General features: G+C 43.1%; 1 long non-coding RNA gene across 2 annotated transcripts; it reads right to left on the bottom strand.

Annotated features, from left to right (window-relative positions):
• Nucleotides 1-45,150: 45,150 nt before the first annotated feature.
• On the bottom strand, nucleotides 45,151-135,324 carry LOC101141537 (uncharacterized). Of its 2 annotated transcripts, XR_010135000.1 has the most exons (6): nucleotides 134,842-135,308; nucleotides 117,317-117,487; nucleotides 114,549-114,681; nucleotides 62,752-62,980; nucleotides 48,048-48,385; nucleotides 45,151-47,354 (listed from the first exon to the last, which is right to left on the bottom strand). It is a non-coding gene; the product is annotated as an uncharacterized lncRNA (long non-coding RNA). The 2 variants fall into 2 exon arrangements; XR_008667921.2 differs by having other exon boundaries at nucleotides 45,151-48,385; nucleotides 134,842-135,324.
• Between the last annotated feature and the right edge of the window lie 8,855 nt (nucleotides 135,325-144,179).

The raw sequence follows: 144,179 nt of genomic DNA, 5'->3' as shown, positions 1-144,179 counted from the left end.
TGATGGAAGCAAGCCCAGGTTCTCTAAATGCAAATTTGTCTTCTTAATGCTCTCTCAGGGCACATCAGCAAGTCTGGATGAGAGCCCAGGGTGGGGGAAGAGATTGGAGAGAGGGAGCAGAGAAAGGTCACTTGCTAGAAAAGGGTTATGACTTGCACTGAAATTCGTCCCAAAACAACAGTCAAGAAAAGTTTTCAAATAAGCTGGACCCAGTGCCTGGTAAGAGACAGGGCTTCCAAAGTGTTTGATGACTGAGTAAGTGAATGTCCAGCCCTCAAACCACTTCCAGGATTTTCCCTAATTCCACTATCTCCCCCCTTTATTTTACTACAGTTCTTTGTACCTCTATTGTCATGCCCAAATCAGCTGAATAGTCATTCATTCTAATTCTTCAATAAACTCTAAGTACCCTGAAGGCAGGGACTGTCTAATTCCTGGTGCTTTGGAACTCCAGCAATTACTTGAGAAACTGCTCAGGAATTGTTTGCCAATTTAATTAAAGATGGTATGTTCCAACCAGAGCCCTGATCCTGAGTTCACACAGGCTTCCAAGTTCCTGGGGGCATTTAGTTCAAATTAAAGTCATCCTTGCAGTGATCTTACTGAAAGGGGCTGGCTGCAATTCCCAAATGGAAAACCCAGAAGTTCTGATGCTTTAGGGCCTCCAATTTCATCTGTTTATTTATTGTATAATGATTGAGTACTTGATCTTGAACACACATTACTAAAAAAGCCTCTCTGGAAGTTTAACCACAAAGTGCTGCTACAGGAAATGAGAAGACACCCAGAGACGGCTTCACTGTCCAGCCTGCTTTTTGGTTAAAGGGAAATAGTCTAAGAGTAACCCCAATTTAATTTTAATTTTTTGGGGGTGGAGGCGGGATCTTTCAAACCCTAGCAAGCTAGCCCAGAATGTAACACTTGCAAGCTTCTAAGTGGTAAAAAGTAGATTCAGAGAATCCAGGTTTAGCGGGGACTTTAAAATCTGTGTGAGGCTTTTTCCATATTGTCGCCATCTATAACCTCTGGTCTTTAAAAGAGAAAGCCCTATCTTTTCCATACAAACAGGAAGTTGTATAAGATTTCTAAGCAGAGACTGATAAGCATGGTCAAAAGAATGTGAATAGCTCACACCTTAGCCATAAAAGCAATAGAAAAGACACCTCTTACCTAGTGTCACCAGCTCCCAAATGATGATGAGACAGCTACCCTCCAACCACAAACCACCATTCTTCACTAAAACTCCTAGCAGGGAACTGAACTGAGATAACTGCAGGTACCTTCTAAGAAAAAAAAAGAAAAGAAAGAAAGAAAGAAAAAAATAGAAAAGAAAAAAAGGGGAGGAAATAAAGCATTGATTTAAAGCAGCACAGAATTAAATACCCAACCTTCATATTCCTCCCCCTTCTTCTCCTCCATCCACCACACCCTTCCAGAGGGAGGCTTTGATCACTGTCTGCTCCAAGAAGAGGAGGGGAAGTGGAGGAACAAGAAAGCAACACTCAGTAAACAGTATTATTAACCCATAGACTTGTGATAAATCAGGCCAGGAAGGTGACCTCAGCGGGTTGGAGTAATCCTGCATGTCACAATGAATTTATGAGGCCAATTTTATTGGCCTGCATGACCCAGGCTCCTTGGAGATGTCTCTGTAACAAATCCAATCCACTTCATTTATGAGCTGTGTACCGTGTCAGCTATGGGGCCAAGCCAGACCACCCTGACCACCCTCTCCGAGAGGGCGCCTACGAGTGTGGTCTCAGAGAAGCAGTGCTCCCAAGCCATGCTGTCACTCCCAGAGAGGCAGCCAGGACTGCCTGCCCTAGGAGTTAGCACTTTCCGACTGCTTGTCCCGGGTTCTCATTCCGGTTCTGCCCTAAGAGCCAGCATGGCCCTCATTGAGGCCCTTCCCCTCTCTGGACCTCAGTTTCTCGTTGCAGGATGAGAAGATCAGGTTGCCAGTATTTCTCAATGGGGCATTAGAAGCGTTTGGAGAGGAAAAACCCTGTTCACTGCAAGACGGCCAGCATCTCTGGTCCCAAGCACCACAGGTCAATAGTTCTACCCAGTCATTGGATCATCCAAAAGTGCCCCCAACATGTTCCCAAGTGCCCTCACTTGACAGTTACTGGGAGATAATATCTAAGGTCCTACCTTGGGCACAGACATCTTAAATGGGTCTGCAAAGGGGCCCATCTCCCTTTACCTCCCTAACCAAAGAGCAGAAAAGCTGATGCTCCTGCTAGTGGCAGCTAGAGGGACCTCGGGTCCAGCCAGGAGCCATCCCACTGAGAGGAAGCAGCAGGAGAGAGGAAAGTCCTTTCAGCAGTGGGCCTGATGCATACCTGGCCTTCACCTGCTCTAGGTCGGCTCCCAGCGCTGGGCGGAAGGCGTTTAAGTCTATTTGACTGTCCCTGTCATCGTAAGGTTTACGGATGGTTAATTTATTCTTTATAGCACAGTCATTGATGGCTGTTAAATCACAAATGAGAGCCAATAAAGGGTGAATTGCAGCTGAAATTACACTGTTTATATGACAGCAGAGTGCCGGCTAAAAGATTCATATGCTGCTGATGAAGTATGTTATAAATTTTAATTACCATAGTTTGTACAAATGACATGTTTGAAATGCTATTGAGTAATGTGACCCTGATAATGAAACTATAAAATAAATCATTAACTTTCTGAATGAGCTTTTTTATTTCAGTGCTGCACAGAGTAAACTTTTCCGTTTATTCCAGATCAGTCTTTTTATGCCCCCACCTTCTGCCTCTGGCCTAACCGACTCTTCTCCACCCAGGTTGGGGACAGAGGAGTGACAGGAGGCCTGGGAAAAGCCTGGGGGATCTTCCTGGCAGGACTGACCCCAGCAGACACAGCTCAGGGGCTGGGGGAGGGAGAGTTAGCCAGGAATGGGGGGTCCAGACATGCACCTTAAATAAGCCCCATAAAGTTGCCCACCTGTGAGAAGAAAGGACTTTTTTGAACCTGCAGACCCTCTAAAGATCCCCATCCACTGGGCTCTGAGACTGAAGCACCCAACAGAGCCACCTGCAGCAACAACCCAGATGCATCAGACCCTTGGGGAGACAGGCTACAGGGCGGGTGAGAGATTCACGAGAATACTGGGTCAATTTTCCTAGCCCACAGCCCAATTAGGAGTCCAGAAGAGAGAAGGCAAGATGGCATTTGGTGGATTTTCCCACTGCTAAATCATCCCTATTTCAATACATTGGTCCATCACATTGATGAATAATCCCCTCACACTACTCACAAGGCACATGTCACTGTGGTTATACACATCTTGCAGAAAAGAGCCTGCAGCTCCAGAAGAAATCTGAAAGAGGAAGTCACACCAAAAGCCATTTTGGGCAACTCCCCACTCCAGGAAATCAGGGCTGAAACTCTCCAAGCAGGCATGTCCCTCTTAGTCCTGCAGGGCAGGAAATGCATTGGTAGCTTAAGCAAAGTCATGTGCTCACGGGTCATCAGCACATCAAGAGAACTTGGACATCCTTTAGCCCTAAAACTCTCAATGTGGTGGGGGAAAAAAATGCAGGGGAAGAGGTTTGATTCCCAAACATACAAATTCCGGAAGAAAATAATATAATACAAGTGGCCAAGAAACATATGAAAAAAATGCTCATCGTCACTAATCATCAGAGAAATGCAAATCAAAACCAAAATGAGATACCATCTCACATCAGTCATAAGGGCTATTACTAAAAAGTCAGAAAATAACAGATGTTGGTGAGGCTGTGGAGAAAAGAGAATGCTTATACATTGCTGGTGAGAATGTAAATCTGTCCAGCCACTGTGGAACGAAGTCCAGAGATTTTTCAAAGAATGTAAAACAAAGCTATCATTTGACCCAGCAATTCCATTACTGGGTATATACTCAAAAGAAAATACATCATTCTACCAAAAAGACACATGCACTCGTGTGTTTATTGCTGAGCTATTCACAATAGCAAAAACATGGAATCAACCCAGGTGCCTCTCAATGGTAGATTGGATAAAGAAAATGTGGTACATATACACCTGGAATACTATGCAGCCATAAAAAGAATGAAATCATGTCCTTTGCAGCAACATGGATGGAGCTGGAGGCCATAATCTTAAGCAAATTAACACAGGAACAGAAAACCAAATATCATACCTTTTCACTTGTAAGTGGGAGCTGAACACTGAGCATACATGGACATCAAGGTGGGAACAATAGACACTGGGGAATGCTAGAGGGTGGGAGGGTGAGTTTAAAAACTACCTCTCGGGTCCTGTGCTTACTACCTGGGTGATAGAATCTGTACTCTCAACCTCAGCATCACACAATATTCCCATGTAACACATCTGCATATATATCCTCTGTATTTAAAATAAGAATGGAAAAGAATGAGTTCATGTCCTTTGCAAGGACATGGATGAAGCTGGAAACCATCATCCTCAGCAAACTAACATAGGAACAGAAAACCAAACACCGCATGTTCTCACTCATAAATGGGAGTTGAACAATGAGAACACATGGACACAGGGAGGGGAACAACACACAGTAGGGCCTGTCGAGGGGTGAGGGGAAAGGGGAGGGAAAGCATTAGGACAAATACCTAATGCATGCGGTGCTTAAAGTCCAGATGATGGGTTGATAGGTACAGCAAACCACCATAGCACATAGATACCTATGTAACAAACTTGCAAGTTCAGTGTGTATATCCTAGAACTTAAAGTAAAAAATCAAATAAAATAAACAAAATAAAGTTGAAATTTAAAAAAGAAAATATGAAGTTTGAAAAAACCCTCAGGTGTTTCTTATGCATCCTTTCAGGGAATACCCAGCCCAGCCCTCTCACTTTGCACCTGAGGAAATGCACACCCACTAGAGCAGGCAGAACTGGGTTTATCATCCACCCACACAACCAAGGCTAAGAGGAGAACAGAGCTTTCTCACTTGATATGGCTAGATTCTCCCCAAGGCCAGAGCTGGACAGGCAGCAGCACATCACTGATGGCAGAAATGCAGCCAGCATCCTCTCTGCTCCCCTTCCTGAGAAAAGTCACCAAGTGCACCTCTCCCTTCTTACCAGCAGGCTGCCTGGCAGGGAGGCAGGGCCCATGTGAAGAATTGCTCTTTCTTTTCCTCTATTTCCCAGAGCAAATCTGCTCTCTGGAGTGTGCAGCACAAAAAGAAAGTCAAACTCAAAAGTGCATGCTATGGCAGTAGCCTCTCAAAGTTTCCTCCCAGTGGTGTATGGATGACGCCTGGGCATGACAATGTGGCTTATTAAGAAGTGCTGACATTCAAAGGCCTTCCAGTGCTTCAGAGGCCTCCCTTCCACCTGCCAGTGATGAAAGAGAAGCGGCGTTGGCTGCACATCTCATTCTATAGATGAGCAAATGGGAACAAACCCAAAAAGGGATTTGTCTTAGGTCACAGAGCACGTGGATAGCCGGAGCAAGAAGAAGATCTAAATATTTTTATGATCAAGCTGGGAAATTCGAAATATGACTAGATATTAGATAATATGAAGGAATTATTGTTAATTTTTTAAGGTCTGATAGCAGTACTGCAATTTTTTTCTTTTTTACTTTTAGCAATGTCTACTAAAGTGATAACAGATGAAATGGTATGATAACTATGGTTTACTCCAAAATAATCCAAGGTGGGAAGAATAGGGGGGCAATGGTTGGATGAAACAAGCTAGGACATGAGTGGATTCTGCTAAAGCTGGTGATAGGTATTTGGGGGTTCATTATGCTATCCCTTTTCTGTATATGCTTTAAATTTTCCATAGTAACAAAAATTAAAATTAAATACCTAAATGCCCTGGCCCCCAAAATCCACCACAGTGTTCATTCTCTCATGCGTTCTAAGCAATGCCAGGCTGGAACTAAAGATCAGCCTTCCTAGCTCCAGGGAGCGTGTTTCCAGTAATATGTAGGAGGATGTGAACTTTTTCCTTTCCCTTTGCTGGGGGAGAAAGTCTCAGCAAGGAGGGACTGGCCTCAGGATACAGCCAGTCCACATCATTGGAGAGAGAGGCTCCTGAGTCTGGAAGCTTCCTGGCACCAACACAGCCAGAAGCGGAGGTTCTGCCCAGGCAGTACTCAGATCCATGCTATTTACTTGATCAGGTCTCTTCATCTCTCGAAGCCCTGGTTTCTTCATTTGTGAACCTAAAGTGAACCTAAAGTGATAGCCCCAGTTTGCCTATGTCAAAAGATGCAAGCATCAAATTAAATAATGAAGGTGGATTCCTAGAGCAATAGTAGAGTATCTGTATCTGAATCCCATCTCCACTTCAGATTAGCTCTGTGGTTCAGACAAGCTTCTCCATCTCTCTTGCCTCAAGGTCCTCCACAACAAAAGTAGGGTTGTTGCAAGGATTCATTGAATTAATATATGCAAACAACTAAGAACAATACGAGACATTATGTAAGTGATTATTATTATTGCTCTATAATGGTATACTAACATAACATGTCAATATTATTAAAGGAACCATGGAGTGTTATATTAGAAAAGGAACTTGGGAAGTTATTTATTCCACACTCCACTTTTCAGAGAATCAGAAAGGCGATATGACTTATCTGGAATCTCGTAACAAGGCAGGGACAGAATGGATCCTGGAGCAACACCAAGGCCAGTGTTCATTCTGTAACCCCAGCACATCCACTCCACGATGCAGGTGGCCATTTCTTATTTCTTATTGCTCATAAGGAGGCCCACACAGAGTCACATCCTCAATCCAGATCTCGTGCTGGACAAGCAAGCCCAGGAGTCCCAAAGCCCCGTGCCTCACCGGTCTGTAATAGCAGAGGACATGTGAGTTGGAGGAGAATCCCCAGCTCCTTGTTCCACACCTGATCCCTGGAGAGCAGACCAGGGCAGCCATGAGCTTCAGCTGTGTCCCTTGCCTTCCACGGTCCGTTCCTGAAGAGTGGGCAGCACTTCCCAAGCCTCCCCTCGGACTTCGCCGCCACCACAAAAACATTTTCAAGGCGATGGTGCAAGCTGCCCTACTTACCATTAAGAGAAAGGACCACATTATTGCTGTTATAAACCATTGATTAAGGTTTATAATAGCAATAATCCCCTCGAAATTCATTGTTACTGCAGTTAATGACCAGTTTATTAGAGCGTTAACCATCCTTGGCAATGGGCTGAGTCGTTTAATGCGGGTAACGACCAATTTCTCAAGGATTATTGCTTAAATAACAATTCTTTGGGAGATGTATGTGCCACCACAAGGTGCGGCTCTGGCTGGAAGCTTCTCCTCAGAAATAATTGTTAATTATTTCCTCAGGGTTGCACCACCAGCACTGTACCTAACAAATCCCAAACAATGAGCTTCTTATGGCAATGCTTCAGAGGCACCAAAGAATCAAACTGTTGGACCAGGGCCTAGAGCAGGAGCTGTGCCCTTCTGTGAAGGGATCAGAAACAGAACAGCCACCATGATGGCTTCTGGCCTCCCAAGCAACAGCACCACCGGGAAACAGTATCTGGATTTTCATGGAGATGACTCCTTCCTCTTCACGTGACTTCATTTCCAGAATTTTCTACCTGTCCAAGCCCTCCACCCATTCCCTTGACAGGTAGGGGAAAGTAGGGCCAGCCAAGGGGCTGGAGAAAGAACCAAAAAATGGGAAGCAGCCGGGCATCGTGGATCATGCCTGTAACCCCAGCACTTTGAGAGGCCAAGACGGGTGGGTCACTAGAGGCCAGGAGTTCGAGACCACCCTGGCCAACATGGCAAAACCCCATCTCTACTAAAAATACAAAAATTAGCCGGGCCATGGTGGTGTACACCTGTAATTCCAGCTACTCAGGAGGCTGAGGCACAAAAATCACTTGAACCTAAGAGGTGGAGATTGCAGTGAGCCGTGATCGTGCCACTGCACTTCAGCCTGGGCGACAGAGTGAGACACCATCTCAAAAACAAACAAACAAACAATGAAAAGTGGGAAGCATGACCAACCAAGGCCTCATAATGGTTTAAGACACTCTGGAGCAGAGTCTACACCAGGACCTAGGAGACTTGGTCAGATGGGGCAGCAGGCACTGAATGGTACCCACTAATTTGCACAGTGCTGAAGTACTGGTAGTCTGTCTGCAGCCACTGGCTGCTTTGGGGTTTGTTTCAGGCAGAAAGAAAACAACCGGGGTCAGATTATATGCTTTAATAATTAAATACAATGATAAAGCCAGGGGTCTTTTTAATTATCCAGGTCTCTTTATTGTACAGGTGAAAACTAAGGGCCCAGAGAGATTAGGAGGCTTGGCTATGTCACACAGCCACTTAGAGAAGAGCTGGAAGTACATCTTGGTCTCCATTTTTCCTTTATCAACCTCAAGACAACCTTTTTGGACAGATCCAAATGAGGAAATTTTTCTCAAGAAATAGGATCACAGCCCAATAGGGAGAGAATGCAGAGACAAAGCACTCCCGAGCTCATGAGCACTTAAACAAGAGTCTCAGAAGAAGCCAATGATCTGATCCTCCCACTCCTCCTCCTCCCCAACTGTCTTTTTATGTATAACTCAATCCAGGTATTTCATCACATTAACTATTTTCTATCACTTTATATTAGCACTGATATTTCAATAACTTTTATTTTTTTGACACGATCTGAGAGCTACTGATATGATTACACTCTAATTGCATTATATTAACTAAAATAAATACTAATAGGGTGTGAACCTAACATAATAAGATAGCAAATTGCTATCACAGTGCCAGGGCAGGCGAGAGAGAAAACTGCTGATTCACTCAACAAACACATATTAAGGTCCTGTTATGTGTGGAGCACTAAGGCAACTTCCTTTTTTCTCATCATCTCCAAAAACTAACTTGGTACAATAACAGAAAGTGAGGTGTCAAAGCCTCCTTGAATCTATGAATCCTTCAACCTCCATGTTTTGACTGAACAGCAAGAATCATTACCCATATATAACAGCAAGGGGGAGAATAAACGTCTCTCCCAGGAGCTCAGTGAAGTAAATGTCTAGTAACTCATCATTGCCCTCACCCTTCAGACACATAGATCCACCTTCATCCTGGAGGCCAGATAAACCCACAAAGGTCGCTGCAGCTCCCGAGTATCAGGCATGTAGAACCCGGTTGAGACAAAAGGTAGAAACTTCTCTCCCCTGCTCTCTCGCTGAGGCTCCCACCAAGGCTCTGACATCATGGTGGAGAAATTGGACACCATTTTCCACAAGTTATAATGTTTATGAGTCCAAATGTCATTTTTTTCTGAAATCATCAAACTGAATTCATGGTTGTGTAGATTAGAGAAATAATCTTGTTAAATCACAATAGTTCTAGATGTTCTACCCAATTTCCCAATGGCACTACTGTCCACACATTTATAGAATATTACAAAATTTCTATTTTCAGCCATGCAAGATAGTAGTATCAACTATGAATCATGCTTAAGCACCATATAGATCCACTGTCTCGAGTAAATAAGTTAATATATATGTAAAGTGTTTAAGAGTGCCTGTTTGGAGGCTGAGGCAAGAGGATTGGACTGCTTGAGCCCCGGGGGTCAAAAATAGAGTGAGCCATGTTCACTCCAGCCTGGGTGACAGATCAAGACCCTGTCTCAAAAAGAAAAAAAAAAGAATGCCTGGAACGTAGTAAAGGCTCAACAAATGTTAGCAGTTATTACTGTTGGCTACTATGTAAAGCCTGATATCAAATGTGATCAACATCAGTCTATAATTTCCCACACAAAATCATAACAGAAATACAGTAAGTTCAATCACTGAAATGAAACCAACGTAACGTGATGTGTTCAGTAACTCTCTAAATTGTCAACACTTTACCATGAGAGTATATCTACATGTGTGTATCCGTGATAATGATATATAGAAACAATTTCTGTGAGGGGCTAATATAGTTGATCCGTCACTACCATCCTTGCCTTCAACAAGGGCAGAATATCCAGAATAGGTCTTCAGCCCATCAGCAAGATGCACTTTTCTCCACCAAGGCTGCAATAGTCTACCATGGGTTCCCTCTGATTCTTTCCATTCCTCTGCTCTGAACTCAGTTGTTCTCAACATTTTTTGAGCATTTTCAACGTGCCACGAACATGGAGATGCAAAGAAGAAGAATAGCATCCCTGCCCTGAAGCAACCAAAAGACAAGGGCAAAAGAGCTAACAGGAATACAAGGTGGTAAGTGCTACATCCCCTAGACTGTGAATGGAGGATGGAAGAGAAGGGGAGGAGGCAAAGGAAGGTGCTTCCTAGACTGCGCAAGCACAGCTGAGGAGCCATTATTCCTCCCTAGCAAAAGGGAACACCACCCAGGAGGTGACATTTGAACTACAACTAGAGCTAGTTTACCAATGTGTGGGCTAACCACTTGTTTAAGGAACCCACAAAGCAGAAACATGGAGGAGGGAGAGAGAGGAAGAATGAGAGGGAGGAAGGATAGTTCAGCTTTGATGACTTAGAAATTTAACTAGAAAATTGGGAGGGGGGGTTAATTTCAGCATGTGTATGTTTAATGTCATATCAGAAAACTTTTTTAAAAGTGTTAGTAACATATTAACAGGTGGGCATTAATACTGAGGGCCTAGAAAAGAATTCAAGTATTCCAACTGAATTTTATAAAGCAGACATTGAAGGAGGGTCAAAGAGAATGCAAACATAGAATGTCAGGGCCTGAAGAAGCACAGAGATCTCATTAGGCCAGTCTCCTGCTTTGAAGCTTGCCTCAAACTATCCAAGCAGATTACTAGCTCTTGATTTCACTCCCAGGAGCCTTTTTCCAATGTTTGGAGGAGCTACATCTCTTAGGAGAGCACCTTATAGCTGAGAGGCATTTGGGAAAAAAAAAAAAAAGAAAAAATTGGGGAAAAGCCCAGACACTAAGCTCAAGTGACCCTGTAGCTTACGATCAGGAGAGAACAGCAATTTCTTACTGTAGCTGCTTTCTTTTTCTGGCTCCTGAAATCCCATAAAGATGCTATTGAGCCTTACTGCCTGTTGGTATCTCAGACAAAGAGCTGTCACCTGAACAGAATGATTTTCCTTCCCTTGACAGTGGACTTTCTTTGGAGGGCAAGGGGAAATGGTAAAGGGTTGTTCTTTGATTTTAAGTGGGACTCTTTCAATGGAGCATTACCTTTCCATCTTGTTTTACTTTTTATCTTTATCTCTAAGTTTTTATCATCATTCTATTTCTTCTTTGTTTTTCTAGCTTCGTTGGGTCCCTAAGCCCTCCTGGCTCACAGTATCAGAACAGTCAACAGTGTTCTGACCCATCCTTCCTTCCTGCCCCAAGTCAAGCCATTGGAGTCACATTACGAAGGTGGAAGAGTTTTCTGCATCATTCCATACGATGAATCTGGAACCCCAGAAGCAGCAATTCAGATTTTCTCAGGGGCTCAGGGCTTCTCTGTTTCTCCCAGGAATCCTTTGGTTAAAGTAGGTAGGGGTGAGAGGTCAGAACTAAATTCCCATCCAGCAGGTTTGACAGGTACATAGCATGTAGCAAGACTAAAAGCCCCAATTCCACTCCTTAATTAAAAACATTTTTCATTCCAAACCTATAAAAGGCAGATGTGCTGCATTCCCTCAACCACAGATCGCTGCTCTATATTGAGTGCGGCAGCTCCAATCCTTCTTTCCCAGGGCTTGAAAATAGAAGGCCATCAAAGCAGTGTAATCGGTGTTTCTTCCTCCACCTCCTCCTCACCCCCTCTATTTCCTCTTTTGCCGAAAAATATTCATTTCCATCTTTGCAGGGGTTATGTGTTTTAAGCTTCTTACGACACCTCCATGCTGAAATGGAATGGGATGGTAGCCCATCTTCCAGGATAGACAGAAGGCAGCTCTTATACTTTATTATTCTAAAATGCCTTTTAACCTGGATTTTTTTTTAAACAAAAAAGAAGTTCAGGCAGCAGACCTGGCTTCATCAGCCGTACTGTGAATTTATTCAGGCCCTCTTCAGTTCAGGCATCTAGAAGCCAACTCTTGGGAAGAAGAATGAATGAAGCGCTTGCCAAGAGATGGTCAGAAAAATGAAATAAACACTTGCTTATGGTGTTTTTCTACCTTCGACGACTCCTTTACTCCTGAAACGCCTGGAGTTAAGACACTCAGTGTGATTACCTGGTACCGAAAGTTGCAAGTCAAATTCAGAGCATGCTGCCAATGTTTATTTGTAAATCAGCTCTCAGAACCTCTGTTTGAGTAGAGGGAGGGAGAGGATCCTATATCCATTTGTTTTTGTTCATCTGTTTCCTTAAAGGGTTCTCAAACGCCTTTTGTTTGGGATCTTCTCTGCTTTACTCCCAGTGATTCTCTGTATTACTCAAGGACAGGATCGCCAAGCATTCCTTCAGAACTGTTTCTCCACTGGGCCCAGCGAATGCCCTGAATTCAAAGTCAACCACAAGGAGAAGGTTTTTGGTGGATAAATGTGAGGCTTTCCACTGGCTTGGGCCTCTTGCCATAGTTGAGGTGCTCTCTCGTTTTGTGCACTTTTTCTGGGTTCCAACCAGATGGTCTTATTAAATGTTAAAAAAAAAAAATTGCAGTTGTGAGTGATATCAAATACAATCAATAAACCTGGAGGAAAAGAGAGCCCAAGGCATTCACAAGACACTTTTAAGATTTAATTGTTCCACAGAATTTTAAGCAAGTAGTAATAAGAAACTAAATTGCATGAAACCAAATATTTTGCTCTAGGCTTCTAATTCATCTCACTTGCTGGTTCCCAAGGGCTGGTGCCAGCACTGTGCAGCCTGGGACTTTCCAGTACAGACAGGGATTGTGCTTCATGCAAGCTAAAGAACTTCCCTGTCTCTTTGAAATACGGCAGTTGATCAAAGTCTTCCTTACGATGAAAACACCTGGGATCAAGGACCTAGCTGGCTGAACAGGCTGAAAGATATATTTTACTAAATACAGGGCCCACTTTCTTGTTTATTTCTTAAAAATGAAAGATCTTGAGGGTTTCTGGAAAAGTCATGGGGGAGGGGAATCTGGTACCAAGAATGAGAGCTGCATCTAGGCATTAGCAGGCACTGAGAAGCAGTGTCAGTTGCTCCAGGGAGGTGCAGCGCAGTCCTAGCAGCTGCAGAGTCTGGAAGCCTCAGGCTGCTTCACTGTACTTCTCGAAGGTTGAGAGGACCTGTTAATGAGGCGTATCTGCTTCCTCTTGGCTAGACCACTTGGGATAGAAGGAATCCCTCAATTCCCTAAGAAAAGCCTGCCACAAACACTCTACAGACACACAGGCAAAGCACAGGCAAGAGCCCCTCCCCTCCTATCACAGTTCAAAGGATCTTTTGTCCGTTCTGACCAGGGATACCATATCACAAAACAAGAAGACACTTTACCATAAGGCTAGCAACCGGGGGGCCATGTTTAGTACTGGCTGTGACTTTTAGAACTGTATTGCTCCCAGCACTCTGGGAGACTGAGGCAGAAGGATTGCTTGAGTCCGAGAGTTTGAGACAAGCCTGGGCAACATGGTGAAACCTCATCTCTGCAAAAAATACAACAATTAGCTGGGCATGGTGGTGCACACCTGTAGTCCCAGCTACTTGGGAAGCTGAGGTGGGAGGATCACTTGAGCCCGGGAGGCAGAGGTGGAGGCTGCAGTGAGCTGTTATCATGCCATTGCACTCCAGTCTGGGTGACAGAGCAAGACCTTGTCAGAAAGAAGAAAAGAAAATTTAAAAAAAGAAAGAAAAGAGAAAGAAATGTATTGCTGCAGAGGTTTAGATGAGGGGAGATGGGCGGTTAGGGATGTGGGATTTGGGATTTGAGGAGCTGAGTGCTTGATAATACTAGGCAGTTGAGTCTGGTAAAACAAGCACAGGCTCTAGGGTTGAGCAGACTTTTACACCCTAATCTTGGGAAAGCTTACTTTCTCTAAGCCTCAGTTTCCTTATCTGTAAACAGAAACAGCAATAGTTCCTACTCCATAAAGTCAGTGTGGTAGTAGCGAATAAAGAGCCCAAGCAAAGTAGCTTGGGCTATCCCTGGCACTTAGTAGGTGCTCAGTAAATAGTATATGTTACTTTAATAATAATTCACAATTATGGGCTGGAATGCAATAGCATATAGAGGGAGGGCATCTGGCCCAGGGTTCAACGGTCTTGAGTGCATTAAAGGAAAGTGAGGGTCCAGTCTCCTGCCAAGAGGAGCCTCTGTGACTGAAAAGCCTCCCAGCCCCCACACCCCCCATGTAACTCTTCCCAGTGGGGCTTTTGCTTGAGTCCAAACTTGGTCTTGGCGCCTTTCCAGAGGCTCAATTCACGAGAGCATTATAGTAATAATATAGCTCCCTATTATACATCAGCACTTAGATAAAGAAGAAAAATGTTCTGTGGGTCTAAACCTAAAGTATTTCAGAAAATTGCTGCCACTAGGTGCTCAGAGATCCTGCCACGAAAGCGAATGTACACGTTTCTGGTCAATACAACAATCATGCTGCAACTTCATAAAATTAACATAGATGGCTCCAAAATAACACAGCGGAATAGTGGACACCTCCAGCCTGTGGAGCATAGCAGCCCTTAGACAAGCCAGGCACCATCCCCAACCACCTGTGTGGCCTTGAGCAGAAGTACAGTTTGATGTGGAATTAGAAGAGAAGCTTGTGGAGCACTTCTCAGATTGCTTGGCACGTAGTAAGTGCTTAAGCTCATGTCTGTAATCCCAGCACTGTGGAAGACCAAGGAAAGAGGATCACTTGAGGACAGGAATTCAAGATGAGCCTGAGCAACAGAGAGAGATCCCAACTCTACAAAAAAATTAAAAATTAGCTGGGTGTGGTGGTGGGTACCTGTAGTCCCAGTTGCTCAGGAGGCTGAGGTGGAAGGATCGCTTGAGCCCAGGAGTTCAAGCCTGCAGTGAGCTATGATCATGCCACTGCACTCCAGCTTGGGTGACAGAGCAAGATCCTGCCTCCATTAAAAAAAAAAAAAAAGATTGCTTTGTGTATTAGTCCATACTGCCCGAGGCTGGGTAATTTATAAACAAAGGAGGTTTAACTGACTTACAGTTCCACATGGCTGTGGAGGCCTCTAGAAACTTACAATCATGGTGGAAGGGGAAGCAGGCACAAGGCGGCAGGAGAGAGAGCAAGCAAGAGCAGGGAAAACTGCCTTATAAAACCATCAGGTCGCCTGTAATCCCAGCACTATGGGAGGCTGAGGCAGGCAGATCACGAGGTCAAGAGATTGAGACCACCCTGGCCAACATGGTGAAACCCTGTCTCTACTAAAAATACAAAAATTAGCTGGGTGTGGTAGTGGGTGCCTGTAGTCCCCGCTACTTGGGAGGCTGAGGCAGGAGAATCGCTTGAACCTGGGAGGCAGAGGTTGCAGTAAGTCGAGTTCGCACCACTGCACTCCAGTCTGGCAATGGAGCAAGACTCCATCTACCAAAAAAAAAAAAAAAAAACAGGTCTCATGAGAACTCAATCACTACCATGAGTATAATGCGGGGGAAACCCCATGATCCAATCACCTTCCTCCCTCGACATGTGGGGATTACAATTTGAGATGAGATTTGGGTGGGGACACAAAGCCAAACCATACCACTTTGTCACTGTTTTCCATTGTTATTATCATGACTGCTGTGGTCCCACTTCAAGAATATTGACATGTAAGCAAGCCTATATCAATAACAGACTTTTCAGCTCTGGAAAAAGAAACAAATAGGAGACACCACTGAGCAGGGGGTTCCATGAGCAGCATTACTGGATGTTCCTCCTTCTTCCTTGCCTTGGGATTTTGTCTGAAAGGTTTGATGTCACTGCAGAGTTGTACTTTGAAGTGTAGCACATTTCCAGTGCGATCATGATGTATTACGGTATAAATAATAAATTATAGGGGGCCTGGGTTTTGCAAGAACCCGGCGAAGCATCCTTCTACATACACACACACACACACACACACACACACACACACCACTTTGGTAAGTGCTGCTAGGACAAGACTTCCACAGAGGTTTCATTTAGAAATCATCCGCCCCCTAAGGCCACTCTCCACCCTAACTCCTTACACCGAGGGTCCGCACGATGAAGCTCCTGGATGACCTGACAAGGTCCAACCTGGGAGGAGTGCACTCTCCAGCACAGCCCAGGCTCTCAGCACCCAGCCAGACAGCAGCTCCTCAGGCCCTCCCCTAAGTACTGCAGGAAGCACAAAGGCCAAACCCAGAGGCCCCTGCTCTCAGAGGGTCCACAGTCATGCCAGAGAGGAAAGTGCACGATACAAGGCCAAGTGTATTTTAATACTGAAGAGGGCAGGCCATCTCCAAGTTCAGGCAGCATTTCTGTGCTGCTTAAAGCAGACAGGCAGGGTGCTAGAAAGCCTCTCTCCTAAAGCCAGCACTTTGTAATAATAGCACTGATGGATTCCAGTGGATTTTGAACTCAGTTATCCAGGGCTCACTTGTATCGTGCCTGCATCTCTTACACATCTGAGGAGCATGGCTGCGCTTGGCTAATTTAACATGGAGCATTCAACAAAGCCTGTTAGAAATGGGCCCCCCACAGGACCACCCATTAGGCTGCAGCCTGCAGCTGCCCTCCACCGCCCACCCCACAACTTGTGCTGAGTGAGTCGCTCCTCTCGTGCCCACCTCTGCTGCAACCTGTTCCCCAATGCCACCAGCCATTTTCCAGATCACTGAGGAGCTGATGACTTGTTCATGTCACATGATAGTGGTGCTTTCAGCTCCTGTTTTCATTGACTCCTGGTCTTCCAGGACAACTAGAAAGGAACAGATCTGTTTGCCAAGAGCCACGGCTTGGCTAGGTCCTTCCAACACCGGGATCCCTCCCGGATTTGCAGGTGGAAGGATAAATAACTTCAGGGAGAGCCTCGTGGGGTGGGAGGGGCTGGCAGGGGCGTGGGATTGCCACGTCTTCATTCCTTTGAGGATGAGAGAGTGAGAACTCCAGGCTGTGATTGTTGTCTCAGCTGTGGGAAGAAAAGAGGAGGGCCTCTCAGGCACCTGGATACACTGGCCTTCACATTTCAGAGCCGCCAGCCTGGGTCACGGGGGACCTGCCCCTCTTTCCCACCTACATGTTATTCCAGCCATAAATCCAAGTGACAAGCTTGAACTTTCCTCAATTGACATGTTTACAAGGGAAGTCCACATTTGACAGGAAAATTAAGCCTATCAATCACTTAACGAGCTCGTTAATGAATGGTTCTCTGATCTCCTCTGGTAGCTGGGTTTATTGATTAGGGAGGGGGCAGCCCGGCCCCCATCCCTTTCTCCCTATGCCCACCTCCCACCCATCCTTCCCTCTGCCAGATGTTGCTGCCCTCTGACCTCCCTCCACCACCCCCAGGCCCCCTTTCCTCCCTGAAGCTCGGCAGAGGGTTCTGGTTCAGGGTTTATCAGGAGGTCAGACCCCCTCCTAGCTCTGTTCTCTGACAGAACAAAGGGAACAGATGCAGGCTCCGGCCTGTAAGCACCCACCCGGCATATGGAAGCCATCTCCTTGGTCCCCGTAATTACCCAGGAGCTTGCTTCTTCAATGGCGTTGTTTTTTTATTGCTCAGAAACCAACCTATTCCCCAACATAAAACACTTTAATGGTGTCTCCCTCAGGGGTTTCTGGGAGAGGTCCTGTCAGGTATAAAATGTGCAGAACCCCTCTGACAGCCCACAGAGCCTTCCACAGTTAATAGGGGGGACAGGGCCAGGGAAGGCGAGTTGCATGGTGGCAAATGGAGTCAGGGTCCTATTGCATTTGGAAGGCCCCATAGTGTTCCTGTAGAGCTTTCTAGAGTGTTATCAGTCAGGAAGAAGAGCTAGAACTGGTTAAAAACACAACCAGTCTCCTCCCGTTTCCAGCACACACGGAGGCAGGGCCTAAAGTGCAGGTCAGACACCAAGCATTGGTGGAGTAACTATTTTGTGTAAGAATAGATGATTAATGTCGATTACAAAAAGGCCTGCCACTTAGTATGCATTAAGTTAATAAAAGCAATACAGCTCTGATCTTGATGCTGTCTCCAGGGTGTCAGATCTTACAGGCTCACTGAAGGGTAGAAACCTGGAGATAGGAATTGAACAACAGAATAAGGGAGGAAATGAGCTTTTGGTTGGAAATGGATGGATCTCCAACCCAACAAACCCCTAAGCTCGTGCCTCAAAAGTGAGATAATGGAGGCCTTCCTGGGTTTCTTCTCTGAAGTGTGTGCTGGGCCTCTTAGTGGAGGTTGGCAGAGCCTACGTGATCTGAACACAAGGATTAACTTCCTGGGGCGGCCACAACAATTATTACAAACTGGGTGGCTGAAAACAACAGAAATTTATTCTCTCCCCGTTCTAGGGGCTAGAAGACTGGAATCAAGTTGTTGGCAGGCCTCGTTTTCTCTGAAGGCTCCAGGGAGAATCCATCCTCGCATCTTCTCTCTGCCAAGGTTTCCAACAAGCCTTGGTGTCCTTGGCTGGTGCCCGCCTCACTCCATCTCTGCCTCTGTTTTCCCATGGCCGTCCTCCCCACGTGTCTGTGAGTCCTCTCCTCTTCTTATATGAATACCAGTGATTAGATTCAGGGACCACCCTGATCCTGTATGACTTCAAATGCTTACTGGCCTGTTTGTAAATATCATGTGGCTGGGGCAGCGGAACCCCTTTGACACGCCAGTGTTAGGCACCTAGAACATGGCACATTACAACTAATTACATCACCAAAGATCTTATTTCCCAGCAATGTCATATTCTGAGATTCTGAATGGACACAGATTTTCAGAAGATCACTATTCAACCTGGTACAGAGGGCAGAACAATGGAGGAGAGAGAACTCTCTGGACATTGGGGTGAAACGCTTGCTGGCCTCTTGGTGCAAGCTGGAGAAAGGCTGGAGCCTGGAGCCCTTCCAAAGAGCAGGAGGAAAGCCCGAGGAGTGAGGGAAGTGCTGAGGAAGACAGGAAAGGAATTGTACCCAGGTAAATTGCAAGTACTAAAAAATATGAAGATGGCAATTTCAGTGTTTAAAATGTGCTCTGGGTAATTCCAAACAAATTTTAAGGCCATTTTCAGACCATAAAATTCTCCGGTCTAAATCAGGGACTCCCAGGCAGGCCTGGGTGCTTGGGCTGCAGACCTCCCCCAGATGGCAACTGGCAGGTTTGGGAGGCTCCCGCTAATCTGGCAAATGAGCAATGATTCTTCCCAATGATTGCAGAACGGCCCTTCTCAATTTCTGTAGGCACCTGATCTACTTACGGACTGATTTGCTGTACTTTTTCTTCTTTCTCTGGGGTTCTTTCCCAGAGGGTGGCTCAGTCACAGGAAACACAAAAACAACAAACCTCACCCAATGACATGCCCCACCTTGTTAGCCAAAGGCTACTTCTCTGGGCCTCTACTTTCCAATCTCCTTCTAGCCAAGACAGCAAAGAGCAATGTGAAACCTGTTCGTAAGTATCATGTGGCTGGGGCAGTGGAAACACTTTGACATGACAGCATTAAGCACCTAGAACATGGCACCTTGCAAAACTCCTGGGCTTCATGCTGTTCATCATCACTTCGGATGGCCTCTACCTGTGCTGCTGGGGGCATAAGAAGAGGGCCCAGGGCAGGGCAGGATCACATCAGAGCCTGAGGGTACAAACATGCTCCACCTGAGTATCAAGAAATTGATTGTTTAGTAAGTTCCTATGTCATAAAAATAATTCTTGAGGATCAAGAGAAGGAGCCTAGTATTTGCATCAGATAGATCCTGTTCTTAAACCCAGCCCCATCACTTACTGGCTCAGCGAACTTGGGCTTTTATTTTATGTCTCAGAGCCTTAGTGTCCTCATAGGTAAAGTGAGAATTACAACAAATAATGTCTGTACGGTGCAGGCCAGACTAGGCCTCGATAAGGTGAATTCCCTTCTTTCCCTGCAGCTACCTGTGTTGAATACTCTACTTTATATGTGTAAATTGTCTCTATTTTCTCATGGGAGGGAGTAGGTAGAAGAGCCAATGGCCACCTGGAGAATTGTTCATCAACATGTAACTGACTCTCCCTGCCATGGTGCAGTGATGGATTTCCTGGAACCATTGTACGTAAACTGGGTTTTGGAGAACTGAACTGCATTTCACAAGTTTGCCATGTCAGTGAGCCTTGTGCCATATCGTTCTCTAAACACGGAAGCAGACAGCACTTCTTATATCTTGGATGCTGTATTAGTCAGAGTTCTCCAGACAGACAGAACCAATGGAATCTATATATACGTGGAAGGGAGTTTATTAGGGAGAATTGACTCACACGATTACAAGGCGAAGTCCCATGATAGGCCATCTGCAAGCTGGGGAAAGAGAAAAGCTGGTGGTGTCTCAGTCCAAGTCCTAAAGCTTCAAAACCAGGGAAGCCAACAGTGCAGGCTTTAGTCTATGGCTGAAGGCCCAAGAGCCGCTGGTGCAAGTCCCAGAGTCCAAAGGCCAAAGAACCCGGAGTCTGATGTCCAAGGGCAGGAGGGGAGGAAGCATCCAGCCCAGGGAGAAGAAAGAGAGCCAGAAGACCCAGCAAGCCAGCTTATCCCATCTGCTTCCACCTGCCTTGTTCCAGCCACGCTAGCGACTGACTGGATGGTGCCCACCCATGCTGACAGTGGGCCCTCTTCTCCCAGTCCACCGACCCAGATGTAATCTCCTCTGCCAGCACCCTCACAGACATACCCAAAAACAGTCCTTCACCAGCCATCCAGGCATCTCTCAGTCCAATCAAGTTGCCACCTAATATTCACCATCACTGATGCAAATTTTTCTTGTGTACCTGAAAACTGAAGACGTGGTCCATGAAAGGAGAGTTCAACACTGATCACAGCGGGTTCTGCTGAGAAATTTCCTCCAGGAGACCCCTTCCCCACTGCTGAGCTCAAGGAGGGCCTAAAGGGCATTTGCTCTAAGAGGCTTATGGCCACCTGGAGTAGGGTGCAGCACCGCCCCAAGTAGACCACGCTCCCGTTCATCCTCGCAGCGCCTGCTGCTGACCAGCTCCCTTCCCCTGAAGGCCTGGACTGGCCTCCCTCCTGCCTGATCTCTGGTTTCCAGTTTACTCCCACACCTCTCCACCCTATGCCTTCCACCACATCCCTGCTTCCAAAGGATTTCCTGTAAGCACAGGTCTGATGGTGACATGCAAGGCTCAAAATATACTCAATGATGCCCCATTGCCTACAGGATAAACACGTGCTCCTTAGGAAACATCGAAGAGTTTTCTCCACTTATCCCCAGGTGACCCCTATAGCTCAGCTTCGCGTCTCTCCCCTAAACCCACCCACATCAGCCGTGTCACACTCATATCGCTATCATTTCACTCTGCTGTGTGCTCTGCCTCCACGCCCTTCCTACCTTGCCCATGTTCACAGCTCCTTGTCTGCAGAGCTTCCCACATGCCCAGAAGGAAGTGATCACCTTCCTTCTGAACTCTGCGGGTTCATTTATTCTTCTCTGGTGACACCTAGACCATTAGTGACTTGTCTGTGTGGCTTTTCTCCTCGACTAGTCTATAAACTCCAGAAGGGCAGGGACCAAGTTATATTCATGTTTGTTTCCCCCTCAATACTCAGCAGGCTGAGGAGAGATGAAGTTTGTGAGCTCATGTATAAAGCAGAACCCCAGAAGACGAACAGAAATTTTGGTCCTTTGAGATCTAAATGACTTAGAGAGGCAAAGAAAGGAATAACAGAGTCTGAGTCACACAGGAGAACACAGGGATTCTAGGGAGCCGGCAGAGCTGAGAGGAGCCCCGCCCAGCCCAAGGAAGGGAGCCTGGATTTGGATCTAAGAAGCAGGAATCCATTTGGGGAGAGCAAGTGAGACGAAAGGGTGATAAAATAGACCCCGGGCTGAGCATGCTGGCCACATGCCTATAATCCCAGAGGCTCAGACTCAGGAGTCCGAGAGAGGAAGATCCCTTGAGCCCAAGAGTTCAAGACCAGCCTGGGCAACAAAGCAAAACCCTGTCTCTACAAAAATAAAATTAGCCAGGAGCGGTGGTGCATGCCTGTTGTCCCAGCTACTCAGGAGGCTGAGGCAGGAAGACTACTTGAACCCAGGAGTTTAAGGCTGCAGCAAGCTAGGATCGTGCCACTGCACTCCAGCCTGGGTGACAGAGTGAAATCTTGTCTCAAAACAAAACAAAACAAATAAACCCAGGCATCCGATTAATCCTAGATATTTATAGACTAGCTCCTCTAAAATGAAGAAACAGTATGTAATCTCCCCAGCTCCCCACTCGTGCTCCTTCTGAGAGGCCACAAGTGAAAGGTCCCCAAGCAAGTCCACGCTCTCCCCGGCCTTTACCTATATCTCCCTCTCTTTCCTCAAATCTCTTTCTGTTTCTAGGCAACGGAGCTGCTGTCTGGTCTTTCTGCAAAAAGTCCATAATGCAGGTGCTGGACTGGGTGTGTCACGTTCTACCAGCACCGTGACACTGCAGCACAAGCAGAAGCAGCCCCTGAGGACCAGGGGCTCCATGGGCCTCCTGCAGCTCAGGACCCCCGCCCTGTTCTTGGGGAGACCGTCTCTCACTTGTTCTTTTCTCTTCCTCTTGAGCCCCTCTTTTTTCTCCCCACCCTTTTTCCACCTTTCACCAAACAGATGTAACTATTTATTCCTTATGTCCTAGTTTTCCTGTAATTTCATAAAGTGCAAATTTGCTGTCCTGCTCCCAAATGCCGAGTCGGTGGTTTGTCATAACAGTCATCAGTAACTGTCGCTTTCTGCCGCGGGCTTAATTAACCCACTCTCTCATTAGCATGTCCGTGCACTTGTAAGGAATGAAAGCCTGATTATTTTCTACAACAGTCGCAGCCAATTACTGCATCCAAATGGAACCACATTAATCAAATCTTTAGTACGGTGGCAAATTCAGAGATATCAGATTGCAAAAGACTGCAAAACTAATATGTCACTGTCAGCGGGGCTGCGCAGGCATTTAGCGAATTGCATTAAATAGATGGCTTCGCTGAAGCCGCATGAATTTAATATGTGATGGGATCTGGAAGCTATTAGTGTGACATGGCAAAGGAGTGGGAGCTTTGGCAGCTCTGGACTTTATCCATGAACTCAGGAAACTAATATGAAAACTTCTGTGTATGTGTGTGTGTGCATGTGTCTGTGCATGCGTGTGTGCGTGTGTGTATGTGCACGCCCCAGCTTCAGTGCACGCATGCGCTTCCTGGGGTGTGTGCAACAAATAAGAAGTCTTATAGGTTGTAGAACAGCAACCACTGTTTTATTTGCTCAAGCTCAAATTAAAACAGAAGAAATGTAGAAGAGGACTGAGGCAACAGCAAGTATGGCCCTGATGAAGTACTTTCAACATCACTTGCAAAGCGGCCTCTCAGAAGTTCAGACCACAGGCTGCTGAGTCCCAGGGCAAGAGCATAGACTAGAAGCCAAGACTCCTGGTGTGGTCCTCGTTGCTGCCAGGCATAGGGCCATAGGACCCTGGGCTGCCACTGAACAGGCCCCAATTGTTCTATCTGTAAAAGTGAAGAAAGGTCATTAGGATATAGCATACAGCTATGTTAGTATTCAGCATATAGTGTATAGTCCATAGTATATAGTATATAGCTGTTGACGGAAAGCAGCATTATTCTCAGAAAGCAGGAACTTTCTAAAGTGTCAATCAACGTGGATCCATTCACCTCCCTCTCTCCATCAGCTTAGTGCCTCCCCGGACTTCCCAGCCACTGTGCTCATTGAAGTGTTCACTCACCAGCACAGTGCCCACACTGCTGTAGAACTCTTACTGCGGAGATCAGGAAATACCAAGACACAAAGGATACCTCCTCCCCAATACAACTAAAAATAGTAGACTTGGGTTAGCTTTTAAGAAGGTCCTGCCCTAAATACACAACAAAAGAAAGGGATCTCTCTGTAAGGCTATTGAACTTGGGTTAATAAAGAAAGTGACTCTCCTGTAAGAAATAAATCCACTTATTTAGTAAGTAATGCTGATCATCAGAAAAGTTACGTCCACCTCAATGACTTGAGCTGCTCCAAGAACCGTGACAGCCATAGCACTCAATCTTACATCAAGTACCTATGCACTTCTTAGGTGTCCGAAGGACTCACTTCACAGGTAAGAAGATAAAGGCAATTCCCTCACTATAATCACCACAACTTCATCATATATTTGTCCATCTTACTAGTATTTACAATTACACACAGTATGGTATAAGAGGTGGACTCATATACTTTATCTTGGAGTGGATTTGGAAAGGTGAGTAGTTGTTGTTGCTTTTAAAGGAAGAGAAGGGCCAGGTATGGTGGCTCATGCCTATAATCCCAGCACTTTGGGAGGCCAAGGAGGGAGATCTCTTGAGGTCAGGAGTTGGAGACCAGCCGGGACAACAGAGTGAGACCCTCTCTACAAAAAATATAAAACTTAGCCAGGCTTGGTGGTGTACACCTGTAGTCCTAGCTATTCAGTGAGCTTAGGTGGGATGACGGCTTGAGCTCCAGAGGTCAAGGTTGCTGTGAGCTATAATCACATCATTGTACTCCAGCCTAGGTGACAGAGAGAGACCCTGTCTCTAAAAAACAAATTAAATTAAAAACTGAAAAACAAAGGAAGGGAGATAGAGTGGGGGTGTGCAATGAGACTTTATTTAGTGTGTACATGAGTCCATGTGTGTGTGTGTGCCTGTGTATGTGTACATGAATGCATGTGTGTCTATGTGTGTACATGAATGCATGTGTTTCTGTGTGTCTGTGTCTATGAGCGTGTGTGTGTGTGTGTGTGTGTGTGTGTAAAGGGAATCAAAGAGGAGCAAAACCACAAAATTCAGCCAAACACTGGAGGGGAGAATTCAAGACTAGTAAAGAATGGCTTTTTAGACACCAACCCTTGTCACTGTATATACCAGTAACATGTATATCGTTAATGCTGTGTCTAGATCAGAGAACTGGAAGCTGAAAAGGCCTGAAGGCCACGTGAGTCTTCACACACTGCCTCCTGCACCTGCCAGCTCCCAGAGGCATGGGCACACCATGGTTTCCAGGGAGGAGCTCTTGTGGGTTTTTTTTATTATTATTTTTATGGATACATAATAGTTGTACATATATATGGGGTACACATGATACTTGGATGTGAGTATACAATGTGTAATGATCCAGTCTTGGTAATTGGGATATCCATCACCTCAAATATTGATCATTTCTTTGTATTGGATACATTCCAAATCTACTCTTTGAGTTATTTTGAAATATACAGTAAATTACTGTTAACTATAGTCTCCCTATTGTGTGGCTGATCACTAGATCTTACTGCTTCTATTTTTGCACCTGTTAATTGAGATGTTTACCAAAGATGAGTGGTGGTCAAGAAGGGTACCTCCCACTTTTGCTACCACTTGCTCCAGGAAGGCTCTCACTCTCCGTGGCTCCAAAGGCACATTGGGGAGGTAATGTCTAGGCCAGGCCATTCAGCAAATAGAAGACAAGCAAAAACAACAGACCTTATCAGCGCCTCTCCTAACTCCCCTGGCCTGGGAAGCTCTGCCTCTGAGGCTCAGTGAGCCTGGATTTGCATGGAGGAAGGAGGAAGGGAAGGGAGGGAGCCACAAGGAGCCCAGGGCAGCTTGCCTGCTGCACAGGCAGCCAGGGAGAAAGTGACAACAGAGACAGATGAGCCCGGCAGCTAGGGCCTGCTCTTACACAAACTGCCTTCATCAGCAACTTGCCGCTACCATCAGTCAATCCTCTTGCAAAGGTACATTTGTACATTTCCTTTCCCAGTAACCTAATCTACCATCTCCTTTATGCATACATGCTCTGAGGTTTTTTAGGAGATGGCACTGGAGGTGGTGTACTCACCGGGAACCAATCTACCCAGCTATGTACTACAGCTGAATTTAAATACAGGAAGATTCCTTGCATTAGACACAGTGAAAGAACACCAGCCAATCCTTCCCTCTCATCCCCTCTCTTGTGTAAAAAAAAAAAAAGAGGATCAGCAATACAAGGAATTAAATGGACTCAAAATTATATATAGGTGGATATGTAGATAGAGACAGCCTATTATTAGAAATAATATGTAATTAATTAAGACATATACAGTTTTTCTGCAACTGTATAATCTCTAGATAATTTACCCAATTCATTTTAGTTCCAACAGAAATAGAACCAGAAGGGTTGTGGGGTGAAAGACATCTCTCTATTTATAACCTGCCTCCAAACACACAGCACACAACACACACACACACACACCTCTTACTAAATGTTTTTGGAATAGGTCCGATCCTGTTAACTTGCATTTAAAAAAAAAACTATTTGGTGATAATATTTTCTAATAATGAAAACCTTTTTCTGTTCCCAGACTACAAAGACAGATTTTTGAAGCTGACTGAGACAGGCATGTTGGCAAAAACATGAACACAACACTCATTCATACAAACACAGACCTCCACACTCCCACGCAGCCACCCACCCAGCCCCACGTGCTCCATGTGCCCAAACAGAAACAAAAAGATACAAACATGCTGACATCACCAAAAAGCCTAGGATGTGTTTCCTACAGTGTTAACTGCTGTGTCCTGAGTGTTTCCAATCTTGGAATTTTCTAGCATCCTTGGGCAGATGAAGAATTTCTGTGGGATTTCTCTGCTGACCAGGGGAAAGTAAGCATAGTTAGGTACGAAGAACTGAAATGGGAAGGGCAGATTGACTGTGGCCCACCCTCCTCCTGTAGCCCAAATTCCCTGCAAAACACATCTGTCCTGAGCCCCATTCCCTCAGAACCCTGTGTTAGCTGACTGATTGCCTACCTAAACATGGTGAAACCCCATCTCTACTAAAAACACAAAAATTAGCCTGCATGGTGGCATGCTCCTGTAATCCCAGCTACTCGGGAGGCTGAGATAGGAGAATCCTTCGAAGCTGGGAGGTGGAGGTTGCAGTGAGCCAAGATCGTGCCATTGCACTCCAGCCTGGGCAACAAGAGCGAAACTCCGTCTTAAAGAAAGAAAAAAAAAAGAAAGGAAAAAAGAAAAAAAGAGTTAAGAAGCTGTGCGTAAGCATCCTACTGAGCACAAGGGCCTTATGCAGAGAATGTTTTAATGCAAAAAGGAAATTTTCATACCAGAGATTTTAAGCCACATCAAAGGTCTTTGGGAGGAGATATTTTTGGTGGATGCTGCATCCCCTTCCGCATCTGTGGTCTCCACCATATAACTTCGCAGTGTTCTTCCCCGCTTTGGATCCTATTTTTCCACTTCTTGGCTTGGCCATGTAATTTGCTTTGGCCAATAAACCATTAATATTTCCATTTGTTGTACCCTTGCTCTTTGGGCACTGCCATGAGAAGGACATGTCCAAGCTAGTCCACTAGTCGCAGGAGGAAGATAAGAGATGTTAGAGCAGAACCGAGGAGGCCTAGCCCCAGCTAACCCCAGAACTGCAGTGTGGTGACAATAAGTGATGGTTCTATTAAGCCACTCATTTGGGGTGTTTATTGCACAATGTTTTTTGGCATTGGCTGACCATTGCAAGAGCCTTCTGGTATCTTTCAAAACATACCCCAAAGGTGGAGTTCACTGTCCTACAAGCACGATCAGCCTCAAAGAGCCCACCTCCTTCCGCAGTGGCATTCCACAGTGGAAAGAGACAGCAGGTAGCCAGCAGGCCCTGGGCATCCAGAGAGAGAGGGAGCTGGGGCAGGAGGATTTAACACAAGACAACCTTTGCATCTATATTTCTTGCTAAAACCCTTACCCATGACCCACATGTAGCCAGAATCTAGGAACCTCATGTACCCGTCTCCCCAACCCCCATTTACATGCATGGCTCCTGGAAACCATGCAAAACTGAGTCCAGGCCAGGTGAGTCACCCTTCTCACCACAACCCTCAGTGTATACCAGGAGCTAGGATCTTTCATCACTGGGTCCTGTTGTACCAGACCACACCTGCCTGTCCCTCAACACTACCCGCCTCGAGATAGAGACAGGACTAGGGCCAAGAAGAAAGAGAAGCTCAAGTTACAAAACCAAAATCTGACCTGAGATAAATCCCCTGGCCAGCCCTCCCTTAGGGGCATGGTGGAGGTGAATTGGGGGGTGTGCAGAAATCCATCCAAGGTAACATCCTTGTGAAAGGCACACAGTGGGTTTCCTATAGCAGCAGTGGGATGCCCAGGAGAGGAGGGCCCTGTGGCACCTGGAGCACCCGCCCTGTCTTCCAGACTCAGCTCTCAGGGCATGCATCTGGCCTCAAACTCTTTTTCCTCAACACTTAGGGCCCCATCTGAACACACCAGCAGGGCAAGGGCAAGTCTTCATTAGGGACACCGGAGACCCAAGATGGTTTGTCTTCTCTGCTCTTTTAACTTAATTTAACAATGTGATGGCAAAAGAGGGATAAGGGAGCTAGGGGTCCATGTTGGAGGGAAGAGGAGTCATTGCCAAGCTCCTTTCAGCTGGAGCCCTTCTCGGTGGGCTAACCCCAGGGGCTAGCAGGTGCAGGGAGGCTGGCTCCTTCTTTCTACCCCACCCTCCTGGGCCACCATGAAAGGGATAAGGATTTTCTTTCTGGTGACTGAAGCCAGCTTCCCACCTTTCCCAAAGGGATGCAGCCACACCAGCGGTCAGCTTGGCACAAGACAAGCAGGGGCCATTCAAAAGATCAGGGCATTATTTGAGATGAGTCAGTCAAAATTGGACTCCAATTAGCAGGGCAAGCCCAAGAATGGAAAGAAAGTGGCATTCAAAGGGACTTCAGAGGGACTGTTCCCCCTACTTATAGACTGAATGCTTGGATTCCCCCACAAAATGCATTTGTTGAACCTCCACTGTGGCTATATTAGGAGACGGGGTCTCTAAGGAAATAACTAAGGTTCAACAAGGTTAAAAGGGTGGGCACTGATCAAATAGAATTAGTGTCCTCATAAGAAGAGACATGGAAGAGCTCACTCTCTCCCCCATAGGAGAAGCCAGCAAGAAGGCAGCCATCCACAAGCCAGGAAGAGAGCCCTCACCAGGAACCCCATTTGCCTACACCTTGATCTTGGACATCCAGCCTTCAGAACTGTGAGAAACAAGTGTCTGTTGTTTAAGCCACCCAGTCTGAGGTATTTTGTTATGACAGCCCAAGCTGACTAATACACCCACACACCCCCAAATTCCATGTTTTGCTTTTTCTTTGCGCTATCTCAACACCTGAATCCTTTAGCCCTTTGAGTTCCTTGTTTTGACCAGGCCAAAAAAGCTCCAGCAGCTCCCCTGCAAACTGCTTACAGGAACTTCAGAAATGGGATTTGTCCAATCTTGAACGAAAAAGCTAGAGGAAAACCTTGAAAATGAGTATGAGATTCTTAATGAGAAAACAAAGGGTGTGCTCTGGCGAAGATATTGCAAGTTTGTCTAAAGATTGGCCAGACAGCACTTTCTAGAGCAATGAACACACCAGAGAGAAAGTTTCTTTAGAACAAATACTTGGAGAGAAACAGTCAGCATGGCCAAACCTGGCCAGAAACTCATCTGCAGTCTGTCTTGTGTGAAAAGTGTCAACGTGTCTTCAACAGAGTACGGTTTTGGTCTTTCTGTATGCTCCAAGATACAAGTGTCTTTAGATGACTCAACTAAATGAAGCCTTTTTTTCCCAAAAAAAAAAAAAAAAATGTAATGAGTATTTACATGGCTTACAAGAGATGGATTTTGTGTTTTAATTTATGCACTAGATTTTGTAACAAGGACATAACAATATTTTATAAACCAAAAAATACAAACTACTATCCACAGGCCAAGACCATTCCACTGTCAGTTTTTGCATGACCCGTGAACTGAAAAATAGTTTTCCTATTTTTAAGTGGTTGGGAAAAATCAAAATAATATACTTTGTGACACGCAAAAATTATGTGAAAGTCACATTTCACTGTCCATAAATAAAGGTTTATTGGAACATAGCCCTGTTAGTTCATTCATGCTTTGGCTATGATTGTTTTTGCACTATCATGCAGTAATTGAATAGCTATGAAAAACACCAAGTATGAATAATCCTTTTCTAAGGTGAACAACTCTAGTTCACTTTGGCTCTTGCATTCTGTTAAAATAAGGTATCCCTGTATTTGTGACTCATTTCCCATCCACAGTGACTGGATAGAGTTTGGCTCTAACCTATTGGGAAAGAAGCTTGGGTGCAAAATCATTGTATCTACCATCTTTGCAGTAAAGATCAGCCCTGCGTTCCAGGTAGGGAGTGGAGAGGGAGTTCCTGGGTGGTCATTCATAAGAGCAGTAGTTGTTAAGTGAAATGCACCACCCATGCCTGCCTTCTTGAATGTCAAGAAAAGGAGTAACATCTGTTGAGACTGTTTGGAAATTCATCATGGTAGAATGGAAAACACACCTGCTCTGTAGTCAAGCACATCTAAGTGCCTCTTCCGTCACTTACTGTCTGCATGACCATAAGTCAGTCTGTCTGAGCCTCAGTTTTCTCATCCACCAAATGAAAGTAACACCTGACTCATGGAGTTGTCCTGCCGATGATATAATGAGATGAGGTATGTGAATGAAGCGCATGGTTTATTAAATGTGTCATGGCAGTTTCACTGTCTTGGGTGGTATGGGAAGGTAGATGAGAGTCCAGGCTCCAGGACAGACAGAATGGGTTCAGCTCTGCCACTTACCATTTGTATGACCTCAGGCAAGCCACCCTGCCTGTCTGTGCTGTAGTTTCTTTCTTGGTGAAATGAACATGATAATGGATCTACTCTCTAAGTTGACTGTAAAGATTTAGTGAAGCAATCAGGAAGTGGTAGGCCCAGAAAAAGTGTTCAATAAATATCAGTTGTGATCATGACCTTTTGCTGGGGTTGCGTAGATGATGCTCTGGTTAGCAGGAATACACTGGCCCTGAGTGGAGACTTCCAGCTCCCCCGACCCTGATACATCAAAACAAACTCACTTATCCAAAGGGACACTGCCCACCTTGACCACAAACCCTCAGGGTCTCCTTCAGGAGGTCAGACATTCACAAGACCTTCTTCTGGAACTAATGAATTGGCAGATAGGTAAGACCCAATAGAACTTCCTATTCTGTCTGCTCCTTGGACCCTTGGATTTGAAGAACAAGGTCTAGGCAACTGAGCAGCTAGAGATTTACTGGTATTTAACTCAACTTCTGCCTGCCTGTGACCTTACCTAAGAGCAAATAAGAGAATATTTTGACCCTTACGCCATCAGGACCAGTTTGACTTTCCCATACACTAAGTCATTCAGCTCTCTCTTTGTTCATGCTGTGCCACCTGCCAGAAATGTCATCCCCCATCTTCTACACCTGAGACAAAATGCTATTCATCTTTCAATCCTCAGCTTAAATAGTATCCTGCCCTAGAAACCTTCCCTCTTTCTTCTATAAGGCATCTCCTCCTCTCCTACAGAATTTTGTTCAGACTTTGATCCTACGGTAGTTTTCACATTGTGCTAAAGTTAAGGGAGTTTGTGTCTGTGTCCTTCATCTACTCAATGCATCTTAAGAGCAGGGCCAATTTGTTCTTTGTTATCAATCTCAGCACCTAGCATAATGCCTGGCACATAATAAAGATGCATCAAACATTTGATGATTAAATGAACCTATGAATGAACAAAACATTTATTAGCAAGCAACTGGGAAGAATGTGAAGGCAATTTTTTTAAATTCAGTATGACCGAACATCTCTTGGGTACCACACAGGGACCAATGTGGTTTTAACATGCTTCCTTGAAACCTCATGCCTTCCAGATGGGTGTGTTGGCTGTTTGGTTTTTGCTTCAGGTCCTCATTATCGGCTGCCCAAGTCACCTGGCACTTCCAACGTAGACCTGGAGCATTTCCCCATCATGCTCCCGTTAATGTAAATGATCTGTCATCTTGACCAGCAAGGTTAAAGCAAGGTACCTGCTAAAAGAAGGATATGAAGAGCCACAGAGTAGCATGGAGAGTTCAAGTACAATTGTTTTATATGAGAGGTCATGTTCACCTTGTGTCGAGCACTTGGGCTAACAGTTACCGATTAAAAGAGACAATACCATAAATTGTGCTAGCTTTTAAACTCCTGCTATGCCTCCCACTCTCCACCCGCTTTGATCTTAAAAACTTATCTACACCTCTGAGAATGTGGACTCCTTTGCAATTTCTTCTTTTGCCACACAGCACACACTGTGTTGGGTGTTCTTTCTGATTCTGCCAAGTGCTTCCCTAATAAGGTTCATCTGCAGACAGCCGCCTGGGTCCACCCCAAAGGTGATGGGGTTTTGTTGTTGTTTTTGTTTTGCATTTCCTATCTTGAGAATAGAAAAAAAAAAAAAAAAAAAAAACCCAACATAGCTGCAGTGTGCCTCTGGGCCAGAAGGGGGAGGCTGAAGGAAGTGGATTCCTGTAGGTCTGCAAAAAAAGTACATTATGGCGGGAGAAGGAGATGGTGAGGGGAGAGGGGTGGTTAGAAATGCAAAGGGGAGAAGAAAGAGGTGGTGAAATCAAAATAATTATAATAAAATAAAAATTGCAGCTATCATTTTAGTGTGCTCAGTGCTTTACATATGTAGCTGCATTTAATCCTCACAACAACTCCAGGAGGTAGGTACTAATATCCCCATTTTTCAGATGAGGAAATCAAAATGACAAAAAGGAAACCCTTCAAACTTCCAATTTGTACACTAATTTTCAGGCAGTTGGATTGCTGGGCTATAACCAAGTCAGTTCGTGAGTAAATACTGGCGGCTTGAGTTTTTTTATTTATTTTTTTATTTTTGATGTTCACTATTCCAGGCCCCAGGTCAGTAACCGAATATGTGGGAAGCCTTTAAAAATACCAATGAGAGCATTTGAAATAGCACAGCTGAAAACCACTACTTTTCACACTGGGCTCCATTCAGAGTTCAAGGTTGGACATTTCGCTCCCACACAAATTCAACAGAACAAGAAACCACAAGAATTGAGTGTTTTCCAAGTCTGAACTGGGGAATATGAACTTCAGAAAAAGGCATGAAGATAAATTTATTTGAAAGCACTTCTCTGAATACGCTTGCACCTCAGTTTCCTGGCTTCAGGGCCCTTGGATTGCCCAAGATATTTAACATAGACCAAATCACTGATGACATTCAGTAAATATTCAACAATATGCAGATTGTGGTCAATTTCCTGGTGGGGTCTAACACTTGTTAGAATTTTCCAGATGGGCTGGGTGCGATGGCTCATGCCTGTAATCCCAGCACTTTGGGAGGCCGAGGCAGACGGATCATCTGAGGTCGGGAGTTCGAGACCAGCCTGACAAACATGAAGAAACCCCGTCTCTCCTAAAAATACAAAATTAGCCGGCATGGTGGTGCATGCCTGTAATTCCAGCTACTCAGAAAGGCTGAAGCAGGAGAATTGCTTGAACCAGGGAGGCAGAGGTTGTGGCGAGCCAAGATCGCACCATTGCACTCCAGCCTGGGCAAAAAGAGTGAAACTCCGTCTCAAAAAAAAAAAAAAAAAAAAAAAGAATTTTCCAGATGACTCACTTCTGTTTTATCCAGATTCCATACCATCACCAACTCCATATCTGCCTTCCCAGTGAACTCCATGGATATTAGCTGATAGGTTAAACTTTCTTAGAATGTCCCAAACTGTAGTCATTTTTCAGTCTGGTGTATCTCTACTACCCGATTGCATGTACCCCTCCATCCAAGGTGTGTCCGACAAAGATTCTCATATGGTAAGGATGTATTCAGTGTTACTGAAAGAAAAAAATAAATGAACTTCAGCAAACTGTCTATCTCTGTATTTAGATTTGCTTTCAGCATGAGGATTCGGGATTCTTTTTGGAGAGGGGGGATAGGAGTTTTTATCCTTTTTTCCCATTATATTTCAAATGAATTTGTCAAGAGGCTTAGAATTTTATTTTTCCAACATGAATCACTGATGATCTAACAAATTAATTACCCATCCATCCTGCCTTAGTGGGTGAGGTCATGGGAGAACGGATGGGTTCAGCTGACCTCCCCTGGACTGTAGTGTCATGGTCCCCATTTAAGAACTTGAGTTCAATGCCAAAATTGCCAGTTTAGGTTAGATTCAGACCTAAATGTGTCTTATTATACACAGAGGCACACAAATGCAATATGTCATCTTTAATGGTTCAGAACAAAGCCTAAAAAAAATAGTGTCCTAGCACAGATGAATTTTATAACCTTTGATATATGGGTTTCATTATTAACAATAATTTCTGTAACTGCATCCAAATTCGGGAAGACACCCAATGAATATTAATTTTATTTTTGATTTATTTTCTCCTCCTGGTTGTTCCCTCTAGGGCAGACCTGCCTTCCCAGCGTCCCTTTGGCCCTGTGATCTTACATCCTCCAGAGTGAAATTCTCATAGTTCTGGGGACAGCCTGATTCCAGGAATATTGCACTTGAGGTTTTGCTATTCTGCTGGAAAATAAGGATTTTTTTCCCCATTGCATTTTCTTACCTCTTTATATTTTACAAAGATTTCCCCCACACACCCTTTGTCATTATATTTAAACCTAATTGCAAGACAACTCTCCTCACCTAAGTCATCAACAAAGCCCAATTATTTCTAATGCATGCAGAAGGGGGAAAAAGTGCCAAACAATAAAAAGGCATGCAGTAACCTAAGCCTTTTTCACAGTCAGGCTTCAAGTTCACATGTGAATTTATGCCAGTTTTGACATTAGCCGAAAAAATTAACAGTTCTCAAAAATGAAACTCTCACAAAAGGGGTTTTGTGTTTCAAGCAGAATAAATTATAGTGTGATGTTATTAAAACACTTAGTTGTTAAGTTGCCAAGAAAATCCAGTATATTCACACAGACTCGAGGACCTGTCTCCATGCAAAGTAATTAAATTAGATTTATGGGCTGCATTACATCAGTGTTTGATAGTTCATTTTTCCTTTCTTCATATTTTGCCCTGCTTTGTTAGAGCATGTGACAGATGGTAAAAATAGTGTGAAGTTTCTTGGCCCTGTGCTAAATCCCCTTTCGGTAGTATATCTCTCTTCTGTCAGTTCTCCCCAGCGATGATAAATTAACCTCTCTCTTTGTATCCCAAGTGTGGCAGTAAAGCTCTCTTTGACACAGCACTATCACTTTATCTTAATCTGTGCTGTTTCGAGGGGAGAGGGAGATGATGCAATCGCTACCCTGAGTTTAAAGAGAAGATTTATTGTGTCAGAAAAAGAGAGGATGATTAATATAATATGCATCATTATATTTTTCATTTTGTCTCATTTGTCGTCTTCTTCTCTTGGAAGGCAAGGAGTTCACCAGGGTGGGCCAACCTCTGGACCGCCTTTCACCTGGAGCCGGCTGAACCCGGGGGCTGGTAGGCTGGGGGAGGTCGGTTCCTTCTCTCTACCCCACCCCGCCCACCCCACCCCTGGGCCACCATGGGAGGGGTGGGGTTTTTCTTTCTGGTAACTGAAGCCAGCTTCCCACCCTTCCCAAAGGGAGGCAGCCACACATGGGGTCAGCTTGGCATGGGACTCCCCTTTGGATGGAAGATATTCAAAAGGTCTCAGGACACGATTTGAGGTGGGTCAGTCAAAATATGCCCTAAATCTAAATAGAACTTGGGGTCATCCAGCCCGCAAGAGACACTGTTGGCAGGACCAGAAGTAGTGCCATATATAATGTTTCTTCAGGAAGGGACATATTACTATGATTATTTCCCTCATTTATAATAAAGCTATATTCTCCTTAAGCTGCTCCTTGGCTATGAATTTCTTATATCTGGGAACTGGCTTTATTCATTCTGCTCAATAAGCATTCATTAGTATCAATACGTAGCAGGCATCGGATGGATATAAAGGTGTCTAGAGGACCTATCCCTGCCCTCAGGAAGCTCACATTCCAACCAGCAGGCAGCCATTGGCCAACTGCGATGAGCATCTCTCCCTCCTGGGTCCTCCCAGCATGGAGGGTGCCGGGCCTGGGTTGGGCCCTAGGTTGGGCCCAGGATGGGATCCTGGATCCCACTAAAGGAAGGTCCCCAAATTAAGGGTGCATTACAGATAAGATGGGCATAATTAGAAACCTAATGGGAAAGCGTCACTGAGAGTTGAAAGGGATTGTGGTATATCTGTTTCACGAAGTGAGTAGTCACAAGCCAGTTTCTCTGCTTTCAAAATTGGGATTTTTCAAGAGTTACCGAAAGTGGGATACCCTATAGAATCCCAAACAACTGGAGTCTTTTCACCCAGTTTTCCTCACAGACTCTGAAAGAAGCAAATGGCAGGTGGCCTGTCCTAGCCATTCTCACTCACCTGTTGAATTCACTCTTTTTCTCCTTTCCTAGGACTGACCCCAACTCCGTCGCCACTCCAACCCTCCCACCCAGGAGGGGCACCAGCAGCCATGTCTGTGCTTACACAGTGCAACCCCACAGGTTCTCTCTCTCCCAGGAATTTGGAATTGAGGTGGAATAACAGCCAGTAGACTGGAAAATGAATGAGAGCACTCAAGATGCTGCGGGCAACTGAAGAAGTTAGCTCTGCAGAGGAATGAAGACAAGAGATGCTGTGAGAACTTCCTGGATCCAGACGCAATTTTCCATGCACCACTGTCCTTGAGGCCCATGACATCCCTTTATATCCTTCAAATGAATTCCCCTTTTTTCTTAAAATAGATCAGATTGGTTTTTTTGCTCCCTGCAACAAAAAGAGTCTTAAAACACCTCTACTTTCTACAACTCCCTAATACAATGCTTCTATTCAAGTCAAGCTAATTTCTTTTGTTGTCCTGCAACCATGAGCCTTGCTCATTTCTACATTGTTACATTTGCTCCAGTTGATTCTTTCACCTGAGATGCCCTCTCGATTCCCGTGACCTATCCTCCTCCCAACACAAGTGCCTCCTTCATCATGAAAACTGCTCCAGCCCTTCTGATAATCTCTCCCTTAGGTTTCTCCTTATATTCTCTGCCAAAAAATTTAGCAATCAATTGTATTTTGTCATGTACGCAACACTGTAATGCTAATCTTGTCTTCGCAAAGAGATTGTGAGCTCCTTGCGGGCAACAACATGACTTCTAAGACTTTCTCGTATCTCTTAGTACCAGCACTTGGTTTAACTGAAGCACCTTTCCCCAGATGAACCCATGACCATCCAGCAAAGCTGAATAGATGGAATGAAAGAAGAGGAGAACCTAAGTTTAGACAGAGCCAGAAGTGTTTCTTGGTTGCTGCTTCTCCCCAGCATGGTAGAGGTTCTTCACCGTCTTGGACAGGGAATGGGACCCCATTTTCAGCAGGCTGAGGGAGGAAAAATACTGCCCTGGGATGTGGAAAAGGTGATGCCATTTGCAGGACAGCCAAATTTATTGCTGCCAGAAAAAGTAGGGTCAACTAGCAGAGATACGGGATGATGTGTATCAACCCAAACTTTGGATGAACTAAGCATCCTTTCAACTTAATTTTGGAAATCTAAATATATGGAATGCATTAGCTGATTTTATTTTTGGCAGCAGACTTAACCATTCTAATCATGTTTTGCTCTAGCGAATTTTAAAATTAGTTTGCATTTCCTAAGCACACATCAGCTGGGTGAGGGCTGAGGGAGGGAAAAGAGGGAGAGTGAGATGCTAGGAGAAAGCTTGGTTAGGATTAAAACTTTCCTGGCAGATGCTTCATTAAGTGGATAATCCACATGCAGATACATGAAAGCTGACTAACACTGAGTCCTGGGGCCTAGGAGAATGTGGGAGCACAAACAGGCACCTGCCCACCAAGCCAAGATAATTATAAATATGATGCAGGAGGTAAAAAAAAAAAAAAAAGAAAAAAAAGAAAGAAAGAAGAAAGGAAGAAAGAAAGAAAGAAAGAAAGAAAGAAAGAAAGAAAGAAAGAAAAAGAAAGAAAGAAAGAAAAAGAAAAGAGCTATTTATTTACTGTTTGCATATTTTCTGGGAGAAGAACATAGCTGCAAAAACAAAATTTCTGAGTGATAGTAAATTTTCTCTACTATTTGTAGAGTTGGTCAATATGTTATTAACCAACATGGTGGCAATATTAAATGACAGTGAAATCCTGGCATCCTCTCAGGGTTCAGTGTGCTTTGCAAGCATCCTTTCTTTCTTTATCCTCAGCTGGATGTGGGAGGTGACTATGGTCTCCACTTCTTAGGAAAGGTGTACATAGGCTTTTCCAAAATTCGTCCTCACCCTCAAAGATATAATCATCATAGTGATTACAATTTGTGGGATCCCCTACTATGTGCTAGAAAATTACACATTATATATGACATCTTCACCACAACCCTGCAAGTTTGGTTGAATAGATATTCCCACTTCACAGATGAGAAACAGAGTCACAACATGGTTAAATAAATTGGATGTACTCACACAGCCAGAAAGTGGCTCAGCTGAAATTGCAACCCAAGGTTCTGTTCCCAGAACCCGTGTTTATTTGACAATGCCACCTCTCAAGAAATACAAGACCATGCTTCAGGCTGAAGAGTGAATCAGTAACAGCTCACTGTCCAATCCCCTTCTAGGTGAGATGGGGGTTGAAGAATGCTGGGGATGGCACACCACCCAGGGCTCCTGGGACTTTTGTACTAGTCTTAGCCAAACTGCCCTGGGTTGTCAAAAAATACTGCCCTCGATGGGCCACTGTCCCTTGATGGGAGCACAGCTCTCTGGGATCCAACAAAGGGCTGATGGAGTCCAGGCATGCACAGAGCTGTTCTGGCCTTGAGCCTGAGAGCCACCACTGCCCTTGCTCAGTAGCCAGTTTGGAGAGAAAAAAGGAAATATGCAAGCTAAGACACTCTGGCCCTTGTCTCCATTAGATTCTGCCTTAACAGATAGGCTTTGGGAATCTGTAAGCCAATGGTGGGCAGAAGTTGCTGGAGGACTGAGAAAAGATAGTCAAAGGGGCTCATAAAGACAGAAGATCCTGTAAAGAAATTATACATGATAAAACCAACATTAAATTAAGGACTATTTAAAAGAAAAAGGCAGTAGCTGTATCAGTCAGGTTCTCCAGAAAAATAGAACCAACAGAAGGTAAGGGTGTGTGTGTGTGTGTGTGTGTGTGTGTGTAATATATACATATACATATGAAATAAAGATGTTTATTTTAAGGAACTGGCTCACACAAGTCCAAAATCCAAAGACAGCCCAGGAGGCTGCAGCAGGAGCTGATGCTGTAGTCTTTGAAAAAAAATTTTAGATTCAGGGAGTACATGTGCAGGTTTGTTACAAGAGTATACTGCCTGATGCTGAAGTTTGGGCTTCTATTGGTCCCATCACTCAGATAGTGAACAGAGTACCCAATAGGAAGTTTTTCAACCCTTGTCCCCCTCCCTTCTTCCCCCTTTTGGAGTCCTATCTTTATGTCCATGTGTACTCAATGTTTAGCTCTCACTTATAAGTGAGAATATGTGATGTTTTGTTTTCTGTTTCTGCATTAATTCACTTAGGAAAACGGCCTTCATCTGCATCCATGTCGATGCAAAAGACATGGTTTCATTCTTTTTTATGGCTGTGTAGTATTTTATGGTGTATATGTACCAAATTTTCTTTATCCAATCCACCATTGGTAGGCACCTGGGTTCATTCTATGTCTTTGCTATCGTGACTAGTGCTGATGCTACAGCCTTGAGGGAGAATTTCTTATTCAGGAAACCTCAGTGTCTTCCCTTAAGGCCTTCCAGCTGATTGGATGAGGCCCACCCGCATTACCCAGGGACCTCTCCTTTACATAAGATCAACTGATGGCAGATGTCAACCACATCTACAAAATACCTGCACAGCAACATCTAGATTAATGTTTAACTAAATCATTGGGACTATAACCTGGCCAAGTTGAAATAAAACTGAATATCATATTAGGATTACCCTAACACAATTATTTTCACTCTTTTGTGTTCTCTACTAATAATTACATATTTTACATAGTTATAAAAACTATATTACAAGAATTTACTACTTTTATTATACATATAATACATGTTCATTATAGAAAATTTGTATACATAAAAATTTGCCATTCTAATTTCTTAGGTAAGTTGTAAATGCTTTTTCATGTTTATAAGGCTATCTCCTCCATGGGATTACAGGAACCATAAGAACAGAGGCCAAGGTTCCATCTGTGTTTTTATGCCTGTCATTAATTATGGTGCCTGGCATATGTTAGGTGCTCAATATATATTGTTTAAAAGAATGGGTTTTCTTTTTTTAAATATATTTTCCACCTTTTATTTCCATCAGTATCATCCATTTAAAAAGAATAACAGGAAGATTCCCATCAGTCTAAACTGGACCACCCATGCTTTATGAAAGAGTTGGAGCATTTCAGCCGGCCCCACATGACCCACCCTGCCTTCAGTTAGAGGAGCTTCTAGTGCCTTCTGGAAGGGAGGAAAAGTCTCAGATCCACCTGGCACTCAATCCACTCAGCACTTGGCTGCTGCTGCCGTCCTGGGGCCAGAGGGAACTCCCACTGAATGCACTGCTACAGAGGAGTGAGTGGTGCGGTGAGGACGGTTACTGCTGGAGCCAACACACAGTGAACTACATACTTTTAGAAAGAGCCTCTGTCACATAGATAGAACCAAAAGAAAACCCAGAAAAAACCTTGAGAAAATATATTTAAATCTCTGATAGGTCTCTTAGCTAGCAGTGAGTTCAGTATGACAGCATAGAGTCTAAAAATATTAATTAAAAATAAGTTGCTTTGATTAGCATTTAATCCTTCCCCAAGAATGGGTTTTCTTACGTAACACCAACACTAATTATTTGTGATAAATACATAAAAGTCTAAGTAATATACTAAAATTATCCTAGTTCGTCACCTATTATTAAACATTCAGGTTCTTTTCAGGTGTGGTTTTGGGGGTTTTTTTCTATGACAAGTTTTACTGCTAGAGACTTCTTTTTCAAATACAATTTTCTCTTATTTGAATAATTCAAAAAAACTTATTTACACATGTTTTCCCTTGGGGCATGTTGGCCTTAAATGATCACACTGATTAGTCAAACTACTAATTAATTTAGAAGAGAGTATAAGTCAAAATGATTGTTTGGCAGGTCCATTAAGACTTGAGCAATAGCCTCATAATAATAGCTAGTAATATGTAGCTCTTTACAAAACTGCCCCAAGCCAAAACTGAGCTTTGTTAAGCATGGTCCCATAACTTCCCTCTATAATAATGGGGCTGGAAGTCTGAAAACTACATTTCCCAGGTCTCTTTGGCAGTTGGCTTCCAGTTAAGTTTTGTCTAACTGGCAGGAAAATCAAGACAAGAGAGGAAGGGAGATGTCTTTGTTTCTCTCTCTCTCTTTCTCTCTCTGTCTCTCTCTCTCTCTCTTCTCCTGCTTCTTTCCTTTCTTCTTCTGATAGTGTTTCTTCCATCATCTCAGCTTTTTACTTCTTTTGAGACAGGGTCTTGGCCTGTCACTTAGGCTGGAGTACAGTGGTGTGATCATGGCTCACTGCAGCCTCAACCTCCACAGGCTCTAGTGATCTTCCCATCTCAGCCTCCCAAGTAGCTGGCACTACAGGCACACATCACCACCATTGCGCTTTTGAGGCTATAATCCACTTTCTGTGCTCTTAGGTTCTGGAAACCCCATCACCATTCTTCTGTTCCTCCAGCCCTAGATAATATCTGATTTACCTTAATTTCCCCTTTTTTGCTCTTTGACTGTCTAAGATCTTTGTAGCCTATTGCCTGTATTAAATATCCTCTGTATGAAATACATAGGTTGTTTTCTTTTTCTGACTAGACTGTGATTGATACAATAAAAACAAAATTTTTTAATGAGGAATTGCTCATCTCACTTGGTTTTTGCCCACTTTGGTCTCCAAAATCTAGACTTTAGAAGTCAATCAGGGTACTCTCATCCAAAATATCCCTATATCACTGTATTGATTGTGTTTTTGTATTTTTTACATTTTATGATGTTTTGACATCTTAAAAAGCTTTCTGACCAACAGGAGACTGTTCCTTCCTGGCCAGTCCCTTCTTAGTCTCAGTAAAAGACTCAGCAAGGAGTATGTTTCTTATGTACAAACAAACCAATCCCACATCTCTAGCCTCAACCACCTCCTTCTCTAACTCTTACACATCAAGCCAATATTTCCTCTGTCCTAAATCATCCCAGCACCAGGTACCAGGCAACTAGAGACCACTGCTATAGCTCAAAGCCCACCAGAATTATTCAAACTAGTCAACCCTAACCTGTCCACTCTGCCCTGCCTTGCGTTTCCGCAGAAACCCCAGCTCTATCTCAGGCTCTCCCCGCACTCTTGTCTTTTGCCCCCTGACCCAAACCTGGTGCTTCTCCTGTGGCCCAGTATGGCATGTGGCGAATTCCTCTCTGGGATCTGTGAGTATAATCAACTTTTTCTTTTCAAGCTTTATTCTCATTCCCTCTTGCGGTCATGCCAACTTTACCACACCATAGCCCACATGAACATTCTTAGAATAATAACAGTGTTTCCTAAGCGCTATTCCTCATATTATTTGTGTCCAGAAGGATTTTAATAGGCGCTCATTAAAAAAAAAAGGTTTCATAGTTAGGGCGGGCGCGGTGGCTCACGCCTGTAATCCCAACACCTTGGGAGGCCAAGGAGGGTGGATCACTTGAGGTCAGGAGTTCAAGACCAGCCTGGCAAACATGGTGAAACCCCGTCTCTACTAAAAATACAAAAATTAGCTGATCATGGCAGCAGGCGGCTATAATCCCAGCTACTTTGGAGGCTGAGGCAGGAGAATCACTTGAACCCAGGAGACAGATGTTGCAGTGAGCCAAGATCGCACCACTGCACTCCAGCATGGGCGACAGTAGTTAAATGAATTTGGGGCATGCTGGGTTAAAGTTCAACAAGCTTCTTCATTGAAGGACTTCTCAAAGCCTTTAATATACAAATGTGCGTTTTGAATCTCCAAGAGTGTTTCCCAATTTTTTTAACCAACTAGTCTTTTATCACACAAAGTACAGTTATATATCTAGAGATGACAGTCTTTCAAGGAACACTATTTGGGAAGTGTTAGTCTACAGTAATATTTCAAAAATTATTTTAGTGTCTTTATGAAGAAGATATTAAGAGGTTAACAATGGCTAAAGTCATATTTTGTATAAAAATCAAAGAGTACCAAAATATTGATATGCATCTGACTATACAGGTTACAGAATTATTATATGTCTTTAGCTGCTCTTCTTTAGGGATGTGGCAATAACCTTTATTCCACCAGCTAAGGGAATGGTTATGGTCCAGGAAAAATGTTCTTCTGCTTTTATTTCTTGCTGTCAGGCTAGAATGTCAAGCCTCTTATTACAAGAACACTGTTACTAAATCTCAGCCTTTGCTTATTCCCTGTGAATATGGCAGTCTTTAAGTAGAAAATAGTTATCATTCTACTTCGTTTTCTTTCTTTTCTCAGGAGATTAAAAAGGGATTAGCTGTAAGAATATAAGCGGAACCTTAAAAGAAGTTCATGGAAACCCACAAAGTAGAACACTAGCTCAGCAAGGCCTCATAGGAACTGGAATAGAGAACTCAAAGGCATCGTGAACTAAGTGTGTGCCCTCTTCTCCTCCTTCTCTCTGTCTCTGTCTTCCTCTGTGCCTCTCTCCCTCCCTCCTCATGCCATATCTACTTCTTTCAGAGGTTGCTGCCTTGTTTTCCCCTCCCCACTGCCTGGGCTCTGTTTAACCTCAGCATGAACATGGATCACAGGGGCTGTCCTGGTCTCAACTGGCACAATTGCCACCTGCGGTCCCCAGGGGCCCCATCTCTCAGTTTTATCATTGCATGATTTCTATGGGCAGTTTCACTTCCTCCTGTGCTCAGTAAAATGCTGACTGTGAGCTGTGTGATAATAAAACTCTCCTTCTCGAACCTGAAGTTTGCATTTTCTCTCTGAGGAAAAGTATTCTGAATACTGGATAATGGGAGTAGGGTTTTAAATCTCTTTTTGCAAAAAGAGAATTTTCCTTCCTTCCTAACAAAAGTTGGCTTAAAGCCCAAAATTATAAAGGCTTCTTGTTGACATGATCTGTCCCTGCTTCACCCCTTCCCCAACCTTAGACTCTCTAAGGCTCCCCCTTCAGTCTTTCTGGCCCACCTACCACAGCCTTGCTACATTCTCTTAGATTTGCACATTTACATATTCTGCCCTTTCTACCTGGAACTCACTCTCCCTTTTCACCTGGTTAATTCCGACTCATCCTTGAGATCTCAACTCTGTTGTCACTCCCCTAGGGAAGCTCTGCCTGACCCCCCTAATCACCTCATCATCACACCCAATCTGAAATTGGTTGGTGTGGTTATTGTACAAATTCCTTTCTTACTTATTAGTATGTGAGTCCAGAGGCCATGTCTGGTTTTGCCCATTATTGTATCCCCTGCATCAGATAGCAGAGAGCACCTGGTGGGCTTTAATAAAAATTTGATTGAATCCATTCTGTTCCTTAGTAATCATGTGGTTCATCTTTAAGCTCTTTAACTAGTCTCATATAAAACAATTTTGGGCTGGGTACAGTGGCTCATGCCTGTAATCCCAGCACTTTGGGAGGCCGAGGCAGAAAGATCACTTGAAACCGGAAGTTTAAGACCAGCATGGGCAGCATAGCAAGATCCTATTTCTACACACACACACACACACACAATGTTAATTAGCTGAGCATCATAGCATGTGCCTGTACTCCTAGCTCTTTGGGAAGCTGAGGTGGGAGGATTGTCCAGGAGTTCAAGGCTGCAGTGAGCTATGAGCACGCCATTCACTGCACTCCACACTAAGCAACAGAGTGAGACCCTATCAAAAAAAAAAAAAAAAACTGTCCTTGTTTTATAATTTCCTATTCTTGTTTCATGCGTATAATGCCCTCTTTTATCTATTTAAAGATATTAAATATAATTGCTTTTCTTTTAAAGGCCTGTGCTGATGGCTCTATTATCTATGTTTCCTTGATTATAAGAACTTGTCTTGTTTATTTCATTTTAATGGGTTTCCTCAGATGTTTGGCAATTTTTCATTGAGTGTTCATCTTCTCTGGCAGGAGATTTTCACATGTGGCCTGAGAGGCAGCTTTCCACTGTAGTCTCAGGACAGAGTCACTGTTTACTCACTTCACGCTTAAAATTTTGTAACATTTTTCTCTAACACGCTTTACTTCAATTTGTCTTTACAAAAACTCTAGATGGTAGACAGAGCATGTAATATCATTATCTTTATTTTACAACTAAATAAAATTCTGAGAAATTGTGTCTTCCCCAAAATGATGCAGTTGATATAATATCAGAGCCAAACTCAGACTCAACCATCTGATTGCCTATCCCAGCATCATCACACCACACCACAGCTGCCCCTCACGTGGGTCTGCTCAGAGGTCAGCATTATAGTCAGCGTTTCCAGTTCCAAGCGACAAAAACCCAGCCCACGCTGTTCACTTGTGTTTAGGAACTTGTTTGTTTTGTTTATTTCATTTTGATGGCTTTCCTCAGATGTTTGGTGATTTTTCATTGAGTGTTCATCTTCTAACAGAAGCAAGCAAGAAAGAAAGGTAAACAACTTAAGGACGGTAGAACTCGGCCTTGACAATGGCTGGACCCAGGGACCTTCAGGCTCTCAGGATTCTCCTTCTCCATCTCCTGACTCTGCTTCTCTGTGTGCTGGCTCCCTTCTCTCCTTCTGCAGGATGTATTCTTTACATGGTGGAGGACAGGACTTCCAGGATCCCTGGATTCACATCCCAACAGCTCTGCCTACCCACCACCTTCATCCCGTTCCCCAGAAGAAAAGAGAGAATTTTTCTCTCCTACCTTCAGTTTCTAAAATCCTCAAGAAGGACTCAGGTTGGGCCAGCTTACCTGCCTGACCCTCCCCGCTGGACCAGCCACTACAGTCATGGAGATAATCATCATTGGCCTGATCTAGGTTATGGGATCCCCTCTGGGGCTGGAGAGCAGGGCCTAAATGTCAGCCCACCAACAAAATTACAAATAACTTCTCAAAAGGAGAGTACTACTGTTCTACCCTTATTACAGGAAGCCATCTAGTAGGGCTTGTGGTGAATGGCTGCCCTGTAAGGTATGTACGCACAAGAACATTGGTTAGCAAAAGATATGGAGACATAGTTGTATGTTATGAACACTGGCCATGCTTCAACCTAATGTGGTGAACAGCATCTGGACTTAGGAGTCAGATAGATTCCAGGTTCAAATCCCGAAGCTGTTGTTTAAGAGCTGTGTGACCTTAGACAATATACTTAACAAGAATACTAGAATATTTGTTATTCCCTTGGGCAATATATTTAAGTTGGCAGATAATAAGCACTCAGTGGTTGCAACTATATCTCTCTAACAGCTGTACTATGTGTTTCCTTCTCAACTGTCCAGAAAGCAGGGATTCTCAGCCAGGATTTTGTAGAAGCTCCAGGAAAATCTTCACTTACTTCAAAATTTGTCACAAGCATCTCAAAATAATTTTTAATAAAAATCAGTTTTGTTCCTTTCACTTAGAAAGTAATTCTATTCATGAAGTTCTTTAGGAAAAGGAAGGCATGACACCAAATAAACAGAATCAAGCAACCAAAAAGGGATTTTACGGGCTGAACTGGATTGCCCCAAAATTTATATGTTGAAGCCCTAATCCACAGTACCTCAGGATGTGACTGTATTTGGAGTTAGGGCCTTACAATATGTAATTAAGTTTAAATGAGGTCGTATGGGTACACTTCAATCCAATAGAACTAGTGTCATTATAAGATAAGAAAGAGTCCCCAGGGGCACACATGCAGAGGGACAGTCACATGAAGAGACAGCAAGAGGACGCCCATCTGAAAACCAAGGAGAGAGGCTTCAGAGGAAACCCAACTCTGTCGTCACCTTGATCTTGGACTTCCAGCCTCCAGAATTACAGGAAAATGAATTTCTGTTGTTTAAGCCAAACAATGTGTGGTATTTTGTTATGATAGCCCAAGCTGACTAACTCATGGGTATCTCTCTACAAAAAAAAAATGTAGGAGTCACTACCTTTGCTCAAGAAGGCCATCTCTATGCAAACTCTGTCACCTTGAAGCCAGATTCTGCCCTTTGCTACCCCCCAAACCCATTTTGAATTCTTCAGTTGCAGAAAAAATTACAATAGCAGGCTACCTAAGCTACATGTGGCTTCCTCCATCCACAGCCAGGTGGCTTCAGAACAGCTCCTTTTCAACTCTTCTTGTCCTCGCCTTGTCTTTTCAACACCCATAGAGGTCTTTCCCTACAATGTCATGGCCAAGGAATTGCCCTTCAGGTACCAGGCCTAAGTCTCTTTACCAAGCTCTAGCAATCTGCTGCTGTGCCATCAAGAGCCCCGGTGTCTTGAGAAATGTAACTCAGGGTTGCTGCTCTTCCGTTCGCTCATTCAATTCTCCTAGAGGTGAGTAATTTGAAAACAATGCAATTATTTGGTGTTTCTGTGTGTGTTTTACATCCATTCAACTTGAGTGACGTGAACTGAATTGACAGCTTCTGCCAGGTACATACAGATGAGTGGTGCACCCACTCACCGTGCACCCCAGGAGGAGGAGCTGCCAGCCCTTGGGCGGGGGCAAAGCAGATTTGCTCCCCTGTCACATCCTACTTTCATTAGGATGGAACTCTGAAGCGTGAGCTTCTGTTTACAAATCTGTAAAATGGGGATAATAGTATTTCTTTTAGGCCGGGTGCAGTAGCGCATACCTTTAATCCCAATACTTTGGAAGTCCAAGGCAGGAGGATCACTTGAGCCCGGGAGTTCAAGACCAGCCTGGGCAACATAGCGAGACCCATCTTTACAAATAAATAAATGAATAAATAATATTTATTTTATACAATTGTTATGAGGACTAAATAAATATGTGAGAGACCTAGCAAACCTAATGTTTAATACAAACCAATTCACTTCCCATCGGTTTCTTCATCTGACAAAAAAAAAAGAAAACAAAAAGAAAAAGAATAAACCCCCCACCATTGCAAAATGATCCAATGACATCATATGTGGGAGATATGTATATGCATAATATCATCTGCATGGAAAGTCTAATGGTGATCACTTTTATTTATGTAATCAATAGACAGCACTTACCGCATAGCATTTACCATGTGCCAAACGCTGTTCAAAGCACTTTATAAACATGAATTAATTTAATTCCTACAACAACCTTGAGGTGGCTCCTAATCTTAGACCGTTTTTACAGACGAGGAATCCTGCACGGAGAAGTCAAGTGATTTTCCCAAGGTCACATGGCTAGTAAAAGGCAGAGCCAGGATCCAAGCGCAGTCCCAGAAAGTTTCCACGTGCAGACATGTGACTGCCTAACCCCATTGTCTAAGTCCCGCTGGGAGGTCTGGAGGTGAAGGCTGCTTCTTTGAGGAGGGTCTTCTGCTTCCTCTCCTGGTCTTCTCCAGGCACTGCTGAGGAATCTGCAAGGAGAAACCATGACCCTGTCAGTGTCCTCAGCTGGGCTGCCATGAAACCACAGCAAGATGGGCTACTAGGGCCACAGCAGGGGAGAGCAGGAGAGGGAAAAGTTGGGTGTGCCACCTGCCAACCCTGCCATCAGTCAGAGACCCTTTCCCTCTTCCCTTCTCAGCCCAAGCTCAGCTTTCAGGCACCCACTGGGGCCTCTCAGCCCCGAACCATAACTAAACAGCACCACATTTGTCACAGGCAGGGAGATCATTGCTTCTTGTTGTTGCTCAAGACTGTTTTCCCCAGGCCTTTTTTCTACCAGTCAGCATGCAAGAAAGAAGGGCAGAGTGGGAATAGCTGCTGTTATTCCACGTACTACTTCCCTCCCTCTGTGCAAAGGTGTGAGCACCCATATGCACAGAGGGCTTCACATCTGCAAGAAGAGAAACGAACACAAGAGGAGAACCAGGGCAGCACAACTGAAAGGGTGCTGGAGTTGAAGTCCGATTTCTTTTACTGGTTTGTTTATTCATTCACTCTGCAAAGATCTACCGAGTCTACGTAGTGCCAGGCCCTCCTCTCAACCTTACAAGTGTGGCAGTCAACAAGATACAGCCCTTGCCTTCCTAGAGTTTATCATTCTTAAACAAATAAGGGAATCTCAGAGAACAATGAGCACTACAGAGAAAATAAAGCAGGCCAGGTGTGAGTGGTGTCTCATGCCTGTAATCCCAGCTACTTAGGAGGCTGAGGCAGGAGGATCAATTGAACCCAGGAGTTCAAGGCCAGCCTAAGCAATACAGCAAGACCTCATCTCTAAAAGTCAAGTCTGTGTGTGTGTGTGTGTGTGTGTTTGTTTTGTTTTTTGTTTTTTGTTTTTTTTTTTAAGGAAAGAAAAGAAAGCAGAGCATTGGCTAGGTGCGGTAGCTCACGCCTGTAATCCCAGCTCTTTGGGAGGCTGAGGCTGGTGGATCACTTGAGGTCAGGAGTTCAAAAGCCAGCCTGGCCAACATGGCAAAACCCTGTCTTTACTAAAATTACAAAAATAATTAGCCCGGCATGGTGATGGGTGCCTGTAATCCCAGCTACCCAGAAGGCTGAGACAGGAGAACTGTTTGAACCCGGGAGGCAGAGGTTGCAGGGAGCCAAGATCATGCCACTGTACTCCAGCCGGGGCAACAGAGCAAGACTCCTACAAAAAAAAAAATAGAAAGTAGAGCACTGAGACAGAGAGCGACTGAGGAGTTGCTAGGTGCAGCCACCTGAAGACCTAGAAAGAAGAGTGTGTCAGGCAGAGGTAACTCCAAGTGCAAAGACCCTGGGCTGGAAGCGCTAAGTATGTTCGAGAGATACTGTGGTTAGTGTAATTGTAGTTCAACAAACAACAGGGAAAGTCCTAGGAGATGAGGTCAAATGTCCATCTATAGAAGGCATCAAAGGCCTTTTGGTCAATAGATGTTTGCCGGTTGGTAAATTATTTACATTGAAAAATAATAGAAAACTGTTGTCCCCAGTCCTGGAGCCAGTGTGGTGGAGTGGGAAGAATTCCACACTGGGAGTCAGGAGGCTTCTAGTTAGTTATCTGGTCAGATCAATTAACATCATGAGCCTTCATCTTCTCATCAGAAAGTGGAAAAAGGACCCTGCTTTAGAGGTGCTGGTGAGAATCAACTGCAGCAGTGGCCAGGCGCAGTGGCTCATGCCTGTAATCCTACCACTTTGGGAGGCCGAAGCAGGTGGATTACCTGAGGTCAGGAGTTCAAGACCAGCCTGGCCAACATGGTGAAATCCTACCTCTACTAAAAATGCAAAAATTAGTTGGGCATGGTGGTGCAAGCCTGTAATTCCAGCTACTCAGGAGGCTGAGGTAGGAGAATCACTAGAACCTGGGAGGCAGAGGTTGCAGTGAGCTGAGATCCAACACTGCACTTCAGCCTGGGTGACAGAGTGAGACTCCATCTCAAAAAAAGAAAAAAAAATGCAGCAGTGTACACAAACAGTGGCAGCATATTATTTGGCACATGAGGTGGTCAAAAACTGAGGGGCGTTGGTATTTCTAGCCTGAGCATTATGGGACCTTGGGCAAGTTTCTTAAGAAAAAAAGGACCGATATCATCTATTGAGTAGCTACAAGGGGCAGGCCCCTGCATTGGGCAGTGTTCATGGGTTACACCTCCTTCCCGATTTATGCTGTGAGGGGGCAGGACCTGGTGATACCCAAGATTCCATAAGCTTAGACATTTTCCATGCGACCACCAATCCAGGAGAGACAAAGGATGTCATTCCAAGGAGAACCAGGACAAGAGCAGTGCCAGGCAAGGCCTGAGGAACAGGGATCTGCAAGAGTTTCCAGAAGTCCACAGGGCCTCCATGATGGTTAATATGAGGTGCTGGCTTGACTGGATTGAGGGATGCCTAGATGGCTGGTGAGGCATCATTTCCAGGCACCTCTGTGAGGTTGTTTGGGAGGAGATTGGTGGGCGAGTCAGTGGACTGAGTGACAAAGACCTGCCCTCAGTGTGGGGGGGCAGCATCCCATAGGCTGTGGGTCCCAGCTAGTAGATCGCAGGTGAAAGAGAGGGGATACTCAGCTCCCTCTTGCTTCCTCTGTGTCTCAGAGCAGGATGTCTTTTTCTCCTCCTGCCTTTGGACATCACACTCCAGGTTCTCAAGGGGATTCAGTGCATCCTGAGCTTAGGACAAGAAAAGACCTTCACCTTCCCCTCCTAGCAAAATGTTTTCTTGTTTGTGAAAAAAGTTACAAACTCAGCCCAAGTCATTAGCCTTCATTCTGTCTTTGTCTTTCCCGCTAAAGACAATGCTCCTGCCCCTGCTGGAAGTCCTGAAACTTTCTCACCAGAAGAAATGATTCCCTTCTTTCTTCCCCGCCTCTTTCCTTCTTCTTTCCCTCCCTCCCTCTCTTTCTTTCTTCCTCCCAGTCTCCCTCCCTGTCCTCCCCCCGCTGGAACTCTCCTTGGCTTCATCTCTATAGGAAACCTGGAGACCACGGCAGGGAAATTCTTCCAGCGGCTCTGCTCTCCTCAAACCTGGGGAGACTGATTTTCCTCCTCACCCCTCGAGGGCTTCTCTCCTGCTCTGGCACTTCCCCAGCCTTCACAAAAGAGGCTGCGGGTGAGGGTTTTTCCATTTAATTTCATTTTTCATCATTTTTACCCTTTTTGGATGGTTCACATTTGAGGGTCTCAGTGGATTAACTGGCCAAGCAGATTTCATTATGAGCCCAAGTAGTTCTTATCATTAAACCTGTAATTTATTTCTTCTGTGTGTCATAAAATATGAAATATTACCATTCTCCAGGAGCTTGAAGAGTGCAGAGATGCTCCATTAAGTTCAACACTGCTCCTCCATAAGAGGCTGTAATTATATGCGGATTTTTTTTTAACAGCTAAGTTTCTACTTGCAGATGCTAACAAAAGAAATAAGCTTTTAATCCAAACATAATTAATATGAATTACCTCCCTGGTACACCCTGGCTTTGCACCATTAAACTTAATTTTTGTTTTGCATGATAATTGTGTTATCATTACCGTTTATAGGAGAACTCAGGGACCCTCACTTTGTTTTCAGTCAAGACCAATGGGACTGGGAATGACTTCCCTCCCCTCTGCCAGCCAGACGCCTGTCCGCCAGCCTTCCTGAGCCATCCCTCCCAGCCCCTGTGGCCTAGGGAGGCTGGGGTCACGGGCTGCATTGCCAGCCAGAGACCTTACTCCAATGAAAAAAGGAAACAGATTCCTACTTACACATTGGAGGATTTGCCACCCTAGAGACAGGCTCAGCCAGAGCTGCTGCTTAATCATCAGCATCAGCATCATCATCATCATCATCATCATCATTATTATCATAATTGCTATTATTGTTCCTAACAGTAATGAGTGCTACACAATTTCTCTGCAGCATGCTCCAGCTACCCTGCTAGTGGTTATTTCTCACAACTATCTGGGGATCCTGGACTCTGGATTAGTTAAGCAAAGCCCCAGAAAATCTTAGATTGAGCTCCAAACCCTGGGTCTTATTAAGGATTCTGTTCAGGACTCTGTTCAAGACCAGTTGATTCTCTCTCACCTCTGTGTGCCTCAGTCTACCTCTTTGCCTCCCACTCCATGAAAAACATTTATGGTTTTTGAATCTGAGAAGGAAACTGAAAATGATACTCTTTCTTTAATCAAAGTTATTAAATACCTATGGACTAGACAGTAGGTAGATAGATGGATAAATAGATAGATAATAGATATAGATAAATAGGTGATAGATAGATGATAGACAGATAGACAGATGATAGATTAAAGATTGATAGATAGCTATAGATAGATAGACATCCCATGACCCCTGTCATCTAGGAATTTACAATCTAGTCGAAGGAGGAATATAGACACTCAAATGTTTAAGAAAAAAAAAGAGGAATTAAATGACAACACAAAACAATACCAAAAATGACAAATGGAGTGCCTGAGAGTGTGAGCACTCATGGAAGAGGAGATTGCAAAAGTGCTCAGGGAAGACTTGGAATAGGAGCAAGAGCTTGGGCTGGACTCTGTGCACGGGGAGAATTTATGGAGGTGACTCCGTGGAGCAGAAGCTGCAGGGAGGGTGAGCACAGGCCTGGAAGAGGGAACACTCTGGGCACGGCCTTGAGGGAACCAACCCGGCTACAGCAAGATTTCCCCGCAGAGGCACAGGAGGTGGGCTGGAAAGGTAACCTGGAGTCAGAACATGAAGAGCGCTGAGTGCCAGACCAGGTCATGGAGAGACATGGAATAATCTCAAATGACAGGGAGGCCTTCGTGGAAGTGGTGTCATCCACTGGTCAGCCTGGGGCACGTGGCAGGTGGGTTAGACAAGGAAGAGGCCTAGGCCAGGAAGGCAGGAAACCATGGCAACCGTGGGCAGCAATGAGGGCTCAACTTGTGTGGGAGAAGAGGACTAAAGAAAAGAAATAGCTAAAAGAGAGTCCATGGTACTTACTAAGGGAAAGGAAAGAGAGAACAGAGGATGGAATGCCTGGTAACTCACATTATTTAACAGAAATGATCACTCTAGGTGCTCTGCGGTACAGAGCACTCAAAACATAACACTAGGTGCCTAACACAAAGTTAGCACTCATGACTACTGGCTCCTGCTACCTATTAGTATTAGTATTAGTATTAATGATAATTAGTATTAATTTGTATTATAATAATTCAAATGCTATACTATTTTGTCCTCCCAGTGTCTCTGTACAATTGTCCAGGATACTGTCTTACATACATTATATAGTTGGGTAAAGGAAATTCACTAAGAAATTAAGGAATTATCAAAATGTGATTTATTTTTCAGTGGCCAAGCGACAACCATGGGTCTTCAGATTCTTTCCTCAACAATGTCACTTAAAAAATTAGATGATAATAATAAGCAGTGCCCAGCCCAGGCCCCCACATCAGTCACAAAGCCAAGAGAGTTCTCCTACATGGGAATTACATCACTCAAGGGCCCTTTGTTCACAACCCTCTCTCCCTCCTCTAGGGGGTAAAAGGAGGAGTTAAAATATTTATCATTTTTCAAGCACGCTGGACCCTGAGGAGCTGAAGGCTACTGTTGAAGATCCTTTACCATGATATTGGCCCCATTTTTCTGGTCAATCTAGCCTCCAGCAGCTTGAATAGTGTATTGCTTGAAGAGAGGTTTTGCTGTAGCAAAGACTCTTCTATGAAATCCAGTCTCACCAATGACCCAGAAACTGTAAATAGGGAATAAATTTTAATTAGAAGATCAACTCGGCAAACTGGGCTCTTGGTCCAAAATAGACCAAATGAAATTTAGTGATACAATCAGTATAAAGTTTTAACCCATGAGGAAGGGAGATATGGTACCATTAAGTAAGTGGATAAGAATAAAAAAGTAGAAAAGCATGAAAGAATAAAATCTAACAGGAAGAGACCCACAAAGGCAGAGTGAATCACAAGGTAAACATGAAGGAGCAGGAAGAGCCGAATGCTTTGCAGTGTGGTGGGACTGTGCCTGCTATGTGTTGTGTCTTTTGAAAACAGTCAGCATGAGGGTAGAATGAGAAACTATGGGCAGGCAACACAACAGAGACCCAGCAAGGAACCATCCCATGAGATTCGAGAGTTGGCCCCAACTCGGCACTGCACCCTCTGTGGAGCCAAACAGCTAACTTGGAAATGTGAATGGAGAAGTGATACAAAGAGTTGGAGAGGAGGGCCTATGAAACAACTGCAGGGCCCAGAATTATTTAGTCCAGAGTGGGAAAGTCTAGGAGAGAGGCTGAATTGATTTAACTGTAGGCTTCAAGCCAATGGTAGGCCGTCTTGACCTCCAAGAATGGTGCCAACTGGTCCTCTCCAAGTCACTTGAGGATAAAAGAGCAAGGAATGGACATGCCAACCCCAGATTTATCTCTTTGTAATCCTTGGCTTTAAAACCTATGATGGTGGATGATGGGAGATTGCTTGGTGGGTACAATGTGCATTGCTCCAGTGATGGAGGCACTGAAGGCCCTGACTTTACCACAATGCAACATACGTGTTATGGTTTGGATGTGTGTCCCCTCCAAATCTCATGTTGAAATGTGACCTTCAATGTTGCATTGAATAAGAGTGGGCTTAGCAGGAGGTGGGCCTAGTGGGAGGTGTTTGGTTCTCGGGGGCAGATTCCCCATGAATGGCTTGGTGTCCTCCCCATGGTAATGAGTGGTAATGGATGATTAATGAGTTCACAGGGGTGCTGGTTGTTTAAGAGAGGCTGGGACCTCCCTCCCCTCTCTCTTGCTCCCTGACTCACCATGTGACACATCCACTCCCCCTTCACCTTCTGCCATGAGTAAAAGCATCCTGAGGCTTCCCTGGAAGTCAAGCAGATGCTGGTGCCCTGCTTCCTGTACAGCCTGCAGAACTGTGAGCCAAATAAACCTCTTTTCTGTGTAAATTACCTAGCCTCAGGTATTTCTTTATAGCAGCACAAGAACAGACTAACACAATATCAATGTAGCAAAGTTGCAGTTGTACCCCATAAATATATACTAATTTTAAAAAAGAAAAAACAAAATAAAATAAAACCTACGAAGAGCAGCTTCTTTGCTCCTGTTTCCTTAGCCTTCCTGCCTCTGTCTCTCACACCCAGGAGTAGCCCATTTCTAGATGGTAATTTGGCTAGCCACATTCTTCCGACACCTGATATCCAAAACATCCCAGAGTACAGAGGATGGAAGTGACCTTGAGTGGCCCTTTAGCTCATCCTCTGCCTCTGGGTACCTCAAGTGTATAAGCAGGTTTCTAAACTTACTTGATATTACCAGGTAGGCATCACAGCCCATCTAAAGTATAATCTGGTCCAAAAACATCATTGTGAAAGACACCCTACAATGGCCTCTTATAACAACCTCTTAAAGAAAAATTTAAAACTAAAAGGTGTATAAAGAAACATTTTAAAAAAAAGAAAAAAGAAGATGTTCTGGAAGAAATATACAGAATTTCTCACCAGAGTCCACAGAAACAGCTAGAGAAGCAAGGCTACCTCTTGGGAGGCCAGAAGTGGGACTCATACCCCCTCCTCCTCTAGTCTGCACCCTCTTTACCTTCTTGCCTACTAGAGGATATGGCCAGAGGACATGAGGGGCCTGTGTGGTTCCAGCTTACCAACCCCAGAGGAAAGGGTTCTGTCACTCTCACAGGCAAGAATGGTTTGGGATCTAGGTTAAATCAGCAGCTGTGAAATCCTGCCTGCTGATGTGGTCTAATCACTGGCTCCCTAAGTAGGAGGCAGCACTGGGTACTCATCAGAATCTGGTCTCTAGAGATGGAGGACTTGGAACTGAGCATGTCACCTAACCTCTCTGTGGCTAAGTTTACTCATCTGTAAAATGACGGTGATCATACTACCTACCTACCTCATGCAGTTGCTGAGAGGATTAAATAAGTTAATGTGTATACAGTGATCTGAATAGTGCCTGGCACACCTTTAACTATTAGTTGTTTACTAGTTCTTAAAAGACTCTTTCTTTTTGGTTGTCATGAAGTAGGCTGTTCCCAAGTCCAAATTCACACTCTGAAATTGTCATCATGGTAGAATAAATACTATTATTTATTACATAGTATTAACAGGCCATCAGACTCTTATCAAATATCCTACTGGGTTATATGGATATTTTATCCATTAGGCAGAAAGCGCAAATTCTGAAACTTATATGTTATAAACTGCATAAAAATACAAACTTATTTAGACCAAGACCTTTATAAAATTATTTAATAAAATAATCTATGCATATCAAATAATTTCTGGCAGATGCATGAAAAAAGAAAGATTTATTAAATAATCTTTTTACATCATTGCTACCCATGGTCTTTACTTGAATTTTGTTATATTTTTCTTCCAGCTATTTCTCTATATTCTAGTGGAATTTTAACCTAATTATAACCATTCTATGTGTCATCATTTCCCAAAACTTTCTCCCGCAGAACACCAGTGTTCAAAGATGGTAATAGATGTTGGTTGGATAAAGGACTCCAGAGTGAAACAAGTTCAAGAAGCAATAGGTTAAGCCACAACACTTCTCAGAACCTTCAGTGCTGATGAGCGTCATGAAGTCTTGAGAGGGGCGTGTGATACCAAGTATTTCCAAATATATTTGACATGGGAATAGTGTTCCAAAAAACATGCTTAGAAAAATGCTACTCTACAATTTTGTATTCTTCTTATCACAAACATTTCTATATTTTTTCATAAACTTCCTTCACTTCTATATTAGTCCATTCTCAAGCTGCTAATAAAGACATATTCAAGACTGGGTACTTTATAAAGGAAAGAGGTTTAATTGACTCACAATTCAGCATGGCTGGGGAGGCTTCAGGAAACTTACAATCATGGTGGAAGGGGAGGCAAACACATCCTTCTTCATATGGAGGCAAGAAGGAGTAGTGCCGAGCAAAGAGGGAAAAGCCCCTTATAAAATCATTAGACCTTGTGAGAACTCACTCAATATCTGGAGAACAGCAGCATGGGGGTAACCACCTGTATGATTTAATTACCTCCCACCGAGTCCCTCCCACGACAAGTGGGGATTATGGGAACTACAATCCAAGATGAGATTTGGGTGGGGACACAGCCAAAGTGTATCAACATCCTTTTAAATCACTGCATAATAATCTACTAAGAAGATATGCCATTAGTTATTTAACCATTCTGCTATACTTAGACATTTCAATTAATTTCAACTTTTGGCTAATATAAATAAAACTGCAGCTAACATCTTTTGGCTTCGTAGGTTTAAAAAAAATAGACATGTGTTTAGGTTTGATTTCTTAAGACAGACTCCCAGAAGGAGAATTACTGGGTCAAAGGGTACAAATGTTTTAAGTTCATGGAACATGATTCCAATTGTTTTTCAGCAGGTCTATATCCATTTTCACTACCCGGCAGCATGTGACAGAGCCCACACAACACACCCAGAGCAAGGCAAGTGGCCAGAAGGCTAAGAGTGGGGCCCCTGATGGCTACTTTCAGCAGCCTGTGAAGCTGTCAGAGCAAGTGCCAACCCTCTCCTCTCTTTCACCTGTGTCTCTCTCCCTCAGTTCTTAAAACACAGACTCATCAGGGGCTCCAGTCTGTATAATTTCTGAGCTAATCCCACAGAGTAAAGCACACACCAGTGTCCCTTGTCACTAATCTACAGGCCACAAAAAGAGGTCCTGCTCCCAGTGGAGCACTGGTAAATGTTTAACACCCAGCAACTCAAGGGGAAAAACACCCTGATTTGTAGCATTTGCCACTTCCTGTGGTGTAAATACTCTCATCACAGCTGGTTTCTAGCTAACAACTTACCGACATAATGTCACAGAACTTGGAACTGGACAGACATGTGCATAACAGGCTCTTGTAAGCTAGTGGGGCCAGCCTCAGACATCACTGCCTGTTAGTCTCTGGACCATTGAATTTTTCTCTTATCCTCCATACTTGACTCCCCCCACCCCCCATATGGATTCTTCTCCGCATCTGACCACATGCAAGATCCAGAATAGCAGAGGCCTGCTCTGGGTGCTCCCATATCCCTGAACCACAATACTGTCACACTCATACGACACTTGCGCTTCAGCTCGATTCACTAGAGAGGTCAGTGGGATTGAAATGCCAAGTACCCTCGCCCACAGACAACTTAACCCTGTGGCATCAACTCAGGCTGCCCTGCTGTGCAGCTGTTCCCCCTCCTCCAGCCTCTCTGTTCTCACTACAGAGTCTTAGACTGTCTTTCTTCACACCCCTGCTCGCTGGCTCCTCACCTTCCACTCCACTTTGAGATTTACCAAGCTCCTGATCTTTCCTTTGCCTCCAGTTTCCCAGCCAGCATTCACCCCATGGATCTGATGACAAATTCCATTTTCACATGAGTGAACAAAATCGGGTGAGATTTTAAAATTACTCTTTTTCTCTCTGGCTATTCCAGAAACTCCCTTTGCCAACCCCCTAAAACCCCATGAACATGTATTCACCCACGGAGGATTGAACAGACCCTCCATTCTGTGAGTGAGTGGACTCTGGTACCCTGCCAGCCCCAACCCCAATACCAGATACTATTCACTGCATCCTCCACTGAGTATGGTCAGAGATTCTTCACTTCCAGACTTGAGTCTATCAGATGCCCAAACTGAACTCTTGGTTGGAACATCTTGCTGTGTGTTCCATCCATCTGACTCGATCACCCATGCCACCTATTCCAAAATCACAGCTGGGAATCACTCTGGCCCCTTGAGAAATCCCAGCTGTCACCCAAGCCATGTCCTGTGGGACAAGTGGAGCCTGCCATTCCTAGTGTCAGGAATCTCCATGAGAAAGCACCCTCCCCACTGCATACACACAATGTTGTCCTGAGTGCAGCTTATCTGTCCCTACTGCTTCCTTTCCCTCTCACAGTCAGTAGGGACAGCCTTATTGTTCTCTGGTGTCAGTCTCAGCTGGGAACAGGAAGCTGGGATTGCAGAAGAGGGCAGAAGCGAAAAATGCAAGAGGAAAAAGAAAAGGAGAAAATGCTATGGCCAAATGGAAAGGAACCATCGAAGGTACTGGGATGATGGAATGTGCTATGGTCTCCAACATTCCACTGGGAGTTGCGGACCCTAAAGAACATAAATGATGTCTTTTACCTAAAAACAGAGAAATCAACGGATCACTTTTAAGATCCCTACCAGGATCTTAAGATTCCATTCCAGCTAAGAGCGTTGTTGCCCCATCCAAACACGTGTATGAAATAGTTAACAGCAATATTCTCGAGTTAAATCAGGGAGGATGCCTCACAGTGTTACAGGGAAGCATATGGATCCCCATATTTTTTACCCAAGGCATTCTATTCTAAGCTTGGGCTCAATCTGGAAGTTACTCTTCCCCCAAAATGAGTCTAGCTCAAACACCTTCACCCTATCAGAGTGTAGGGCACTGTGGTGAATATGGGGCAGCTGTCAGGGAGTAGGCATCAAGAAACAGAAAGCCAGGATCCTTCAAATCCAAATCCCATGGAAAGTAAAGCTGGCAGTCGGGATTTGACTGATCAGATTAGAGGAAGCCCTTTCCTATGTATCCCAGGTAAAGATTCTTTACTTCAAGAAACCTAGAGGATTTACTTAAACACAGATAACTTTCTGTGGTTAGTAAGGAGGACCTTGATGCAAGGAACGCCATATCCCAACCAGAACCACTGGAGGAACAAATACATCTTGCTCATCCTGTGCACAAAGCACAGGAGAAAAAAACAGCCTAACGTGGAAGAAGAAAAATACAGAGTAAATCATACTAAAAACGACCCCCTCCTCCTCCTCACCCCAGCCACACATGGTTTGGTTAATTCCTTAATGAGGATGGAGTGTAATTAATATCGGAACTCCACAGTATAATTACTACATATAATTATGCTTGAGTTAACTGTAAAGCAAATCATATATAGTTTGCATTCTATAAGTTTTCAATTCATCTCTTTGGGGGGAAGCTGGGGGGGATTTTATAATATTCTTCAATAAAGAACACCTCTAGGAATAGATATATCAGACGAATCCCTTTGGACATTTCATTCTAGACTGAGATGCCCAGAATTGCCTAATCTAGCAGCTGCACAACCTACAGAATTCTGCCTTTAAAGGCTTATTCCTGCCTGGTAGACCAGCCCAGGGAATGAGCAGCTCACAGGGACACATAAGCGACGACAGACTAATCGGAACCTGCCTCAGAATTAAGGTCCCCTCATGGTGGCCCGGGTGCTGAGTTCTTGTGTGGCCTCTGCAGGCTGTGTCTGTGTATCCCTGGCCCTTCACCTCAAAACAGTGCATGTCCTCAACCTGGGTGTTTCTCTGTTGTCCCAGGCTCTCCACCCGTCCCCAAGGACCTGAACACTCTTTCTACTCCCTTCCCGGTTCTCAGAGTATAATCTATTACATTCAGTAGAGGAAGAAATACAGCCCTCCAACTGCTCTAAAATGCAAGCCACATGTGGTTAATGAAACTAGGCCTCTGTATGATGCACTTTTCATTTTGTGCAAGCGAGTGAGAGAGACAGAGAGACGAAGAGATCTGGATGGTGGTCTATAGAAGAATCCTGGAGAATTTGGGATGGAGAGTTAGCCAAATTGCAGGAGACATTTTCCCCGGCTGCCACTTTCTTCCCACTAACCACCCCCGCCACGCAGGTGCTTCTTATGTGGGCCCTTTCCACAGTCTTGGAATATCTGCTCACTCCACCAGGTGCTGCTCTCACTCCTAGCACCACCCTCCCCTCACCCCCACATTCCATTCCCTGGAGTGGCTGCAAGAATCTTTTCCAGGAGCATAAGCCTTTATCTCAGGTGAGAAGACTGCTTGAAAGCTAAACTAATTAATTAATGTTGAAGAAACCTCTAATTCTCCCTTATCAACTCAACTCAATGTCTGAGGGCCCTTCCTTTCTTTGCCCTAGGAAGTGCCTCTCCCCTGTCCATCATTGGACCCTTCATCCATGAGCTTTCTTGCCCCAAATCCCTCCCTCCACTCCTGGGCTTCCTACAGCACTGGGTCTGAGTGGCTGAGCCTTTAAGCTGAGATGTCCAGGCCTGCGTCTTCTGCTGCTGATCAGGAACCCAAGCAGTGAACTCCTGACACCTTCCCTCTAGCCTCCTCACCTCTAGAACAGGGTCTAAAGATTTGACCTCCTTCAAGAATCTCTCAGGCAAGCAGTGCCCCCTGCACACCTCAAACTCTGCAGGGAGTCAAGAGGGCTTAGAGGGCAGCCAGGTGCACTGCTCACCTGTGCAGCCACCACTCCCTCCCCTCCAGCGGCCCCTAGCACCTCCACGAGGACTTACCAGATCCAGAGAAAGGGACAGAACCATCCCCATATGCCCAGCAGTCCCCCCGCCTCCTGTCCCCGCAGTCAGCCTTCAAAGGCCACCCTTAGCCAGAGTAAGTGACACTAAAAACAACGATCCCCCAGCTTCCACACGCCTCCCTCCCCCGCCTGCCCACTGATAATAATGGGCCAAGACACTTTTATTATCATTATTAATTAGCACTTTCAAGCAATGGAATTAAATCAATATGGTGGACTGAAACTAATTTTAACAAGCCATTGAGATCAATCATTGGGACTTTTATCTACATAAATGCCACTAAACTCAGCTCGTTAGTGTAACATTAGCTGGGAAGAAAAAGAAGGGAGACTGGCGGGGTTTTAATTAGGAAGACATAAACTGAGCCACAATTTTTCTTCTTTGATTTGCTTTTAATCTCCTCTGCAAAGCTCTTCTGGTGCTGCCCAGGCTGATTCTCAGTCCCAGGCCACTTGGGCAGAAAGAGGAGGGGATGAAGTGATGAGAGTTGAGGGGTGAGTGGCTGGGAACACTGAAGATGCCCCCTTCCCCAGGGACACCCCAACATGAGTGGGGCTATCACCCTGCTGACCCTGAGCCCTGGATCCTCACAGTCAGCACTGACCACTGCTTCCTTTATATTCACCTTTGTTTAGCATTTATTCACTTATGCATTACATGAAATTTATTTATGTTTATTGATTTATTCAATGAACAACAGATGAGCACTTAATATGTGCCAGCCACCCGCTCACTGTTCTCAGAGAATTAAAGTTAAAATGAGCAAGATGTGGTTCTACTCCCACAAAAAACCTGCAGTCTAGTCTTATTTGCTCCTAGATTGACAGGCTGGAGAGCAAGGACAATGACTCATCTGTCTGTGTGCCCCTCCCCATCTGGCTCTGCAGAAGCCCAGAAATGCTTGGGGTGTGTGGTTAAGAAACCTCCTTCCCTCCCCACCCTTCATTTCTCTCTGTGCCCAGCACCCTGCTCCCTGCTGCCACACCTTCCCTGTTTTGCGGGTACCCAAGCCTACCTACCTCTGGTCTTACTCAGTCTCATAACATTTTTCCAGCCTGATTCCCTGACAAGCTGTGGCTTCTTATTCTTCAAGACTCCGTTCTAGGGCCACGATGTGGAGGGAGCTGGGTGGCTGGCTGCCCGGGCTTCCTCCCGGCTGCTCATTTCTGCCTGTGGGACAGCCATCCCCATGTGTCACTGTGGTCTTCTGTCTGGTCCTGCTGGCCTCCTGGACCAAGCTGCAAGCACCTGGAAAGCAGGGACTGAACGTGAGCCACATTTCTGTCCTCAACATCTCCTAGGATGCCTGGTGCAGAGCTGGCACTCAATTCAGACCTGTAGACAAGCATGACACTATCTATGTTTACCAAAGACTGGGATAAAACCCCAACTCAGCATCTGAGGTCCACCCTGAGCACTGGAGGTTCTCCAAGTACTTCCTCCCTCTGCCTCTCAGTACAGATCGCGTCTTCTAGGTGTGCTGTGCACATTCCATCACCCACCTTCTGGCTCATCGCACTTGCTCTGCTTCCAGTGAGTCTCACCTTCCCAAATCCTACTCATGCTTCCAGGCCTATCTCAAGCCTTCCTCATCCACTAATGCAGACTTCTCTGATTCCGTGAGCCTTTCCTGCCCTCTTCTTGCTTGGCCACCCATAGGGGCCTTATCACAAACTACTTTCTGCTGCTAGCTATATGCTGCACCCTGACTTTTCCCTCTGAATTTGGAATCGAAATCTTCGCATGTGGTGCTGCCTATGGGAAGCAAATCAACCCTCAGTGGAGCAGAGTGCCTGGGGTCAAATTCCAGCTCTACTGCTTATTACATTCACCGCCGTGGGTAAGTTGCTTAACCTTGCTATATCTCTGTTTCCTCACCCGTAACATGGGAACAAAACAGTACCTGCTAGGATTACTGTAGAAATTAGATGCAATAGTTCACATAAATCATTATGCCTGGCACTTAGTAGTTGGTCAGTGTGTTGGTCATTACTACTATCATGGCTGTAATTGTTACTACTATTACCAATTCATGTGCTCTGATTTCATCTCCATCAAGCAAGCTATTGATTATAATTTGGCTTCCCTACAAGAAAAGACCCTGCTGATCTGTTAAAAGGAGGTTCAATCTACTTATTAGATGTTTCTCATTATAAATTCATAAATTGACATCCTAGATTGCATCTATCAGTCTCTTATAAGTTAGATTTAGATTAAATTAACTCATAAGTCCAGTTCACACTTGTGTATACTAGCAATCAAATTTCTGAGGCTGAGGTCCTAGATCTTGGCAACCAAACCAAGGTACTGCCAACTTGGGGCTTTGTCTGTGCAGCCAGTGTGGCTTCAGGGGCCATATGTCCTTTAGTCTCATTGTTTCACCTCTGTAAGCAAGTTACTGAAAACCTCCAAGTTTCAGTTTCCTCATCTGTAAAACATAGAAAATAGAAAAACATCTGCATCCAATGGGCGCAGGTAACGGTTAGACGAACCAATGAATGGAAAGCACTTGACCATTGCCTTCACAGGTAGGTGCTCAATAAGCATGAACTCTAGGCGCACTTAACTATCCTACTGCCTCACCATACATTTTTTATGCTTACAGTTTAAACTGTACTTTCTATTTACAAAGCCCTTTCATTATCTTACTTCTCACGACAACCACTCCCACCTAATAATAGAGAAGGAACTAGGAACAAACTAAGTCACTTTCCTGAATGGTGGCTGCCAGGGACTGGGGGCAGGGGATGGGGAGATGTTGGTCAAAAGGTACAGAATTTCAGTTAGATAGGGTAAGTTCTGGAGATCTATTGTACAGCATTGTGACTATAGTTAAAAATAATATAGTGTATACTTGAAAATCCCTAAGAGAGTAGATCTTAAATATTCACACCAAAAAACAAAAATAACTATATGAGGTGTTAGGTATGTAAATTAGCTTGATTGCAGTAATCATTTTACAATGTACACATACATTAAAGCAACATGTTATACATTATAAATACATAAAATTTTTATTTGTCAATTATACCACAATAAAGCCGGAAAAAAATTAAATAAAGTCACTTTGTTAAGATCACAGTTTGTAAGTTATGAGACCAGGACTCACACCCAGCTCTTCCAGGTCTTCTTCCCCTGTCTAGTGTCCTCTCTTTATAAAATATCTGCCTATTCAATAAATGAACAACAACAAAACCCCTCTGTTTTGTTTAATTACACTTTAAAACTAGTTTGAAATTTTGGCATTACTCTAAAGTCCCTTCCATGTCCTGGCATCTGTGGCCTTATTAGTCATACTAACAAGCTACCCTAGTTCTAGAGGCCCTGGACAAAAAAAAAAAAAAACTAACTGATTCACTTGCACTGTGATGACTGTGAAATGTGGGCCATGAATCTGAGAACAGACCAGATTTTCTACATCCTTTGGGCATTTTGCTGGGTGCCTCGCCTTGGGGTCATCCATCACTACAGCATCTCCTGACGAACAGCGAGACAGGTTGTGGGAGAACAGAGGAGCCCCAGGCCCCAAAGGGAGCATCTGGGATGCCTCCCTTTGTCTTTGCGGCTGCTTGTCTGTCTCGTGTAGTTAGACGAGTTCTCCAGCCACAGAAGCTTGGGGGAAAGCAAGTTTACTTCATATTTCATAGTCACAGATCTGGTAGCCTATGTACTGTGAAGTAGCTTAAACTAGAGAATTTCCTTTCTGGAGAGTCCCTACGTCTGGCAGCCCCCGAAAACACATGGTGGATGGTGCAGGCCTTGATGGTAGAATCCTTGAGACAGGTGGGACTGCAGCCCCCCAGTGCTCCAGCAAGCTGTCCAGGCACATAGATCCATGGGAAGTCCCATCACTGCCTTGCAGTTCCAACTTTCATCCCAGCACTGTATTTTTACTTAGAAACTAGACGTTTCAATTGCCCTCAAGACTCAAGACTTCTTCTTGAACCAAATTTCTCACCATCCCAATCCCTCATCATCTCCCGGCCCCAAACAAAAATGTCCTGACTTCTTAGTGTCTAACAATGAAACCACCATTCTCAGGGTCTCTCAGACTCAAGACCCTGCCATTGTTTTTTTAAATTCCTTCACCATAATTCTCTAAACTCAAAAAAATAGCTGTAGATGTAGACTAGGTACTAGGTATAGACCTCAGTCACGGCTCTTCTCATCTCAGATTTGGAAATCCACAGCAGTTCCCAAATTTGTCTCCTCAATAATAGGGTCCTTCCTGATCAGTTCTACTAAATCAGGGGATGGCAAACTTCTGGAAAGGGAAAGATAGTAAATGTTTTAGGCTTTGTGTCTGTACTACAAATATTACAGGCTCTGTTGCAACTACTCGGTCAGGTGTTGCAGTATAATAGCAGCACAGACATAAATGAATGTGCGTGGCTGTAGTATAATAAAGCTTTATTTACAAAAACAGGTGGCAGGCTGGATTTAGCCCAGGGGTTATTATATGCCAACTTCTGTTCTATATTATTCTCTTATTAATCTTAAACACCATAGTCCCTATCATTTTGTAGTGTTTGCTTAAGTGTAATTAGGTCAAGAAATAAGACAGAAACTCCAGTCTATAGCAGACATTGTTGACACCTTGCCTCATAGTCCTTAGTCCACTGCTGAGTTTACCTATAGCCTCAGGGTGCAGCTCCCAGGAGCACTGAGAGCTTCTGAGCTATACTCACACTCTCTGTTTCACTGCCTGAGGGCTTTCTCTAATACCTTGGAAACTGCTCAGCTCCTGTGCAAGGCAGGCCAGAAATAACCAGGAATTCAACACCATCAAGAATACCCCTCACCAATAGGAAATGTGAACTGGTGTATACATATTACACTTCCCCATCCCTCAGGAAGACAATTCTACATTTTAAATTTTTTTTAGTTTATTTATTTATTTATTTATTTATTTTTGAGATGGAGTCTCGCTGTCACCCAGGCTGGAGTCAGTGGCGCGATCTCAGCTCACTGAAACCTCTGCCTCCCGGGTTCAAGCAATTCTCCTGCCTCAGCCTCCTGAGTAGCTGGGACTACAGGCACGTGCCACCATGCCCGGCTAATTTTTTTGTATTTTTAGTAGAGACAGCGTTTCATCATATTGGCCAGGCTGGTCTCAAGCTCCTGACCTCGTGATCCACCCGCCTTGGCCTCCCAAAGTGCTGGGATTACAGGTATGAGCCACCGTGCCCGGCCCAAGGAAGACAATTCTGAGGCACATTCTAGATGGATCCACAGAGAGTCCCAGCAGGGTTGAGAATCAATCCCAAAGCAGAAACCTGTTGGTTCAGGTATCCTCCTCAGCTTCTCTTCCACAGCTGTCACATTTTCTCACCCCCTCACATGCTTCCTAACAACGAAACCATCACTCTCAGGGTCTCTAGGAGATTTGTCTCTGGGTCTGAATTCAGGGTAACTAAACTAAGACCTCTTCTGACTCTTAATCCAGGACTCCTTTTTTCCCTGTTAACTTCCTTCAAAGAGTCTACAACGTCACTTTTACTTCTGATACTATAGCAGGCTGAGCATTCTGAAAATATCTTCTGATCCTAACATTTAGGTACTAGATAAATCATGCAAACACTTTTAAATACATTTCTGTGTTTTCAAGGAAGTAAGAAAAGTCAACAAGGGCCACATACTTACATACACAAGCAAAGAGTGAGTGGAAACAGGAGTGGTAAGTGATACCCTGGAAGCAAATGTCAAAAACCCAGAGTTTTGGAGATTAATGTGTGTGATGGTTAGTGCCGAGTGTCAACTTGATTGGATTGAAGGCTGCAATGTATTGTTCCTGGGTAGGTCTGTGAGGATGTTGCCAAAGGAGATTAACATTTGAGTCAGTAGACTGGGAAAGGCAGACCCACCCTCAATCTGGGTGGGCACAATCTACTCAGCTGCCACCATGGCCAGGATAAAAGCAGGCAAAAGAACGTGGAAAGACTAGACTGGCTAAGTCTTCTGGCCTCTGTCTTTCTTTTGTGCTGGATGCCTCCTGACCTCAAACATCAGACTTCAAGCTCTTCAGCTTTTGGACTCTTGGACCTACACCAGTGGTTTGCCAGGGGCTCTCAGGCCTTTGGCCACAGACTGAAGGCTGCACTGTCAGCTTCCCTACTTTCGAGGTTTTGGGACTTGGACTGACTTCCTTGCTCCTCAGCCTGCAGACGACCTACTGTGGGACTTCACCTTGTGATCGTGTGAGTCAATACTCCTTAATAAACTCCCTTTCATATGCACATCTATCCTATTAGTCCTGTCCCTCTAGAGAACCCTAATACAATGTGGCTTTGATGTGAATGGGAAATGGGAGGCCAGGCTTTGGCCTCATGCAAGGTCAAGGAACTAAACTTACTAAGTCTTCCGCATAAATATATATCCTCATTGAAAGGGCTAACTGAAAAAAAGCAGCCTTCTAACAAAGGAAAACTGTCTCTGTGGTAGCTCTAGATGGAAATATATATAAATAGTCTTCCCTTATAATGTGTAACCTAGATCTGTTCTCACTGGGACATCAGAAGTTTGAATTCGTACTGCTCATATGGAAAAAAATGCCAATCTGAGAAATTGAAGTCTACCTGGTTTAATGGTGCTCCCAATTTCAAACAGAAGCAGATTTTTTGAGGGGAAAAATAAAAACCACAAAGTCCTCAAATCAGATCCCACAAATTACGTTCAATCAAACAAGAGCCCAAGTAAAAATTTAAGAAATGAAAAAAGTAACAAGCTAACAGAAGCCAGCATCAGTAGAAATGGCAAAGATCAAAGTTATGCCCACCAACAGATTTGAATACTACTGGGTTATCAGACAGTGAATACAACTAATTATTAAATTATTTAAAGAAAAGAGATAAAATTGGGACAATGGACAAAGTGCCAGAGAGTATCAAAACATGGCAAGACACATTTTTTAATTAAAATGAAAGATACAATCATTGAAATTAAAAACTCCAAGAAAGGTTTTAACATCATTTTAGACACCCTTGAGAAATAAATTTATGAAGTGGAAAAGAGCTGACAAGTTATATAGAACTCAGCATAGAGAGGTAGGAGGTAGAAAATAGGAAGGAAGGTGAAGTCAAGAAACATGAAGGATAGAATTAGAATTTATATAACACATATGTAACTGAAGTTACAGAAATAGCCAATGGGATAGAGGCAATATTCAAAGGAATAATTGAAAGAAAAATAATAAGAAATTTCCAAAATTTGTGAAAGATATACATTCATATAAAAAACAAAATTATATGAAGTAGTATAAATAAAATATAATGCACTCCTATAAACTTTGTAGTTAAACTGCAGAAGAGCAAAGAAAATAAACATATTTTTAAACACACAAAAGACTGATTGCCAAAAATAAAAATGCAAAAAAGAAATCAAAAACTAGACTAACAACAGACTTCTCACTTGTGACAATGGAAGTCAGAATATAATGGAATAATATCTTCAATGTGCCAGGAAAAAGGAACTGTCAACTATGGACAGTCTATCCAGAAAACCCACATTTCAAGTTCCTATCAGATTAGAAAATAAAATAAAATAGTTTACCACAAAGATATCCTCACTAAGGAATTTAGCAGAAGGTTAGCAATGCAGGAAGAAACTGTGAACAATGAAAATGTAACATGTATATAAATCTAACAAATATTGACAAAGTAAAACAAAAGCAATAATACCTATTTTGTGTATTTAAAAACAAAATAACTGGACAATGCTGAAGAGGACAGGGGTAATACAAAATAAAGCATTCCAAGATCCTTGTACTTGAGAAAATCGTAGTTAAGATTCTAATAGATTTTAGACTGTTAAAGTGCATGTAATAAAATGTAAATGTTTATCTTTAAATAAATATTAATGGAGTGAATAATTTCCAAGCCAGTAAAAGGAAACCAAAATGAACAACAAACAACCCCAAAGAAGGCAAGAAGGGTGGTGGAGAAATAAAACATAGAAAAAGTAAGGTTAATAGCCTGAAACAACAGGGAGAAATTAATCTATATATAATTTAAAATTATATGAAACTTAATATATACATAGTAAAATTAAACCCAAAGGCAAGAGAATAATGAATATATAATTCAGAATAATGATCACTCTTGGGGAATAGGAAACACAGAACTGGAAACATATGGAAGAGGAACACAAAAGGAATTCAAAAGTATTGGTTATGTTCTAATTCTTAAGTGGAATAGAGAGCACACAGGTGTTTGTTTTATTCTTCATTTGTTATATTCACATATATATGTATGTTTGCATAAATGAAATATTTCATTAGAAGGTTTTACATTTTAAACAGTATCTGCAGTATTTCCATGTTGCCCTATGAAGCTTAAACTCATGGGCCTGGCATTTTAAGTCCTCCACCAGCTGGGCACACCTTCTTGCTCACTTCTGCCCAGCACGGAACATTCCCTCTCACGGGAATTCTTTGTTGTCATTTCTTTGCTCTGCATTTCCACTACCAGACTCACTCACATTTCCAATATTTTATTCATTCTGTTCCCCTCATCTTTCCTTCAATCTACAAAGCAAACGCTATAGTTCCTAGAAGGAAAAAAATAATAAAACATTATTCTCTCTTGGATGAAGACTACCTGAGTTTACCTCAGGGCACAGTTATGTCACAATGATGTGAAATAGTCCCAGGACTAGTGAACTCAGTCAGCTACCGGTGTTCACTGTAGGAGGTGTTCATTGCAGGGGGAGAGGGAGAGTCTTGTCCCTCAACTAGGCAATAAGCTCTTTGAGAACAAAGGCAGTGTCTAAGCTTCTCTTTATCTCTCACTACCTCTTTCCTAGCACCGAAGTCATAAAATGCACTCAAACAACAGCCACTGAAGAAAGGATGGCATGAGAAGAATTCTAAATTCTCATGAACAGACCTTGAGAACCTGGATCTTGAGTCTTTCAGTTGTATCCAGCCATGCATACCTTTCCTACTTAAGCCATTTTTCTTCTTAAGCCTGTTCAAATTGGTTCCTGCTACTTTTTAGCCATACAGTTCTCATTAAGAAATGTGTATCCAAGACTCAAGGCAGCTCAAATTCAAGCCTCAACAAAAATGACAAATTATATCACACACCATGCACCTTCAAAGTTGTTCACAAACAATAAATCTGTGAATGGCAAAGATGTACTGGGTTGAATTAGGTACTCAAGGCCCACAATTAGATCTCTGCATGGTCAAAACTGGGATCTAAGTCTCTTGACACTCCAGGGTTCTTCTCACTCCCCGACATGCTCAGTGATGTTGCTATATAGAGGTTATAAGGTTATCTTCTCTGCTGGAACCTCATAAAGAGGTTCCTGATAACACAGAAAGAGTTTACACAGAACATGGTGGGAAGAGGCTGTTGTCCTAAAACACCAAATTGGTGGGAACTGAAAAGAAGAAGGTGAGTGTGAACTTGAGGTGGACGAAGATCTAAAAATTCTTACCATGGCCCACTCCAAGGAGAAAATGGGAATTATTCTCTGCTAACTCTAGATGTCCATGTGGTCCTAATGACCAGATTATCCATTAACCAATACCTTTTGCCAATAGATAGCTGGAAACCATGGCATTCAATGAAAATTTATTGTCTACTATGTGTCAGGCATTGTCCTAGGTACTAGGGTCATATCAGTAAACAAAACAGACAAAATCTGCCCTTATAGGGTTTACATTCTAGTAAAGAGATACTTGACAATGAAGTAAACAGGTCAAATGTGTGTTTTTTATTTGCTTGTTTGTTTTTTATTTTTTTGGTTTTTTTTTTTTTTTTTTTTGAGACAGAGTCTCATTCTGTCACCCATGCTGGAGTGCAGTGGTGTGATCTTGGCTCACTGCAACCTCTGCCTCCTGGGTTCAAGTGATTCTCCTGCCTCAGACTCCCAGGTAGCTGGGATTACAGGTGTGCACCACTTCGCCTGGCTAATTTTTGTGTTTTTAGTAGAGACAAGGTTTCACCATGTTGGCCAGGCTGGTCTTGAACTCCTGACCTCAGGTGATTCACCCGCCTCAGCCTCCCAAAGTGCTGGGATTATAGGCATGAACCACCGCACCCAGCCCAAATGTGTTTTATATCAAAAGTTGATACATGCTATGGAGAAGAATATGGAACAAAGGACATTAGGAGTGTTAGGAGGTCAGGGTAGACAAATAAGCCTTCCTTAATAAGACAATACTTTAGCACAGGCTGAAATAAAAGAAACAATAAAGAACAAATGCAAAGCAAGTTTCCAGTAGCTCCTAGATGGCCCTCCAGGCCTGATTTGTTGAGCTTTTCCTTAAACCAAGAAGATAACAAAAATGAAGAGCTGGCAAGGCTCTCTACCAAGGCAAAGTCACAGGACTGGCAGAACCTGGCATTAGCAGGCTAAAATGGTAGCTAACAAATCCTGCCTCTCAGGAAGGATAAAGGCCTCCAGGGCCAGAACTCCCCACTTTTATAGCAGAACTTTAAATTCCTCTGATTCTTTCTTTCTCATATAGATATCACACACTACATAACACACACACACGCACCCCAGTTTTTAATGGAATAACGGACAACAAAACACTCCCTCACTCCTTTCGGAAGCTTGGAGGCAAACTCTTAGAATGTCTATGATTTCACCAAGTTACTCATGGGATAAATCTATCAAAGCCAAAGAAATTGGTTGGAAAGTGAAGGGAAGAGCTATTTGAACATAAGCAGTATAACACTCTCTTCTACTGAAACAAAAGGTTAAAAAAATGGTCCCATCAAATTAGCTAGCCATTCTCAGAGATAAGTCTGTTTCTGGAAGTAAGCCAGATCCCTGTGATGCCCTTAGGAAGTTCGAGACACTAATGTGACTGTGATATCTCACCTCTCATTCATCCTCTGAATCAACATGGGCCTCCTCTTGTATGTTCTATGGAAAAAGCAAGGGGTTTTGGGGTTAGATATGGGTTCTGGGTTCAAATTATCCCAGCTCTGTGTGCTACAGAAACTTGCTTTTTGGCTTAATTTTCTTATTTTTTCTTTCTTCACTCACAATCTCCCCCACCTAGTGCATATCCCCAAGAAAAGATCTGTTTGTCTTGAATGTATTATTCTATTAACCTCCTCATGAGACCTCCAAGGGACATTCTGGAGTAACAGTGGATGGGCCCACACTGTTTTATAAGAGCTTTCTGTTCCTCTGTCTACCCTTCCTTTACACAGCTTTTAAAACCCTGTCCTCCCACAAAATTCAGCTCTGCCTCAACTTGTATAGCATGTTCAGCAAAACAGAAGACTCAATAATTCTACTTCCATATCCTAGCTAATGATGTCCACTCTCCAGGCCATCTCAGGATCCAAGACAGCTGTGGAGCTCAAGCCATCACATCTGTATTCTAGGCCAGGAAGAGAAGAGGCAGCAAGACAAGAAGAGTGCCTCCAAGCTGACCCACCTCCCTTCAAGAAGCCTGCCCAGAAGCCCTACACAATATTTCCACTTACATCTCACTGGCTAACACTTAGTAACAAGACCACACATGGCTGCAAGAGAGACAACAAAAGTGCCTTGTAAAACATGAGGACCTGTTATTACAAAGGAAGGCAAGAACAGATATTTGGGTGGGCCACAAATGATCTCTACCAAAAGAGTATAACAAAGAGAACAGGCATGGACATGGGAGGTCATCCAGATGTGGATCCTACACAGAATGAGGATCTCACCCCCTCCTGCTGTCATGGCTTTTCACCTTTGCCCATGCCCACCACCAGCCTGGAGGCTCTTCTGCCCTTCTTTATACTTTTTTTTAAGATGCAACTAATATGACAACTCCAGGAAATCATCCTTCACCATCACCCAGTGCCCTACCCCTCAAACCTCTGTGTTTTTTCATATTATTGTGCTTTTCTCACTTCTTATAATTAGGTCTTTACTGATTTATCAGAATAAGATCCAGAATAAGAATACATCCTTGCACTTTATTAAGTGCTACTCATTTATTCCTATTATTTCTCTTTTTTTCCTTTGTCTTTCTTACTGTCACTTTTCCATATTTTTCTTTCTCTCATTCCCTCACCTGTTCATTGGACCTAACAGGAACGTTTAAGGTAGGTCACCACTGAGCTCCACTGATGGTCTATAAAGTCAAAGAGGATTCTGATCTTGAATCTATTATATTAAAGGTTCAAAGTTAAATGGGTCATTTAGGTCCATTAGACCTAAAAAGTCAATACCGCTCCAAGCTGTCTTAAGATACTCTTAGGAAATAGTTAATGCTCTAGGAGAATCTGGTCCAAATTAAGCCATTTCAGTGTCCTTGACCCTAAGAAATGACAGAGCTCCCCTTATAGAATACTACGACAAAGAGTGTGGCAAAGCACAAAAACATCTTTTGCAGGGTGTGTGTAGATTTATGTGAGTTGTGTGAGTTCTCGAGTTACATTAAGATAGCTTTTCCTAACCGAGTCTTCGAGATCACACCCCATGGTTGGGGAAGATTGAGGAACTGGGAAGACCCTAGTCAGGAGGGAGCAGGTGGGATGCAGGCTTCCTTTCCATAAGCCCTTTGTATCCAAAGGTCCCTGCTTGTCTCTCAGCTTCATATCTTGGAGGTGGGCTACAACAGGGATTGTGGCAGAGGTGGTAAATGCATGGATGAGCATTCTAGGAGATGGGAGCTAGCTTCAGGCATTCCACAAAAAGGTCCAAGAAGCATGAGGGAGAAATTCCCCAAGAGCAAGGCCTAAAGCCATGGAGTGCAAGCCATTTCTTACAAAGCAAATTATCAAATTTCTTATAAACTTTTAGATTGATCTCCTTTTTACGATCTTCTGTTTTTTAGTAAAGACATGTTTAAATGTCCCATATGTACCTTTATGGGCTACACAGTATAAAGAGAGACATCGCAGGTCAACACTTGCCCCAGGGGTTAAAAAGAAAAAAATTTCTTCTTCCTCCTTCTCATCCTTCCTGTTCTCAGTAGTAGCTGAAATTATAATTGCCAAAGAGACAAAAATAATTTACTTTTTCTATGAAAAGGTAATATTTAAAGTATAAGAAAAATTTTTAAATTTCCTGCCAAAAAAAAAACTAACCAGGGCAAAATGGGAAACATCTAACATTTCGGGCTTGGACTCCTGTTCTGCCAAATACTGAGTGACCCCAAACCAGCCACTTAACGTTCCCAAACCTCAGTTTCTTCAGCTATAAAAGAGAGATCTTAAAATCTACTTCACAGTAAGGTCATGAAGATTGAAGATTTTAGACTATAAATATAAATTGCATGTCTTGCATTAAGAGTAGATATCAATAAATGCTTTTCTGAATTTGGCAGACCCTAGAAGGCAAATATCAGAGATTTATGTTTCTTTCCCATAGCCAGATACCTTTCCCTCTATCTAAAAGAGCAGTCTGTCTTCCACTCACCCCATAAGTTAGTTACTTCTCCTAAATGCTTCAAGAAATTGGCATGGTTCACAAAATTACTACCAATAAATTTGTATTGAATAACTAATACTAAAGCATTCCCCCAAAGGTTAGGGAAAAATGGAGTCAGCTAAGCGAGGTTTACCATTCTCTGGAGCTTCCAGTTTATTTGAGGAGACAAGACTAAACCACAGAGATGGTTGGCAAACAATAGCCCTCATTCCAAGTCACTGGATATATCTATGCCGTTTATATATTCTGGAGCTGGATGGGGAAGGACTACAGGGAGGGTCTATGGATCCACTGAGTCCTGTAGGAGATGAATTTGTTCCAACACTTCATTTATCACCTGATCACCAGAAGTTCCCACTTTGATTAGTGGCTCACAGTAGCATTTGGGGTCCCTAATGTCAATTCAGAGCCAATTCAGTATCTAGTAAATCCCTGAAAAGTCTGAAGATTTCCTTTCCCCCAGTGCACAGTAACCCTAGTAAATAGCTAAAGGCACCTTTGGGGAAGACTCGAAGGAATATTTACAGAATATAGTTATAGCAGTGTTGCACGTTCTTACTCAAGGGAGCCAGCCTCCCCTTCAATCAAGGGCCTCAGGTCTATGATCTGGCTTATGCCTGGACATTAATTAGGAAGCTAAGACACTCCACTGTGTCCACTCAAATTAAGATCCCAGATATCAGACCTAGAGTATTTCTGTCATGCAAAAGAAGTAATATTGTAATAGGCTGCATATTTATTTCATTCCCAATAATACAGTAATCAATTAGGCACTGCCAAAGATCCCAGCAGGTCATTCCACTTACCTCTTTGTCCTTGCTGTCCATTACAGTAATTGTGTTGACCTTGCCTCTAGTGGTAAAGAACTACTCTTAGCCACTAACTTTCCAGGATCCCCATGGAAATCAGGAAGCACAACTAGTAGCTGCGTCTGTCTGTGTGTACAAAGGAAGTCACCATAATGCTTCTCAAAGATGTTGATGCTCCCTAATATGGTTTGACTCTATGTCCCCACCCAAATCTCATCTTGAATTGTACTCCCATAATTCCCACATGTTGTGGGAAGGACCCAGTGAAAGATAATTTGAATCATGGAGGTGGTTTCCCCCATACTGTTCTCATAGCAGTGAATAAGTTTCACGACATCTGATGGGTTTATCAGGGGATTCCACTTTTGCTTCTCTCTCATTTTCTCTTGCTGCCACCATGAAAGAAGTGCCTTTCACCTTCTGCCATGATTCGGAGGTCTCCCCAGCCATGGGGAACTGTAAGTCCAATTAAACCTCTTTTTCTTCCCAATCTTGGGTATATCTTTATCAACAGCAGGAAATGGACTAATATACTCCCATCAGTAATACATACTATTTCCCAATTTTTCCTCTTAAAAAAGGTACTATGTTCTAGGGCTTTTCGGTGTATATAAAGGGGATGGGGAAGAAGGGTATACAATTTGCATATGATAATTCCATCCCAATATTCCTATCTTGTCAAGTCTTGGAGTTAATCTTGAACATTGTGCCTCAACCTCACTGAATTCATGAATTCAGGCCATGTGGAGTCCAAGTTTCAATCAAGCAACCAGGCAAACTAATTTTCAGAACCACTTCTAGCATTAGATCCACCATCTCTGGTAAGTACACATATAAAATCAGCTTGGCTCGATCCAGTTCTATATTCTGTCCTTTTTGTTCTAACAGCCTTAGAATCCAATCCCACACGTTTCCCCCATATTTGTGCTGAAAAAAAATAGGAACATCTTGCATTTATTTTGAAGTATAAACTTTTTTTTATTCAGGTCAGACAGAGACAACCAAGGATGGGGACTTAGAAGCTTGAGAAAAATAGGCATCCCTTTGCAAGGGAGCTGGTCTAGGTGGGGTTGTTACTGGGAAATAACAGAAAGAGAAAACTAATATCATCAGTTAGAGGGGTTGCTTCCTCTAGCAAGGGAGGCTTTAGGCTTTGGAGTTCAAGATGCCCAGTTTCAAACAAGTCAAGATGAAGATGTGGTATGTCTGTGTATTTAAATTGTTGTCATTTTGCAACCCACACACTTAATTCCAGGTTTAATTTTCTTTTTTAATTTTTTACTTTTAATTTCTGTGGGTACATAGTAGATGTATATATTTATGGGGTACATGAGATGTTTTGATACAGATATGCAATGCATAATAATCACATTATGGAAATGGGGTATCCATCCCCTCAAGCATTTATCCCTTATGTTACAAACAATCTAATTATACTCTTTTAGTTATTTTTTAAATGTACAATTAAATTATTATTGACTATAGTCACCCTGTTGTGCTATCATATACTAGATCTTATTCATTCTTTGTAACTTTTTTGGTACCCATTAAGCAACCCCACCTCTTCCCCATCCCCACCCCCACTACCCTTCCCAGCATTTGGTAACAATCCTTCTGCTATTTCCATGAGTTCAATTGTTTCTGATTTTTAGATCCCACAAATAAGTGAGAACATGTGATATTTTTCTTTCTATGCCTGACTTATTTCACTTAGCATAATGACCTCCAGTTCCATCCATGTTGTTGCAAATGACAAGATCTTATTCTTTTTTATGGCCAAATAGTCCTCCATTGTGTATAAGAACTATATTTTCTTTATCCATTTCTCTGTTGATAGACACTTAGGTTGCTTCCAAATCTTGGTTATTGTGAACAATGCTGCAAAAAACATGAGGGTGCAGATATCTCTTCAATATACTGATTTCCTTTCTCTTGGGTAGTACCCAGCAGTGGGACTGCTGGATCAAATGGTAGCTTATTTTTCGTTTTTTGAGGAACCTCCAAACTGTTCTCCATAGTGGTCGTACTAATTTATATTCCCACCAACAGTGTACAAGGGTTCCCTTTTCTCCACATTCTTACTAGTATTTGCTATTGCCTGTCTTTTGAATATAAGCCATTTTAACTGGAGTGAGACATCTCAATCTCATTGTAGTTTGGTTTGCATTTCTCTGATGATCAATGATGTTGAGCGCCTGTTCATATGCCTGTCTGCCATTTGTATGTCTTCTTTTGAGAAATGTCTATGCAAATCTTTTTTCCATTTTTTTAATTGGATTATTAGATTTTTCCTATAGAGTTGCTTGAGCTCCTTATGTATTCTTGTTATTAATCTCTTGTTGGATGGGTAGTTTGCAAATATTTTCTCCAACAACTAATTTTGTTGATTGTTTTCTTTGCTGTGAAGAAGCTTTTTAACTTGATATGATCCCATTTGTTCATATTTGCTTTGATTGCCAGTGCTTATGGGGTATTACTCAAGAAATTTTTGCCCAGACCAGTGTCCTGGAGAATTTCCTTAAAGTTTTTTTTGTAGTAGTTTCATAGTTTGAGGTCTTAGATTTAAGTCTTTAATCCATTTTAGTTTGATTTTTTTATATGGCGAGAGGTAGGGGTCTGCTTTCATTCTTCTACACATGGATATCCAATTTTCCCAGAACCATTTGTTAAAGAGACTGTCTTTTCCCCAGTGTATGTTCTTAGCACCTTTGCTGAAAATGAGTTTACTATAGGTGTGTGAATTTGTTTCTGCATTCTCTATTCTATACCATTGGTCTCTGTGTCTGTTTTTATGACAGTACTATGCTGTTTTGGTTATTATAGCTCTGTAGTATAATTTGAAGTCAGGTAATATGATTCCTCCAGTTTTGTTCTTTTTGCTTAGAATGGCTTTGGCTATTCTGGGTCTTTTGTGGTTCCATGTCAATTTTGGGATTGTTTTTTCTATTTCTGTGAAGAATCTCATTAGTATTTTGATAGGAATTGCATTGAATCTGTAGATTACTTTGGGTAGTATGGACATTATAATGATATTGATTCTTCCAGTCAATGAACATCATCTTATATTAGGATGTTGAATTTTATCATGCTTTTTCAGCATCAGTTTAAGTGATCATATGGTTTTTGTCCTTCATTCTATTGATATGATGTATCACATTGATTAATTTGTGTATGTTAAACCATCCTTGCATCCCAGGGATAAATCCCACTTGGTCATGATGAATGATCTTTTAAATGTATCATTGAATTTGGTTTGCTATTAATAGTATTTTGTCGAGAATTTTTGCACCAATATTCATCAAGGATATTGACCTATAGTTTTCTTTTTTTTAATGTGTCTTTGTCTCTTTTTGGTTTCAAGGTAATGCTGGCCTCATAGAATAAGTTTGGAATATTCCCACTTCCTCTATTTTTCAGAATAATTTGAGTAGGATTGGTATTAGTTCTTTAAATGTTTGGTAGAATGTAGCAGTGTATCTACCATCAAGTCCTGGGCTTTTCTCTCCAGGGAGACTTTTATCATGGCTTTCATCTTTTTACTTGTTATTGGTCTGTGCACGTTTTGGATTTCTTCATGGTCAATCTTGCTAAGTTGTATGCGTCCAGGAATTTGTCCATTTCTTCTAGATTTTCCAATTTATTGGCATATAGTTGTTCATGGCAGCCACTAATGAGCCTTTGAATTTCTGCAGTATCAGGTGTAATGTCTCCTTTTTCATCTCTGATTTTATTTATCTGGATCTTTTCTCTTTTTTTCTTAGTCTGCCTAAAGGTTTGTCAATCTTGTTTAACTTTTCAAAAAACCAACTTTTTGTTTCATTAATCTTTTGCATTGTTTTCTTCTTTTCAATTTATTTGTTCTCTAGTCTCTATTATTTCTTTTCTTCCACTAATTTTGAGTTTGGCTTGCTCTTGCTTTTCTAGTCTTTAAGGTGCATTATTAGGTTATTTATTAGAAGTTTTTAATTTTTTTGATGTAGGCACTTATAGCTATAAGCTTTTCTCTTAGTACTGCTTTTACTGTATCACATACATTTTGGTATGTTGCATTTTCTCTTATTATTTGTTCCAAGAAATTTTTCAATTTCCTTCTTAATTTCTTCATTGACCCACTGGTCATTCAGGAGTATATTGTTTAATTTCCATGTGTTTGTATAGTTTCCAAAATTATTCTTATTATTGATTTCTAGTTTTATTCCATCGTGGTCAGAGAAGATGCTGGATATTATTGCAAATTTTTAAAATGTTTTAAGACTTGTTTTCTGACCTAACATATGGTCTAACCTTGAGCATGATCTCTATGTGCTGAGAAAAAGAATGTTTATTCTGCAGCTGTTGAATGAAATGTTCTGTATAATATCTATTAGGTCTACTTTGTATATAATGCAGATTAAATCTCATATTTCTTATTGATTTTCTGTCTAGAAGATCTGTCCAATGCTGAAAGTGGAGTGTGAAAGTCTCCAGCTATTATTATATTAGAGTCTGTCTCTCTCTTTAGCTCTAATAATATTTGCTTTATATATCTAGGTGCTCCAGTGTTGGGTGAATATATATTTTAAATTATTACATCCTCTTACTGAATTGGCCCCTTTATCATTATATAGTTACCTTCTTTGTCTCTTCTTATAGTTTCCATCTTGAAAGCTATTTTGTCTGATATAAGTAAGTATAGCAACTCATGCTCTTTTTCATTGCCATTGGCATGGAATATTTTTTTCCATCCCTTTATTTTCAGTCTGTGTGTCTTTATAGGTGAAGTGTGTTTCTTGCAGGCAACAGATCAATGGGTCTTGGGTTTTTTGTTGGTGGTGGTGGGTTTTTTTGTTTTGTTTTTTGGGTTTTTGTTTTTTGTTTTTTGTTTTTGTCCATTCAGCCACTCTGTATCTTTTGACTGGAGTATTTAGACTATTTACATTCAATGTTATTATTGATAAGTAAGGACTTAGTCCTGCCATCTTGTTATTTGTTTTCTGGCTATTTTGTGGTCTTCTCTTCCTTCTTTCTGTCATTCCTGGCTTCCTTTTAGTGAAGGTAATTTTCTCTGCTGATATGATTTAGTTTCTTGTGTTTTTTATTTTTATCTGTTGTATGTTTTTTTGTTTGAGGGTAACTTGAGGCTTGTAAATACTATCTTATAGCCTATTATTTTAGGCTGATAACAACTTAACACTGTTTGCATAAACAAACAAACAAACTAATAAAGATGCTATGCCTTAACTTTGTCTCACCCCCCACTTTTTTAACTTGTTATTGCTTCTATTTATGTCTTATTGTACTGTCTATGTCTTGAAAAGTCATTGTAGTTAACATCTTTAATTGGTTCATCGTTTAGCCTTTCTACTTAAGATGAGAACAGTTTACACATCACAGTTACAATGTTATAATATTGTATTTTTCTATGTACTTACTATTACCAGTGAGTTTTATACCTTCAGATGATTTCTTACTGTTCATTAATGTCCTTTTCTTTCCGATTGAAGTACTCCCCTTAGCATTTCTTGTAGCACAGTTCTGGTGTTGATGAAATCCCTCAGCTTTTGTTTGTCTGGGAAAGTATTTCTCCTTCATATTTGAAGGATATTTCCATTGAATATACTGTTCTAGGGTGAAATATTTTTGCCTTCAGCACTTTAAATATGTCATACCACTTTCTCCTGGCCTATATGGTTTCCACTGAAAACTCTGCTGCCAGACATATTGGATCATCATTATATGTTATTCGTTTCTTTTCTCTTGCTGATTTTAGGACATTTTATTTATCCTTGACCTTTAGGAGTTTAATTATTAAATGCTTTGAGGTGGTCTCCTTTGGGTTAAATCTGCTTGGTGTTCTATAACCTTCTTGTACCTGGATATTGATAACTTCCTCTAGGTTTGGGAAGTTCTCTGTTATTATCTCTTTGAATAAATTTTCTACCCCCATATCTTTCTCTACCTCTTCTTTAAGGCCAATAACTCTTAGATTTGTCCTTTTGAGACTATTTTCTATATCCTGTAGGCATGCTTCATTGTTTTTTATGATTTGTTCTTTTGTCTCCTCTGACTGTGTATTTTCAAATAATTTGTCTTCAAGCTCACTAATTCTTCCTTATGCTTGATCAATTCTGCTGTTTAAAAAACTCTGATGCATTCTTTGGTGTTCTAATTGCATTTTTTGGCTTGAGAATTTATGCTTGATTCTTTTCAATTATTTTAATCTCTTTGTTAAATGTATCTGATAGAATTCTGAATTCCTTCTCTGTGTTATCTCAAATTTCTTTGAGTTTCCTCAAAGCAGTTGTTTTAATTTTTTTCTGTCTGAAAAGTCTGTTATCTCTTTTTTTCTAGGATTGATGCCTGGTGCCTTATTTAGTTCATTTAGTGAGCTCACGTTTTCCTGGATGGTCTTGATACCTGTAGCTGTCCATCTTTGTCTGGGCATTGAAGATTTAGATATTTATTGTAGTCTTTGCAGCCTGGGTTTGTTTGTACTCATCCTTCTTGGGAAAGTTTAGATACTTGGAAGGACTTGGGTGTTGTCATCTGAGCTGTGTCTGCTTTAGGGGACACCCTAAGCCCAGTAATACTGTGATTCTTTCAGCCTCATAGAGATACTGCCATGATGGTCTTAGACAAGATCTGGAAGAGTTCTAGTTTGAACCAGTTTTGCTTTCTGCTACGGTAGGGCAGCACTCGGTTCAATGCCTCATAATTGCTGCACTCTCCCTCTCCCCGGCACACAAAAATGCTCTCTACACCACACCACTGCTGCCTGGGGATGGGGGAGGGGTGGCATCTGTGATTCAAGCCTGTTTTTTCTGACCTCTTTAGTGCCTCTTTCAGTGAATGAAGTTAAAACCATGTACTGTGAATGCTTACCTGATTTTTGGTTTTTATGAAGTTGCTTTTTTTGTGTAGATAGCTGTTAAATTGGTGTCCTTCTGGGACAGACAATTGGTTGAGGCTTCTGTTCTACCATCTTGCTCTGCCCCCTCCTTCCAGATTTAATCTTTATCAAGATTGTTCCCGTACATTGAAAGAGATTCTTCTAGGGTCTCTGTAGAAGCACCTTAGTCGTCTGAACATTGAGATGAAAGTTTAAAGACTTGATCTCATTGTCATCTGTTTCAAGTTCTCCAGTGTATTTAGAAGCAGCCATTGCATACCAGGATTCTTGTAGACATTACTATTATTGCCATATTCATCAACTACCATAGCTATTTGGTTCCCAAAGCATTGGTACAATAAGTAGTTACCACAAGCAATCATAGGTGACAATTTGTCATGTTACCACTGCATGCTATGAATTAGCAGTAGCTCATTTGCCATTGGCAAGGAGTTCAGCATTGTGTTCAAGGGTCCAAAGAAAACTAAACTAAGTCCATACAGTTTTGAGGGTCTTTTTCCTGTGACTACTTCCATTCTCAAGTATTGTACCAGTCAATGTCCAATCAGGAAAATAGACCATGGTAGGTATATCAGCAGAAAAAAATACAGACCATTGGTTATACAAGTATTGAAGGGCTAATGAAGAAAAAAAACAGTGAACTATCATAGAGATAATAACTATAGAAAAACAGCTACTACAGCAAGAGCTGAAGGAAAAAGAGAAGAGTTTAAGGTTACCAGAACTAAAAGCTTAAAGTATAAATCTCAAGATGCGGGGCTTATACTACGGAGGACAGGCATACTTGATTGCTGCTAGTTCCTTAAGAGTTCATAAGAGGAAGCCCAGAGAGCTGAGACTTATGCCTCAGAAGAGGGGTCATTGCCTAGCTGCTGGTGGTACCTCTGATGGGTCATAATGAGCTGGTTTAGGAATGCTGAAAGAAGCTGAAGGATAGAACTAATTGCTGCATCCAGGGTGAAATATTCTCAATGAGCATTATGGATAAGTACAGAAGCAAATAAGGAAGCAGAAGTACCTTCTTCCCTCCTGTCTTCCATCTCCTTCTAGAGTCCCCAACTGCAGAACCCACCAGGAGGCCAGACAATAAAGGAGAGAGATTGTTTGCAGACTCCCAGCACTGGCAGCACAGAGCAGAAGCTACAAGGATGTACTTGAAAATAAAAGTCAAGAGCCTAATAACCAGTACAAATACGTCTTACAAAAATTGAAACAAGAAAGGTAGAAAATGTATGTTTTGATCATTAAATTTTTCATGAAAGAGGACTCAAAAATCTTTCTCCAGCCTAGGCACGGTGGATCACACCTGCAATCCCAGCACTTTGGGAGGCTGAGGAGGACAGATTGCTTGAGCCCAGGAGTTTCAGACCACCCTGAAAGTATGGTGAAACCCTGTCTCTATAATAAATACAAAAAATTAGCCAGGCGTGGTGGCGCGCCTGTGGTCCCAGCTACCTGGGAGACTAAAATGGGAGGATCATCTGAGCCCTGGAAGTTGAGGCTACAGTGAGCTGTGGTTGTGCCACTGCACTCCAGCCTGCATGACAATGCAAGAGCCTTTCAAAAACAACAACAACAACAAAAAAAAAAACAGTGCCTCACCTCACACCTGTAATCCCAGGACTTTGGAAGCCTGAGGTGGGCAGATCAAGAGGTCAGGAGTTCAAGACCAGCCTGACCAATATGGTGAAACCCCGTCTTTACTAAAAATACAAAAATTAGCCTGGCGTGGTGGTGTGCACCTGGAGTCCCAGCTACTCTGGAGGCTGAGGCAGGAGAATTGCTCAAACCTGGGAGGCGGAGGTTGCAGTGAGCCAAGATTGCACCACTGCACTCCAGCCTGGGCGACAGAGCAAGACTCTGTTTCAAGAAAAAAAAAAACTTTCACCATCACAGCCTATCAAAGACAAATGGCTTCTCCAAGAGGTTCTACCAATTATTCAAGAGGGAGAAAATAATTTCAATCATACACAACCTCTACCTAACACACAACATGAGGTTAGCATTATCTTTATATCAAACTCAACAAGGATAGATATTCTAATCCCACTCATAAACACAGATGCAAAAATCGTAAACAAAATACTAGCAAAATGAATGCAGCAATATGTAAAAAATGATAATAAATCTTACCAAATTGGATTTATTGCAAGAATGTAAAGTTGATTACATGTTAGTAAATAAATTGTTGTAATCTTACATACTAAGATATTACAGAAAACAACATTTGAACATTTCAATACATGAAGAAAAAAGCTTGATATAATTTAATATCCATTCATATATTTTTAAAAAATACTTTTAGTGCTAAGAAATAGAAGTAATTTACCTAGCATGATAAATTTTATCTATTTAAAAAATTATAGAAAATATAATATTCAATAAACTTTGAAAGCTTTCCTTCTGAGACATGAAACAAATCTACCACCATTTCTTCTCAACCCTTTACTAGAGATGCCAGTCCACGCAGTAAGACAAAACACAGAAATAAAAGGGATATTGAATGAAAAAGAAGAAATAATACTGTCATTATACACCAATAATATAATTGTACACATTAAAAATCTAGAAGAATCTACAAATGAATTATTTGAATTTGTAAAAACATTTCAAGATAGATAGACAGATGTACTAAGTACCACTCTATGATGAGACAGAGTAATCTGTATTGAACTAACACTCTCACAGATAATATGTATAATATGTATATTTTTTAAACAACTATTTGGAAGTACTGAAGATCAACAAAAAGCAGTCAGAAACTGGTGAAGAGTCAAATATGACAGAGAGAAACTGTCCTGGATATGTTTTTGCCCAAGGATACTCTATGGCGCACATGGCATGAGTCAGCTAGAACTCAAACAGAAAGGTTATGGCTTACTAGCTTAAGGAGCCAAAAAAATGGGCAGTCAAAAATAACCAGAGCAGCTGCGTAGTAAGAGGTGAAATCCTGGAGAAGAGTAAGTAATGAAGAGGGCCCCCGAATTGATGTATAATTTCACCCAAAACCCTGACCAACTCCTGAACTGCACATATGTCAGGGAGATCCTAAGGAGAACAATGGGAAACAACAACCATAAGACTAGGCTGAAAGAACAAGCAAGGATTTAAACTATTGCCTATTCCAGGAAGATGGTTTAAAGCTGAGCCCAGCCAAGTTAACTACTTGCTGAAATAAAAATTAACATTCTTCAGAAAAAGATAACAAAATCCAGAATCTCTATGCCTTATCAGCAATGTCTGGTATACGTAAAATATTATTATATATGGGGGATAATTAAAAAAATGTAACCTAGAGTCAAGAAAAAAAAATTTAATGTTGTCTATAGAAACCAACCACCAGATGACCCAGATGTTAGCATTAGCAGACAAGAACTTAAAGAAACCATTAAAAATAGGTTCAAGGACTTTAAGAAATTAATGTCTTAATGAACAAATAGATAGGAATCTCAACAGAGAAATGAAAACTATAGAAAAGGTCCAAATGAGAATTTTAGAATTGAAAATTGCAATATCTGAAATGAAAAGATGATTAGATAGACTTAAAAGCACATTGGAGACAATGAAAGATGAGGCCAGCAAGCTTGTTGGTAACTCATTAGAAACTATCCAATCTGGACAAAAAGAAGGAAAAGTCTTCTAAGGAAGGAACAGAACCTCAATCACCTGCAGGACAATATTAAGATATCTAACATATGGATAATTAGAGTTCCAGAAGGCAAGGAGAGAAAGAATGGGGAAACATAAATATTCAAAGACATATGGTAAAATTTTTCCAAATTTATGTGAAAAACATAAGGATCTAAGGAGTTCAGCAAACCCTTGGAAGGTTAGTTACAATGAAAACCACATGTTGACAAGTTATAATAAAACTGTTGAAAACTAATGATAAATAGATAATATTGAAAGCAGTCAGAGGAAAATGATATATTGCATACAGAGAACCAACAATAGAAATTACGGCTGAGCGTCATGTAAAAAAAAACAAAACAAACAAAAAAAAAAAAACAGTGAAAGCCAGAAGACAGTGGAAAGATATATTTAAAGCTCCAAAAGGAAAAGAAAAACTATCATCCCAGAATTCTATATCAAATGAAAATATATTTCAAAAATGATGGTTTGGATCAAAGAAAACTTCCACATATATGCACATTTAATATATGATAGAGGTGTCACTGCAGATTAATGAGAAAGCGATATATTTGTCAATAAATGATCTGAAGTAACTACATATACATTTGGTGGAAAAAAAGAAATTGGATCCCTAACTCACACCATACACAAAAACCAATTCAGGATGGATTAAAGACCTAAGTATAAAAAGCAAAGCAATAGAGAGTTTCACACAGGATATAAAACCATCAGTCCCAAACTACTCACTGAGGTTCCCCCAGGACATCGTGTTGAACTCACAGCGGTGCCATGGGATATTTTAAATTTTTGAAGAAAACACAGGGATCCTTGACCCCTGTCAGACACTGAATAAATGATTAGCTGTAGATAGTTTCAATATTAAATCGAGCAATGGTCCCCTCAATGGCATTAAGTCTTTGCAAAATTAGGCTTTCAGCAGTTGCTATAATAAGAAACAAACATCCCATAAAAATCAATATGAAATAGGAAATCAGAATGGTAATATCCAGTCATACTCCAAAACTTGAGAAGTTGTACATCCCCTTAGTAAGTAAATGCAATCATTTAAGGATGAAAATATTCATTGTTTTTCTTTCAATCAATTTGTATTATTTTTTCAAATGACTACCAAGTTGTTAGAAGATAAATGCTTATTAAGTTGCTTGGAACTAACTACCTAATAAATGGAAATTTTGGGTATTTCTTTTGGCCTAGGCATTCCATGAAAAAATAACTGACACACAAGGGTATCATGAACTGAGAAAGTTGAGAAGCTCTGATATCGGAGAATATATATATGTGACCTCAGGGTGGGAAAGAATTTCTTAAACAGGAGACAGAAAGTACTAATCATGAAAGAACTAAAACATAAATTCAAATTCCTTAAAATTAAGAACTTCTATTCACTAAATGACATCATGAAGATATTAAAAAGGTAAGTCACAGAGTGGGAAAAAATATAAATCATGAATAAAACTGACAAAAGACTCTCTCCAGAATATATAACAATTCCTAAAAATCAGTAAGGGAAAGAAAACTTTACAGAAAACGGGCAAAAGTCTTAGACACATCATAAAATAGGAAATCTATATGACAAATAAACATGAAAAGTGCTCCTTTTCATCAGAAATCAGTAAAATACAAATTCAAACCACAATAAGAAATATAAAACTATAAAATTTCTAGAAGAAAACATAAGAAAAAGTCTTCATAATTTGGGGTAAGTGAATAACTTTTAGATAAGGCACAAAAAACTCAAAGCATAAAAAAATGATAAATTGGTCTTTATCAAAATTTAAAACTTTTTTTTCTTTTCTTTTTTTTTTTTTTTTTGGTAGAGACGGGGCTTCACCATGTTGCCCAGGTTGGTCTCAAACTCCTGGCCTCAAGAAATTCTCCTGCCTCAGTATCCCAAAATGCTGGGATTATAGACATGAGCCATCATGTAAGGGAAAAACTTCTCCTCAAAAGACACTCTTAAGAAAATAAAAATACAAGCCATGGACTGGAAGAAACTATTTGCAAAATACATATCTGATAAAGAATTTGTATCCAGAATATATAAAGAATTTTTATCAATTCTAAGTAAACAATTCAATTTAAAAATGGGTAAAAGATTTAAACAGATACTTTACCAAAGAAGACATACAAATGGCCAATAAGCAAATGAAAAGATGCTCGACATCATTAGCCACCATTTTGCGTTATTCAAATGTAAATTAAAATATGAGCTACCACTGCACAAAGGCACACACACACAAGAATAGCTAAAAATTTAAAAGACTGACAATACCAAGCATTGGAAAGAATGTGAAGCAACCAGAACCCTCACAGACTGCTGATATGTAAAATTTAAAATGATAAAATAAAAAAAAACACTTTGGAAAACCACTGGTGATTTCTTATTAAGTTAAAATTACACCCTATGACCCAGCAATGCCACTCCTACACATTTATTAAAGAGTAATGAAAAATATATCAACAAAAAGACTCATTGTATGCTTTAGAAGCTTTGTTCATCATTACCCAAAACTGGAAACATTCCAAAAGCCCAACAACAAGAGAATGGATAAACTGATTTGTGTATGCAATGGAATACAACTCTGCAATGAAAAGGAACAAACTGCCAATCCATGCAGCAATATGGATGCATCTCAAAAGCAGTCTACTAAGTGAAAGAAACCAGACACAAACGAGTGTGTTCTAGTTGGTTCCACTGGAAGAAAAGGCAAAGCTATAGTGACAGAAAGCAGATCAGTGACAGGAGCAGGGGACTGACTGCAAAGAGGCATGAAGGAACTTTTTGGGCTGATATAAATGCATCTGATTACGGTGGTGACTGTATGACAGCATACAGTTGTCAAAACTCATCCAACTGTGCACTTCAAAAGGGGGATTATTTTACTGTTTTTCGTCTATACCTCAATAATTGTAAAGGTTTAAAATATTTAATTAAGGATTTAATTTTTAATTAAGGAAAAAAACACAATGAGCTACCCTTAAATACCCACCAGATTAGCGATACATTTTTAAAGTCTGTTGATATCAAACGCTGGCAAGGATAAAGAGTCCAGTAACCGTTGCAGTTTGAGTTCCCAGGAAGCAAGCTCTGAGACAGAGTTTGGTGTAGGAAGTGTTTATTAGGGATCAGCTCCTATGAAAGGAGGGGAGGAGCAGGAAGAGGCAGAGGAGCAGGAAGAGGCAGAGGAGCCCAGATAGACCACACTCCGGAGCCAGTGCTGCCCATCAGAATCATCCCACAGTGGTACACAGTGGCCAAGCCTTCCCACCTCCACCCCACACAGCCATGACAATGACAATTCGAATATGTATGTCTTAGAAGCTTTGTTCATCATTACCAAAAACTGGAAACAGTCCAAAAGCCGATCAACAAGAGAATGGATAAACTGTGATTTGTGTATGCAATGGAATACTACTTCAATGAAAAGGAACAAATTGTCAGGCTGTCCCAGGCAGGGCAAGACCCTGGGAAAGGCTGCTCTGCAGTGGAGGTAGGCTCTGCAGGAGCTGAGCTGGGCAGCAAGTCTTTCTGGAAGGGAAATCTGCACAGCACACCTTTGGGTGTACCACAGAAACATGCCTACTCTGCTGATGGCATTGTAATGTTAACACAAGCATTTTGGACCCCAGTTTGGTAAAGGTGAGGATGCATGTGACCTATTACTCAGCATTCTGCTCCTAGGTATGCATCCTAGTGAAATGCAAGCCCATGTACACTGAGATAAATATTCATCACAGTACTGCCCATAAGGGCCCCAAACTGGAAACAGCTCAAAAGTTCATCAGTGATAGAACGCATTACATAAATTATGGTACATTTATATCATGGAATAATCAATAAAGAAGCACAGGTCAATAAAAGTACATCTACATATACATATAAAATGTATAAAACTTTATGGATCAGTAAAAAATGAACTAGCTACACCAGTAAGCAAAAACATGGATAAATCACATTAACATAACACTGAGCAAAAAAAAAAAAAGGCACAAAAGTGTACATATAGGATGATGTCACCCATGTACAGATTTAAAATGGGCAAACCATATGGTTTGGAAATGAATATATAAATTAGAAATCTATGAGGAAAAGCAATGGAATGATTTGCACAGAAATCAGAAGAGTGGTTACTTTGGAGGGAGTGGGTGTTCTGATTCGGGTCATAGCTCCAGGTAAAACCACCCATTTTAGCCATCCCTGGGTGTTCACTTTCTGAATATGAATCAAGCCACCTATATAGGTTTGGAGTATTTTTATTTGCATTTATTTCCCAAAAAGAAGGAGACATGTCACATATGTAATTGTTAGAGGAACTGGGCATGTTTAGCCTGAAAAAAAGAGAAGGCTTAGGGGCCATATAATGGTTGTCAATTACCTAGAGAAAAGAAAGTAAACTTACCACCTGCTTCTCCACAGGGCACAGCTCAAACTTTGGAGAGAGAATTTTTTTGTTGTTGTTTTGGTTTTATGTTTGTAGAGATGGGATCTCGCTATGTTGCCCAGGCTTGTCTCAAACTCCTGGCCTCAAGCTATCCTCCCACCTCAGCCTCCCAAAGTGCCGGGATTACAGGTGTGAGCCATTGCACCCACTCATTTTTTTTAAAAGTGTCTGATGATCCAAATACAGGAAATGGTACCCCAAGCTCAGCAGTCCAACCACTGGCCTGTTTCATCTGAGGCTGAAGTTAAGTTTAGTGGCTTCAACCTCTCTTCCAGTTCTGCAGCCTCAGGGTACAAAGAACTAGCTTGGAAGAGGATGGGCTGATGGGAGTCAGGAAGCCGTTCCACATATAAGAGCAAAGAATGAAGGAGGACATGTTTTTGTTTTTGGATTTTGGAGGTTTTTTTTAGACAGAGTCTTCTTCTGTCGCCCAGGCTGGAGTGCAGTGGCTTGATCTCGGCTCACTGCAACCTCTGCCTCCCAGGTTCAAGCGATTCTTCTGCCTCAGCCTCTCGAGTAGCTGAGACAGATGCATGTCACCACCCCTGGCTAACTTTTGTATTTTTTTGTAGAGGTGGGGTTTCACCATGTTGCCCAGGCTGGTCTTGAATTCCTGACCTCAAGTGATCCACCCACCTCAGCCTCCCAAATTGCTGGGATTACAGGCATGTTTATTTTTTAAAATAAATGTCAATTAATGGACCCTTACTGTGTGAGCTCCACCTACCTGGCCATTTCTATCTGGGAAACTCCTGTTGCATTCAGTTAGGCAGTGTGCAGCTCCCAGTTGAACATGTTCTGCTACAGTCCTTCAGGCCAGGCCCTCAGGAGGCCCAGCATCTCCCTCAGAATAAGAACAGTCCTGGGGCTGCTGACTGTGGTTCCCAGCCACCCTGAAGTCCACCAGAGACAGTGCAGGGTCTTGTCTTCCAAGAACTGCCCAGGTGAATGCCCTCCCGGAAAGATGAAGAGCATTGAAGCAAGGCTGGGGGTGCCAGTGCCACCGCTCCCGATGGTCACGAGGACAGGCCATGGGTTCACGGGCGTCATCTCTTTTTTGGTTGTTTCGTGTGCCAGTGCTTTATTAGGGAATGCCGTCTCAGGAAAGCAGGAGTGGGAGAAAAGGAAGGAGCTGGGAAGAAGGGAGAGTCAGGAGAAGAGGGGCCCCTGGCTGAGTGGGGCACGGCTTTATGGAAACTGATTGCTTGGTGTCAAAGGATATCTTCAAAGAGGCCGAGGGAAGCCACTCCATCTTCAAAGAGTCCACGCAGGGGAGAAAAGGAGAACAATTTACCCACTGGTGGCCATCTCCTATTGGTCAAAGTATGTCCCCCGCCCACGGTGTTAACCCCAGTGTGCTTCAAGGATGCACGTGCCCAAGTGCTAAGTGGGAGCCGCGGTGTTCACTTCATGCCTAAACAGCAACAGAAAACTCCAGGGTAAGAGGCAAAGGACAAGATGCATGGGCAAGAGCAAGGCATGTGTGCACCTGATGTACTCAGGGACCCTGTGAGGAACTAGAAGAAGCCACGAGAGCAGGCTCCTCGGGCAGCTGTGGCTCCAGCAGCAGCAGCAGAAGCAGCAATGGAACCCAGCTCCAGGCTTCAAAGACCAGCACAGGCATTTTCCAGGGCCCCTCTGGCAGGACAAGTGTTCCCTCCCACTGTGATGCAGAGACAGCAGGAACTGCATGCAGCCCACAGCCCAAGCCAGGAGTCCCCCTTGACTTTCTCCTTTCTGGGCTCCACATCCTTTAGCGTCTACATTATCTCATTTAAACAATCAAGCTCAATTTAAGCCTTCAACCCACATTGCTACAGTCACCATGACTCAGAAGATTAATCCACCCACGTTTACCATTAGCAATGAGAGACTGTTCTGGCAGAAGGTGAGCTCACCTCAGTTTGGACAGGCTGCAGGGTGTGGGTACAAGTGATCAGGTTCTTATTCCAGACTAAGTGGAGGAGCCTGCTGTCTCCCACTGCCAGTCACCTTTCATTTCTTTGTCTGCCATCTCCCTTGCTTATAAATGATAACCTTTCCCACTGACCCCCAGGTAATAAGTAGCATTAAATTTGCCTCTCCTATGGATGAGACATGGAACTGGAAGTTTTGCCGACTTACTTAATTTATTCATCTTATCACCGTTTTACTGATAAGCAAAGCAAAGCTCGGAGTATTGAGGTAGCCTACACAGGGTCACACAGCTGTTTAGTAAAAAAGAGCAAGAAAGAACTCAAACCACCTCAGATAACCAACTGAGTTCTCCTCCAACCTTCCACTTCTATGCCAAGCCCTTCCTCCATGGAGAAGCTGACTTGCTACTTCCTCAAGAAAAGGCCACCTGACCGTCCAGGTCTAACTTCTTGCCTATTAAGACCCATCACCCTCCCCAAGTTCCTCAATAAAACCAAGAGTTTTTTTCTCCATTATACCCCAAAACAAATACTTCTTACATGCTGAAAAATGTAAGTCACTCCATCCTCCCTACTCTTTTTTCTGCTTAATTTTTGTGACACCCTCGCTGGTAACAGAGTATGAGGCTCAATCCGTCCTTATTTATGTATTTGCCGAGGAAGCACTGGATGGAGCTTGGTGGCTGAAGGTTTTGCAGGTAAAATCCATAAAAACTCAGCAAGTCTGATGACTTGGGAAAAGACTATTTTCGAGAGGGCATGATGTTCTGGACTTTTCAGCTCCAAGGAACCGGGTCAGTGTGCAAGCAAAGGACACAGGTCAGCTGCACGCACTCGGGGTGTAGCCCACCAGGCTCTCTCAGGCTGGGGACATAATCCCACCAGGGCCCACTGAGCATGCCCCATCCCCAGGCCCCCTCCAGAAGCACAAGTTCATATTCACCGAGATTGCCACCGCACCAGTCAAGCCCTGAATCACGCGTGTGACTCACTTGTCAGCCGATTTCTCTGCAGAAAGCTCTTAGCAGTTAATTTCTGGCTAATTTATTATCCTTCAGCTTAGCCCTACAGCGCCATTAGCTAGAAGCCTGCCACGACTGAGTGAAATATGGTCTAATTTATTATCTTATTACTCCTCTGGAACAGGATCAATTAATTACCCATTAAAGTATTTCAACTGCGGAGATTTATTAGGGGCCCTCTGCATTTTAACAGATGATTAGTTATACATGTTTGTTTGCTTGAAGAGCAGAGACTAGCAAATGAATAGAGGCAATGGAGAGAAAGAGAGAGGGAGCGAGGGAGAGAGGGAGACGGTGCGGCAGGGGGCGGCTGATGGATCTCCTCTAACTCCGTGAAAATGGAGCAGTCAATGACAAGAATTATCGACTCATTCACTTGCGGTTTTGAGATAACCATATGTACAGGGGAAGGGGAGGAGGGGGAGAAAAACCCTCCCTCAACTGCTTTTTCCATTCAATAAATTCGCTTCAGAATATATTGGATTGGGGTTTGATGGCTATTTCGTGTTTTGCAGAGTGCTGACACTGGTATGATTCAGTAATTATTGTTTCTTTTAAGTTATTGCTGTAATTTTGCTCTCTAAGATCCCAATCAATTTCTGCCTCTCAAGGGCACGCTTGAAAAGCGATATTTGAAAACAGCCCTCTGATAGATTGTGCTGCTAGACAGTGGCTGAGACAAATAGCCTAATCTGGCACAAATTAGCTTGGCTTCCACAGATAGTTTTATACAGCAATGTAAATTATATTGTCAGGCCGAGTCACTTTCCTGCTTAGAGAGCAGCTAACAAGAAACCATGGAGACGTTATTGGTGCTGCCGTGCACTCCCAGGGCCGCTGCAAAGCCATTTGTAAGGAGAGGGGGAGACGAGAAGAGAGAGAGAGAGACTTTGAGTAACAAAAGCAAGGTAGTCAAGCAGAAGTGAGTTAGAACAAGGAGGCGTGGATCAGGTTCTCCAGTTCTCTTGGTTGGACTGAACTAAGCCCTGGGAAGGGGAGGCTGCTGAGTGTGCGACGGGCCAGTCCATGCCATAGGGGACCGCACGCTCCACTTGCAGGGCTGAAAGGAGGAGAGGCAGTGCTCTGAAAGCAGCCGTGAAGAGATGATCTGAACCCAAAACTCCTCTCTGCCTGGAGAATTGGTTTGCACTGGACTGAGCCGGGGGAGGGATGAGGAGATGTGCTAAGCTCAGCAGAAGTAACAACGCGCTGAGCAGAGCTGGAGGAAAACCAGCTGAGCAGAATGTGCTGGCTGGGCTGCACTGCCCATCCTTGGAAGGGCCTGGCAGGGTGCTCCGACCAACCCGGAGCAGGCTCCTTGTGCGGGGACGAGGCCCCAAAAGCCAGGCGGGCACTCAGCAGCGCCTGCATCCTCCACTGCTGGCTCCTCCTTCCTCTGGCTGTGGAGAGATCTCCCCTTCTCTGTGCTTCTTGACTTCCGCCCTCTCTTCAAACCCTGCCTCAGCCCCTGCTGCTGGGCCCACCCTTGAGGAACACTGCCTTGGGGCTATGTGACAGCCGCCTAATCAGATTCCAAGTTCTCAGAGGCCTGCCCTGAGCACCATTGTGCTGGCAGGCCCAGCCCACCAGGGCAGAAAACATTGCTAACCTACCCAGGGGCCACAGAACCCGCTCTGGGTATCTGCCTAGACTGGCCTGATGACACACACCCAAGGAAGAGTCAGTGTTAGGTGGCAACAAGGTACCAGAGGTGAGCAAAGAGACGTCCCATCCACCCATCCCAAGGCCTTGCCTGGTGGGCTACGGGGAAGGTAGCCCACCCAGCCCTGCTGGGTTTGGTTTTTTGGAGATGGTCACACAGTCCTTCATCCTTTCAGTTCCAAGCCTGCCCTGAAGCTGTAATTGATGGTCAAAGACCCATCTTTGTCAATGACTGAATATACACTTCTAACTGAATGTGTCACATGCATTTTAAGTAAGGACACTCAACAGAAAGATTTCTTAAGGGAAAACAGCTTCTTCTCAAACTCCTTGTCTGATAATGGTCCAACAACATTTGCTCCTTTCAAGAAAGATTTTGTTTTGAGTTTCATTTAGTCTCATCTGCCCCATCCAGTTATCATCTGATGTTTCTGGAATACTCTCAGCCACAGCTTTCACATTCCTGCTGAGTAGTCACTTATTTCTCAATGACTCTAGGAGGGCGGTTGGTATTACTACCTCTGCTTGGCTTATTTGGGAAATGAGAGTCGCACGTGTAGATGACAAAAATACAACATAAGCAAGAATGATGTCAACTCCTCATCCAATCTGATAAAAATATCCTTGTCAGGCAGAAGGGCACTTTTATTTATTTAACCCTGCCATGTGACAGATAACACGCCAGATGCTTTACGTAACTTGTGCTTTCTAAATGAACAGGGTAACGCTGTAAAAAAAAAAAACCCCAAAATGTATGACAGCTCTAACACAATAGAAATGCATTTGTCACTCATGCTTATTCTAAAACGGCATCTGTAGGAGTGGGGTAGCTCTGCTCCAGGTAGTAACTAAGGGCCCCAGCAGCCTTGAACCTTGTGGCTCTACCATCTCCAACACGTGGCTTCCAAGCTTGTTGTGCTCTTGCTGTGTGCCAGGTCTGAAGGGGAAAGAACATGGAGGTTTGTCCAGGAAAGGGCTTTGTGGGGAGGGGGCTACCCTGTAAGTGGACTGCATCAGCTTCTGCTCACGTTGGATTGATGAGAATTAATCATAGACACACTCCCAGATGCAATTCCTTGGCACTAGCTGAGCAGCTTCCAGAAACTATAGAAGAGAAGCAAGACTCTTTGGTGGACAGCTGGTCCTCTGTGCCATACAATCTAAGCATTATTATCCCCGTGAGATAGAGGAGAAAACTGAAGTATACTATCCAAGGTCACATACCTAGCGAGTGCAGAGCTAGAATTTAAACCAAAGCCTATGCGTATTCCACTCTATCAAATTAAATCCTACAGGAAAACAAAATTGAATCAAGAACATAAACTTCAAAGTAAATGTCTTCAGTCATTCTGCCCAAGACTCAAGTTGGAGAATTGGTTTCAGAACACCTACTTCTACGTGATTTTAAAGTATTGCATGTGGACCACTGAGCCAAACTGACCTTGGAACCCAGGAAACAGATCTAGATTTATCTCTTTTAAGAGCAATGGCAGAGATTACTAGCCGGTTTTGCAATTGATGAAACTGAGGCTTAGAGAGTGTAAGTGAATTGTGTAAAGTCAAGCAGCTGAGCGAGCAGTAGGTAGGACTGGAACCTCGTCTTCTCACTCTGAGTCAAGGGCATAAACCTCAGCCTTCCAAACCTCCCATCTCATTGAGACCTTTCCCACTACAGCTAGAAAAGAAATCAGAGAACATCATCCTCTCCATGTAGAAAGTCTGCTTAGAGCACCTATTACCTGAAGCTAGAAAGATGGGTGTTTTTGAGGCTCCCACTAACTCTTTCCCTAAATGGCCCCCAAAATGACAAGATTGAGGACTCCACCAGTGCAGAAGTCAGAAGAGTCTTCAGCAATTTATGCGGGAGAAGGACAAAGTTCCTCGAAGGCAAGGATTATGTGCTATTTTATTTATATCCTCAAAGCCTAGTACAGTGTCTGAAAATCTCAACACTGTGCAATAAATATCTATTGGATGGATACACATCTGAATGAATAGATTAAGGCATTCTTCAGTTTAGTTTCCACTGACAACTAGTAATCAAGATGACTTTCAGACAGAGAGGGACAGGGAAAAATAAATCTCTTCTATGCATCTGTTGGCTTTTCTATAACTCATTGCATTATTTTTGTTTATTTTCTCTAGTGATTATCATATACATTCTTAACTTTTCACAATCGACTAGAATTACTATTTTGCCTTTTCATGCGAAATATAAAAAGACCATGACTCTATAGGTCTGTTTCCCATCTCTGCCATCCTTTCTGCTGTTGCTGTCACTTGTGTCACATCTACTGTTATAAACCCCATAAGTTGATGCAATATTTTATGCTTTAAATGTGTCACATGCATTTTAAGGAAATAAATAAAAAAGGAGTATTTTATATTTACCTTTCTTTTTTTTTTTTTTCTTTTGAGACAGTGTCTCACTGTGTCACCCAGGCTGGAGTGCAGTGGCACAATCACGGCTCACTGCAGCCTCGACCTCCCCAGCCTCAAGTAATCCTCCCACTTCAGTCTCAGAATAGCTGGGACTACAGGTGTGCACCATCACGCCCAGCTAAATTTTTTTATATTTTTTGTAGAGACGGAGTTTCACCATGTTGCCCAGGCTGGTCTCGAACTCCTGAGCTCAAGAGGTCCACCCACCTCGTCCTCCCAAAATGCTGGGATTACAGATGTGAGCCACCATGCCCAGCTGTATTGCACAATTTTTATGCTCTTCATCCTTCCTGAAGATCCACTTTTCCATCTGATATCACTTCCTTTGAGCCTAAAGAACTTTCTTTAGCATTTTTTGTAGTGTGGGTCTGATGAACTCAGCTAGTTTTCTTTTATCTAAAAATGTCTCTTTTTTACTTGTATTCTTAAATAATATTTTCACTTGGATATAAATTCTGGGTGAGCAAGTCTTTTTCTTCTTTTATAATTTTGAAGGTGATCCTTTATTATTTTCTGTCCTCCATTGACTCATTGTCCTCCTGTATATACTGTGTCCTTTCTCTTGAGAATTTTTTTCATCTTTTAGGTTTTCAGCAGTTGGCTATGATGTGCCAAAGAATGATTTTCTTCATATTTATCCTGCTTGCGGCTTGCTAAGATTCTTGAATGTGTAAATTTATGTCTTTCATCACCTTTGGGAAATCAGTGAAGACTAATCTCTACTTGGTCAATATGTTTCATATTTTTTATATTTTATATTTTCATATTTTTCAGTATACTTTTGCTGATTATTTCTTCAAATTATTTTTTCCTACTCCATTCTCTCTCTTGTTTTGGAACTCTGTTAAACATATGTTAGATATTTCTATTTTGTCTCACAGGTGTCTGAGATTCTATTCATTTGTTATTTGTTTGGGATTTTTTGTTGTTGTTGTTCTATTCTTAGGATTGCATACTTTTTATTGCTCTATCTTCAAGTTTACTGAGTCTTTCTGCTTCATCTCCATTCTGCTTTTAAATCCATTAAGTGAATCTTCACTTCAGATATTCTACTTATCAGCTCTATTTGTTTTTTTAATAGTGTCTCTACTGAGATTTTTTTAAATTTATTTCAATCATATTTTCTCTGATGTTAATGAGTACATATAATAACTACTTTGAAATCTTATCTATGTATTCCAACATTCAGACCAAGTAGGGATCAGTCTTCAGTGATAGTGTTTTCTGTTGAAAATAGCTCACATTTTCCTGGATCTTTCTGTGTTGAATATTTTTGGATTATATTCTGGACATTGTGAATGTTGTGTTGTGGTTACTCCGGATTCTGTTATATTTCACAGAAGAGTGTTGAGTTGTTGTTGTTGTTGTTGTTGTTATAGTGGGTAATTAACTTCGTTAGACTCAGATTGCAAACTGTCTCTTGGGTGTCAACTCAAATCTTAGTTCAATTCTTCTATCTTTAGATGAGCTTCTTGGATTCTACTCCATACATGCTTGATTCAGGGTCACCAGAGATCTGCGTGAAGTTTATATTTAGCAGCTGTGGTTGCCCGAATCTCTCATCTGGTTCTTCTGGCCAGAAAGACTGCAGGTTTTCTATAGAAGTTTTTAACTTCCCTATGTGGTGCTGACTGCAGCCAAAGGCCTCAGTAAGGGGAAAACTTATCCCATACTCTTCCTTCTTCCAAATATCAATATCCCTGGAGAATCTGCTCACGTTTGTTAACTCTCCAGTGCCTTTGGGTAGCTGATATTTTAAACTTTTTCCCTAGAGTTTAAAGTTATTGCCTGTTTGTAGAGGGTTGGTCTGATAAGAGTCTGCTTAGCCATACAGAAATTGAATTATCTCAATATATTTTGAGATGGGGCCAAAAAAGCCAGCTATTTCAACAAGACCTCTTCTCATAATTCCTTGTCCTACTGTGTTTCACAAAACTTTCACAGGTGCAAGAGCTGTATGTGGTGGGGGTGCAAAAGGACAGACTCCAACTATAAATTCAGACATTACTTACCTTTAATATGGATCATTGCAACATCTTTAACACATTAAGAAGCACTTATCGAGTGTCCACTATATGCCAACCAGCGGTCCTAATGGATAGTACATGTCAAAGCTCTTCCAACTCTGGTTAATATGAATATATAGATTGTCCTGTACCACCTAAGGCACAATTAATAGTGATAGCTACTATTTTGAATGCCAAATGTGTGCCATGTGCTGACTCTAATCATCACAACAATTCAGCATTTTTGTCATCTCTATTTCACATAAGCAGTGTTATGAAGTGGAAAATAACCAGGTGTTGGAATCAGACAGACCTGGATTTAGCTCTAGCTTTGACATTAGCTAAATGACCACATCCTAAGGCAAATCACTAATGTCTCTGAGCCTCAGTTACCTTACCTATAAACTTGAGCATTCAAAGCTGCTATAATGCTAAGAAATAACAGGAATACAAGACCTAATAGAGAACCTCACTCAAAATGGCTACTGTTATTTTCATGGCTGGAAATAACTTAAGATTAGAATGTTTAACTTGCTCATGATCGGGAAGCTATGTTGCCACCTAATAAGTGTCAAAACTGGGTTTCAACCCATGTCCATGCACTTTCTTTATAGTTGGCTACATTATCTTCATAATTATAATGAATTATTGAGCACCTATTCATATTATGTTCAACAAATATACTAGGTGCTTTACATACCTGTAGCTAACCTTGAAACTAACCAAGAAAATTAAAAATGCAAGACCCTCAGATCAGGCAAATTTTCCCCTCTTAGAATCACCAGAATGGTAGGTCTTTAAGATAATTCTTACCATCCCAGAGTTAAGGTCTCCCCTTGGGGGAAGCAGTGTTATTGATGGAGGTGCTGTCTACCCCAAAATACCCCACCCAGAGAAGGATATGCTATCTACCCCAAAATGCCCCACCCAGAGAAGGATATGCTATCTACCCCCAAATACCCCACCCAGAGAAGGATACACTGGCTGTTCTGGAGAAGCTCTGTAGATGGCCACCTGGTACCCACTTTAGTCAAGAACACATTCCAATGCTCAGATGAGGTTAGAGAGAAAATGAAGTTTCGACAGAAGAATATTTAAGCCTTCCCAAGCCAGTGACAGAGACAGCAGCCTTCTGTTTCTTCCTGTGCATAGGGGAAAGTCAAACTGGGTATTATTCACACATTTTACACCTTGCATTTCAATCAAGTCCCAAGTTATAATAAAACCTCCTTTGTCAAGCCTGTCATCAGTGGTTTCAAGATTATTGAGATGTAGATATAGACTTCCCACACCCACATAGTTATTTAAAGTGATCTTTGAACTCACTTAAGAGCAATTACCTAGTCTGTTGGCCAGATTCCATCTCTCTCCTGTATAGTATAACGTATTTTATTATTTCTGTTTATTACTCCATAATTGTTGACTTACATGTTGGTGTAACATCGCGGTAATATTGTCAGATCTACTGGTATATCTATTTGTACATATATTTGTTCAACAAGTAATTATCAAATGCCTGCCTGTATCAGACACAGAAGCTAGAGATATGCATAGTTGTATTTCATATTCCCTGTCAGGCCTGACACAGTAGACAGGACTCTGGCTCTGAACTCAAGAGATCTGGACTCATGCTCTGGCTTCTTTATTGATTAAGTCAAGGACTTTGGTTAAATCTCTTAACTTCACCAAGCCTCAGTTTTTACACCTGTAAAGTGGAAATAATTCACCTGACATTTCCGACAGAGTCTCATGAGGATCAATAAAGTTATATAAGTAGGAAGGGCAGCCAAGATGGCCGAATAGGAACAGCTCTGGTCTACGGCTCCCAGCGTGAGCGACGCAGAAGACGGGTGATTTCTGCATTTCCATCTGAGGTACCGGGTCCATCTCACTAGGGTGTGCCAGAGAGTGGGTGCAGGACAGTGGGTGCAGCACACCGTGCATGAGCCGAAGCAGGGCGAGGCATTGCCTCACTCGGGAAGCACAAGGGGTCAGGGAGTTCCCTTTCCTAGTCAAAGAAAGGGGTGACAGACGGCACCTGGAAAATTGGGTCACTCCCACCCTAATACTGCGCTTTTCCAACAGGCTTAAAAAATGGTGCACCAGGAGATTATATCCCGCACATGGCTCAGAGGGTCCTATGCCTATGGAGTCTCGCTGCTTGCTAGCACAGCAGTCTGAGATCAAACTGCAAGGCGGCAGCGAGGCTGGGGGAGGGGTGCTGGCCATTGCCCAGGTTTGCTTAGGTAAACAAAGCAGCTGTGAAGCTAGAACTCGGTGGAGCCCACCACAGCTCAAGGAGGCCTGCCTGCCTCTGTAGGCTCCACCTCTGGGGGCAGGGCACAGACAAACAAAAAGACAGTGGTAACCTCTGCAGACTTAAATGTCCCTGTCTGACAGCTTTGAAATGAGCAGTGGTTCTCCCAGCATGCAGCTGGAGATCTGAGAAAAGGCAGACTACCTCCTCAAGTGGGTCCCTGACCCCTGACCCCCGAGCAGCCTAACTGGGAGGCACCCCCCAGTAGGGGCAGACTGACACCTCACACAGCCAGGTACTCCTCTGAGACAAAACTTCCAGAGGAACGATCAGACAGCAGCATTCGCGGTTCACGAAAATCCGCTGTTCTGCAGCTACTGCTGCTGATACCCAGGCAAACAGGGTCTGCAGTGGACCTCTAGCAAACTCCAACAGACCTGCAGCTGAGGGTCCTGTCTGTTAGAAGGAAAACTAACAAACAGAAAGGACATCCACACCAAAAACCCATCTCTACATCACCATCATCAAAGACCAAAAGTAGATAAAACCACAAAGATGGGGAAAAAACAGAGGAGAAAAACTGGAAACTCTAAAAAGCAGAGCACTTCTCCTCCTCCAAAGGAATGCAGTTCCTCACCAGCAATGGAACAAAGCTGGATGGAGAATGACTTTGACGAGTTGAGAGAAGAGGACTTCAGACGATCAAACTACTCCAAGCTACAGGAGGAAATTCAAACCAAAGGCAAAGAAGTTAAAAACTTTGACAAAAATTTAGATGAATATATAACTAGAATAGCCAATACAGAGAAGTGCTTAAAGGAGCTGATGGAGCTGAAAGCCAAGGCTTGAGAACTACGTGAAGAATGCAGAAGCCTCAGGAGCCGATGCAATCAACTGGAAGAAAGGGTATCAGTGATGGAAGATGAAATGAATGAAATGAAGCAAGAAGAGAAGTTTAGAGAAAAAAGAATAAAAAGAAATGAACAAAGCCTCCAAGAAATATGCGACTATATGAAAAGACCAAATCTACGTCTGATTGGTGTACCTGAAAGTGACGGGGAGAATGGAACCAAGTTGGAAAACACTCTGCAGGATATTATCCAGGAGAACTTCCCCAATCTAGCAAGGCAGGCCAACATTCAGATTCAGGAAATACAGAGAACACAACAAAGATGCTCCTTGAGAAGAGCAACTCCAAGACACATAATTGTCAGATTCACCAAAGTGAAATGAAGGAAAAAATGTTAAGGGCAGAGAGAAAGGTCGGGTTACCCACAAAGGGAAGCCCATCAGACTAAAAGCAGATCTCTCGGCAGAAACTCTACAAGCCAGAAGAGAGTGGGGAAAATATTCAACATTCTTAAAGAAAAGAATTTTCAACCCAGAATTTCATATCCATAAGTGAAGGATATGAAATGAAGCTTCATATCCATAAGCTTCATAAGTGAAAGAGAAATAAAATACTTTACAGACAAGCAAATGCTGAGAGATTTTGTCACCACCAGACCTGCCCTAAAAGAGCTCCTGAAGGAAACACTAAACATGGAAAGGAACAACCGGTACCAGCCACTGCCAAATCATGCCAAATTGTAAAGACCATCAAGGCTAGGAAGAAACTGCATCAACTAACGAGCAAAATAACCAGCTAACATCATAATGACAGGATCAAATTCACACATAACAATATTAACTTTAAATGTAAATGGACTAAATGTTCCAATTAAAAGACACAGACTGGCAAATTGGATAAAGAGTCAAGACCCATCAGTGTGCTGTATTCAGGAAACCCATCTCACGTGCAGAGCTAAGCAAATGGAAAACAAAAAAAGGCACGGGTTGCGATCCTAGTCTCTGATAAAACAGACTTTAAACCAACAAAGATCAAAAGAGACAAAGAAGGCCATTACATAATGGTAAAGGGATCAATTCAACAAGAAGAGCTAACTATCCTAAATATATATGCACCCAATACAGGAGCACCCAGATTCATAAAGCAAGTCCTGAGTGACCTACAAAGAGACTTAGACTCCCACACAATAATAATGGGAGACTTTAACACCCCACTGTCAACATTAGACAGATCAACGAGACAGAAAGTTAACAAGGATACCCAGGAATTAAACTCAGCTCTGCACCAAGCAGACCTAATAGACATCTACAGAACTATCCACCCCAAATCAACAGAATACACATTTTTTTCAGCACCACACCACACCTATTCCAAAATTGACCACATAGTTGGAAGTAAAGCTCTTCTCAGCAAATTTAAAAGAAGAGAAATTATAACAAACTCTCTCTCAGACCACAGTGCAATCAAACTAGAACTCAGGATTAAGAAACTCACTCAAAACCGCTCAACTACATGGAAACTGAACAACCTGCTCCTGAATGACTACTGGGTACATAACGAAATGAAGGCAGAAATAAAGATGTTCTTTGAAACCAAAGAGAATGAAGACACAACATACCAGAATCTCTGGGACACATTCAAAGCAGTGTGTAGAGGGAAATTTATAGCACTAAATGCCACAAAAGAAAGCAGGAAAGATCCAAAATTGACACCCTAACATCACAATTAAAAGAACTAGAAAAGCAAGAGCAAACACATTCAAAAGCTAGCAGAAGGCAAGAAATAACTAAAATCAGAGCAGAACTGAAGGAAATAGAGACACAAAATACCCTTCAAAAAATTAATGAATCCAGGAGCTGGTTTTTTGAAAGGATCAACAAAATTGATAGACCACTAGCAAGACTAATAAAGAAGAAAAGAGAGAAGAAGCAAATAGATGCAATAAAAAATGATAAAGGGGATATCACCACCGATCCCACAGAAATACAAACTACCATCAGAGAATACTACAAACACCTCTACACAAATAAACTAGAAAATCTAGAAGAAATGGATAAATTCCTCGACACATACACCCTCCCAAGACTAAACCAGAAGAAGTTGAATCTCTGAATAGACCAATAACAGGCTCTGAAATTGTGGCAATAATCAATAGCTTACCAACCAAAAAGAGTCCAGGACCAGATGGATTCACAGCCGAATTCTACCAGAGGTACAAGGAGGAACTGGTACCATTCCTTCTGAAACTACTCCAATCAATAGAAAAAGAGGGAATCCTCCCTAACTCATCTTATGAGGCCAGCATCATCCTGATACCAAAGCCTGGCAGAGACACAACCAAAAAAGAGAATTTTAGACCAATATCCTTGATGATCATTGATGCAAAAATCCTCAATAAAATACTGGCAAACTGAATCCAGCAGCACATCAAAAAGCTTATCCACCATGATCAAGTGGGCTTCATTCCTGGGATGCAAGGCTGGTTCAATATACACAAATCAATAAATGTAATCCAGCATATAAATAGAACCAAAGACAAAAACCACATGATTATCTCAATAGATGCAGAAAAGGCCTTTGACAAAATTCAACAACGCTTCATGCTAAAAACTCTCAATAAATTAGGTATTGATGGGACGTATCTCAAAATAATAAGAGCTATCTATGACAAACCCACAGCCAATATCATACTGAATGGGCAAAAACTGGAAGCATTCCCTTTGAAAACTGGCACAAGACAGGGATGCCCTCTCTCACCACTCCTATTCAACATAGTGTTGGAAGTTCTGGCCAGGGCAATAAGGCAGGAGAAGGAAATAAAGGGTATTCAATTAGGAAAAGAGGAAGTCAAATTGTCCCTGTTTGCAGATGACATGATAGTATATCTAGAAAACCCCATTGTCTCAACCCAAAATCTCCTTAAGCTGATAAGCAACTTCAGCAAAGTCTCAGGATACAAAATCAATGTAAAAAATCGCAAGCATTCTTATACACCAATAACAGACAAACAGAGCCAAATCATGAGTGAACTCCCATTCACAATCACTTCAAAGAGAATAAAATACCTAGGAATCCAACTTACAAGGGACGTGAAGGACCTCTTCAAGGAGAACTACAAACCACTGCTCAAGGAAATAAAAGAGGCCACAAACAAATGGAAGAACATTCCATGCTCATGGGTAGGAAGAATCAATATCGTGAAAATGGCCATACTGCCCAAGGTAATTTACAGATTCAGTGCCATCCCCATCAAGCTACCAATGACTTTCTTCACAGAATTGGGAAAAACTACTTGAAAGTTCATATGGAACCAAAAAAGAGCCCGCATTGCCAAGTCAATCCTAAGCCAAAAGAACAAAGCTGGAGGCATCATGCTACCTGACTTCAAACTATACTACAAGGCTACAGTAACCAAAACAGCATGGTACTGGTACCAAAACAGAGATATAGATCAATGGAACAGAACAGAGCCCTCAGAAATAACGCCGCATATCTACAACTATCTGATCTTTGACAAACCTGAGAAAAACAAGCAATGGGGAAAGGATTCTCTATTTAATAAATGGTGCTGGGAAAACTGGCTAGCAATATGTAGAAAGCTGAAACTGGATCCCTTCCGTACACCTTATACAAAAAATTAATTCAAGATGGATTAAAGACTTAACTGTTAGACCTAAAACCATAAAAACCCTAGAAGAAAACCTAGGCATTACCATTCAGGACAGAGGCATGGGCAAGGACTTCATGTCTAAAACACCAAAAGCAATGGCAACAAAAGCCAAAATTGACAAATGGGATCTAATTAAACTAAAGAGCTTCTGCACAGCAAAAGAAACCACCATCAGAGTGAACAGGCAACCTACAAAATGGGAGAAAATTTTCACAACCTACTCATCTGACAAACGGCTAATATCCAGAATCTACAATGAACTCAAACAAATTTACAAGAAAAAAACAAACAACCCCATCAAAAAAGTGGGCGAAGGACATGAACAGACACTTCTCAAAATAAGACATTTATGCAGCCAAAAAACACATGAAAAGATGCTCACCATCACTGGCCATCAGAGAAATGCAAATCAAAACCACAATGAGATACCATCTCACACCAGTTAGAATGGCAATCATTAAAAAGTCAGGAAACAACAGGTGCTGGAGAGGATGTGGAGAAATAGGAACACTTTTACACTTTTGGTGGGACTGTAAACTAGTTCAACCGTTGTGGAAGTCAGTGTGGCAATTCCTCAGGGATCTAGAACTAGAAATATCATTTGACCCAGCCATCCCATTACTGGGTATATACCCAAAGGACTATAAATCATGCTGCTATAAAGACACATGCACACGTATGTTTATTGTGGCACTATTCACAATAGCAAAGACTTGGAACCAACCCAAATGTCCAACAATGATAGACTGGATTAAGAAAATGTGGCACATATACACCATGGAATACTATGCAGCCATAAAAAATGATGAGTTCATGTCCTTTGTAGGGACATGGATGAAATTGGAAATCATCATTCTCAGTAAACTATCACAAGAACAAAAAACCAAACACCGCATATTCTCACTCATAGGTGGGAATTGAACAACGACAACACATGGACACAGGAAGGGGAACATCATACTCTGGGGACTGTTGTGGGGTGGGGGGAGAGGGGAGGGATAGCATTAGGAGATATACCTAATGCTAAATGACGAGTTAATGGGTGCAGCACACCAGCATGGCACATGTATACATATGTAACTAACCTGCACATTGTGCACATGTACCCTAAAACTTAAAGTATAATAATAATAAAATAAAATTTAAAAAAAGTATGTAAGTAAAAGCATCACAATTATAAAATAGTATATATAAATGTGAGCTACTATTACAATTAAGTATTATATATCATTTGTGTTTATTACTAATTGATTCTTTCACTGTATATTTGTAATAATTTTATGAACAGAAGCTGCTATTGTTATAATTGTAATACGTAAGCCATACATCATCATACAAAGAGTTTGCTTAACGTAACAGTGGGCAAATAAATAAAGGAATTATTTGAAGGTAGCATGTTTTTTCCAAATATTTTTACATATCTTATTAATCAAATAAAGAAGGTAACCCAGCCTTCTTGGAGCTTACGATACTGTCGCAAATACAGATCCCCATCATTGAATTATTGGCTAGATCGGTGTTAGTAAAGATGAATGACAAGGGGCAGTAGGAGCACAGACCAAGGAGACGGCCCTAGCAAGAAGGAGGAAGGTCTCATTGAGAAAAATCATCCCTAAGCTGAGCTTTTAAATTAAATAGTACTTAACAAGCAAGAGAGGGAGACAAGAAGAGTGCTCCAAAAGAGAGAGTAGTATGTTTGACAGACCAGAATCAAGTGCTAACATTACTGACTATAGGAACTGCAATCAACCCAGAGTGTTAGGACTGGAGAGAACCAAGGTCAGGGAGGCATGAGATAACCCTGGAGAGACTGGCAGAGGCCAGATCATGCGAGGTCCTCTAGAGCACATGAAGAATTTGAGGTTAAGGAAAAGCCACTGAAGGATATGAAGCAGGAGGAATATGAGCACATTTCCATTTTTATAATGGAACTTTGACAATGAAATGGAAAATAGATCTGAAGGGTCAAGACTAAGTGTAGGAAGGTCAGTTAAGAACTTGTGCAATGATCCAAAAAACAGGAATGATGTCTTGGACTAAGCTGGTAACAACAAGGTAGACAGAAGTGTGTGAATCTACAAATATTTAAGACCAGGTGCAGTGGCACGCACCTGTAATCCCAGGACTTTGAGAGGCCAAGGCTAGAGGATCACTTCAGCCCAGAAGTTTGAGGCTGCAGTAAGCCATGATCACACCACTGCACTCCAGCCTGGGTGACAGAGTGAGACCCTGTCTCAAAAAATAAATAAATAAAATAGAATTAAAAAATTTCAGAGGTATGAGCGACTAGGGTTGGAGAAAGATTGGATATGCAGCAGTGAGGGAAAGAGAGAACTCAAGAATGATTCCAAGTTTCTGGTTTGAGCGACTGGGTATATGATGAGGATACTTACTGAGAGTATGATCGAACCATAGAAGCAGCAGGTTTGAGGGGGAAAATAATGAGGTGAGTCTTGGAGATGTTAAGCGTGAGGTGCCTGTGGCAGAGGAAGTTAACTGTCCTCCCAATAATCATTCTGAGGGACTGCGGGTTATATGTGCTGTAGACACTCAGCTCACCTGAGTCTCTCTCTCCAACTTTCTATTAGGCAGTGCCACGTGGTTGCTTTGCAATACCAGAGACAATACACAATATAATGGCTCAAATAAGACTGAAGTGTATTTCTCTTGCACAGCATAGTCCTGAGTTTCTGGCCACACCAGAGAGAGCAGGTGAGAAGGTGCAAAGAACCTTGGCCTTACAAGCCAGTCGGACAAACTTCATCCCTGTCATTTTCCTTGGGTCATTTTAATAGATTTACTTAATTTCTTATTATTCTATCATTGGGTTGATAACGCCTAGGGCCTTCTATTTTTCATTTTCAAAATAGAACATCCCAGGTTTTAACTGACTACTCAGTCACCCAGGTAATACCACATTGCCTAACTTAGCTGTTGCCTAACTCAGCTGTTGGCCAGGCTGGTCTCGAACTCCTGACCTCAGGTGATCCACCCGCCTCAGCCTCCCAAAGTGCTGGGATTACAGGCATGAGCCACCATGCCCGGCCTACTGAGTCACTTTCTTAAGAGGAAGCGGATTGCCTTCAGCTTCCTCTCCCACTTTGAACGTGCTGGAAACAGTGCATTCAAGACATCTTTCTCTATGTGGAAAAGTATAATACTTTAAATGGTGAAGTCGCAAGACAAAAAAAAAAAAACTAAATCTCTGGGCAACTTCATGGACCCACTTGGTCTCCCTGGAAAGCCCAGGAATTCTGGACTATGATGTGAAAGAAAACTAAACTAGTCTTAATTTGAACCATTGTACTGTGTATTCTCTTTGGTACGGCAAAGGAGTCAAGAAGAGCTGCCTAGTAGAAAGTTGGAGGAGAGGCTCATGAGAGTTGGAGAGTCTGCAGCCTTCAAAAGGCCACTGAAGTTGTGGCATGTAGACACGTTGTCTAGACAAGGGGAAAAATAGAGAAAGGAGAGACTTGGTCAAAACCTTAAGGACTCCAACAAGGTGTCAGGGACCAAACCCCAAGCTAAAGAAGTAAACTGACAAGTGAACCAAAAGGCGAGCAGACCCCAGGAGAAAGTGATGTTCCAGAAGAGAGTGATCACATGCTAGCGAGGGGGCCCACAAGATGAGCACCTGTAAGATTTAGTGTCTTGCAGCTCTTTGGTGACCCTGGGGAACAATTTCAGAGACATTGGTAAAGGACAGAAGCCACATCCAAGTGGACTACAAGGTACCTGCAGTGATGACTATGACATGGTCATTCAGAAAGTGTGGCTGGAAACAGATAGAAAGAGGTAGTAAATCTAGAGATTATGGCAGGAACATCTTTTTTAAGATGGGAGCAGTTTGGCCATGTTTAAGTGCTAATGAGAAAGGAGAGCACACATGCAATCTGTAGTTCCAGATCACAAGGCGGTGAGAAAGAATGGGATGATCTAGTGATCCAAAGTGGAGGAACTGGCCACGGAGAGGGTAAAAAAGATCACTTCTATCTTAACAGAGGGGAGGGAGTTTATCCAACTACATATCCACTCCTCTAATCTGAGTGCAGATTAACAACTTCTTTTTTTAACTTTTATTTTAGGTTTAGGAGTACACATGCAGATTGATTATATAGGTAAATTGCGTGTCACAGCAGTTTGGTGTACAATTATTTCATCAACTACGTAATAAGAATAGTACCCAATAGGGCTTTTTCAAACCATACCCTCCTTCTGCCTTCCACCCTACAGCAGCCCCCAGTGTCTGTCATTCTCTTATTTGTGTCCATGTGTGTACTCAATGTTTAGCCCCCACTTATAAGTGAGAACATGCAGGATTTGGTTTTCTGCTCTTGCGTTAGTTCTCTTAGGATAATGGTCTCCAGCCACATCCATGTTGCTGCAAAGGACATGATCTCATTCTTTTTTATGGCTGCATAGTATTCCATAGTGTATATATACCACATTTTCTTTATCCAGTCTACCATGGACAGGCATTTAGGTTCATTCTATGTCTTTGCTATTATGAATAGTGCTGCGATAAACATACACATGCATGTGTCTTTATGGTAGAACTATTTATATTCCTTTGAGTATATATCCAGTAATGGGATTGCTGAGTTGAATGGTAATTCTGTTTTAAGTTATTTGAGAAATTGCCATACTGCTTTTCACAATGGCTGAAGTAATTTACATTCCTAACGGCAGTGTATAAGCAACAACCTTTTTTTTAATCATCACTTTAGACAAGCTAGTTACCAAATCAGTCAAGTGGGACTAATAAGAGTTTTTGAACAAACATTTATAATAGTAAACTCTCTCTTATAGAATTTTGAAAACACCCTAATCAGTGGATGCTGGATGCTGAAACTGTCCACATTTTATTATCTATATTAATGTGTATATGCAAAATGCTTGCCATTCCCAATTCGACATTTAGATTAAGAGCCTCTTGAAGGCAAGAATTTGATAGTTTTTATTTGACTCCCGAGTACTTCATAGGTGCTCAATAAATATTTCAGGATTCAGTTAAAAACTAGAGACTTCACAAAGTTTTTTTTTTTTTAGATGTAGTTTCACTCTTGTCACCCAGGCTGGAGTGCCAAGGCACGATCTCAGCTCACTGCAACCTCTACCTCCCAGGTTCAAGTGATTCTCCTGCCTCGGCCTCCCAAGTAGCTGGGATTACAGGCACGTGCCACCATGACCAGCTAATTTTTATATTTTTAGTAGAGACAAGGTTTCGCCATGTTGGCCAGGCTGGTCTCGAACTCCTGACCACAGATGATCCACCCACCTCAGCCTCCCAAAGTGCTGGGATTACAGGCGTGAGCCACCGAGCCCAGCCAATTATTTTTCTTTACCAAAGAATTCATCACTGGGTACCTTCAAATAGTCAGCAACCCTGGTGCATTTAAAATTTAATATAAACTTACATTCAAATTTGGGATATCAACTTGACATTTTGAATTGTTAGCATTTGAATTCTATGAATTATTACCATAGAATCCAGCCACTCTGATGTTTTAGGGGCATATCTATTAAGTAAAATCAAGAACCCAGAGCCTTTGTAGTCAGTGATAAGAGGTATAGGATTGAAAAAGATAGCAGTCAAAGAAATATTTCTGAAATTTCCAAAGCTAGGGACGGAGGGAAGATGCAAAGAACCCCAACCTGACCAGCCAGTTGGATAAGCCTTATCCCTGTGCCTCGAGTCATTTTAATAGATTCTTTTAATTTCTTATCATTCTATTGTGGGTTGACGAAGTCCAGGGCCCACCTATTTGTCTTGCCCCTGGAGCGAGTTTCTTTTTGAGGCCAAGAAATGATTATGGGAAGGAAATATGCAGCTATGCATGCTCTGGTGCCAGTTTTTACTTAAGCTCTAAAAATCACACTGCCATGCCTTTGGTTTCTGAATTATTAGTCTATTCACACTCTTTGCCCCCTGTCAGGAGATGGAACTAAGACACACTGACAGTTCCTGGAGAGCCGTGTTTCTCTCTTCTGGGTCACTGCAAGTCACCCTCAAGAACACAGCTCGGACGATGTGGTTGATGGGAACCCCAGTCTTCTGTCTTTATCTGCCTTCGGGAACAGAATAGGCAAGTGGCTGGGAGCATTAAAACATCACTTCTAGAGAATCACCATCCAGTCCAGTCCCATCATTTTGTAAACAAGGGCACTGTGCCCCAAGATGGGGAAGCAATTTGCCCAAGGTCATGCAGCCACGTCAGCAGCAGGCTGAGGCTGGGATCTGAACTCCTGACTCCTGGGACAAGGTTTCCCCTGGAGATCTCCAAATTAACACATTAACCCCTTTTCAAGTATTGGGTTCCAGCTATTTCTACCTTTCCTACATGTCTCTAAGAGGAGAAGAATGTACACATTCCTATCCACAGGCTCTATGTTTTTCTAAGATAAGTATTCAGTTGGGGCAGAATCTGTCCCTGAGTGACATGTACTTTCCATTTTTCCATCTTACTGTTTTCTACAAAGCCCCCAGGAGGTCACGGAGACTGGAGAACTCACCTTAGTGCTCTGCCTTCCTTATTAGCGTCTTCACAGCACCCCTACTCCCTCTCCAAAACGTTATTCCCAAATATCTAACCTGCCTGGCTCCTTTCCCATTTTGCAATGTCATCCTCTCAAAGCAAGGCATCTAGGCCTGTGAGGTCTTCACAGTCCAAAGGCACACGTTGACTAGGGAGTCAAGACAGTCCTTGAAAGTAGCCTCTGAACTTGGAAGCAGAAGTCACACCTTTAGAGCCCCTTTGTGTCTTTCAGGCCCTTTCAAACGTGCATACACAGATAAATATGCACATACATACATAAACAAGCATGCATGTATGCAAACTCACACTTGAAAATGTGTATATACACAAAAGCATGCACACATGTATGCAACACACACGCACACACACACACACACACACACACACGGGACAGCTAAAAAGCCAAAACCAAACAAAACAAAACAAAAAAAGGCCCATGCAGGAGAGGAGAAAATGTCCCCTTTCTATCTGCTTGCTGCCTCCAGCGAAAGCATTCCTAAATACGATAGGTTAAATATATTGCTGCTATTACACTCTACAAGAAACACATTCCATAAAAACGAAGGTGCTGTAAATTATACAAATATGATGCTAACAAGCCAGGAAACGCGCTGCTAATGAGGTCAGCCACAGAACTCCCGCAGCGCTGCAAATCATATGCCAATCCTGCATATGAGGTACAAGAACGGCATTGGGTCAGCATTTTCTGAGTGTGTTTGTAACCTGCTGTTTGGTGTATGGTTACACGGGTAGATAAAAAGCCTCCACTTCTCCCCCCAGTGGCACCCCCACAACTTTGTTTATGTGTCAAATATCCAAGTCACCAGACGAGCACACTCTGCATTAATGTACCTGACTATTATGCCTATTGTTCTTCTGCTCAGAGTAGAGAATTAGTCACTCAGATGTGTAAATATTGGTTACAGTTTTGAAGCGTGCAAGCTTTGTGTTCCTATCAGCCCCATTCCTGGAGGAATTATGCATGCTGTTGGCACTGGGTTTTGTACACACTGTATTTGCTAAAGCTCTAAAAATCAAATAAACATGTTCTCGGCTCCTGAATTATTAGTCCATTCACCATCTTTCCCCGTTAGGGGGGGAAACAATAAACACACCAAAATATGGCATTTAGGAACTGCAACAAGATTTCTGCTTGGCATTTACAAGTTGGAGAACAATCGAAACACCCTTCCTCTGCCTTTGTCATGCAGCCTTCAGCACAGAGAGCCGAGACAGCTTTGAAGTCCCTCCTGACCTCTTAGCAAATGAGATCTTTACCTAGGGTCAATGTGCAGGCTCCATTTCCAGACAGGTGTCAGATATGGGGTTCAGTGCTGCTCCCAGGGATGAGCCAGGGAGGGACTCAAGAATCTAGGCATTACCAGCTGGGCCATATAGCAAGACTCCATCTCTACAAAAAGAATTTAAAAACAGTATTAGCCAGGAGTGGTGGTACACACCTACAGCCCCCGCTATTCAAGAAGCTAAGGCAGGATTGTTTGAGCCAAGGAGTTCAAGGCTGCAGTGAATTACGATCATGCCACTGCAATCCAGCCTGGGTGACAGAGCAAGACTCTGTCTCTTAAAAAAAAAAAAAAAGGAAAAATAAAAGAATCTAGGCATCAAAGAAACCCACTCCACCCAAATTCAGAGGCTAGAGCCACATCTACCAAGAGCAGCCTGACTCCCCCCTTTTAGAGTTCTCTAACTCTGTACTCCCTGCCCGAGGTTGGGATTAGCAAAGTCACATGATACAGTTTAAAAGGCATTGTTCAGAATGGTTAGATTCACCCCATAAACCAAAGAACCCCCAGACTGGCAACTATTTGGAAGAAAAGAGGGCTGCCAGTTTCATAGGCCAATCCCATTGTTTCTTGGCACATTTTTTTCCAATACTAAGATCCAGGGCAGTTAAGGTTTAAAGCCATTGAGGGTGAGTGAATAGAAAAATTGCGAAGTTTATAGTGAGATGCTCAAAAGGATACAAGCGAACATTTAGCAGATAAATACGATCACAAAAATATCTCCTACCTCCCCCAACGCTAAGCAAGGTATTTATGGTAGAGCTTAAGTTTAGAGCCAACATCAGGGGTGGGGGGTATTTTTCTGAATGGCCTGGCCTAGCCCTAGTCTCAGACACCTGTTTATACTCCATCTCAAAGGTTTTATTGAGTCTGTGTTCTCCCCAGTCTAGGGGCCCTGCCGTGGATCTATTTGTATACACACATCACAGGTTTTGGAAAAAACTTCAGCACATAAATGCCATTATTTCCAACACAGTTGGTGTAAACCATATTTACTACCCAAACACTCAGCTAAAAATTGAGCTGCAAGGAAACAGTTGCAGCCGCAGCAACAACAACAACAAAAAAGAAATCAGTGACAGCTACAAACCACAACCACAAATCAAACACATTTGTACAGTGGCCTTGAGGTGGGAAGCACAAAACAAAGGCGTAGCAAGATGGCAGGCAGCGGCGGCGGCGCTCCACACACTGGAAGGAAAATTCGATTAGTAATTCCCTACTCTAAATTAAACACAGACTGCGTGTGGGGAGCACACAGGGATGTAAAAAGGAGTGGGATAGGTGCAGAGGGAGGCAGACACAGTAAGAGAATCACTGGTTTTTTCTCACTACCATAAAATCTCAACAGTCTATGTGGTTACTACAAGGAAATCTCAGGGTCTATACAGAAAGTGCTGGGACTGGCACTGACATTCAACAGCCACCTAATATCAAGCATCGTCCAAACAAGAGGAGACATCCAACAGGCAGCATCTCTGCAAGTCAAGGCTAGACCCATGCCCTGGAAGTGGGAATTGCCTTGCTTGTTACTCCAATGAAGAAAGAGAAGGCCACAACATCAAAGCCACACCCACACCCCAAGTGGGAATTTTCATTCATTCCTTTTTTTTTTTTTTTTGACAAGCATTCACTAAGCACCTGTTTTGTAAACAGTAAAAATGATGTGTTTGGCACTGTAAAGGACAGAAATATAGGTAAGACCTTATAGTCTAATAGAGAAATAAGAAACATTCATAAGCTCAGCACAGTGACTCACACCTGTAGCCCCAGCACTTTGGAAGGCCAAGATGGGAGGATGGTTTGAGCCCAGGAGTTCAAGACCAGCCTGGGCAACATAGCAAGACCCATCTCTACAAAAGTACAAAATAATCAGCTGGGTGTAGTGGCATGCACCTGTAGTCCTGGCTACTTGGGAGGCTGAGGTGGGAGGATCACTTGAGCCCAGGAGGTCAAGGCTACAGTGAGCAGGGATCACGCCACTGCACTCCAGCCTGATCAACAGAGTGAGACCCCATCTCAAAAAATAAATTAATTAAATTAAATTAAAATAAAGGAAAATTATTTTAAGCAAAAAAGAAAATGACGGTTAAGTAGAAAAAAATGATAATAGCTTTTTTTAAACTGTCAAAAAAGCAGTATATGATTGACAACCCAGGAAGAGAATGATGTGAGCTGTAACTCCTGACTGAGTCCCAGGTAAAGAGAGAGTACTATAGGCTGGGGGCAATCCAGGAAGGTTTCAGGAGGAAGTGGACCTTGAAAGTAGACTGAACTGAGCTGGACAGAACAGAGTCAGGAGGAGCAGACTCAATGCAGGAAAATTACAGGTGTGAACAGCCAGGAGATGGGAACAAACGTAGGCTGTCTGGGAAGTCTAAAGCGACCGTTTTGAAGGATGTGCAGATTTGTAAAGGGGAAGGGAGGCAGATAAAGTTGGAAAGGTTGCTTGTTTCTGCTGAACATTAACCAAGCTAATAACGTTGGAGATTTGATCATAGTTGAAAATTACCTGTAATAAACACTAGGCAGTCTTCAGTAGAAGATAACCCTTATTCCTATATTCCTCATGTGTTTCCACAGAGGGAGAGGGAGTCACTGCAGAAGCAGGCACAGGACTGTGTGCAGGAGGATGGAGGCGTCTGTCTCCAGCCTGTGTGAGTCCGTCGTGAACACTTGAGCACTGGGGTCTTTCATGCCACCTCCCTTCTGGAAAGCACTAAGCCAGGGTAGTATACTTACCAACTGCCTCTGCCTCCTGTCAGGCAAAATGCATGTTCAGGGGAAGGCAGGTGAGGGCCAGTGGAAGAGGGAGACAGAGAGATATTGTTCTTCCAGGCCAGGCAGAAGGTACTTGAACTCGGTAGGAAGGTCGGCTGTTTGTAACGGGAATGAGTTGAAAATCGCCATCACCTAGAACAGACAAAGTGTGAAATATGCATTTTTCTCTTTTGTTTTACACCATTTTTATGAGACCTCTGTGTAGATGCAGCAAGCAAGCCCTTGGCTCGAGCCCTGCAGGGTTGGCAGATTTATTACTGAAGAAGAAAAAAAATGAAAACAGTTCAGCTGTCTGGCCAGGTAGAGGGGATTATCTCCACTTGAAAGAAATAGACAAAAAAAGACTTGCTGGGATGGTGAGAAGGACCCTCGCCCTGTCCAAAGCTGTGCACCCTCCACTGCAGCTAAAATCTGCCACTAATTCTTCAAATGGTTCTTATTTCCACCTCCAACCTGGCTACGAAAACCAAACTGCCTCTCCTGCAAGTCCCCTCACTGGCTCTCTTTGTACCAAACCCTCTTGGTGCCTGTCCCAGCATGGTGGAGTTGCCAGCCTGATGCGGATGTTGATTCTTCTACCACCACCAAGGGGGTGGGCCCAGACCCGGAAAGTGCTCCCCAGCTGGGGCACCTGGTGGGACCTGGGTCTAGAGCAGCAAATCACCACAAATTCCAGCTCCTGGAGAGGCCTCCAGTCAGGAACTTGGAGCACCTCCTCTACCTCCTCTGGCCTTTTCCGGGGCCCTACCCTACCCAGGGCTCAGCCCAGAATCAGTTCAGCCTTGGGTCAAATACCCCATCTTATTTTCAGAAATAGTAAGACTGTCAGAGTACCAAAAATGGCTGTTACAATTTACAAAATGCCCTTTCACTCACATTATCACATTCAACCAACTTTTCATTTTAACAAACTTCATTCTTACCATGTGCTAGGTACCAGGCATAGAAAGGGATCATGACGACACAGCTCCAGCCCTCAGGACTCTCACAGACCAGTGGGCTGGCGTCTTAGTCCTCAGGCTGCTATAGCAAAATACCTTAGACTGGGTGCCTTATAAATAACAGAAATTTACTGCTCACAGTTTAGAGGCTGGGAAGTCCAAGATCAAGGTGTTGGCAGATTCAGTGTCTACCGAGGTTTTCCACTGCTTCATAGATGGTGCCTTCTTTCTATCTTCATGCAGCAGAAGGGGCAGAAGGGCTCCTTCAAGCCTCTTCCGTAAGGACATTGATCCTAGGCATGAGAGCTCTGCCACCTTCCAAAAAATCCTCACCTCCTAATACTATTGTACCAGGATTAGGTGTCAGCATACAAATTTGGGGATGGGAGGGGGGACATAAACATTCAGACCCTAGCAGCTGGCTTCTCCCAGCCCCCATTCAGGTAGGTGTGATTTTCATGCCTACTGCTTCCTGCTTCCTGTCCTCCCTTCCCCTCTCCAGCCCCTGCTTCCTGTCCTCCCTTCCCCTCTCCAGCCCCTGCTTCCTGTCCTCCCTTCCCCTCTCCAGCCATCCTTGGAAGACACTTTTCCATCAGTTCTCTTCTCCCAGGAGCTCTATTGCTGCTCACCGTTATCAAAGGCCACACTCACCCAGAGGAGAAGAGGTAGATAAGAGAAAAGACACTTCCTACGTCCCAGGACCTGAGCCTGGTGCCTTGTCCCTGGCTTCTTACTACTAGCTTTGTCTGGTCATGGAGAACTGGTTGGCTCTCCCCACTTCTGACTATACCTCCCAGTCCCCCAACCCTTGTCTGACCCCTAGAAACTGAGATCTTGAAGTCCCAGCTGGGGTTCCTTTTCTGAGACCATTGCAGACAAGGGAGGCTCAAGCCCTCACCCTCCCTCTTATCCATCAGCCTCACCCCCAGCACTGGCCTCTCCTGCACCACTGTCCTGCCAGACTCCACCTCCTTGCCCCACACCCCTACCCTCTCTCCAGCCCCCAAAGAAGTGAGGGATGAGTGTTTGCAAAGTGCTGTGAGGAGGAAAGAAGCCAAGTACTTCCCATCCACAAGAAGAAAGCAATTTTAATTGAAAAACGGAATCGCAGATTACATGCAAATCTTTGTTGGCAAATTTCAATTACCGCCAAATTAAATGCATAGCTAAGCTAAGCATCTTCGGGACACTCCATTTAATGTTTTCCCGGGATGTGTCCACAGCAATCAGAGGCAGCATGATAGGTGTCCTTCTAAAGAATGAGCCCCCAGGGAAGAACTCCAGGATGCTCAAGCTCTAGCTGCATGGTGCCCACATTTGAGATAACAAGGTTATCTCAGCTGGGAAGTAGCCCAGGAGGGAAGAAAAGAGAAGAGTTCTTCCTGGCTTTACCCCTCCAGCCTCCTGTCCTTCAAACAAAAGCAGGCACCAGCAAGGGAAAAAAGAGGAAGCATTCTAATAGCAATAATACTAAAAATTACCCTCCAAAAAATTGCCTTGTCTTTGCCTATTGTTTTACAAATGAGAAAACAGAGGCTAGAGCATGCCTTGAGCAAGCTCAGGCAGCTCGCCGCAGGCCCAGGACAGGAGCACAGGTTATCCACGCCCAGAAAAGGATTTCATTCCTAGATCACCCAGTTAACCCTAAAGAACAGGGCGCACACTCTGCTATGGCCTAGGGATGATGATGCTGTTTTTATTCAGCTGTTTTTCATTTCACTCTCATGCTCTACTTTGTATTGGCAACTGTATCAGGCACTTTGCTCCCTGCCACATGTCCCTCAATACAGTTCAACACACATACACTGGGTGCTTCGACACACCAGGCACTGTGCTAGGTACTGGGACTAGAAGACCAGAAACCCAACCACTCGTGCATCCCACAAAGCTGTAGGTCATATCCTGCAAGCACTGTGTCTTGCTGTGAGAGTGAACACTACAATCACCACATCTGAGACTTTGGTTTTAAGCTAGGCTCTCCAAGCAGATTGTAAATGCCTTAAGGAAACAACTGTGATCGTTGATCTAAGCAACTCTACCCTCTAGGTCCAGCACCCTTTAGAACCTCCCATACCGTGCACTCACAGAAAGTAATACATATTGGAAAGAAATCTGTAAGATCATGGTAGTTGCTGCTCAAAAAACATGGGGATAGACATGTGAAGTATCACCCTGCATTAAGAGGTGCCCCTTGATGCCTTCCATCCAAACAGGAAGTTACTTATCACTACGAGATTGTTTGATGCTGGCCAATACTCATGTCTCTAGAACACACCAAGGAGCATTCACTTTGGCAATAGTCATGCCCATCACAGCACCTGTCTTGGCCTAGGGTACCCCTGCTCTGGCCTGGTGACAGACCCCAGGACCTTTTGGACACCTGGGTGTAGACAGTGTGAGAAGGAGGTGATCTGTAGGCCTGGCCCCAGCGTGGGAAGCCACACCGTTCAGGGAGCTGAAGCAGCTGCCCTCTCCAGGGCCCCCATCCTCAGTCTGATGAGATAAGCCAGGAAGAGTCTGACAGGCCAGGCTGCTGGAGAGAAAGAGAGTCCCCCTCAACAGGGCCTGGGGCTACCCAGCTAGGGCCGCCTCTCACTCTGACTCCGCCTCTGCAGAGCATGTGGGTTCTCATGGCCTTATCTGCCAGATGGCTCCCGGAGGGGATGATTTATTAGGTGCAGAAAGCTCGCTGATAAATTTTACTGCAAGTCCCCGGCAGAAGACTGGGGGTAGCAACAGCCCGGCACAGGCAGCTCTAATGGAAAGTGCCGTCACCAAAGAGCAAAGCATTATTTATGACTGTCTGCAATGCCGTTCGGGGGAAATTCATCATCGCCTCCCTGCTCCTTGCACGCAGGGACAGCAGCACTGGGGGGGTGGCGGGGGGAGCACAGGACAGGTGGGGAACAGTCAGAGCTTCTCTGGGAATCTGCCAGTGGAGAGCAAGGCCATATTTTCCCTGGGTGACCCAACTCCCCTTGTCAAGTATCGATCTACAATTCCCTTTACCTCCCCTCTTTTCTCCCCTACACTATTCTCAACCCCCGCCCCACTTCCACCACCAAAACACAGAGAAGAGAGAAAAAGAATAATGTTTCGCTGTTCTGCATATGGAGTGCAGATTCCTGCATGTCAGCACGGGTGAGGGCAGTCCTGCCCAGAAGCAGAGATCTAGACCAAATGACCACCCAGTTCCCTTTAAGCTCCGAGCAAGAAAGGGGATGTTCTCCCATTTTGCAGTGGCTAAAGAAGGCAAAACAGTGACCCAGCTATGCTCTCCCGCAGTCAGAGGCAAGGAGCTCACGAGGCTGGAGTCCCAACTGGACCAAGAAGCGTGTTCCCTGCCCCTTCAGCTGGATGGAGACATTTGGAGGGATGCCCTGTCCTAGCCCACCTCACTCTCACCATGTCAACAGGTGAGGTCTTAATCCCTGTACTCCCTTGCAGCACATATAGAGTAGTCATGGATTGCTATCTGCCTTGCATTGGAATTATTTATGTCTAAGTCTGTCTTTATTATCAAATTAAGTGCTCCTTGAGGGCAGGGGCTGTATCTTACTACTCATTTTTATATTCATCTCAGCAGTAAGCAAAGCTACTGCATGCACATGGTAGCCTTGATAAATGCGTGATAATAAAATTACACTGACAGGCTTAGGACATTCTGGGGCTGTGGCCTCATGTGTTCGCAGTCATCTGTCACCATGCTGGTATTCACAGCAATTTAAAGGAGTTCATCCCCTCCCGCCTGTCAATCAGCATGGTATAATGGAAAGATCACTGGATTAAGAGTCAGGAGGAATGGGTTCTAGTGTTCAGTAACCCCAGATTTTTTTTAATACATAACATGGGCCAAGTCAGATTTTGCCACTAGCGCATGATTAAACGTGGGCAGCTCAGCTTACTCCTGTATGGGTTGGCGTTCTGCAGAGTAAAGGATGGTAAAATCTGCTCATTCTAACTCATAGGACTTCTATGGAAATATGCGTATGATGAGAAGCAGATCTGAGTTCTAGAAAGGGAGGGAACAGCTTGTATCAAATGGTTCTCTATGCCAAGAAATGTGCTAAAGGGCTCTGTGTGTGCCACCTCATTTAAATACCTTCACAATAATTCTGTTGGGGTAGATTTTATTATTATGCTTACAATATAAATTTGAAAATGGGGTGTCAACTGCTTCACTAACTGGCTGGGTATCCTTGAGTTGAGTCATTTTCCCTCTTGGGGCTTCTTATCTCAACTGTGCAATAAAGTTGTTGGACTAGATGCTTGATAAGGTCCCTTCAGGTTCAAATCCCTGTGAATCATCTAGTGATACTGTTGCCCAAGCAGCCCAGGCTGTTCTAGCCCATGGGAAGGGTGGGGTGTGATGGGTCACCAGCATTTCCAAAAGCAATGAGCTATGTATGAAGGGGTCTACTTAAGTTTTTGCTTGAAGATTTCACCCCAACAAGAAATATCAAAGAATGTAGTACTACAATCCACTACAACTGTCTCCCGAGAAGAAAAGAATGTAACAACCTCAGGCCAGAAAGGAGGCAGGCCAGAGGTCAGGGGACAGTAGGCATCTCAGGAGCCCGGTCTGGATTGCCCACCCTCTGACCATTCTGACCTGGTGAGGACATTGACAACAGTGCCACTGATGAGGCCCCATCGGTCTCTTTGCCAGCTCCCTGGCTAACGTTTTTTTCAAGAGTCATGACATATTAGGTCAAGTAAATAACTTTATGGCCTCTAGTCCAAAAGATTTGCATGGAAACGGAGGACTTCTAACTCACAGGACTTCTGTAGAAACATGAATATGGTGAGAAGAAGATCTGAGTTCTAGAAAGCGGGGAAACAGCTTGTATCAGATAGTTCTCCAAGAAATATGCTAAAGGGCTCTGTGTGTGCCGTCACACACACAGATCATTTTGTCTTGGGTAAAATGACTTGCTCAAGATAACAGAGTTACTGAGTGGCAGAGCTACCAAGAAACCAAACCTCCTGACTACTCATCAGAGTTCCTTCCTTTCTTTCTTTTGTTCTTTCTTTCTTTCTTCCTTTCTTTCTTTCTTTTTCTTTCTTCCTTTCTTTCTTTCATTCTTTTTTCAGACAAAGTCATGCTCAGTCATCCATGCTGGAGTGCAGTGGCACAATCTCAGCTCCCTGCAACCTCCGCCTTCTCTGTTCCAGCGATTCTCGTGCCTCAGCCTCCCAGGCACACCACCACACCTGGCTAATTTTTGTATTTTTCATAGAGATAGGGGTTTCACCATGTTGCCGAGGCTGGTCTCGAACTCCTGGCCTCAAGCAATCTGCCAAACTCGGCCTCCCAAAGTGCTGGGATTACAGGCATGAGCCACCCCATCTGGCCTAGCACTCTTTCATACACTGGACGATCATTCAGTCTAGTGGGCACCAGATGGGTCCTTTTCCATGTATACTTCCCAGAATCCACTCTACAGGAGGAGTGGCCAGGTTGTCCCATGGAAACATGTTCCGTGGAACGTGTGTTGCTCATACACGTGGAAAGCCACATGTGTAAGAACAACATTGGTTGTTTTGGGGGCTTTTTTAACAACAGGGTAAGGAAGAGGCTTTAACTTTTCCAAAATATAAATTTGAGGACTGAAATTAATCCTAACACAGTTTAACATACTTTATACATAAAAAAGTAGACAAATAATAGGCCTAGTGCTAAACTTGATGAAATTCTATCAAGTCAATGAGAACACCAGAATTTAACAGACCACTACTACTACATCTAGTAAGCATCCTTCTCAGTTATGTCTTGAAGTTTGCAACACTAATTATGGAGCTTGATTTTGGTCCCAGCAATGTCACTAAACAGCATATTTCTTGGAAACAGAATTTAGAATGTAGTAAATAAGAATAAACATTTTGGAGTCAGACAATTTTAAAGAATCACATCCATATCCTGTGTCTTTCAAGGAAAGTTACTTAAATTTTCTGAACCCAAATTTCCTCTTCTGGAAATAATGATCATTTCTTCATAGGATTATTTTAAAAACTGCTTTAGACAATGTATATCTTGTCCTAGTGAAGTGTCCAGTGCAGAATAGATGTACAATATATGATACTTATTATTATGACTCTAACTTTCCGAAAGTCAAGTGAACTCAAATATTGACCACATAACCAGTTCTATGGTTTGAATGTTTTTGTCCTCTCTCAAACTTACGTTGAAGCTTAGTCCCCAGTCCAGTACTATTGGAAGGTGGGGCCTAATGAGAAGTGCTTAGGTCATAAGGACTCCACCCTCATGAATGGATTCGTGCCACTATAAAAAGGGCTTGCAGGAGTGAGTTCACTTTCTTTTTCCCTTCTGCCATGTGAGGGCACAATGTTCAGCCCCACATGCCCTTCTACTGTCTGCCATATGAGGATGCAGCAAGAGAGGCCTCACCAGACACAAGATGCTGGTGTCATGATCTTGGACTTCCCAGACTCCGGAACTGTGAGAAATAAATCATATTTTTTATAAATTACCCAGCCTCAGGTATTCTGTTATAGCAGCACAAAATGAACGGAGACAACGAGAAATTTCAGGATAATTTATCTTCCTGGTCAACATAAACTACTTTTCTCTCTTCTTTAATTCTTAAAACCAAGCCCAAACAATATGGATGCAAGATAATTCAGACACATCCTAAAGATTGATCTCCATGAAGCATGACTTATGTTCATCCAAATGGCCAATCCCTTTGGAAATTGCAAACTCATTTCCAATACGCAAATGAATGCAGTTTTTCAGTACCTGGAACACCATGGAATGTAAGGTAGCTCAGCCATGGGAAATGAATATGGCATTTTTGGCCAACCATCCAAAGACGTAAACAAGGGCTGAAATATTTCTGTCATTTAAGTCTCTGGTTCCCAAACATAGGTTATTGGCTGGTCTCAGGAATAGTGCAGAAGAATTACTTAAGATGTTTGGTAAATATGGTGTTTCCAAGCTCCAAGACCAGAAATTCTGATTTAGTCTAAAATGGGGCCCAGGAATCCGCATTTTAAACAAGTGAGCAATTCAGATGTACATCCAGGTTGAGAACTGTTGATCTAAGCCAATGATTATATTTCTGTGTGTATTTTATATTTCTTCACATATCTCCTGCCTCTTTCAACCTCATATTTATACTATTAAATCACAGGGAGGACAGGAGAGTGAGAACATCTTTATATTAGTCTTAGAGCCCCCTCAGCAACTTCCATTTATATTTAGAGATTCTCAAGGTGCTAGATGATACAAAATTTCTCCCTGCTTTAAGTCTTTGTATTTCATGAGAAAGCTACTTGGTATTTCAGACAGTAGTAAAGTTTTAAGACTTTAAACAGAAAATGGCAAAGAGGCTTCATCTGGTATAATACAACTGGCTGAATAGCAGGGACTGCCTGGAATATCTCAGGGCACTCTGTCTGACAAGAGGCCCAGCTCAGGGGGAAAGCATGCTGGATTCAATTAGTGATGTCTGGCATGGGCAAGGACAAAGTCAGGAAAACATCACTTCCTTCCAGCTCCACTTCAAAGCACATTACCTTCAAAAGAGGAAGAGTATGAAAACTAATTTTTAAATGATATTTACATTTAAGGTTTCCAATCATCCTTGAGTTGAGCACTTCTTTTCCATTCTTATAATTTTTCTAGCTAAACTGAATGTGCATTTCAGAATCTGTATACTCTTGGTCCAGAGAAAGTAGGCAACAATGTGCAATGAGACCAGAAACCTCTAAGAGGTGCTGGGCCCTTTGGACAAGTAAACACCAAGCAGCACTTCCATCCTCCCACCCCAGAATGCTTTGCAGGAAGCTGGCTTTTGTAGTTTATCTGTGTATGTGTTAACAAGGATGGACTTCAATGTGAATAAAGGAACCTTTCCCCTCTCGCTGCCTTGCCTTGAACTATTTCTTCTATCTTAAATGCCTTCCCCATCCTCTAATGTGTTTTTATTGCAACTATACCAATCATCTAAGGTCCAAATCAAGACCTAGCTATCTCCTAACAAAGATTTGATGAAATCTCTTTTCCAGTTGGAAGTATTCTCCCATCGTATTTAGGGACTTTATAAAAGCACCCCGACCATCTGCCTTGTTATCTTAGTTAATTATATGTTTGTCTACCTCTCCTCCTAGATGGTGAGCCCCATTGAGTAGAGATAGGGACACAGTCATATTCATTGTGATAGCCTCACAGTGCTCAGTGTGGTGAGTTGCCCTTGTTAGCACTCAATTGAATTGAACTCAAAAGGCAGCTAGACTTTGTTTTGTTTCATAAAACTATAAAGGAAAATAAGGTATGGGTGAATTGTGCAAGGGAAAGTCTTCTTTGTGTTGTGTGTTCTTCCTGATGTGTCTGTGTGCAGGGAAGCCTGCATGAGGAAATGCCCTAACTATTCACCCTCCAAGACTTTCCCTCTGCTTCTTGGGATAATGCAAAAGGAACACCGGCATTGGACTGCCCCTAGCTGAGGGCATGTTCAAGGAGATTTGGTTCCTCAGAAGACTTTACCAATCTGTAGAGTGCACAGACTCTACTGCAAAAGATAACTTGCAGGGATTAGCAAAGTAGCTAATGACACACTTTCCCAAGACAGTGCTAGCCTGGAGATGTGGTCAGCAGAGCAGCCAGGGGGCTGTTTAGGGACATGAGGATAGGGAGATTAAAACTTCAGACTAAGGAAAGACAATGGAGGTAGCATGAGGCATATTAAAGGGAAACAGAACTCCAAGGGTTCTGGGGGAAATGAAGAGCTGGGCAAGGGGAGGGCAGAACCCCATCTCAGGTCCAAGCAGCAGTTGGTTCACCACCATCCCATCTTCAGTTTGGGCAATGGAATGGAAGTGGAGTGATATGGTTTGGCTGTGTTCCCACCCAAAGACTTGGAATCAACCCAAATGTCCATCAATGATAGACTGGATTAAGAAAATGTGGCACATATACACCATGGAATACTATGCAGCCATAAAAAAAGATGAGTTCATGTCCTTTGTAGGGACATGCATGAAGCTGGAAACTATCATTCTCAGCAAACTATCGCAAGGACAAAAAACCAAACACCTCATGTTCTCACTCATAGGTGGGAATTGAACAATGAGAACACTTGGACACAGGAAGGGAAACATCACACACTGGGGCCTGTTGTGGGGTGGGGGGAGGGGGGAGAGATAGCATTAGGAGATATACCTAATGTAATGACAAGTTAATGGGTGCAGCACACCAACATGGCGCATGTATACATATGCAACAAACCTGCACGTTGTGCACATGTACCCTAGAACTTAAAGTATAATAAAAAAATTAAAATTTAAAAAAAGAAACCCAATTTATTACTGTAAGGTAATAAACTTCCAAAATGGAAGTTCCATATATTAAATTCAATACTACAGTGCTCTTCTGTGGCTGTAGGGTGTGAATTTGGGTTTCTGATGCTTCTCCCTTAGTCTCCTCTCCCATTTTTTAACCAAATTAAATCAGTTGCCCTCAATTCTTTGTAATTATTGCATTTGCACTGATCTTTTTTTAGTAAGATGTCTTTATTGTAATGAAAATAAAGTATTATTCTTACAACTTTTGGAATTGAAAATATATATATATACTAATTATGAGTCACTAGCTTTTCCTCAATACAGTATACGTAAGAAAATACATGATTTCTGACAAGACAATGACTAAAAAGATAAACCTATCCAAATCGTGTTATTTTCCCTCTTAGTTCTCAAAGCCATACTGGACAGAGAGTTTAGGTTTTACCAGAATAGAAAAATTAAATGAAGAAATTGAATGAACGTCTGTTGCATAACTATGTCCCATCCATTATGCCGGGCACATTTATATAGGTTATCCCATTTAGTCCTCACAAAATCCCAGAAAGGAGGATCAATTTCCCTTCTGTTCTAAAGGAGGAAATGAAGCTTCAGATGTTAAGAGACTGGCCCAAGAAGCAAATCTAACAAGTGGTAGAACCGGGATTTGAACTAGATCTTCTGATTCCCAGCCAGCATCTTTGCACTCTTTCATGGTGCCACTCTCTTGTAGGAATTTTGGCCTCTTGGGACCAAGGCAAGACAAAAGGGCAAGTCGGGGGCCAGTTAGTCAGGGTGATTTCCAAGAGCTATTCCCCTGTTCCACTGGCGGTGTCCTCTGGTCTACCCTGAGCCAAGCCTTTTAAGGGCTCCAGCCTCTGGGTGGCTGTAACTTACCCTGGAGCAATCTCCCTCTGCCTTATATTGACAGAGGGGAATATATAGAAGAGGGGGACGGAGGGCTTCCTCCTGGCCACACCCCAAAGGAGGATTTACTTACAGAGGCACAGAGAGGAGAGGTCTCCACTCAGTGTTGTTCTAATGGGGCCCCCTCCCTTCCTTACAAGGATGCTATGAGGACAAATGAAGTAATATACCTGAAGTGTTCTGAGAGCTTCCTAAGTGCTACATAAATATAACAATGGAGTTGCTGATGCTGATCACAATAATAACTACAGTGATGATGAGCCTATACCCACAGTCATTATTTAAGGGAATATTTCAAATGAGAAAACCCCACCAAAATCAATCCACTGAAGTTTATTTAGAAGAGAGGCTGCTAATAAAAATGTTATGGGAATGTGAGCTCTTGGGAAATAATGATGATTTTCTTCTATTAAAAGACTCATCAGATCAATTTCCAAAGTACAGCTCAGTTATTTGTGGGTCCTTTGCTGCTCCGCAGAAGAAGTTCTCGTTTAAAGAGAAAGAGGAAGCTGCTCTCACTGAAGCTCCAGAGTTTGGAGATACAACTGGCCTGTGTTTCTAGAGCCACTGCCAGCTATGCCCATTTACAGAGGAGCCTGCACCAGCAAAGCATCTGTTTTTGATTTTCTTCTTTCTTCTCTCATCTCCCATCCCCATCAGCAGCTGCTAAATAGCTTGAGTTTAGAGTCATTACTAATGGAACAATAATGGGCTGGTGCTGTCTTTTTCACAGCTGGGTAAGGTTACACTCCAAAGATAAATCTACCCACGTATGAAAACCCAGCATGGAGTGAACATGGAGTTACCCATTGCAGCAGCTGTCCGCTCCCACACAGTATGGGTCTGATCCCTGCTTGCTTGCATTACCCTGTTTAGAGACATAAGGATGGAGAGATTAAAACTTCAGACTAAGGAAAGACAATGGAGGTAGCATGAGGCATATTAAAGGGAAACAGAACTCCAAGGGTTCTGAGGGAAATGAAGAACTGGGCAAGGGGAGGGCAGAATCCCATCTCAGGCCCAAGCAGCAGTTGGTTCACCACCATCCCATCTTCAGTTTGGGCAATGGAATGGAAGTGGAGTGACATGGTTGTGCTGTGTCCCCACCCAAATCTCATCTTGAATTGTAGCTCCCATAATTCCCAGGTGTTGTGGGTGGGACCTCATGGGAAATAATTGAATCATGGGGACAGTCCCCCCATACTGTTCTCATGGTAGTGAATAAATCTCACAAGATCTGATTATTTTATAAGGGATTTCCCCTTTGGCTTGGCTCTCATTCTCTGTTGTCTGCCGCCATATAAGATGTGCCTTTCACCTTCTGCCATGATTGTGTGTCCTCCCCAGCCATGTGGAACTGTGAGTCCATTAAACCTCTTTTTCTTTATGAATTACTCAGCAGTGTGAAAACGGGCTAATACATGAGAGAAGACTATTCTAATGCCATTTCAATCCTGGACTTCTGAATCCCCCTGACCATGAGGCATCACCAGGAGAGAAAAAGATAACCATCAGGAGCATTTTGGAACTCAGTGATGAGTCTTGCTTCTGATTCCTTGCAAATGTCTCCAAAAAACACCATGATGAAGTGGGCTACAGGATAGGTGAGAGCTGAGATCAGCTGCAGAAGGAAACTCGCCACCATTATTTTCCTTCAAAGATGGAATTCGCCACTGAAAAAAGCTAGATAAGGAAGCCACATGGAGTGATGCTAGGCTATTTGTATTGTAGTGCCCACACTCTGGGGTTTACACAGTTGTGGGCTAAGGTGACCCAGCTTGGCCCTGGAATAAACACAAGGCAGTTTCCTGCTCACAGGTGAGGCCAAACCATGACAGGCAGACCTGGATCTTCACCAAGGCTCTGTGCACCTTGAATGTGCCATCTCCTGGTATTTGCAGCAAGAAAGGGAGAATTTTCAGGACATCTCTCGTTAGTTATCACCCTGACTCAATTCAAAAATTAGTGAAAAATGGTTGCCATTTTATTGATTCTCAGAAAGCAAAGAGACCTGCCCAGTAACACCTCCTGCTCTTCTAAATTCAGCGTTCCAAGGTGGATTCAGTGCAGAACTGGATTTTTTCCCTTCAACTGAGCAAGCTAAGAAATATACATATACCATTATGTGTTTCCTGATGGTAATTTAAAACTTTTTTTATATTAAAATACAGATGTGTGATGATACAGCATATAAAACATGGAAGAATTTTTAGCATTAAACACTAAACTTCAAACATTTAACGCCTACACTGAGATGTTTCAGGCCAGGGAATCCCTGGGGACTAGTGTCTACCCCCTCTGCCCTCACTTTAGTGAAAAGGTTTCGGAAGCACTGTGCTGAGTTGAGTTCCCTGCTGCTCGTCCACTCTCTAGCTAAGGGATTCAATTTCATTATCTGTAGATGAAGCTGTAAAATCTTTAAAGTGTGGACATATTCTGTGGAGATTTGGTTCTGGAGCTTTTTCCCCAGAAGCCTTCAAGGACAGAGGAGGCACACTTCATTTAGAATGATTGAACCATGGTCTGTATATCGCAGGAGGAAAAAAAAAAAAAAAAAAAACCTGATTTCCAAAAGGCTCTTAACCTTGTTAATTCACAATGTTTCCCTTGCCCTATGCAAGACTTTCTCTACCTAGAAGGGCGCAATGATCGGTAGGTCCATCCCCTTCCCTTTTCCCTGTTCTCTTCATCTAAATGATGCTTTTCACTTCCACTCTCATCCCGTCTTAACAAGATATTAGGATTTCCTTCCCGAAGAAAATGAGGCCACTGTCTCTCCAGCTTCATTGTCACAGAAACCAAGCTCTTTACAAAGGCATCCACATGCAGGCACTACCACCCTCATCTTGCCAGTGGGGACCCTGCCACCTTACTCTATGCTCCAAGTCCCCAAACTAGTGAATCCAGATGTCCAAGTCTGTCATGGAGTCAGAAAGACAGGGAGCCACTGGCCTGGAACTGGAACCTGATAACCAAAGAGAATCCTCCCATCCCCAATCCAGGCAGAATACAAGATGCCTGCATTGGGCAAATGCTGCTCACACTCGAAATATTTTGGAATGACTGTGGGAGGGGCCTTGTATTTCCTTAGCACTTGGGACTTTCCTAAATGCAGTGGCTAGTCTAAAATCATGTGCCTGGCTCTGCACGGTGGCACATGTTGATAATCCTAGCAGTTTGGCAGGCCGAGGCAGCAGGATCACTTGAGATCAGGTGTTGGAGACCAGTCTAGAAACATAGCAAGACCCCCATCTCTACAAAAAAATATGAAAAATTAGCTGGGTGTGGTGCCTTGTACCTGTAGTTCCAGCTACTTGGGAGGCTGAAGTGGAAAGACGGCTTGAGCCCAGGAGTTCAAGCTTGCGGTGATCATGCCACTGTGCTCCAGCCTGGGCAACAGAGCAAGACCCTGTCTCAACAAATAAATTATATATATATATATATATGTGTGTGTCCCCAAAACCACTTCATCTCTACTTATTCAAGCCTATACCAGAGTGACCATTTGTTTAGCTAAGGGGAGTTTGGGTTTGCAGAGCAGAACATGACCTAAGTGCCATCCCTGGCTGGTGTTCAGCCCATCAGACTTTCACTGGGATTCTGATCTCATTCTGAGCTGGCCAAGTCATTCTCAAAAGAAATGGGGACTTCTCACTTCTCTTTGACCCAACATCCTGGACTCAGAAACAATTTTGAACAAAAGAGAGGGAAGCTTTAAAAAGAAGCTTCAATAATGTTGGCATCCAGTGCAAATTGCCGTGTAGATGGCTTGTGCAAAGGGAATGCAATCTCATTTCCAACACTCTCAGATTAACACTGCTATGATTTATTCCTGAGCCCTAATATTATGTGTGAGGTGCTAAAGCATTTCGGTTGGGTGTCACATCCTGTCACTAGAAAGCTTAACTATTTTCAGGATAGTTCTTGAACCACAGACATGACTGTACTCAACCTTGCCCACAAAGTATGTATCCATACAATTCCATTGTCCTCAAGACAATGGAAAGAAAACATAAGATAAAGTTTTTTTAAAAACTTTTATTCACTCATTTATTTAAAAATTCTCGCTGAGCTTATATTATCTGCAGACACTCGGCCTAAGATCTTTGGTCCCAGTGTGGGTCAGCAGAATGACCAGTAAAATATGCATTTCTTATGTGCGACTTCAACTGCATTTTTGTTGTTGTTGTTTTTGAGACAGGGTTTCACTCTGTCACCCAGGCTGGAGTGTCGTGGCATGATCTCAGCTCACTGCAACCTCTGCCTCCTAGGTCCAACTGATTCTCTCCCACCTCAGCCTCCCAAGTAGCTGGGACTACAGGCACACATGACCACGCCCAGCTAATTTTTGTATTTTTAGTAGAGACAGGGCTTTGCCATGTTGGCCAGGCTGGTCTTGAACTCCTGACCTCAAGTAAGCCGCCCACCTCGGCCTCCCAAAATGCTGGGATTATAGGCATGAGCCACAGCGCCTGGCCGACACTTCAGTTGAAGATGCACTGGGGCAATACACTGGAGTGACACCTTTGTTTCCTCCATCACTTTCACCATCTCCATCACCCCACCCCCATTAAACTAGACCTTACCCTTTACTCCCAGGGAAAGGACAACAGAATAGGAATGCTGACAAAAACAAACAAGAATTCTTCATTTTCCAGTTTCCAGGAGCAGCCCCTGCAATATAAGACTTCTCTGAAATACTTTTGACTTGACTGAATGCATCCCTCCAAGGTCTCGCTCTGTCACCCAGGTTGAAATGCAGTGGTGCGATCATAGCTCACTGTAACCTCAAACTCCTGGGCTCAAGCGATCCTCCCATCTCAGCCTCCCAAGTGTCTGGGATCACAGATGCGCGCCACCATACCTGGCTAATTTTCTACTTTTTTGTAGAGACAGGGTCTTGCTATGTTGCCCAGGCCAGTCTCAAACTCCTGGGCTCAAGCGAGCCTCTTGCCTCTCCACTGATTTTAGAAGGCAACACCTCACTGAGATGGGACCTCACTGTATCTCCAGAAAGAGTTACTGTCTATAAACTACCCCAGGCTGAAAATGTAAGTGCAGAACCCCTACCTTCCCACTGGTACGCACTACCCTTGTCCTCCTAAATGTGGCAAGGAGACCACATGGGAGCCTCTCCACTCACTTCCTTAAACACAACCAGTAGAAGTCATTTTAAATGTTTAGCACCTAATCCTAGTCACACCTATAGTTAGGATAATGATTGCCTTTAGATGCAGTGGTTCCTCGGCAAGGCAGCTGTTCCCTTTCCATGAGCCCCCTTTCCCAATGAAAGAAATTTTCACCCTTCTGGCTGGAGGGTCTCAGATTCAAGCTTTTTAACCCTCTCCCCCAAACGCTATTACCCATAAGAATAGTAATCACATCACCCACAAAGTGTCTAGGAGATACTTTAGGACCCAAGAAGCTTCTGTTTCTAGGTGGTAAATCTATTTACTTTCAGCTAAGAGTCAGGTCACTCCCATATCTTCCATATACGCTGTCAGGGTATGGGGTATCTTAGACCTCAGTCTTCCCCTCTGCCAAATGGGTCGTGCAGCATAAATGGTATCCACGAGGAGACCCAGAGAGGCTAATCACAGTCTCAGAGAAGTGACCGGATGCCAGAAGTGATGATGTGCTTTAGCGATCATTAAACAGAAGGGAGCCCCAGAGAGGGGAAGGAACTCCCCCAAGTCACAGGCAGATCAGAACATAACCTAAGTGCCATCCCTGGCTGGTGTTCAGTCCATTCAGACTTTCACTGGGATTCTGATCTCATTCTGAGCTGGCCAAGTCATTCTCGAAAGAAGTGGGGACTTCTCACTTCTCTTTGACCCAACATCCTGGACTCAGAAACAATTTTGAATAAAAGAGAGGGAAGCTCCTAGTTCTGCCCTGACGGAACTAGGAGCCCCGTCCCACCCCCTCCCGCAGTTACTAGATTCCCTGACCAGGGCTCTTTCCCCGACACAAAAACTCTTCAATACACAAATGCCTTCTAGTCCCATCAGGACCTGGGGATGAGAGTCCAGGGAGCCAGCACCGTCTTGCCCCGTGCGGGGAGAGGGGTGGTGACACTTTCAGTCCGCGGCCCGTAGCCACTGGGGAGGCCCGGCTCCAGCACGCCCCTCCGTCCCCTGCCTGGGTAGAGGCTTCCACTCCGCGTGTGTAACTCAGAGCCACATGACACTGAAATGCTAAGTGAAGAGCAATTAACTTTTGCTTCTGAAAACCCACTTTAGCTTTCCATAACTCTTCGGGGGCCATTTCAGCTCAGCCAAACCTCCCGCACATTCTCCCTAAGCAATAAATTACCTTCCTGGCTTTAATTAGCTGCTGGCGCGCAAGCGGGGCTGGGTGCTGACGTGCTGCTTTCCCACAGGTCCCATTCTGTCACACAGACTCCAGGAGAAGGCGGCGGCGGGGGGCGGGGGGCGCTGGGCCCCCTCTGCGAGACCAGGCCTGTAGCAGACGCCTCACCTGCCCGCGGTGTGAGGGAGGAAGCCTGAAAGTCCAAGCCTCATGGAGGTTAAAGTCTAATGTAGACCAAGTCCAAGTTCGATGGAGAGCCTTAGACTCCCCCTTTAGGCTTCTTGACCCCTTAGCGATGTGCCCTCAGACCCATGTTCCCTCTCTCCAGCCTTCTCTTCCTTCAGTCGGCCCCCAAAACACACACGCATGCAGACACACCAGCCCTCAGATACCCGAGCTCTTCATCTCCCTCATTCTTGCTAGGGGAGAAATTACTGACAGAGCTTAACATATAAACCCTCCCAGGAGACTTTGCTGTATAATTGTGAGCTAAGCTTGAGTCAGAATGAATAAATCTCTAAGTACGGGGTTTAGTCACATCTGTGGGCCGAAATGTATTGGCTGGGGAAGAAAGAAGTAAAACAGCACCTTCAGAATCCCAGACACCATTCTAAGCCCAAGATTAAGATTTGGGGTGCAGCCAACCCTATCTCTAACTAGAAATGGGTCCCTCAGCAAGTCCCCTCCCTTCTTCAGTCCAGGTGCCCATGAGAAAGCTGTGACGGGTGAACCCAAGTGCCTCAGGGCCCTGCCGTACTGTGATTCCGGAGGTCGGGCATGTGCACACAAGAGTGTGAGTGTGAGCGTGTGTGGGGGTTGGTGTATGAATGTGTGTGTCAGAGTGTGAGTGTGTGTGTGACTGTGAGTGTATGTGTGTGTCAGTGTGGGTGTGTGAATGTGTGTGTCAGAGAGTGTGAGCATATGTGTCAGAGTGTGAGTGTGTCCAAGAGTGTGTGACTGTGTGTGTGCAGTTGTGTGAGTGTGAGTGTGTGTGAGACTGTACGTGTGTGAGTGTGTGGGTGGGCATGTGAATATGTATGTGTGTGTGTGAGTGTGTTAGGATATGTGAGTGTGAGCTTGTGTGTGTGTGAGTGTGTCAGAGTGTGTGTGGTGTGAGTGTGACAGTGTCAGTGTGTGTGTGAAACTGTGTGTGTACGTGTGAGTGTGTGTGAGTGTGTATAGGGGAGTGAGCAGGAAAGACGCATCCTGAAGCAGAACTTAGTGCATCCCTCCTGCTTTCTTCTAGAGACTGCAGCATCTGGGCTGAGGGGGCAGCACTCCTGGGGGCCTGATTTCCAGGGGGCGGCCAGGCCAGCAGGAGCACTACCCGTGACAGCCGGCAGCCACGGCACCCACACTCCTCAACCCGGAGGCTCTCCCTGACCAGGAAGGGCCTGGGAGAAGTAAGCCTCTTTTTTGGTCTGCTACAGACATTTATGCTAATGGTGCTTCTCCTCCGGGCCTAGCTTTCACCTCCTCTGACAGGTAACGAACTCCCCAAGTCCAATTACAGGCCACCTCTTCCATCCTTCTTTTCTCAAGAAAAAAAAAAATTGAAAATAAAAAGTCCAAACACAGAAGGCCCACAGCCAGGCCCTGCATGTCAGGCCAGTGACAGGCAGGCTGGGCACAGCCTCCCTCTGATTAAGAGGATGAGCACCAAGCAGGCCTAGGAGCCCCAGCAAGTCCTCACTGCAACTTCTCTCTACACCTCTCAATGAACAGGCAGCTTGTCAGGAACAAGGAGACGCCGGGCAGGCAGTGGGGCAAGATTGCAGGCAGGTACCCAGGCTGTCACCACCGCCAGACAGGGCCCGTGTCACCCCACCCTGCCTGCCAGCGCCTGCCCCTGCTGTCTACATCTTCCCCAGCCTTTCACACACCCCACATGGTGACAAGTGAGCACTTCCATCAGCCAAAGAGAGTGCAAGGACTGGGTGGCTTGTGCAACTTCCCTTCACCCTGCCCTGGAGTGGTCTGGTGCTAGAGGTGACCTGGAGTCCACCTTCCTCATCCCGTCTTCCCAAAATCAGTGATGCCCTCAAGAGATTTGTGGCAGGCAGACCCGGAGAGTCGCAGGGGCCTCCTAAATGGCCTGTGAGACAAACTGAGTTTTGGCTGGTACTTTGGGAATCATAGAAAATAAGCAACAGAGGCCTGCTCAGGTGCAGAAATTGACCAGGCTCTTTGAGTCAAATCACCCTGGCGCTCCTTGGACCAATTAACCACACACCTGCTCCTCCCTGCAGAGATTCTAGGCACCAGCGGAGATTCTAGGAGGGCCTCACGATTCCGCTCCCACCCCAGCATGATCCCATGCATTGAGATGTCTCACTCCAGGCCCCACAGGTAAGGCCCTTGGTGTCCTCCTGTAGGCTTGGCCTCCCTCAATCACAGGGACCAGGCTTACTCAGCCACGCCTCCCACAAAAGCCCAAGCCTTGCATGACTGAGTTGATCTCCATAACCACTCCCTACTCGGTGATCTCAGTTAGAAAGCCTCTCCTTGCCAGTTTTCCTGGGAAATGCCCCACCTGTCACTGACTCCCTGTCTGTCTCAATAGGTGAGTGGTACTGGCTTTGAGACCTCCCACAGGTGGAGAACCCACACACACCACACACAATTCCATGCCTTTTCCAGACCAGATGATGCCTTCTACACAGACAGCCATGTGAATTTTGCCTCTTGGAGTGGGGTAATGTTGTAGCCCCAACTCTTGCCTGACAACCAGGATTAAATTAATACTTATGTGCAACTACTGTGTACTCGGTACCTTTGGAAAAATGCCCCTTATCTTCTCCTGAGATTGGTCTAGGAGACCTACTCTCCTTGGCATAGATTTGTGGCTTTGGCCATATCCAAAGAAGGCTAGGTAGAAGCCTATGTGTCCATCCCAGAGAGAAGTAAATCATCTGGGATGCCTTAAACTCAATGTGAGGTGGGAAGCGAGAAAGTGGACCACATTGACAAAGGCTGAAGGGTGAAGAATGATAGGTGAGGCAGGTTCCATAACTCCTAAAGGGAAGGGACTGCCTTGGTGGTCTTCCTGTTCCTCAAAAAAGTATTTGCTGAATGAAGGAGACACAGGAATCAGGTTATATGGTGGCTCTCCTCACGTCTTCAGCACCAGAAAGACTTATTATGTGTCCTCTTTAGGGATCAATTCAACCCTCATCACCCCTAATGATTGCCCCCTAAGGAAAGAAGGCCACGAAGAAGAAAGATGCTGGGGAAATGAGATCAAGAATAAAGGATGGTGAGAGAACGCACTTGGGCCAAATCAAGAAACATGTTACTCCTCTCCACCTTACACCAGGAACTCTGGCCTGCTCAGCAATAGCCAAGCAGCTCTAGGAAGCCATCATGTGTTTCATAAATTGCAAAATTGGTACTAGAAAGAAGGAGAGAGGGAGGAAGAGAAGGAGAGTGAGAAAAATGATCTGCTCCCAGCTACTCGCTAAGCTACAGAAGAACTCACAAATATATAACCTTTCATTTGCAATGTGGTAGCATCCCCCCTTGGAAAGGGGAATATAAAGTTATGGAGATGTAGATAAACAGAAACTAAATGCCAGCTCCCATCCATGACAAGGAAGAACATATATCAAATTCATTAATTATGATCCAGTTTGTGCTTGCACTGTGAAAGATAATCATTTACCATCAAAGAGATGCCCTTCCCTTATTAAAGCCGCTGAGACTCTCAGGAAGAGCTCAAGGGTTTGAAATTCTGTATTTGAATTTCACACATGCTCTTTACTGCTGGGACCAAAACTCAATCAACACTTGATAGTGCTGACACTAACATTCAAGCCACAGGGGTCTTCACTCCTTTACAACAGACCTACAGATTGTGTCTGGCTAATACATTTGCTAATTTGTTCTCCTCTGGATTCGTGTGTGTGTGTGTGTGTGTGTGTGTGTGTATGCACGCATGTAACATATGCAAAAGCCTATATCTTTTTTCAAATGGAGTTGAGGTAGGAGTAAAAGAACCGAGGCCAAGTTAGAGAAGGGAACAACTAACCTCATCTCTCACATGCCCAAGGCCTGAGAGGAACCCAGCCGCCCAGTAGTGGAATCCATGTCTTCGCTTTCATCTCAAAGCCAAACCAACGTGAACAGGTTGCTTAGAGACCAGGCTCCTCTTTCAACTCTGGGCCTGAGCCTTTGGTCCATGCCCAGACAGGGCTTGAGTTAGAAGCTGGAGCTCAGAGGTTATTGCTCTTTCCTTCACAAGTTCTTTGGCAGTACCTTAATTCTGATTTGCCTTTTCCAAGCCTGTTTCTTGCTCTAGGATTCAGGCCGATCCAGAGAAAGTCATTGGGTTTCCTGACTCATGACACTAAGTGCTCAATGAAAGCAAATTAAATGGTATTGATGCCATAGATGGACTGCAATGGACTGGAACAGATGGAATATAGTTTAGAAAGACCCTACTGCCAGCCAAAGAGACCTTTCCTTTCCTCAAGCTTCCCACTGAAAGCGTAGAGATTTCCACAGCGTCTATAGCATACTATAGCATACAGCACACATAGCCTAACATACACTATAGCATATAACATAGTCTATAGCATATAGCACATGTAACATAGCACATACTATGGCATACAAATAGTCTATAGCATATAGCATACATAGCCTAACATATATTAGGTTGGTGCAAAAGCAATTGCAGTTTTTGCCATTGAAAGTAATGGCAGAATATAATATAGCATATGCTATATTACACATACTATATTGCTGTAGACCATGCTATATGGTATAGTATATGCTATGCTATGTATGCCAAATGCTATCGGCCATGCTATATGCCATAGTAATGGCAAAAACCGCAGTTACTTTTACATCAACCTAATACTATAGAATATAACATAGTCTATAGCATGTAGCACATGCAGCATAGCATATAGTATAGCATATAGCATGGTCTATAGCTGGTAAGGTTTGGCTGTGTCCCCACCCAAATCTCATCTTGAATTGTAGTTCCCATAATCCCCACATGTCATGGGAGGGACCCAGTGGGAGGTAATTGAATCGTGGAGGCAGTTTCCCCCATGCTGTTCTCATGTTAGTGAGTAAGTTCTCATGAGAACTGATGGTTTTATAAGTGTCTGGCATTTCCCCCGCTGGCACTCATTCTCTCCCCTGCCACCCTGTGAAGAGGTGCCTTCTACCATGATTGTAAGTTCCCTGAGGTCTCCCCAGGCATGCAGAGCTGTGAGTCAATTAAACCTCTTTCTTTTATAAATTACCTAGTCCCAGGCAGTTCTTTATAGCAGCATGAGAATGGACTATAGCATATAGCACACGTAGCATAGCACATACTATAGCACACAACATAGTAACATAGTCTATCGCATACACAGCCTAACATATACTATAGCATATAACATAGTCTATAGCATATAACACATGTAGCATAGCACATACTCTAGTATGTAACATAGTCTATAACATAGAGCATTTATAGCATAGCTCACACTACAGCATATAGCATGGTCTATAGCATATAGCATGCATAGCCTAACATATACTATAGCATATAACATAGCCTGTAGTATATAGTGTATATAGCATAGCATATACTATAGCATATAACATAGCCTGTAGTATATAGTGTATATAGCATAGCATATACTATAGCATATAAAGCATGGTATATACTGTGGCATATAGCATGGTCTGTAGCATATAGCACACATAGCATAGCATATACTATAGCATATAGCATGGTCAATAGCATATAGAATTGTGATATAGCATAGCTCATACTATAGCATATAGCTTAATGTATAACATATAGCATATAGCATACAGAGCATACTATATACTATAGCATATAACATAGTCTACAGCATATAGTGATATGGTTTGGCTGTGTCCCCACCCAAATCTCACCTTGAATTGTAATAATCTCCACATGTCAAGAGTGGGGCCAGGTAGAGATAATTGAATCATGGGGGTGGTTTCCCCCATATTATTCTCATGGTAGTGAATATGTCTTACAAGATCTGATGGTTTTATAAATGGGAGTTCCCTTGCACAAGCTCTCTTGCCTGCCTCCCTGTAAGATGTGACTTTGCTCCTCATTTGCCTTCTGCCATGATTGTGAGACCTCCCCAGCCATGTGGAACTGTGAGTCCATTAAACCTCTTTCCATTAATAAATTACCCAGTTTCAGGTATGTCTTTATTAGCAGCATTAGAACAGATTATTACATAGAGCATATATAGCATAGCACATACTATAGCATATAAAGCATAGCATATACTATGGCATATAGTGTGGTCTATAGCATATAGGTTACATAGCATAAGATATACTATAGCATATAGCATAGTCTACAGCATATAGCATATATAACGTATCATAAGATATACTATAGCATATAGCATGGTCTATAGCATTTGGCATACACAGCGTAGCATATACTATACCATATAGCATGGTCTATAGCAATATAGCATATATAACATAGCATAAGATATACTACAGCATATAGCATGCTCCATAGCATTTGGCATTCACAGCATACCATGTACTATAGCATATAGCATGCTCTGTAGAAAACTATAGTCTATAGCCTTTTTGACCGTAGGCTGAGTGAGGTAAATCTGCCTTGAAATGAAATTTTTATGCAGTATCAAAGATAATAATAATAATGCTGAATCCTCTCATGGCCTAACGAGGTGCTGTTGTTATCTTCATTTCGCCATAAGAAACTCTGGCCAGAGAGGCGAGGTAACTTGCTCAAGATCATACAGCTAAGAAGGGACAGAGAAGGAATTCAGAGCTGGCCCTCTGTGAATAAACTAGGTGTGGGCAGGCAGAAGGCCTGGCCCTCTGTGTGGAATATTATTTGTGTGGCACATCTTCCCAACCCCAGAGGACCCATAAGAGGCATGAATGCAACACACCCTCTTGAATTACCGACAGAGGGAATTCCTCCCTGCGATTTCTCTTGCTTTGGTATCAAGCACTGAGCTGTCCTTTTAGCTCTCTCGTGAACAGGCGAGGGCAGGTCTGACTGTGTTGAACAGAAGGGAAGGCTGAAGCACAGAGAGGTGCAATACAGTGAGAAGTCCCAGGTCAGACCCAGATTATAACTTGAGTCATCTGGCCCCATCCCCAGTCACTCCCAGCCCCAGGGCACAGCCCTGCCTCCTCCTCTCCCACCTGTGTCTGTGACCCGCCAGCCTGAGGCACTGGCAGCCTGAGGCATCAGGGATCAAGTCTTTCGGATAAAGTTCTTGACACCAGATGCTTTTGGAGTGGCCAGGCAGGGCAGGAAGGATGACTCTTGTAGGGGAAGGAAGGACACCATTTCCAAAAATAGAGTAAGAAAAGGCCGGAGGAGTAAGCAGTGTGCCCCAGAGACAAGAAGCGCCAGGTCCAGCGGGAGAGAGGGAGCTCAAAATACCACATCCAGAGAGCCCAAGGTTCCACTCGGGATCAACAAGCGCCCACTCCACCCCGAGTGCCAATTACTCACATTTTCCCACACAGCACCCAGATTTCCTCCTCCTGGCTTCGTGACCTGGCCCCAAAGGCAATTTTTAAAAGGGGATTTCTATGCCTAGGCTGTGTTGTTGTTTCTCCCTTCTCTCAACTCCCATCGAAGCTTCTTTCTGAAACTCTCTAAAGAAGAAAAAGTGAGATGTATAATTTACATATCCTAATGTGTATGATTCTAAAATATGACACTCTCCCTCTGCAGGGCCTCCTTCTAGCAAGCTGGTCCCTGGTCAATACCCTTGCTTGCCTCCCACCCTGAACATCTAACTGCACCTGCTACGTTCCAGACACCAGACTCAGCACTGACAGCAATACAAAGAAGTAGAAAACAAAGTTACTGCCCTAAAGAGAATTGAAGTCTAGGAAATTAAGAGTTCTTTTTCTGCCACTACAAACTCAGATAGGCCAGTGATGACCTGTGCCTCAGTTGTCCCTCTGAGTCCTTTGGCAAACTGTGCTGTCCTCTCTCATAAAGACCAGGTAGCAGGAGCTAGCCACTCTTTCAGGGAATGATGATAGTGGATATTAAGTACCTACTCAGTGCCACGCACTGGGCAAGAAGTTTGACAAACATTCCTTAGGTCCCCAAGTCTACTCTTCAAGAGAGGTACTGTCATCTCCACTAAGAAGTCCTGCCTCTGGGAAGTCAAGCAAACTCTCCACAGTCCCCCAGCGAGTGAGGGCAGAGAGGGGATTTAAATCACACACCCCAGAATGTGGTGGAATCACCCCTGAATAGAGTGGGTAGTTGAATCACACTAATAATTGGATAAACTGTCAAGACCAACTTCCATGGCATTTACTGAACACATGCAAAAAAAAAACGCAATGTTTAGATTGATGGCATAAATGAGGACAACCTGGAAAGCAAATATAGCAATATCCATCAAACTTCTAAAGGCACAAATCCTACATACCAGAAATTTCATTTATGTGAATTTATCCCACTGTACAAAGATGCTCATTGAAGCACCGTTTGTAATAGAAAAAAAGCGGAATCAACCTAAGTGTCTATCAATAGGTAATAGGTTAAACTGGTTCATCCATAAAATGAAAGATTAATACTGTGCATTCATTAAAAAGAATGAGATATGCCTGCTGATACTACCATGAATGCATGTTTAAAAATGTTCTTTAATGAAAAAGCAAGTTTCAGTATTACATGTATAATATGATCCTGCTTACAGTTAAAAGCATTTTAGGCTGGGCAGGTTGGCTCACTCCTGTAATCCAGCACTTTGGGAGGCTGAGGCGAGCAGATCACCTGAGGTCAGGAGTTCGAGACCAGCCTGGCCAATGTGGTGAAATCACGTCTCTACTAAAAATGCAAAAATTAGCTGGGCATAGTGGCGGACGCTGGTAATCCCAACTACTCAGGAGGCTGAGGTAGAAGAATTGCTTGAACCCAGGAGACAGAGGTTGCAGTGAGCCGAGATTGCACCACTGCACTCCAGCCTGGGCAACAGAGCGAGATTCCATCTCAGAAAAAAAAATTTTAAAAAAAGCATTTTATATATAACATACATACATATACAATATATCACACTTAAAATGCCTAAAACAAGGGTCCCCAACCCCCAGGCCATGGACCAGTACCAGTCCACGGCCTGTTAGGAACTGGGCTGTGCAGCAGGACATGAGCAGCAGGCAAGTGAGCGAAGCTTCCTCTATGTTTGTAGCTGCTCTCCATCGCTCAAATTACTGCCTTAGCTCCGCCTCCTGTCAGATCAACAGTGGCCTTAGATTCTCATAGGAGTGCAAACCCTATTGTGAACTGCGCATTCAAAGGAATCTAGGTTGCACACTCCTTATGAGTATCGAAT

The sequence above is a fragment of the Gorilla gorilla genome, chromosome 7 (genome assembly GCF_029281585.2).
Source record: "Gorilla gorilla gorilla isolate KB3781 chromosome 7, NHGRI_mGorGor1-v2.1_pri, whole genome shotgun sequence".
Lineage (NCBI taxonomy): Eukaryota > Metazoa > Chordata > Mammalia > Primates > Hominidae > Gorilla > Gorilla gorilla.
The sequence above is the reverse complement of the archived record's forward strand: the minus strand, read 5'-3'. Positions and strand labels throughout refer to the sequence as shown.